This window comes from Hippopotamus amphibius, chromosome 7 (genome assembly GCF_030028045.1).
Source record: "Hippopotamus amphibius kiboko isolate mHipAmp2 chromosome 7, mHipAmp2.hap2, whole genome shotgun sequence".
Classification (NCBI taxonomy): Eukaryota; Metazoa; Chordata; class Mammalia; order Artiodactyla; family Hippopotamidae; genus Hippopotamus; species Hippopotamus amphibius.
Window position 1 is genome coordinate 31,360,041 of NC_080192.1, and position 144,179 is coordinate 31,504,219.

General features: G+C 38.4%; 1 protein-coding gene and 1 pseudogene across 2 annotated transcripts; one reads left to right on the forward strand and one right to left on the reverse strand.

The window, feature by feature from the left end:
• Nucleotides 1-4,036: 4,036 nt before the first annotated feature.
• On the reverse strand, nucleotides 4,037-4,890 carry LOC130857548 (40S ribosomal protein SA-like; annotated as a pseudogene).
• A 13,443-nt stretch (nucleotides 4,891-18,333) lies between these two features.
• Nucleotides 18,334-110,447, forward strand: KITLG (KIT ligand). Of its 2 annotated transcripts, XM_057742876.1 has the most exons (10): nucleotides 18,338-18,840; nucleotides 56,385-56,498; nucleotides 67,250-67,312; nucleotides 84,590-84,760; nucleotides 86,869-87,028; nucleotides 87,733-87,816; nucleotides 96,200-96,309; nucleotides 97,000-97,067; nucleotides 98,077-98,153; nucleotides 106,118-110,447. In XM_057742876.1, exons 1-9 carry the CDS (start codon nucleotides 18,826-18,828, stop codon nucleotides 98,114-98,116), a joined length of 825 nt encoding a protein of 274 aa, XP_057598859.1. In that variant the 5' UTR covers nucleotides 18,338-18,825; the 3' UTR covers nucleotides 98,117-98,153; nucleotides 106,118-110,447. The 2 variants fall into 2 exon arrangements, with proteins under 2 accessions (XP_057598860.1, XP_057598859.1); XM_057742877.1 differs by lacking the exon at nucleotides 67,250-67,312 and having other exon boundaries at nucleotides 18,334-18,840.
• The last annotated feature ends 33,732 nt before the right edge of the window (nucleotides 110,448-144,179 follow it).

The window sequence follows — 144,179 nt, forward strand, 5'->3', positions numbered from 1 at the left end:
TTTGAGGGGGTTAATTCTAAATAGGGAGGTCAAGAAATGGCTTAGGGAAGCATGATTCTATTTTGCACTCCAGGTATGGCTTCTTACAAAAGCCAAGAAAATAGGATACCTAACCTACTTTCCCAGTTCCTTCTCAGGAAAAAAAAAAAAGAAAGAAAAGTGGGGAGAGAGGGACAGTGAGGCCCCCAACACACAACCATGTGATGCAGATTCATAAGGAGCAAGACAGAAGTGTTGTCAGCCTAGGCCTAGAGTTATAAGTTCATACTTGGGAGAGCTTCTGGACTTTGTAAGAGAGAAAACACTTGAAGCCCTAGGGCCTTGCAGGGAGCTTTGGAGAAGAGACAGGCTTGGACCTGAACTCTCCAATCAGGTTGAGGCAGGCTTGGTAGCCTGGAAAAGCAGAAGTAGTCCAGGGTTAAGCATCATGGAAAGAGAAGTGAAATGGGCAGTAGGCGTGAGCAGGGTGCCTTTTAAATGGATGTTTATTTATCTCCTTTTCTACTTCACAGGAGACATAGAACCCAATCACAATTTCCAGTTCCATGATTTCTGATGATTTTACAGAATTAAATTTATATACCCCATATTTTCAAATGGTATCAACAATTTTTATGATGTAAGGCTGATGTGTATCTTCAGAAAACACTATTTCTGGAATTATTTTCACAATGACATTTGGTTACAGCTAACAAACACCATTTGAAAAAAAGGGGACTATTCTAATGAATAAATATTAGAGTTTCATTCTCTAAACAAATATGGACCCTTTAAATGCCATATTTAATTGTTTTATTGACATTCTGGAAGACTTCTCTGGGTTTCTATTACCTTATAACTAATTATCGATGAGAGTACTGTGAGTAAAACTGTACCCAAAAGTCAGATTCATTAAAAAAAAACTGACCTGTTAAAGACAGCTGTTTTTAAAGGATTTAGTAAGTTATGAAAACTACAGTCCTCATGTCACCTGTAATTCCTTTTACCATTATTTAGGTTGTAAATTCCTTCTGGAAATAAAATGATATAAATTCACAGATTTAAACACTGAAAACTCTCATCCTAGCATGTGAGCTAAAGAATATTCTTGTGATACCAATTTTGAGATGGCATCACTTGGAAGATAGACTGCTTCAAGCAAGGCAGGACATTTATAAAGGAAAGAGAGAAGCTGAAAGATTTTTGTACAAATTATCTCATTTATTTCATTCCTGAAGCTGATTAGAAGCAGACAACTCACTCCAGACGGGAAAATCCTTTCCTTTGGTGACTGTCTTACCTTTTCCATACCTCTCATGCTGTAGGCTTGAAAGTGAAGCATCTAATCAAAGGGAGGAGCCAAGGCCCTACTAAGGTGATAGGAAAGAATCTTTGTATTCTACTGCAAGTTAATCACTAAAGGGACATTGCCTATAACATAAATTATACCTAATGGCCTATCTCTGGGAATCCTGCCTCCCAGGTAATGAGCGTTAAGCTAAAATACTTTTGTTTAGCTCACGGGAAAAATCCTAATGCGGCCCACCTGCGAATGACTGCAGGCAGGGAGAAGTGAGCACATCCCCTCCTGAGACTGAGTGGAACCAGGAAGTGTTTGACTTTATTCCCTCTGCTTTTAGTTAAAAAGAAGCCTAAAGTCTAACTCAGGAGAGAAGTTTCTTTGGGACACTAGTCCACCATCTTCTCAGTCTGCTGGCTTTCTGAATAAAGCCACTATTCCTTGCCCCAACAACTCATCTCTCAATTTACTGGCCTGTTGTGCCGAGAATAGTACGAGCTGAGACTCTGGACTAAGTAACACAAATAATGCAGAAACCCAGCATATCTATGCGGGAGAAAGAAGGCAGAGACTGCCATATGGTGCCTCTTGGGCTTTTGCTCCATACTCTGGCAGATACTCCAACTTGCTTCCACCTGCCTCTAACCTACCCCCACAGAAAATAAAAAAATGAACAGATGGAGGCCATGGCTCTGAAGATTTTCAGTGACATAGCTAGCTTTTTCTTGCTAATGATACTGGTACATATTACCCAGATGATTTGCCTGAATTCATGCAACTTTTCACCCAATCTCTTTGCCTAAGTCACTGATCCCTGGTCCATTATCCCTGCCTGAGTTATAAACTTCTCTGGCAGTACTGGTAGTATGCTGGAGCTGGCCTATACTAGCTCATAAGAAGGAATTGTTAAAATTTCAAAAAATTTGCAAGCCCATTGATCTCACTTTGGTAGCTTGAAAGTGGCCATGGTAGGAGTATTTATACCAGGGAAATTGGCACAAACTACAGATTGTCTTCTCCTCTCCGACTCCTGCAATCCCCACTACTGCTACCAACGCACTGCCTGGTTTAACCTGGAGAACTTGCATGCAGATCCCTGCTTTATCTAATTTCCACGGATGTCTCATCGTGCCCACCTGAGCCTTTCTGTCTGTGGGTTCCTAGTCTCCCCTGCTAACTTACCCTGTCCTGCTGCTGCCCATGTCTTGGCACGGGAATATACTCTGCCCAAAGCTACCTCAGCAGGGGAGATAAATACCCCTCGCATCCAGAATACGGTCTGGCTTCAGAGCATGAGTAAATCTGAGTCTACAGGTGGATGGTACAGTCACTGGATCTTCAACCACCCATCCTATTTCTAATAACTACCTACCCTCCTGGGGCATCCCGATGTACACAGCCCAATTTTAGAGTGCTAAAATGTGGCCCCAAGAAAGTCTTAGAAGTGAAGACACATGCTAATTGAATATAAAATCTTCAAGTAGTATTTTAAAAAAAAGTATGCATATTTTGGCAACATAGGTGACCATTTCAGAAAGGAAAAACAATTTGGAACAGAAAACATGTATTTTTTCTCTTTCCTTCAATTTCTCCTAAATCCTGCTGCCGTATTATTTTCCTAAAATACAGATCTTATTGTGACGTAAAATTTTTTGATGGAACTGTATATGGTTGATAAGGCTCTTACAATTAATATTAATTTTTATATCTCCATGAGAAAGAATAATTAGGATTATATAACTATAGACAAAATAACACAAGACTCATTTGGAATTCAAAAGTACAAAATCTGGGCATTGTACACTCCTTCAAATTATTAACATCCTGCTCCCATTATTTATGATGATTACAAATTAAATGTAATTCTATTCAGTTTGATATCTTCCTATATAAAAAACTGAACAACTAGAAATTACTCCAAAACTTGCTTAACCGTAAGAGTAATATCAGGGTCTTGTTAAAAAAAAGAGTCCAGAGCAGACCTACTGAACCTCCACAAGGAGAGACCAGAAACATTATAATAAATCTTAGGTAATTTCATGGTCATACAATCTGGAAAATACTGGTTTGGTATAATCTCCTATTTTTAATAAAGGAGGAAACTGGTCTGGAGAAGTAAAATATTGATGGTTAATAACAGCCAACCTGAGACTATTAATTAATTTTTCACTATGTCATAGTTTAAGGCCATAGACAGAATAATTCACGATGTATAAGACGTTATCTCCACAATAAAAACAGACAGTTATCCTTTATGGGACGGCAAACAGATGTCTTACGTGGCAGCATAAATACTGATTATATGAATCATTTTCAAGAAATTAAGTAAAATTTTGAACCATGTGCCTCATTAAAAAAATCAAACATATATTTGAAAAACACACCTAAAAATAGTTAACTAAGCAAACTGCCATGTTACCATTTATGACCTGTTTTCAGAAGTCCCATAGTGTCTTTTCTGCGGCATTTACTGAGGCAGTCATAAAGGCCACCAATTTTAAAAGAGGAGGGTTGCAGTGGGGAGAGCCATAGGTTCCGCTTCTGGACTGGGACATTGCCAGGGTCTATGGGATTGAACATGTACTTGTAGCAGTTTTTGGAAAATACAATCCACAACAGCGAGGTTCTTATTCAACATACTTGGGATGATATTTAACTCACAGTACAACCCCACATAATTCATTTTAGTCTGTACAAATGTATCCAAAAACCAGTCATCTATTTCCATTTTCTGTTTAAGAGTCTGTGGAAGAACACCTAAGACCACTCAGTGGTCGTTCCTACCCGTTCGGTGGCCTGAGCAGTGGGAGCAGCAGTCCGGTCCCCAGTGGTGGGCTGAGCACTGCAGTCTTCAGTAGGAACTGCTGGATGGGCACAGAGGGCACCTGCAGACCCATCTGCAACCTCAGGTCGACTAGCAGTAAATTCGGGAGCTGGAGCAGTCCATGCACCCTGAACTTCCCTGCGGGTCTCAGCCTTCTCAGCAGCGCCTACTCAGCATTTCTGCAAAGTAGAGATCAGGCTGACCTCCCCCGGGTGCTCATGGGAGCTGGTGCCACACATGCGCAGAACTTCCTGTCCCACACCCACCGCAGCAGACTCCCCAGGGCGGGGGCTCTCTTGTTGTTGCTCAGGGATGGCGATGTCCACGCAGCGCAGAGGAGGGTCACTGTGACACAGTGATGGCAGGCCGGTTAGCATAAGAAGCCTCCAAGATCAGCCCTGGATCAGTAATCACCGGAAAGTTGAAAGTCACGGCTCTGGGAAGGCGGCCTGGATCTGGTTAGGGAGGTTTCCAGAAGAGAAATGTCTGGCAATAGGAGTGGCTCCAGTGGCAGCAGCAAACTTCAGCACAGCTCGCTGGCCAATATTCTTGAAGGATGTGACACTGACATCAGCCCAGTTTCCAGTGGCAACAATGGTCCAAGCTGCCGGCAGAGGCTTCTCCCAGGTTCTCTTTGTGTGTATGAGGTAACACCATCACTTTTCCTTTCGTAGATGTACTGTTCTATTTGGTGATCAAAGCTGGTGCCACCTAAGTGGGTTCCTGCTGCAAGGAATTTGAGGGCATTGCCCTCCTTCATTTGCAGGACTTCAAGGGCTCCCGACATTGTGAATGTTTCCATTTAACCATTGAGGGGAACCCAGAATAATGCCTTATGGACCCCTCTCTGGGTAAAGTAGAAAAGCAGGAATGTCATTTTTAATAAATAAATAGAAGCAGACTAAATTGTGGTCAATTTATATGCAGTGAAAATTTTGAAGAAAATGCATGACATTCGAGATCTGAAAGAACTCTCAGCTCTTTGCAGCTAAAGGTCACTGTTATGAGCTCAACTGTGTTCCCTCAAAATTGATATGTTGAAGCCCTAACCCCCTGGATACCTAGAATGTGACTGTATTTGGAAAGAGAGCTGTAAAGAGGTGATTAAATTAAAATGAGGCCAATAGGGTAGACTCTAATCTAATCTGACTGATGCCCTTATAATAAGAAGAGATTTGGACACACAAAGAGATACCCAGGGCACAGATGCACAGAGGGACAACCATGTGAGGACACAGCAAAAGGGTAACCATCTGCAAGGGAAAGAGAGAGGCTTCAGAAGAAACCAACCCCACTGATACTGTGACCTTGGACTTGACGCCTCCAAAACCGTGAGAAAATAAATTTCTGTCGTGTAAGCCACGCAGTCTGTGGTAGTTCATCATAGCAGCCTAGTAAACTAACATAGTCACTTATTCTACTATTTAAATGCATAAACAGAATTTGATCTCTCTCAATATTTTTCTAAATATTCTGTCAAGAGTTTTCTACCCAAAAACTTCTACCCAAAAGCCTCATGTTTCCCTGAATTTCCCTCCTACACTTGTGCTCTTCAGGCACTCATGTTTAAGGTCCTCTGGCCTTGTGTGTTGGAGATCCTTTAATAAAAGACAGTTCTGAGTATATTCAAAGCATGTTATTACCACAATTCCCTAGGAGAAACACAAATATCATTTAAAATGAGAAGTTTTAGTATGAAAGCAACCTATGTTTAAATAGCCTTTTGGTTTTGATTGATCTTTTTAAAAAAATGAACAAATGCAGCGTTAGCATCAGAGCATTAGAGACTTGAGGTAATAGTCACGAGAGACTAATGAACTCCTCGGTGTGATTATAAATGCTTTGCCCTTTCTACACAAGGATGATGCTTCTCCTGTACAATCATTATATATGCATAAGCTAGCAGGAGAAACAACAGCAACAAACACCTTTTGTTTCATTTAAAACAGGAAAAATGTATTCATAGATTTTTAAAAAAATAGAAGTTATATTTGTGTTTCCTTATGTAAGTTTGTTGGTTTGTGTCTGTATATTTGTGTCAGCATATTAAGTCAGTAGATTAAACCATTTATGACCTCTGTGTCCTAGGATTAATTCCTAAATCTAAAACACTGTTCCCTCATTTATAAAATGGGGCGAATAAAACTCACTCTCTAAAGGATTGAGGTAGGAGGATTAAATAAGAAAACATATGCAAAACTCTTGGCAAAGTGGCTAATACATAACAAGAGATTAAACAAAAGTTGGCATCTAAGACTTCACCTCCCAATGCAGGGGGCCTAGTTCCATCCAGGTCAGGGGATTAGATCACACATGCCACAACTAAGAATTTGCATGCCACAACTAAAAGATCCCTTGTGCCACAACTAAGACCAGGCACAGCCAAATAAATAAATAAATAAATAAATAAATATCTTAAAATAAAAAAAGTTGGCAACTATAAGCTTTTATTACCATAAAGCTCAGAAGCTGCATTCCTCAAAGACAGAGACCTGTGTTATCTTAGGGCCATCATCATGCCCTAGAAAACAGGTTCTCTATGAATATTATAGGTCAAATTAAATTATTGTCGGTTGGACTGAACCAAAATATATATTACATTTACACGTTTTATATTTCTGTTACTTTCTAAAAGTATTTTAATATTGCAAAGAAAAAATTTTTTTATCAAATATTAAAGTAGTTAACTGGGGAAAATAAACTATTTTAAAAAATCTAAGTTAGTTTGGGTTTATTCTTATAAACCCAATGCTTTTAAACAATATGTAGTCGGTAATCATGTATGATAAAAAGACTTCTGTTTCAAAGAAAATTTAATAATTTTGTTGGTATTCCAATTTATTGGTCAAAAATTTAATTTTTCCTTTGCTACTTAGAGTTGATTAATTTGATTTCTGATCTTAAAAAAAAGGCAAAACATTTTGCTAATTTTTCAACTTTCTAGGGTCTGAAATCAGTTCAAGGCTTGAAGCTGATAGTGGCACAAGTCCACTCAATTTAGCAAAAGTGTGTTCTCTGTTCTTCTCTAAATGTTACAGAGAATTCATTATCTTTTTTACATCTAAAAAACTGAAACAATAAGCCAAGGATAACAATGCATCGAGAACTCATAGAAGGAAAGCCTATCTTCATTGCTTATCTCTTGCTCTTACAATTTACCCTAACAGAGGATTTCTAGCAAGGAATACCAGAACCACAGGACAGTGAGAATGCTGGGTGATGGAAAGATCACTGGGACAGAATTCAAGAATCCAGATGCCGGCCCTGACCCTGCTAGATCACACCATTTCTGGTGAATATCACTAAATTTCTCTGGATCCCAGCCTTCTTTTCTGGAAAATGGGGAGTATGAGGTATGTGTCCTTCTCCACAAGAATATGATTATGCTTTGAAAAATGGAGAACACAATTTAAATATGGGAAATTTTTTTCTCATATGTTGTCTACTATGGCATATATTTTTCTCTATGAAAACAAAAATTGAGTAAGCCAATGCCACCAGTAGATCTTATGTGAATTTAACGATGCACTCCGAACATTTACTGGATGCCTATTGTGTACCACTTATTGCCTGGCTACTATGAACTAGGGACTTGAAATGTATTACTGTCTAATCTTTAGAAGGCAACTTTATTCTGATTTGACAGAGCAAAAACCATCAAGAGCATCAGTCCTGTATGGTTTATCTACATGTGCAGGAAAAAAGTTCTAAATTGGAGCCAGAGAGCATGACTATTCCCATTTTACAGATGGAACTTCTGAGGCTCAGAGAGGTTGAGTTGCTCTAAGTCAAAAGAAGCTTAGTGACAGATATAGGCTCCAACACTTCTGGGAGATGGGTACTAGGAGATCCATTTAACCTATGTGGAAACTGAGGCTCAGAGAGGTTTAAGAATCTGCCCTAAATTTCCCAGGCAGAAAGTGCTGAAGCCAGGGTTTAATCCCAGGTCTGTTGACTGCAAAGCCAATGTTCTTTTCACTACCACACCGTGTAAAAGGAAGCGTGTTAGATACACAAAATATACCTCCTCCTTTTATTTAATACACAGTCGTAAAATTAATCATTTTGAATTTTACAACTTCCTTGTTCACTTTTTCCTCCCTCCTTGGCTACAAAGCCTCTGTCTGCTCTTCTACCTGATTTAGCTTGTCTCCAAAAGTCAAACCTGTTCTATTTTCTTTTCAGAGAGAAAGGTTTATATAGCATCATACTTTCTATTTTTTTTTTTCTTGCCGGTTCTGCTTATATTGCTGAGAGTTCAAGGATTATCTTCCTTAACAATGCCAGATCTTTGATGCATTAGATTTAGGAGAACAGCTTCAGCATAAAGATGAATTGACAAAAACTCTTTATTGAAGTTCAAATAGGAAAACTTTGTGCCACTGCAAATAATCAAGATTTTACCCAACCCTCTTTGTTCACAGCATCCTATGGTGTCGATATTCTTTAGTGAACTCCTCCCTAGGATGCCTTCCTTCTTCAAATAGATTCTTTAGGTTCGCTGTCAGTGCTTTAATACCTTTACTACTTTATTTCTGCTCAATGCAAACTTTTTAGTTTCTCTTTTCCTACTTAGCACCATTGGAAACCAGATGAAAGGCAGCTTCTCACTTTGCACTGATAGTTGATCAAGATAAGCCGACAAACACAAAGGTTACAGAGATGATATTGTACAAGCTATACTGAGGTCGGGTAACCAGAAACCCAATAAGGTGGATTAGGGGAAAAATCAGCACAGATAATCTTAAACTTCCACTGTTTGCCCTGAAAAGACTCAGTGCTAGCCTATTTCCTTTACTTTACATAAAAGAACATTGCTTTGCTTTTGGAGCCCTTCATTGTCATGAAATCAGTCATTTGAATCGAAATCCTTAAGGACATTTTCCACCCTGAGAGTCCTGCTTTGAAAAGTGTCTAATTATCTTATAGTCCTGATAGCTACCCAGCATGCCCTAGATGTGACAAATTATTTTCTACCATTGAACCCCATGAGAAAACTCTGCAATGTAAATACTGTACTGTCAGAAATATTTAACTCGCTTCTTAGCCCATAAATTCTTCTGTTAACAAGAAAAAATCATTAAGGGGCGCAGTAAAACATCATGGTTAGAAGGATAGGCTTTCAGAGCCATTCAGGCACAGGTTAAATCCAAGATTGGCCACTTGCTGTCTGTGTGACCTTGAGGAGTCACTTAACTACCCTGTGGCTACAGTTTCTTCATCTGTAAAAGAGGTAGTTGTTCATACCTCATAGGTGGATTTGATCATCTTGCTTCTCTTTCTTTAAATAATAACAATGATTGGCATCACTCTATGCATAGATGGTTTACCAAAACCAAACCAGCAATAACAGTTACTACAGAAGTTACTATAAAGGTTAAATATTGTATACAAAGTACTTATCACTTGGTAAGTGCTCCATAAACAATTATGAACTGACCTCAAGCCAATTCAATATGCAAAACTCTTAGGTTCTTTATGGTAAATTATGTGGCCACGAGATTATTTTGAAAGCAAATCACAGACCAAATTCTGCGATACATATAGACCAATATATTGACAAATAAACATAAATCAGGTCACACAAAATATTCTTTATAGCTTGATAAAGTCCCGGCTCTTGATACAGTTAAGTGTCCCATTAACATCTTACATGAAATATTTACTCAAAACAAATACATCATTAGAAATCCTCTCACCCAATGGCTGAAACCAGTCTGATTAGGGCTCAAGTCTTAAGCATCATTTCTACTGCTAAAGGCTTCAGGCCTCCTTGAACTATTATACCCTGTTCATGACTATGCTTCCGGAACAATTTTAGCCAGTCCACATAACCTGAAGAGCTTCAATTTTACCAATGAGACGGTCTTCTTACATTAATGATGTTGGCCCATAAGCCACCATTTTTACGTCTGAAAAATTATTTGACATATAGTATGCTGTTTATGAATAATATCCAATATTCTTATTTCTAACCTATTTCTAACATCAGTGTTGAAATAAGCTAGATTTAGATAGCATAGATACGGATAACAGAAGTGCTTGTAATAGTATCCTCTAGAGCATGGAACTTCTCATTTGAAAGCTAGCTGGCCAGCCCTGGACTGAAATCTCGAATAGAATGTTTTTAGCACCTGGGATGTACCCTCAGTCAAATAACACACACACAATACCACACTGCATATTTTAAGGTAAATGAAAGATATAACAATAATCAATTCAATTTAAGTATGCATTTTTTTATAAATGAAAAAGAAAACATATTTAAAAATCAGTGATTATGCCAATGATCAGGTTACGTTATTTTTATCTACTGTCTCACCTTGGGTGTAATCTTCAGAAAAAGAAAGCTGGTAACGGGGATTTGCCATGGAGCCTCCAGAGTATGAAATGACAGATTTGAACGGAAAAAAAAATTTTTTTAAGGAGGGTGGGTGAGGGTGTCTAGTGTATGTGGCTAAGATGACAATGTCTAGGGCTTCTAGTCATGCTAAGCTTGGATCTCTCAATTCTGAAAGCCATCTCTTCCCTCTAGGCCTTTTCCGACTAGGTTGAAAACTGGTCAAGATCCCCAAAACCTCTGAAGATGGGGTCATTGCAAATAGTCATTTTCTAGCTGAGGGCAAACATAGACAATAAGGTACCTTGTTAACAAATGTCTTTTAGCCAAACTTGATAAATGGTCTGATGACTCTGGAGAAAGACATAAAAAATCTGCTACTTGTCTAAGCAAATTGCACATCCACTAAAAAAAAAGTGTCTACAAAGCTTATTTCAGATTTTGGAACCTACAATAGCAAAATTTATCTGTTCCCTAGCTGCTTTAATGTCAAATTCTTTTCACCCACCACCCCCCAGAAGAATAAAGAAAGAGGAAATTTCCAAATACATGACAGCTTCTCTGCCATTCCCTGTTTATAATTTTTAAAGGAAGAGATAACTAGGGGAGTCACATGACATCATTAGAGCTTTACTAAGTACCAGTGCATTTGTCCATGTCTCTATACTCTTTATTAACTGTGCCATTCAAGAGTTGTATAGAACAAACTTGTCAATTAGGAAATAAGCCATACTCTAGAAACTTCTCATTTAAATGATTCATTAGAGAACACATTTCAAAAGTATATAGTAGAAAAGAACACTGCCACAGTTGGAGTCACAAATCTCTTATAAAACCAAATAAGTGGAGAGGATAATATCACTGACAAAAACATCAATCTAAATTATCTAATACACATAAAAATTATGAGACATATATGAAAGTCTTAATATCCAGGAAAATTATGCAAAAACGTAGAGTTATGTAATATATTTTTAAATGTCATGTAGAAGAGAGACCTGTAGTAAAATATATAAAAGTTGTAAGAGTTCATGGTATTTGACCATCTAATATAAATATCGAATGTATATATATATTCAACAGTTCAACAGTTCTGGGAATATAGAATATAGAAAAGCATATTCCCAGAATATATATATTATTTAGAAAATCAATTCTACCTTTTTCTCTTCTCTACAAATTCCCCTCTAAATAATCTTAAAATCATTGTCTTATTAATAATCACTCTTTACTAGAAACAAGGGTAGAATACTTACTCTTGGATCTTGATTCCTTAGAAGAAGTGTTTTCGGACTAGCCAGAAAATGTTTCATAAGTCATTTCTGGAGACGAGTGTTCTACTTCTCATTCAAATCAGCCTCTCTGTAGCCTCAGTTCTTCATCTGTAGATTAACTGTGTAAACCACATTTTATCAAAGTTCTCTTTGTTTTAAAACCTATGTTTGCAAAATAACTCAGTTTCTGAAATCTGTAAGGATTCGAAAAAGATAAACAAAAACATCTATATAAGTTAAATGAAATAATTATACTTATTAGAAAATAAATTTTGAGTAAAAAAATTTTTGTTAAACTTTTAGTAGCAAAAAAAAACATGAAAATATAGTTAACTTTCATCAAGCTCCCATATGCATATTCTCTCACTAGAATTCCCATCAGATTCCCACAGCTCATTTTATTCTTTCACTCAGCACATTTTGAGAAGTATCCTTCTCTCCTTCACTGAATGAGGGCTCATGGATTACAAAATAACTTTCCCATTAATTGTAAGCCTAATGAAGGTTGTAAGGAATGAGCAACCACTCTGCTTCAAAGAGGAAGTGTTATTTGAACCAGGATTTGAATAATGAAAAGGAGATTTCAGGCAGAAAATAGAGAAAAGGCTACTCCGTGCTAAAGGAACAATGTGAACACAGGAACAAAGGTGTCAAAGAGAAGAATGTTGAGAAGTCCGGTATGGCTAGTTGGAAGGAAGTGGCTAGCACAATTGATGACTCTAGGGAGCTACAAATATGTATTGTGGCCAGATCATGGGGCGCTTTGGATTTTATTCTCTAGGTATGGAGAATCAGAATACATTTACAGACAGTGAGGTTCTGGGCCTAGATTTTTATAGATGCTACTGTAATGTTGGCAGTGATGATGGAGTGGACAGGAAGAAAAAAAGACCAGAGACAGGATGACATTTGGTGAATCTGCTGAAATAGTTTAAATGAAAATTGTGAGCTCTGAAGTGAGGCAGTGATAATAGAAATGAATAATACATTTTAGAGGAGATTATTGGAGATAATTAAAAATTATTTGTTTGGGACGTCCCTAGTTGCACAGTGGTTTAGAATCTGCTTGCCAATGCAGGGAACATGGGTTCAATCCCTGGTCCGGGAAGATCCCACATGCGGCGGAGCAACTAAGTCCATGCACTGCAACTACTGAAGCCCACGTGCCTAGAGCCCGTGCTCCAAAACAAGAAAAGCCACTGCAATGAGAAGACCGTGCGCTGCAATGAAGAGTAGTCCCTGCTCACTACAACAAGAGAAAGCCTGCGTGCAGCAACAAAGACCCAACACAGCCAAAAAATTAAAAAATTAATTTAAAAAAATATTTGTTATAATTACTGGAAATATTAAAAACATATGTCAAATGAATTAATCAATGAATAAATAATGAGTTATTTCTGCAAAGTTGAACTAATAGCTTTAAATGTACCAGGAAATTCTTTCTCTAAGATTCATTGAATTCCTTTTCACTCAAGTTCCTACTAGGATGCTTAAATAAATTTATTCCTTTAGAATTTCTTGATAATCTCACTTTTTCAGTAGGTCATGATGGCTAATAACTTCTTGATTATTTGATATCAATAGAGGATAGTGATCTATCTATATTATAATTATCTTCAGGGAACATTCCTTTCTTTTCGACAACCAGATTCCTTTTGATATGTGATCAATATTTATAACACTAAATTGAACATTTTGAGTTAGTTTTAAACATCTCTAGATTTCATAAAAGAGTTAAAAAATTTTTAAAAATCTGATTTGATATAATATAGGCTTAACTTTTTTTCAGGGAGGTAATTATCTACTGGTGTTTTTAAATTGGATCATGATTAATTCTTTTTTTATTTTTTTTTATTTTTTATTTTTTGGGGGGTACACCAGGTTCAATCATCTGTTTTTATACACATATCCCCGTATTCCCTCCCTTCCTTGACTCCCCCCCCCCTCGAGTCCCCGCCACCCTCCCTGCCCCAGTCTTCTAAGGCATCTTCCATCCTCGAGTTCATGATTAATTCTTAAGTACAGTGTAAAGGGAAAAGATGTCTGACCAAATATTCACTATCCTTGGCAATATTTTCTAATCTTTATTCTATAATCAAGAAAAAACTAATCTAAACAAATGATTTTGATGGTATTCCCTGAATATAAGAAATTTTGGGTTTTTCAAAGAGTACTCTATGAACTGATATCTTTCATCATATTTAAGGCTGGTCAAACCAGACACCAATAGGATAAAGGAAGCTTCACATTTTTGTAGCTTGTGACAACTCCATAGGAAGAAGGTAATCTTTCCAATTAGCTTTAGCAGGAAAATACCTCAGTGGCTTCTGACTGGCCTACCTCAGGTGATGTACCCATACCTCACCAACCAGGGGTACTGGCCAGACCTGAATCTTAAACCCACCCCTACAGTGAAGGGAAAAGGGGGAGGCAAAGGCTTGTGAATGACAATCCCTCCTGAAAGACATGAGATCATCTTGTGTGATTTCTACAAAAGAAAGGGGGTTGCTAGTTGCAGAGGAAGAAGAGTAGGAGAGGTGCTGAGTAGATAAAAAATCCTAACCATATAGTCCATATCCCTGGATTAGTTCATGCCTTTTACACCTACCAATTGAGGGATCTTGAATAAATTACTTAACCTCATTGGTCCTCAGTTTCCTTATTTATCAAACAGGAAAATCACTCTTTGATCTTGATTCCTTGGAAGTAGTGTTTCTGGACTAACCAGAAAGTGTTTCATAAGTGTTTCATAGATCATCTCCCTTACATAATTGTTGTGAGAAATTGGTGACATTGTATAAGCTATGGGCCTCGTCCAATTCCTGCCTCCTGTCTGGCATCAGTAAACGAATGAGAACAATATTTAAGAGATTCACTGTATTCTGCTCATTGTACTAAACATTGGAGATAAAATAATGAGTGAGGACAGTTACAATCAGTGATTTTAATCAAATAGTCACACAAACAAATGTTAAACTGCCTCTGTTTTATAAATGCTACAAAGGAGGGAATTCATATTTGAGTTTATAATAAGAGGGAATTGATCAAATCAGAGGTTAGGGAAAACTTGCCTGAGGAAGAGAACATAGGCAATGTTGAGTTAAGATCTAAAGAATAAGAAAATATTTACTAGGCAAAGAGGAGAGAGTTGAGCTAAGTGGTCTATGCAGAGGCAGAAGGAAGAGTAAAAGCAAAGGCTCTGAAATGCAAGGGAATTCTGTAGAACAGAAAATGTTTCTTGCCTCTGGAGCAGGGAGCACAGCATGAATTGACTTTGGAGAGACGGTGAGGAGCCAGACCCGGGAAGCCTTAAAGTCTTTGCTTTGCTTTTTTCCAAGAGCAATGGCAAGCCACCAGTTCTCAGCAGAGGAAGTTATGTGATGAAAGAGTGATGTGTCTAACAGAGGGCAGCCAGAATAGGTGAATGAACAAGAGATGTTTCATATGCACAAGACTTACTAGATTTACTTACTAAATTAAACCTATCTCTTAACATAAACAACAAATGTTAAAGCTCAAAAGAAAAAAAGCTTTCCAACAATTAGATTAATCAAAAACAGCATGATGGACCAACTAGCACTGAAAGTATGCAAGTAAAGACCAGATATTCATGGGCAGACTTTCTTCCCAATATATCAAATGTTGAACTCCCTGCACCCTATAATGGGAGCCTACTATTCTACAAGAAAAAATTCCTGATGCTTCCTATCCATTTGGGGCATAGCCCTACCTCTTGTTCACTTTTAAGTAGCTCCTGGTTTTCTTCTGCTAAGGGACTGGCTGCTGGCCTTTGTCTCCTCTCAAAGGCCTACCCTGAAGAAAGATCTTAGTTTTTTTGACCCACTTCTGACCTCCTGATGAGCTTGCCCACAATCTTTGATATGCATGCTAGTTCTCCTAATCTCTTTGGTATCTTTTATATTCTCTTAATTTGCTTTCAAGTATCATGATTATACAGCAGAACTGTAGTGCATCAGTTTGAAGGAAACAACAGATACAGAGTTATGGATGAGAAAGTCAGTGATGATATTAGTGTAGCTAGAAAGCCATTGAGCTGTGGAGGTGGGAGGAGGAGACAGAACTGAGAGGGAGAAGAAGGGGAGGAGGGAGGAAGGGAAGAGAAGAGAGTGAATCACTCTAGGAGATTAGTATATTGAGTACAGAGATTGATCCAGCTGATTGAAAAGAAATTGGGTTGAATTTCTGCTAGGTCTACTCCCTGGTTTCTTTAAACCTGTTCTAACCTATTAGGCCATTCCTTCTTATTGGTTTCATAAAATTAGTATGGTTAGATTGATGTTTGCCAAGCTTCAGTAATTCTACCAAGGTCATGATTTTTGTCAATATATACCTTCCTTTACTACCAGTTTTATTTATTTAATGTTATACATTAAACTGCTTTTAAATTGACTTCAAAATTTTTTTTCTAAGCAACAATCAATTTGGAATCATCTGTTTGATATGATATATATGTTATACATGTGTGTATATAGTATACATTTTAAAAATACACATTTTAATTTATACTCATTTGATAAAATAAAGACGTTCATCAGTGTTGCACCTACAGTCACCTGGGGAACCTTTACAGTTATGCATGCCACACTGCTAAACCCCTGATTGGCAGCAGGGTCATAGAGCCTACAAGAGTCTGAATAGAATCAACCTTCCTCAAACTCATTTCCCTTTCCATTAGACCATAATGATACATTTCAGGAGTGTAATTCCTTTGTGCATAATATATATGCAACTCTTTGGAAGATTCAGACAGACCAGAAGTACTCCTAAAGGCTGGTTGTGTTAAGATTGGGATTACCAGGGAGGAGTCATTGGTTAAATGATCTTTGTATACTGTCGCATTTGCTTCTGTTTTTAGACTTCTTTCCACTTCTGCTTAAAATGGTTTGTAGCACTGTTTTGATTGAAAGTAAAAGTAATTATTTAATACTCTGAACTTTGGTTGCAGTCTTTCTTCAAACATTTTTTTTTCATAGCTATGGAGGGGGAGATAGTCTCCTAGCCAGAGATCTGTAGCCACCACTTGGAATCCTTGATGAAGGGTGCATAGTGACATAACAAGTCCACATTTCCACTCCATGTTCTCCCTGAACTTGTTTGCTATTGAGTGTGGCAGATAATGCCCGCCCCTCCTCCCCGCACCCCCCCCCCCCCACCATGCCCAAAGAGGTCGCTGTCCTAATCCCTGGAACCTGTGAATATTTTATGCTAAATTGCAAAGGGGAATGAAGATTGCAGATGGAACTAATGATGCTGATCAGCTGATTTAGGGAGCATAGCTTGGATTATCCAGGTGGGCCCAGTGTAATCACAGGGCCCTTAGAAATGGAAGGGGGCAGAAGGGAAGGTCAGCGTGGGTCCCGTGGAGGACTCAACTCACCATAACTGACTTTGAAGAGGAAGGAGGCTATGATCCAGAAAATCTGGATAGCTTCTAGAAGCCTGGAAAGGCAAGAAAAGGAATTCTCCTCTAGAGCTTCTATAAGGGACACAGCCCTGCCAACATTTCACCCAGGGAGATTCACTTTGGACTCCTGACCTCCAAACTGTAAGATAATAAATTTGTGTTGTTTAAAGAGTTTAAATTTTGGTTATTTGTTACAGCAGTGATAGAAAACTAACCAAGTGAGCTTCAAATTTTACCTAGTTTCTTGTTTCTCATAGTTAAAGGTTTGGCATGTTCGTTTTTTTAAAAAAAGAACCAATTAAGGCAAATTTGGAATCCTACTCATTAAAGTACCTAATTCCTAACCATACACATTATTCTTATAGATTATTGATGTTAATGTCTAGTAAATATTTTCTTTAAAGAAAGGAATAAAATGCTTTTTAGTGGTCTCCAGTTATAAGAGCAAATATAAAAGGGTTTTGGAGAGTCAATATTTGTTTTAAGTATTTTTAAAAAGTTGTATAACCAGGGCTATCGATTCAAATTAAGTTATGCCATTTCCTAGCTGTGGTTTGGGGTAATTGACCTGAGACTGTTTCATCAACTGTGGACTGGGAATAAAAATGACAGGACCTATACAATAGATTTGTGGAAAAGATTTAATGAGATAATCTCTGCAAAGCATTTAGCAGGACGCCTAGTATATAATTAAGTGCATCACATACGGTTTTCGCTATTATTGTTGTTGCATTATCTTTCCGCCTCCAAAACCTCCAACAAAAAAAGTACAGGTTTCAAAACTGGCTGGGTCGGTGACCTGCGCGTTTAATAACCTATTGCTTCTCTTTCCATCTTAATTTCTAAAGAAGCAGCAGTAAACCATTCTGGAAGTAGCATCTCCCTTAGCAATATTCAACCCCGAGTCAACAATTATTTCAATGATTAAATATTCATTCACTAAAGTAATTGTTTAAAAAAAAAAAAAACAGAAGGGATAAGACAATGGCCTGTCTATATAGATCCTAATTAAGATTTAAAAAAATTTTCCCTAGAGCAGGACGGGGTGAATTCTTTGCTGTGCCCCCAGTGACCTCTCCCGCACTGCCTCTACATAAAAGAGGGAGCTCCGGGCCCTTCCCAGCGCGCGAGGTTTCGTCCGTCCCCGGGCGGTGCCAGGTGAGCCCCGGCGCAGCTGAGAGGCCGATCAGGGACTCTCCACGCCCCTGGCGAAGCGCGAACCGCGGCTGCAGGGTGTTCAGCTTCACCCTCGGCGGCCTCGCGCCCTGGTGGCCTCCCGGCCGTGCGCGCACCGAGCCCCCGGAAGAGGGAACGCGCTTGGCTTGATTTGTCCAACTTCTGGTGCCTTCGTGGTGCTCCGGCCGCCCTCCCGGGTCTCCCCTGCGTGCCCCAGCCGAGGCTCGCTCCCCCGGGGCTCCGGAAGGGAAGGAGGCGTGTCCGGAGTAGGCGGGCGGGAGCTGTATAAAAGTGCTGGCGGCGCGCCGGCCCGGGCTTCACTCGCCGCCTCGCGCCGGGACCGGGAGTGCCGCGCGAAGCACGGGCCTTGGAGAGGGCGCTGCGCTCGGGCTACCCAATGCGTGGACTATCTGCAGCCGCTGCTCGTGCAATATGCTGGAGCTCCAGAACAGCTAAACGGAGTTGCCACACCGCTGCCTGGGCTGGATCACAGCGCTGCCTTTCCTTATGAAGAAGACACAAGTGAGTAGGGCGCGCCCGGGAGCTCTCCGGTTCTCCAAGAAAATCGCGCCCGGAGGCCGGCGCGTCCCGGCCGGGACTGCCGGGGCGTTTGGGGCTGTGCCTGCCGGACTAAGCCTGAGAGAGCGCGGGGGAGGCGGGCGTGGCGTGCGGTGAGCCTGGGAGAGGAGGCGTGAAAGTGATGAGAGGCAGTCGGTGTCAAGTTTGAAGCCGCAGCCCCTAAGTTGGAAGCTGTCAGTCGGGAGGATCTGTTCCTTGGCCGGAGAGTTGAAGTTATTACCGAAAGGCATGTCTTGGTACCGGAGACATTTTCCTGTGGATTTCGGGGAGATTACACAACCGCTCTCCACGCGCCACGCTCCAGCGCTCGCGCAGCCAGATTTTTGTGCAGCCCCCGGGTGGCGCCGGGCTCGTGCGGACGCGGGTGCAGCCGCCGGAACGAAGCCAACCCCGAGTTCCTTAGGGGCCGCGCTCGGCTGGGCGGAGAACCTGCCCGGCCAGCCCGGGGAAACTTGGCTCTCGCGGCGTCTGCCAGGTTTGCGGCTCTAGGCAAGCTCCCCAGAGAGCTCTAGATGGGGTAATACCTCCACATTGCCCCCACTTTCTTCCATCACAGAAGAGAAAAAGTTGTGTGTGGATATGTGTTTTGATGGGCACCTCTGATGGTAGTTATTGAGGTAATTCCTAGTGCTGCAAAATTGTGCACTATACAGAAGCACGGTAGGTAGAGCCCCGAACAGGGGTCCAGTTAGGGTTGGTTTGTTTTTCCTTGCAGCAGATATCTGGCTTGTCCTTTAGAAAGGGCCGCCACGGTACTCCCATCCACGGTTCTTTTCGCCATTGCAGGTCTTACCTCTTCTTACTTCTCCCCTTAGGAATTTTTCTGTGTATCTGCCACGGGTTGGGTAAGGCTGCCCTTTCACCCCCCAGAGATTCTGTCGGAGATTGCAATTCCTGAAATGTGTCGAAGGGGTGGAAGTGGTGGGAAAGGGTTTGTACAGACCTTCAGTTTAGAATGTGCTGAAAATGCTTTATTTAATGGCACAGTGTCATATTTTAAATAGATGTCTAGACCTGGGAATGGTAAACATTCTGAAGGGAGTAGGAAGACTCGAGCCCATTGCACCCGTGTGGAAAAGGGCAGGGGAGAGTGACATGGCCTGGCAGAAAGGTTTGTGTAGTTTCTAGGGAAGCTGCCCTAGACGGAGAGGAGCCCAGCAGAGGTTCCTCTCGGCAAGTAGTTTAGTTTAGAAGCAAAGCACCTGGGGTCACCACAGTGGGCTGTTGAAATGCAAATGAGAAAGACTGGCAATAGAGAAGTTTTAATGTAATTGCTTGATTTGTACATGCTTTTTGCTTTGTGGAATAATAAGCATGGGTGGGGAACCAATTCTTTGTTATACTAGCATCTGCTCACATGAGTGGCAGTAGTGAGATCTGGGTGGAGAAACCGCTACCTTCTAGTTCAGGAAAAGAGCCTAACCCTTCCTATTTAAACAAGATCACTGGAGACAGATCAGGTTAATGACCAACAATCCAAAGGGGGGGCGATGTACTATCAAGTCACTTTGAGAGTCAGTCAGTAGGATTGGTGATCCTTGCACCCTTGCTTTGCAAAACAAACGTGAGCTTTGTAATCTCCTTTCTTACTTTGATTAAATGGCTGTGTAAATCGGATTACGTGGAATAATTCCATTGACAACTAGAAAGAGGGCACACTAGCCTGAAACTCCTTGGTGTTAGTGACTCAGTACTGTTGACCAGGGACACTGGAGACAGCTAAGTATTTTAGAAATGTGACCTGCTCAGGCCAAGTAAAAGTGCAAGCCCTTTGGGGGAACTTGCTGATGTTAAAGGGCCGGAGGCAAAGGAGGGCAGTGCCCTTGGTGAATGAAGGCATTCATTGCCTGGGATCTAATGACCTTCAAGGTTTCCTTTAAGGATACTTCTAGCAATTCCACATTCTTGCCCCTGAAAAAGGGGACCCAGGAAATAGCATGAAATCAATGAAATAATCAGTGGAAATGGGGGAGGGTGCTTAGATCCTCATTCATATTGTTAAATTTTCTAATCCAAAAGTTACAAAGAAATTTTCCTGTGCAACTCTGTATGGATGGAGAGTAGCGTAAAGAAATCTGACTTTTAGATGGTAAGATTATTCTACTGAATCTAATGTTATACTTGCCAAAGAGAAATATCTATTAATATTCAATAGCTTAAATAGTCATTTATAAAGATGGCATCAATTTCAGAGTTCTGTTATAAAACAAATGGTTGTGTACCCTTCTGTTACCCAAGATATAAACTGAGAATTTAATAATAATAATAATACACTTGAATTATGCAGCTCTCCAAGAATCACGGGGGCACCAGGCATTCTGAACTTTCAGTCAAGCTAAATAAATGTGGAAATTCTACCGACAACCACTTGAGGTTTAATAAATGATTCTTTAATTTATTTAGCACGTGTGATGGACTTCAGCATATGGGAGAAATTACACAATAGTCACGAGGAGCAATTTTAACAATAACTTTAATCACAAGTCTACAGAAATGAAAATGTTTTGCATTTTTCAGATTTCTAAATGTATTTTATCCATATTGTGTGGTTTTACGGTTTCTGAAGGGAATTGTATCTCTGGCTTAGAAAGAACATCTATTTATTGTGTAATCATTTTTTTTTCAATGTAATACTCTGATAAACTGGTATATTAAATAACAATTGGACATCTTAATTTGCAAGACCAATTAGAAAAGTGCTATCAGTTTAACAGGGCTGGCGCCATGTTTATTGATGTTGTACTTACATTTTAGCTTTGAGATGGTTTGTGAGAGTTTTCACAACTGCTGTCAGTTTTAGAAATATGGAGATAGGAAAAATTCATCTGGCAACGTTGTAGAACAGGCCATTTTAGGCACACATCAGTTCTCAGAAGAAGCAAATAGAATGTTTATTAGTTTTTGTTTTTCCAAAGAAAAGATCCCTCATTTGTCTGTATGAAGGTTGTCATCTGGGTGATGCTGCAAGTTTACAGAAAAATGTAACATTTATGAAAAGAGCACTTTTAAATTTTGTCCTTAAAATCACTCCATTTGGAATGTGTGCTTTGAACAATCCTAATTTTTGTACTTTTAATTGATACATTCTGCCAAGACTTTAAAACACAAGTGCTAAGTCGATTACATTTAACATAAAACAAGGAAAATAACCATATGGAAAATCGGAAGCCCTGAGCCAAACCAATTAAAATTGCCAAATTTTATTTATATCTGATAACTGCTGATTTGGAGATAGCAAATTATGAGTTCCATTTATTCTGTAATGATAGGTGATTGAACTCTTTCCATCACCATGCATAACATTAAAAAAAAATTCTCTCCAAATAGCTAGTCTGAAATTGGAGGTTTCTTGCATGGTCCCGCGAGCCCCACTGCATTTGCCCTTCCCCCTCTGTGTCTGGGAGCACCTGAGATACAGTGGAGAGATCTTAGGCTCTAGCCTTTCAAGACTTTGATTCTAATTCCTGATTTACCACTGGTGAGACAAATGACTTTAGGCACATAGCTTAACTTCTCGGGATTTCCGTTTTGTAATCTGTAAAATGATTATAAAATAGTTATATAAAAATCTCACTTGATCCTTACAAATCTTTGTATGTCTGCATCCCAGCACAGTGGCTCACTGTAGTTACAGTCTGAACTTGTCATCCCTGACACGAGAATTGCCTGCCGGCTAACTTAAAAGCTGGAAAAAAATTAGCTTTTGCAGGTAAATGATGCTTAACCATCAAAGCACAGACCAAATTCTCATAGATCTGGATCTCTGCATTCAGCCTTATAGGCTGTTACCTGTTTGTACTCTTCGAATCAGAAATGTGTGAAAGCAAAGGCTATCTGTGGCGTGGGAGATGATAAATTCTTTGAAGTTTTTCTTTAAAAGTGAAAATGAGAGCGTTAAAATTGAATATAGAAGATGGGAATATTATCATCATTTCTGATTCACTTTCATATTTCCATGCTCTCACTTTCTAAATTCCCCTTGTCTGACTCTGAGGGCTTATTTTATTTTATTTTAGACTAAAGAGGCTGGGTCAGCTTCCTGTCCTTGGTGTTGCTGAACTTGCCCTTCTGAGTGAGGACAAGCATTCATGTCTGCAGGGTGTCTTTATTGTCTTTACTAGGCAACATGCAGTGACATTTTTTTTTTCTTGTGCAAGTTTGGGAGATTGTTTTTTTTTCTTAATTACCTTAAGGTTAAGTTAGGTAAGGTATTTAGATATAACTCTGTCAGGAGTGATCTTTTATCTTTGTTTTCTAGTACATGAATCATGAGCAGCTGCAGGAGGCTCTCTTTTCGGTGTTAGTCACCTGTGTAGTCAGAACAATTTATAAAACAAATTGAAGGAACACCAGGATGCTTGTATAATATACGCTGTTTTCAGGGTTATTTTGTGTAGACTTTGTCTCATAGAAACCATTGACTCTAGCCTTACTGATTTATAGATGCAATGAGATGTTTTTTGCCTTTTCACTTAATTATGGGCATGCTAAAAACTGTTTACAGGGGCTGGGAGTTGGAGAGAATTGTCATTATCCCATTCCTACCTATTTCCTTCTGTCCAGAAAAATGGAGGTGATTGGGAGTGATTTTCTTATAATTAGGCCTCATGGATCTTTTTCTAAAATCACAGTGTGTCTCCTAAAGGAAGACTGTCCTTTATGTAACTCTCTTTGTCTTTTGTCTACATTTTACTGTTTTTCTAGGCTGCCACATTGACTTGGTTATTAGGGGATGGAGTTCTTTTATTAGCGCAGATACAAAGGCATTTGAATCTCTCTGGACCTCAGTTTCCTCCACTGTAAAATGAGAAAGTAGGACTAGGTGATTTCTAAGTGCCTTCCAGTTCTAAAATTCTCTTTTCTAAGGTACTAGTAAAATAGATGTTTGAACCAGATGGCATTTCAGCTTCCTTTGGTTCTGAGATTCATATAGTCATTGCTTTGGTGTGAATAGAAATTATAAGCATTGTTTTATGATAATAAAGCAGCCAATGGGGAGAAATGAAGGACATTTCAATTGAGACTGCTCTACTTTTAGTCTTTTCACCTGTGACTTGATATTTCTCTATAACAAGAATGGTATTTACACTTGCTATTTTGGCAATATCCAAAGTAAAGAGGATCTTTACTTTCTCTCTTCCAATCTTTAAATTCTCTAAGTGAAGAAGAATCATAAGGAGAAGTCAGGCAGCCAGAGGAGGTCATCTTACATAGCTAACGAATGCCTACCTCCCCATGTGTGCTTGTTGTTTCCGCCCCAGTGGTCTCCAATATCTGTGTGCCTGGAGTAGAAATGGAGAGAATTTGATCCTGTAGTGGAAAGAGGTTTCGTGGAGGGAATCAGAAGTACGGACCCTGCACTTGGCTCTGGCTCCAGGGCCAGTCACTGGGTCTTCGTCGTCTCGGGCAATTCTTAGGCAAGTCTTGGGCAACTCACTGAGGCTTAGCAGTATGGCGCCCTAGAGTTAATCCTAAGAGAGTGAAGAGGAGGGGTCTGCAGCTGGAGACACAGAGGCTGAAAAAGCAGGGAGCAGCCCTTCTGCCTCCGGGAAAGAGTTCCTGTGGATGGCACGTTGCCGAGGCTCGGCCTCTCCTTGCCCTGGCTTTTGGCGGGTCCACTGCCGGCTCTGGAACACCTCTCACCTACCACTTTTCCTTAACTTCTCTTGTGGACTGACAGAGCTGGGTCTTGGGGCTAGCCTGGTAGCCAGCAGCAGGTTGGCAACCATGGATTCTGTGGAAAATAGAGCTGTGACAATGACAATAGTGCTCTTCTGCTCTAAGCACCGGCAAAATCTAGTGAACTTCCTGCTAAAACCGTGCTCAGATTGAGGCAATGATCCAGACACTTAGAAAAGCAGCAGTAGCTGTCTTTTAGTTATCTGGATGCAGGAATTCAGTACTTGACTTCGCAGGTGTAGCTGTTGCGTTGGGGTTTGGAGTGTTGCTGATTAGAATGTAGTCTCGAAGGGGGCACTTAGGGTGCCTTTTCTGTGTTCCTGGTGCACAGACAGCAGCTCAAAAATCCGACAGTTGCCTTGCAAAGAATGCCTTTGCTCTCTAGGGTGATCGTGCAAGAGGGCGCATAAGACGAGAGCAAGAGCAAAGCCATCATCACTGCTCACTTGAAAAAGTAAGCCCCAGCTTCCTTCACCTCTGCAGAAAGGGCATCCCTACGGTATAATGTACTCCAACTGCATACTGTGCCCCCACTGGAGACCAGGGAGGAAAGAGCACAGCTGGAGGGGGCCGTTGTTTGTCTTGTATACACATATTCTGTTGCCCTTTCAGAAGCAGAAGTTCATCTTTTGTTTAAAAGCCCTGTGGGTCCTAACCACTTTTGCTTCTTTTTCACCCCGACATGAAATCTCTAAAGCCGAGTACCCTTCCATTTAAGTGCCTTTTACTAAAGTCCAGGACTGAATCACATCTTGTGATTGGCCTGTTTCTTCTAAATGCCAGTGTTTGGTAGTAAACCAGGTCGCCTTCTAAAAATTACAACTTAATAGTGGTTGTCTATTGTGAGGGATGCCGTTGTGCCGTTTTCCACTTTACTTGGGGTCCCTTTCTCAGAGCCCTCCTAGACAAACTGCTTTGTGAAAACACAGATTCCTTGATTTCCAAGAAGAGTGTTGCAGAGAAAGTAGGTTGTGTTATAAATGCCTTGCCCCTCTCCTGGGATGCGTTGACCATATGGATGGCTGTTAAAATTTACATTCACTGCAGAGCTTTAGATGGGAGGAGGGAGGAAGGGTAGAGGTGTTTCATATAAAACGGTTTCTAATGTGATCTAAAAACCCCAAGGACTGCAAAACAAACCCCAGCAGTCACACATCATTATTTATGGTTCTGTGCAAACATACAGTTTAACACCTCTGAGACAGTCAACACGTCAGGGATTTCCATTTTTGATGACCAAGTAAAACCTCTGTGATTGCTTTAGTTTGGATCTCTGGCGATTTTAGAAACCTATCTTCAGCCGCTATCTACCTAGAGATCTCTCATATGCTCTGTTAGGCAAAAAACTAACACAGGCCATTCTACTGCTTGTTAGAAAGATAAATTATCATAGTACAGGAGCTCGGCTGGTGCTTTCTGCCTCCAGGTGGTCCAAAGCGGGTGCTAAAATGCAGGGATAATAAAGGAGTTAGAAAACATTCATGAAGAATCAAAAGGAGGTTATTAGCATAATGTTTTTAGGACTGCATGAAATTAATTCTATGTAGAAAAGCATAGAACTACAAAATAGGGTTTATATAATCCTTCCATTGTTATGCAACAAATTGTAACAGTTTTGTTTTTGTTTTTTCTAGTTCTTAATTAACTTCTGTCTAGGAAAGTATTTTAAAACTTTAGGACATGTTTATTTACAATGTACTATGGCCATAGTGGTACTCTATGTCTTAACAGTACTAGAAAATAGTGGACTATAAAAATAGTCCCCCATTTGGAACTTTTTTATTCTTAAACAATTCCATGGACTTTTAAATCCAAAATCGATTTGACCATTTATTGTTTTCGTTTCTGTATGTGTCACATATAAATGATTCGGCTTGAAGGAATGAAATTTATTAGTCTGTGTCAAGTGTTTGACATTTAAATGTGTAGCCATTTTAAATAGCTTTCATGATTGTTTTGTAAAATCAAATCACCCTGATAATAAGATCCTGCCAAAATGGCACTTAGTTGAAAACAGTTTCAAGATGAATGAATTAAAGGAACTTTTCTTCTGGGAGGTAGGTACTGTTTTTTTAAACCCCATTTCACAGATGAGGAAACCAAGATAAGGTCTTGAACTTGCCAATTCTAGGTGTTTTATGGTCATGATTAACACCCAAAGAGATTTAGCTGGCACTACCACAGTGCATGAGTGCAGCTTATTCAGAACCTCAGAGATACACGTTCTGCTTATAGGAACATTGAATCAAAAACAAACGCAGTTCAGATATTAAAAACAGTTGCCCGAATTAGAATTTGGCAACAGAAATTTTGTGATTCCAGTTACCTGGCAGAGTAGCTCATACTAAAGGCTCAGTGAACACAGATAGAATGTTGTGGCATGAATAAATGCCTGACTTCAGGTTAAGTGCCAATAACCTTTTTTAGAAGCCTTTCTCTTTCTTTTTTTTAACAGAAGGCAAATTTTAACTACTGTCCAGCTCTGTTATACACAGAAATGTGTCTGGTTGATGATTAGGAAGGCTACTTTGTTCCCCGTTTCCAGTATTAATTTTCAGTGAAAATGCACTATTATTTACTAAGCAAAACTGGTGGGCATGTGAGAATACAGAAGACAGTGGACTGAATCAAATGCAGTAGTGGTTCTGCTGCTTCCTAGCAGTGTGCCCTTCAGTAAGTGTTTCTCTCTGAACTTTACCTTCCCAGTCTTTAAAATGAGTGCAAAAATAACTACTGGCAGTATTGATGTTGTGATTAAGTGAGATAGACTGTGTAAGGACACAGGGACGTGCTCTTAGTAAGTAATCCAGTTCCTTCTCTGCAAGAAGAGCAAATCTTGGAATCTTTCAGCAAATCCACATGCTGTAAGACATAAGTTCATTGTTCACAGCTCCTGGCTTTGGCTATATTTTGTGTGAATAAATGAATTAAAATAATAGAGCTTAATACCTCAACTGCCTTATTTATACACAGTCTACCTTCTTTAACAATCGTAGGCACTCTCAGCAAATTAAACAAAATTTTCCTCCAATTTTACCTCCTTTATCTGTCTCCCCTTTCTGCGAAAGGCAGCAGTTATACAAAATAGGCCAAGAGACACGGTGCTTAAGAAGAGGCAAAAATAAGGAAATAAGACTAGTTAATAAGTTAATATCCATTGATTACTCACAGTAGTTGAGACACCAGGCCACAAACTGCACAGGTATATCTCATTTGATTCTAGCAAAAAAAAAAAGTTCTGAAGCAGATATTATTGATATCATTTTTTTTAACAAATAAGGAAACTAAAGTCCAGAGAGATTAAGAACACTTGCCCAAGATTAAAAGGGGAAAAAATGCAAGTAAGTGGAAGAACTTGGATTTGGAGTCAAGCCTGTTTAATTCTAAAAACTAGATTCCATTGAACCACGTCAATGGAATGCACCCATATTTAAATATACATATACATACAATCTGTAAGACGCAAGTCTTTTAAAAAAAAAATTTGTGTGTGACGATGATGTTTTTTTAATCATATAAGGGGAAGACTGAGAGCAGGCAAAGCAGAGTTCCCAGGCTGAGTGAGGGGTTGCTTCTGATTTCAGGTCCTCAGGACCACCCAGAAGTGTAAATGGCTGTGAAGAGCAGCAACATTCCCACAAGTCAGGGAGCCCAGGCTGGGTTCCCAGCCTCTCCCACCTCAGTCTCCTTAGCCGTCCAACGCCTGCCTCGGCTAACCTGTTGTGGGGGAAGCCCATATAAGCTGGAAAAATGCCATTTTATTTTATGGAATTAAAAATTACTGCAAAAACCCTGGTGTCTTTCAAACAAAATTGTACTTTTGTGGGCAGAGAGGAGGTTTTTAAATATTTGAAAGCCATGCTGCACAATAACGTTGGGGGTGGGGGGCGGGGAATGCTTCAAGAATTACCTTGATCAATTTTGCTCTGACCCTATTTTCATGCTGTTTCCAAAGACAATTTTAAGTGGCTGTGATCATTTTTAGAAAACTACTTAATGGTGTCTTTATGCTTATGTCTGGTTGTTAAAGCTACCAGCCATTAAAGTTGTGACCTTTGCTTTTTAATTCCTTGTTGATCCAACTGCATGAATAGTAAAAATTTATTTTCTGCATTGATGTTACAGTTTTTTGAAACAAATGACTGTTGGACCACCCTTAGTGGCAGCATCACTATGTAATTTATCAGTTTAGTGGAAATGAACATGTTCGCTAAAAGGTCCTGGAATCATTGAACGTGGGTGAAGGAAACAACAGACCAGAGGTGTGGTGAACCAAGTAGACTGCAGCTGGATGACCCACTTTGGCTGGCTAATCCTCTGAGCCTCGGTTTTCCCATCTGCCAAAGAGGGAGGGCAGGAATGCATTTCTCAAAGGTGGTTGTGAAAATTAAATGAAATAATCCACAGAAAGTGCTTAGTCCAGTGCCAGGCACCTAGGAAATCCTAAATAAATATTCACTATAATCAATAGCATTAAACAAATGGGAAGCTTATCAATAGTGATATCTCCTTTCTTAAGAAAGGGACTTTAATTGCAAAGTCTCCATTGTCAGAATGAAACAAAGTAGAGGCAATTTATCCACATACCTCAGGCTTGGAATTCACTTTAGTCCTGAATAATTGTTTTCATTCCCTACTTTAACCAAAAACTGAAAAAGAACTAAATGTGTATAATTATAATCGCAAGATAGGTTACCTAGAGCAAAGTTACTTCTTTCTATCGCGTGCCCAAGGTCACAGAGCTAATGTGTGGTGGAGCTGACTTATGAACCAGTGGTCTGGAACTAGAGCCTACATTCTTAAACTCTATGCTGTACGTGGAATTGGGGGGACAGAACATGAGTTCTGCCCATGAATTGGTGAGTGATCTCCTTTTCCTTCTCTGGAAGGAGAAGTCATCTTCTGCATCAACAGAAATATAGCCACTTGTCAAGGAAGAAAGGAAAGAGCATGGCTTTTGTGTCAAAAGCACCTAGTTTTTACCCGTGGCTTTTTGACTCTAGCTTGCCAAGGGATCTTAGGCAAATTATTTAACTTTGCTTAACCTTCTCTTAAGTTGAATTTCCTTTTCTATAAAATGGAATAATACTACTTTACAGCTTTTTAACCTAGAAATAATGTTATATACATGCTTTGTGATTGTCACTCACAGAATTGTACTATTATAAAAAAAAAAAAGTACTTTTCAGACTTAAGCCATGTTTTCCTACTATACTATTAAGCACCAAGTTGTGTTTGTACAAGTGTTTGACTCATTGGACTCATGTAGACACTCAAAGGAGCATGGACTTTGGAGTTAGAATGAGGCTTAAGTCCTTAACTCTGGTACTCACCAAGACCCACGTGCATGTTATTTACTCTTTCTCCATGTCCTCTTATGTATAATGGAGTGGTAAGGTAATACCACAGAGTCGGAAGAATGCAAAGATTAAATGAGAACTGATGCTCAATAAGTGGTATCTCTAAATCTTTAGGGACTGGATTATGCCAGCAAACAGATCAGTATAGATCAGTCTACTCTTTGCTCCACTGGTGTGATGGCTATAATTATTTAAACCTGTTGTCATTGAAAAGCAGAGCGAGATTATGGGTGATTAAGGGAAATGGGATTGTGTGACGTGAACTGAGATTAGTCAGGGTCTGGACCTAGGTCACATCCCCCTTTGTAACCAAGGATGCTGACACATCTTAGCTACATCATCAGTTGCATAAGACAGATAATTAATAGAGCAGTCCACCTCAGACTGTGTTGTGCCATTCAGAGGCCCGTGGTCGTACTTATTATTCTATGCCTTGAGTAATGAAAAAGTCAAACTTTCTGAATACATGCAAGCTTTGAGTTTATTCCTGGCTTCCGAAATGAGCCTCACCCAACTTCGTGTAGTATGTGTTAACAGCTTTGGAGACACACACATCTGGAGTCCCCTCTTCAAATTGGATGACTTTGAATCATTTAACTCTTCTAACATTCTGATTTTTTCATTTGTGAAATGACATTTATAATAGTGTTTAGCTCCTCAGGTGGTTTCGAGGATTAAATGAGCCAGTATATGAGAAGGGCTCTTCCATGCCAGATACCTGGAAAACCTTCGTCGATACTAGCTGCTTTCAAGCAAAATTTATTTTTGCATTCAAAGTGGGTTGTAGTTTTTGGTTTGTTTTTGTCTTTTTGTTTGTTTGCGTGTATTGAGTTTAGTAAGGGTGTAGGAGCCACAGTTTGGGAACGTATGCATTATGGATTCAGGTTTTATTTTCTTGTGGGTGGTGGTGTTTAGGGTTTAAGGGCTTGATTGTCCAGGTTAATCTTCAAGTAAGTTTTGTATCAATCAAGACAGACACAAGTTACTTTTATCGGTCCATTATTTCAGGTAAACAAGCATTCCATTCTGGGACAGAACATTAAACTCTTACGTTCCTTTTGATGGAGTGCTGACTTGTTCAAAGCACTTGTGAAAGACAGAAAACAGCTCCTGTTTTCTGACATTGTGTAATCTGAACACTGTTTCTAGAGGTTTCTTGACTGAATCTTTGACTGTCACTACCTCAACAATTAGGTTGTCAGCCCAGACAAGTGTGAAGTAACTTTGGGTTCAGTTCAGAGTAGGATCTAACACAACAACTTGAGCCAAGTCAAGTGAAACCAGAAAGCAAAAATCTTTTAAAGATTGAAAAAGAAAAAAAAAAAGTACTTCCATTCTTTTAAGGAGAATGGGACAGAATCATTGGTATGTGTTATTTTTATAAGTTGCTCAAGAGGAGAGCTGGATTATAAAGGGCTTAGTTTTGCATCTTTCCTTGAAAAATGTGTGTCTTGGCACTTGAGAGGGAATGCAGCAAAGTCCAAACAAGCACTTGCTGACTGTGCAGGGGATCCCCATCCTAAATTCACCTACGTGGTGTTGATATGGGGTTCGTCCTTCTGAGGGTATCCGTTTCGTTGTCCAACAAAACGAAGAGTGAATTCTGTACTTTTAAAGATTCTCTCCAATGCGCACAATCCAGAGTATTAACAGAAGTCTGACCATGTGACTACCCTGGTTAAAATCCTCCACTGACTTTACATTACCTGCAGGATAAAGTCCAAACCCTCAACACACACTGTACAGGATTCTTTGTGGTTTGGCTATTGCTTATCTCTGCTGCTCCCTGAGTGGTAAATTTCATGCCGGCATCACCTCACGCTGTACAGTGAAACAGTGACATACTTCACACTGCCCTCAGTCTTGAAAGCCCTGAGAGCCACTCTTCATCCTCCAGTTGGTCTAGCTGAGATAGTTCCTCCTCTTGGAAGCCCTCCCTGAAGTCTGTTTGCCCTTCTTCCCTGCCCCCACTTTCCTTGTGTTTAGTGATCTTACCCTGTGCTTCTCTAGCATTAAAAAACCATCATATATTGAAAACAATATAATGAAATTATCTTCTTACTTACCTGTCTACCTGGCTAAATGGCCTCATGTTGGTATCCCCAGCTAGTGGTACAACACCAAAATCTTAGTAAAGTTTTTTGGAACCAAACTATGAGTTAATGAATCATGTCAGTTACATCTTTGCCTGTAACGTTCTAAGCATGGATTTGAGTATCTATCAGTTTTATGCCTGCTGACCTCAATTGACACATGGGTTGGCACCAAGGAGGGTGACTTGGAAGGTAGGAGGTACATTACTATCATGCATTGATGTCATACATAGGAAACCCATGTAACCGTGCATGCCGTACTGCCTGGCACACACATACGTTGTTCAAACCTAATTCTGTTTGGGGAGAGAAGTGGGCCACTTGGGGCTGTAGAAGAGGGTAGGGACCATTGATTAAAGAAAGAGGAGGGGGGCTTCCCAGGTGGTGCAGTGGTTGAGAATCCACCTGCCAATGCAGGGGACACGGGTTCGATCCCTGCTCCAGGAAGATCCCACATGCTGTGGAACAACTAAGCCCATGTGCCACAACTATTGAGCCTGCACTTTAGAGCCTGTGTGCCACAACTATTGAGCCTGCACTTTAGAGCCCGTGAGCCACAACTATTGAGCCCATGTGCTGCAACTGCTGAAGCCCACGCGCCTAGAGCCCATGCTCCGCAATAAGAGAAGCCACAGCAATGAGGAGCCCGCGCACCACAACGAAGAGTAGCCCCCTCACCGCAACTGAAAAGAAAGCCCGCGCACAGCAAAAAAGACCCAACACAGCCAATAAAATAAATACATTTATTTAAAAAAAAGAAAGAGGAGGGTGGGGCATGTTGGTGGCCATCTTTAAGGAAATAACACAATAGGTTGAATAGCAGGTGCCAGATGGTACTTGCTAATTCAAGAGTATAGAGGGCCTAAGAGCCAGGGAGGATTTTAGTACCTAATACTGCTGCTACCGATGGTGAAGAAAAAGCTGGTTCTGATCCTCATTCAATGTGCCAGGTCCTGAGCTCAGTGTTACATACTTTTATCTCTTCTCTCCACCTATCAGGGTGGTCATGTCATCCTTCCATTCACAGAAGAGGAATGTGGGCTTAGGAAGGGGGTGTGAAAGTTGCTCAGCATCTTACAGTTAGTCTTAAACCTAGTCTCTTTGCTTGGTATTAGTATTGCGGACATCTTCCCTTTTTGCCTAGGTAAGATGTTTTTCTTGATACATAATAATGAATAAGACTGTTATAGAGTAAATGAATTCTTCTTTCTAGCTCACTCACGTTCAAGAAACTTCCTCTCATTATTTTCTTTCCACAGTTTGTGTTGGTTAATGGTTATCCAGGGTCATAGGCAAGGAAATGATGTTGTGTCGTTTCAGATTCTGCTGTGTGTAATCTCTGTCGAGAAAGTGATGAAAGAAATATGAGACAATAGACAAATGACAATTTTAGATGGTTCAATTTAAATGATATTTATGGATTTAAGACTGATGTGGTTAAGGGATTCAGCAAAAACGATGTATCAGTACTCAAGATCAAAGACGTATTTAGGGGGTGAAGGGGAAACTGAGACGAAGCGAGAGAGTAGCACAGACATATATATACTACCAACTGTAAAATAGTGAGTGGGAAGTTGTATAACAAAGGGAGTCCAACTCGAGGATGGAAGATGCCTTAGAGGACTGGGGCGGGAGTCAAGGAAGGGAGGGAATACGGGGATATGTGTATAAAAACAGATGATTGAACCTAGTGTACCCCAAAAAATAAAAAAATTAAAAAAAAAAACGTATTTAAGTACGGAGAAGGATTTAACAAGTGTTATTTTCAAATGTCATCTGTGATTAGAAAGCACCATCTTAGTGACCCAAGGCAATGATACTACTGCATTACAATACAGTGCTCTAAAGTAACGTTTTTTAGATTTTGTGTACTTCAAAAAATTCACAGAACTATTTTGATGCCAAGTTTTCAAAAGTTCTGAAGCTGTTAGATATGCAGTCTTACAGCATGGCCTATTTTACCTTTTTTTTTTTTTTTTTTTAGATCAGGTAAGCTGCTTGGTTTTGGGTGTAGAACTGAAAGGTTAGCATTTTTGAAAAGTTCTATGGGTTTCAGGTTTTGGATAATAATTACATGACAAGCAGCAAAATCTACCTCCTGTCTCAACTTACAAACAAAATCTCCAAATAGTACCATAAATGAGAAGAGATGACACACAAAAATTAAACAATGAAGTGGGTGTGCAAAATGGCTTGTGCGGATTTGGCATTTGAATCATACAGCAGCTGAAGCATATCTTTTAAGTTTCATTTAGCTGGATGCACTGCCCTGTCTTCATTTCCTGAGAAATTAGATTCCCATGCTCTCCTATATGGTGAGAGAATCTCTTTGCTCTCCAAGCAGTCTCCTGTTTACATGTATTCCTCTACCCACTTTTGATACCGCAGCAAAGCAGCTGCTTTGCAAAAAGCCCAAAGGATAAGTTTGCAATGGATACCCCCTCATGTTCTTTCCCACCCAAGGAGAAAGTGCCTTTCTTGTTTTTTCCCCTAGCATTATTTAGTTAGGACTTGAGAGTGTTAAAGTACATCTTCCATATTCTTCTTTTGTTTTATTAAACAAGGAAGCTTAATTGATAATCTTCCCAGGTCATCTTTGAGGAAGAATTTCAGAGCACAAAATCGTGGACACTTACTTTGAAGATTGTTAACTCAGAACTTTAAAAAAAAAATGGTAATAGTAAACAGTGGGATGCCACTACTCATATCCTGATACACTGTAAAAAGTCGTCTTTATTTCTGTGCTGCATCTTCCTTTCTCTGCTGAATTTGGAGTCTCTTCCTACATAGTGATATTGTGGAGAATGTTCAGCACAACTCCGTGGACATCGTGGTGAAAATCAGAATAAAAGAGTTTGCCACTTAGTCATGCTTATTAGTATGAAAATGCAATAATAAAGCCTGTTTTGGAAGGGGTGGTGGTGAGGGGGAGTGTCATTTGAGTCTAGTCCTGAGTAGCCTGGCATGCAACTGTTTTTTGCAAACAAGTCTTTTAAGAGGGGAACAGTGATGTTTATGCCTGTGTCATTCTGAAGGGAAGGTAGTTGATTTTATTCTTTTGTCAAACTAGGAATGGGTCTGGATGATATAAAAGAAAATAATAATTCTGTGAGGTTTTTTTTTTTCTTTTTACCTTCTTTAGTAGGGATGACAGATGAGTCAACCAGCGCTTTGAGAAGAGAGATTAGCGCTTAAAAGCTTAACCTATGTCATCACTTCTGAACATGCCTGCTCCCAAGAGAAATCATGTGCCCTGCATGTCTTTTCCAGTGCAGAATCACCATGAATAATTTTTTATGAATGGCTACTTTAGGAATTTTGATGGATTGAAGCTCATTGGGGAGACGGAGAAATTTACAGATGCATTTTATACTGAATTCTAAATAAGGCACAGGATTGTAGCCCTCTCAGAACTTACTGTAGGAAAGTGTCTGCATTCCAGTTCTGTGGTTTTGTGTGTGTGTGTGTGTGTTAACATCCCTGTTGAGTCAATAAAGGAAAGTAACTGTAGATGATACTCATCTAGTTCCTTTAGAAAGGGAATCTGGGGATTTTACAGGCAGGTCAGCACTTTAGGTTATCATCACATTTTGGCCACCTCTGCCAGTAAAAGCATTTTCCACTGGTTGTTCATTAAAAACCGTTTCTTTAGTAGTTACTATAAGCAGAGCGCTGTGCTAGAGGCTAGAGCTGCAGTAGTGAGCACAGCACTTACTTCCTGCTCTTCATGGGGCTTACAGCTTGTCCCTAGTTTTAGATCCTAATTTTCCATTTTCATGGGGGTAGAGAAGTATTTAAAGGTACAGAGAAAACGGTTAAAAGTTCAAACTGAGAAGCATTTAGCTAATGTCGCATTTTGGATAATGAAGAGAATGTTGCAACATTACTCACACTTGTCATCATCAGGGTTTAGCAGTTACTGGACCCAAGAGTGGGAAGGAGGACAATGGTTTATGCCCAGTGGATGAGCCAAAGCCTTCTGTTCATCCTTCATTCATTCATTTAAAAAATATTTATGAGAGCCTGGTCTGCACTCAGCACTGCTTACCTGCTCTAGACAAAACAGTGAGGGACAGAAAGTACCTGCCTTATGGGACACAAACTCAACTGCAGGGGCATAGGTAATAGGCACAACTGGCGGGCAATGTTGCAATTCCATTGTGTGAATATGGCCACCATCTGCTAAGGATTGAACCACACACACTATCCTGACTTCATCTGAGCCCCATTTCACATACCTGAGTCGATCCTCTCAAGACAGTTTAGAGAGTGCTACCACCATGGTCCGCACGATATAAAAGAGAATTTGATGGTAGGAGTACTTGAGCAGTTCAAGGTGCTAGAGATAAGAATGATGAACAAAAATAGTATTGATATAATTCTCGTCAATATATAATCAAGCAATATATAATCAATTTATATATTGATATAAATCCCATTTATGCACTTGTCGGAAGGAACAGGTGATACGAATAAAAGAATTGGGTTATCACGAGTTTCTTATAGTTTTTGATGAAAAGTGCTTCAGTGGAAATAAAACTGATCTGAGAGTGCTGGAGCTGCTTAAGGCCAGTCACCTGGGAAGGTTTCTCCTAGAAGGCGATATCTGAACTGAATCCTGAATGATCAGAAAGATTTGTCTCTTTCAGAGCCCAAGAGGGAGAAAGCTTGTTAACAGTAAGTGCAGAGGGCTTAAGGCAGGAATACATTCCTGGTGTTTCAGGACCAGAAACGATGCCGGTGTAGCTGGAGTATGGTGGGGGGAGAGGGCATGGTGAGATGAGCATGGAGGTGGGCAAGTCTCCGTTAAATAGGGCCTTGTAGACCTTGAGCAAGGGTTTGTATTTTATTGTAAATGGAACGGAAAGGCATTCAGAGGTGGTAAGCAGGTAGTGGTGTTTTGCATTCCCCACAGACCACAGTCTTGTGAGTAGCAAGCATGACAGCAAAGGAGGCTATTTAGAGGGTCCTTGTAGTTTTCCAGGCAGGAGTGATGGAGCTCAGTGCAAGCTGTAGTGGTACAAGATGAAATGGAGGGAAATGAATGTTTCAAGATTTATTTTGCTGGTAGAACTAACAGGACTTGACAGAGTGGATATGGAACTAGGGGAATGGGAAGGATCAAGGATGGTGCTCAGAGCTGTGGCTTGAACCACCAGCCTTCAATGGAAATGACATTACCGGGGATGCTTGTTGTAGGTGTGGTTGAAAAGACAGCAGTGATAATAATACCATCGTGGACATTTATGAGGGTGAGCCAGCTGTCAGATACTACATATCAAGTGTGTATATAACTTGTGAAGTAAGTTCTACTTTTAGGCCTGTGTTACAGGTGAAGAAACTGAAGCACAGAAAAATGAAATAACTTTCCCAGGGCCACAAGGCTAGTCAGTGGCAGAGGAGAGATTAAAGCTAGGGCAGCCTGATTCTAGAATCACTGTCTCCCAGCCCCCTCCTCTATACAGTTTTCTGCGCGTGAGTAAACACACTCTGTTTTCTAAAGCTGTCTTGGATTATTACTGAAGCTAAAGTTGACTTTTGAAACTCTGCTATTCAGGTTAACATTCACCCATTGCCCAAACAATTCAGTCTCACTTTTGCTCCCGGTAGAGATGAGCCTGCCTGCTTTGGGAGAGCTGATCCCGAATCCAAGCCCAGGGGTCAGTTTCACAACCTCTTTTTTATCACCTTGCTGTGCTGATCTTTAATCTATGGGGGATGCAGAACATAAATGGGATTGTGACATCCACTGTTAGCACAGGTTTTAATTTAAAAGTCAACATTTAAAAATTAGTACTGATAAAATAATAACTACAGGTATACTTTTATTGCACTTCACTTTATTGTGCTTCCCAGATATTGTGGGATTTTTTTTTTTCTATTTTATTGCACTTCACTTTATTGCACTTTTATTGCACTTCACTTTATTGTGCTTCCCAGATATTGTGGGATTTTTTTTTTCTATTTACAAATTGAAGGTTTGTGGCAACCTTGCCTGAACCAAGTCTATCAGCCCCACTTTCCCAACAGCATTTGCTCATGTTATGTCTCTATGTCACAAATTTTCCCAATATTTCAAGCTTTTTCATTATTATAATATGGTGATCTGTGATCAGTGATGTTTGGTGTGACTGCTATGACTTGCTGAAGGCTCAGGTGATGGGCAACATTTTTTAGCAATAAAGTATTTTCTAACTAAGATATATACGCTGTTTTACATGTAATGCTATTGCACACTTAATAGATGATAGCATAGTAAATGTAACTTTTATATGCACTGGGAAACCACAAAGATTAGTGTAACTTGCTTGCTTTGTTGCAATATTCTCTTTATTGTGGTGGTCTAGAGCTGAACCCATATCATCTTCGAAGTATGCCAGTACAGCATTAACAGTCATGCCATAGTCTACTATGTGCCAGTCCTCTTGGGGGTGCTTTACATAACATTGTCTTATTTATTCATCTTTTCAAAAATCCAAAGAAATATTATCACCGTGAGAAAACTGAGGCTGAGAGAGGTTCCATAATTTGTTTAAGGTTGCAGCATATAAGTGACAGAATCAGGATTTGAATCCACATCTTTACTTTGCTGATGTTCTTTTCTAAACGTCATCTTATCCTTTCATAAGCGATGAACTTGAAGTGTACTGTTACCAGAGGAACATGTCCTGGGCATGTCAAAGGTAGATGCTTTGCTGGGCTTCAGGTGGTGGAATTACCCTAGGAACATGTTTTGGGCGTATCATAGTACATGATTGCTGGGCTTCGGGTGGTAGAACTGCATTAACATTCTCATGGATTGCCAATCAAAAACTGCCTTAAAAAATTAAATGATTCTTATTTTACAATTTGAATTTTGAAAGACTAACTGAAAATTCCTAAGGAAAGTTTAGACTGACCTTTTTGACAAATAAATGCTTAGCAACTTGGATTTTTCTCTCTTAGCATTGCTTAGGGTTTAGTTGCAGACAATATAATTACTCTAGCTAGTTTAAACAAAAAGGGATATATTGAAGTATATCTGATGGCTTATAAAACCACTGGAAGGGCTAGAAGATCAGGTTGGGATTTCAGAACACTCCCATCACCCAGAACACAGTTAAGTCCAAGGCAGTCTGTAAAGCAGCTACAGCTAGTGCTGTACAGCCAGGACTGCTCCTGCTCCCACTGCCACCCAGCAAAATGCATGGCCGGCATCCATCCAGCTTCTATTCTCCAGGATTTTTCCTTCCATGTCAAATCTTGCGGAGTTGTGCCTGACTGATGAAACCTAAGTCATATCTGTAACTCTAGCTGGCTGCAAAGGTGTCCAAGACATGGAGATTTTAATTTTGCAGCTACTACACTACAGAAGAATATGCTTGGAGAGAGTGGGAATGGGATTTAAGAGTCAATTCACAGTATCCTCCATAGTCACTACATTTAACTTTTCTTTTTTCCAAGTTCCTCTAAATCAGGAGTATTTAATTTGTAGCCTTGAACCAAATGCAACCTTGTATACCTTTTCAGATATTTTTGTTTGTTTTCTCTAATGATATAGCTAATAGCCTAAAATAGTATGTCTCACACTTCAGAGAGTACCTAAGTATCTTGTTAAAGGTACACATTCTTGAGATAAACCCTCAGATTTTTGGATTCCACATGATTTCCAGGAATCTGCATTCTACATAAATACCTGCAGATAATTACACTTTGATCTAAACATAAGAAAGAAACTCCCCTTGTTTCAGTTAGGGCACCTTCCATGAAAGGGGGAAACATTTCAACAGTTTATTCAATTCAACCAGAGGCACTTGGTATGTCCAGCACACATTGCATAATCAGGGAAGCTCATGCAGTGACCTTTGCAAATATAGCTTGTCATCTGATGTGATGGAGAAAATGATCAAGATTGTGAGTGTTCTTTGAGCTCATGCCTTTGACCCGTTGGTTCTGATGCTATTTGGAATAGCTCCAGCAGAGTATAAAGATTTAGTTTATTTGTAGTCAAAAAACCGAGGTTGGGAAAAAATTGTCTGAGATTTCCTGAGCTGCTTCCTCAGATTGAGTCTTCTTAAAAATTAAAAGGGCCTATGAGACCAAACTTGTCCGAATCCCGGTAGTTGATCTGACAAGACATCTGAGCACATTTAGTTACAGCCACAGGGGGTAAGAAATACAAGAGTTCTAGGAAGTCCAGGCATTCAGTCCAAATTCAGTGGAATCAGATAGCAACTGGAGCCCACACCCATGTTCCATCTCTCAATTGTTTAGAATTCAAAAGATTGTACAGATTTTGCAGAACTTTTGATTTACAGAGGATCACAATTTCAGAAGTGAGTCACATAGTTGGAAGAATACAAATTATGATTTAGGTTTTTTTAGCTGTTTTTGGGAAGCTACAACCCTCAGATTGCATGTTATGGTGGTTCAATGTTAAGAGCAACTAATTGACATAATAGTGAACAATGCCATCCCCAAAGAATCAGTGCCTATGAAGTGCTGAATTTGGGTATGTGGATTTCAGAACTGGCATGATTTTTTTTCTTGTATATTCCTATACTTGCCAGTGTTGAGGGTCTGTCCCTCTTATTTTTGAAAATAAGCACTTATAGCAAGAAGAATTGGCAACAGATAATGTAAATCAAGGTTCAACATTGAACTAACAGCCACCAGTTTTCTAGACCAGTTTGGTTTGTTACATGCCATCTTCCTCATAATACTGATTAGAATCAGTCAACAACTAACATCTCTGTAAAATACATCCTTTCCCTCTATGTTTACATAACTGCTGGAGACCTATATTTATGAATAACGACCTATCTATTACCATTGTTTCTAATGAGATCTATACTGCTGGCACAAATGCTTATTCTATCACGTATGTCTCTATTAAAAATAATAACAGTACAACTTGAACACCTAGACTTTAGATTCTAGCCTGAGGTAGAAGTCCTTTGTCGTTGTTTTCACACAGGGGCACAGTCTCTGAGCTAACCTGGTGTTCCTTAACCACAAGTGAGCTCCCCATGCAGAGGCTATTGAAGGAGGAAGAAGGCTTGGTTTATCACTTTAGCCCCATTCTTTCAGAGATGCTTCTTCTCACCTGCCAAGACTGAAGTTAACTTTCTAGCCCTTCCAGACATGACCCACTCTCTGTCGTAGTATGCCCTTGAAATTCCCTCACTCTCATTGACCCCTAGAGTCCGTCCTTCATGGTCTCACTCCACGGAAACGGTCCTCATCAAGGTCACCTCCATTAAGTCCTCTTCAACAGCCAGCAGGTTGACATCTTTTAGGGCTCGTTTTATTGGTTATTCTCTCCCTTTTGTACTTTTTTGATTGGCCACAGTATCCCCACAGCAACTGATTGGCCTCGCGTGTATTTGGCTGCTCATTCTCTCGTCTCCTACGCAGAGAATTCTTCCTCCTTCTTGCATGATGCTGTTCTCCAGAGGTTTGGGTGATAACTTCCAATTCCAGCTGCCACCTCGGCTACATATCCTGGCTCAGGCAGCAGCGCCACTTCTGCCTCAGTCCCCTAAACTGGAGCACGGAAGTCATTTGTGAGCCCCCCCCCCCCCCGCCCCAAAGCGAACCTGCTTTCTGTCCGTCACCCAGGTTCTTCCTTTCTACTTACTTCTACATCCTCTTGACCTTGTCTCTATCCATTCCCCCTGCCATTTGCTAGCTAAGGCCCTCCTCATGTGGCCTCTGGCTGACCTCATTGACCTCCTAACGGACCTCCTGCCCCTAGGCTTGTTGCCTGCCCCCCCTCACCCCATCTGTCCTTCATTCCAGTGACTGATAAACTTTTCAAAAATAAATCAGATCGCGATACTCCTTGCTTAAAGTCCATCAGGAGCTCCCCAGTGCCTTTAAGATAAAAATCCAAATCAGTTAGCAAAATTAGGAGGGCCTCTGCATATCCTTCTAGCCTTATCTATTGCTGCTTATTCCTTGAAACTCAGTTTTCACTTGGGTCATAAACATGAACATCTCCGAAAATGCCTCCTTCCCTCACTTCTGCGGGCACCTGCTCCTTTACTTTCTCTGTCAGGGGTCTTCGCCCCAGCTCCCTTTGACCTGGCTACCTTCCACTCACCTTTGGAAAAGAGGTCTCCTCCTCCCAGAAGCTATTTCTGAGCCCCTCCCCTACTCTCCCTCCTTGACCCCAAAGTCAGGTTTAGCTGTCCCTCTGGGCCCTTCCCCTCTTGGACAGTCGATCACCCTGCTGTGTTCCCCAAGACCTTGAGCTCCCTGAGGCCATGACCATATCTTCTGTATCTTTACCTTTTGTAATTATCAGGTACTCCATAGGCGTCTGTCGGATGAATAAGGAGCTCTTCTTAGAAGTCTGAAAGCGCTCAATTTTTTTTTATCAGAAGGAACAACTTATCACTTCATTTTCTGAGCTCTCCCCTCCCTCTAGCTATGCAGTTTTTTTTAAGCTACGGCAAGTATAACCTGATTTACCTGCACTACTTATTTACCCAGCCTAGTCACAATGTGACATTGTTGTTTCAGTTAGAAACAGATGCAGTTAAAGAGACCTGTATGCTGTCCACTGCATAGGCATTGTAAATAAAATTTAATTGTTCATTAGATATAAATGAAGTCAATTTTATTATCTGATTGGCCCAGTGGTTTTCTTTCTAGTCTTGATTTAAACTTGGTCCAGGCATACTGATGGCCAACAGGCACATGAAAAGATGCTCCACATCACTGATTATTAGGGAAATGCAAATCAGAACTACAATGAGGTATCACCTTACACCAGTCAGAATGGCCATCAGCAAAAATTCAACAAATAATAAATGCTGGAGAGGGTGTGGAGAAAAGGGGACCCTCCTACACTCTTGGTGGGAATATAAATTGGTACAGCCACTGTGGAAAACAGTATGGAGGTTCCTCAAAAAACCAAAGATAGAATTGCCATATGATCCTGCAATCCCACTTCTCGGCATATACCCTGAGAAAACTATAATTCAAAAAGATACATGCACCCCAGTGTTCATTATAGCACTATTTACAAGAGCCCAGACTTGGAAACAACCTAAATGTCCATCAACAGATGGATGGATAAAGAAGACATGAGATATACACATACACACACACACACACACACAATGGAATATTCCTCAGCCATAAAAAAGAATGAAATAATGCCATTTGCAACAACATGGATGGACCTAAAGATTATCATACTAAGTGAAGTAAGTCAGACAAAGACAAATATCATGAGATCACTGATATGTGGAATCTAAAAAAAAAAAATTACAAGGAAACTTATTAACAAAACAGAAATAGACTCACAGACAGAAAACAAACATGATTACAAAAGGGGAAAGGAGGGGAGGGATAAATTAGGAATTTGGGATTAACAGATGTACATTACTATGTATAAAATAGATAAACTACAAGGACCTACTGTATAGCACAGGGAACTGTATTCAGTATCTTGTAATAACCTAAGAATGGAAAAGAATATATATATTCAACTGAATTACTTTGCTGTATACCTAAAACATTGTAAATCAACTATACTTCAATAAAATTAAATTAAAAGAATAAACTCAGTCTGGGGATTTACTAGCAGAGTGGCCATAAACAAGTTACTTAATCTCATTGAATCGTGTTTTACTCACCTACAAAGTGGGGTGATAATAATCTACCTGGTTGATGGGAAGGTCATATGAAATAAGGTCTGCAGACTGCTATGTGTGGTCCTTAGTAGGAGTCAATATATGAATCATTTCCCCCATTGGACAGCATTTACACTTGGAGTAAGGATGAACTGTCACAGGGTGATTCCATGCCCTCCCCCCCCTTTTTTCCTTATAGATTGAATACCTTGAAATCCTTGAATTCTCCTTTTACTTTAAAGCCATTGTCTGCCTTTTTCTATTAAGCAATTCATTTCTAGGATGTCCAGATTTTGTTATAAGAGCATACTTAACCCATATTTCCAACTGTTCTACTGCACAAAAAGATTTGCATCGAGAGAGGCAGAAGAGTGAGTATCTTTACAGGATTTTAGTGGACCAACTTGGACTTCAAGCTGGTTTGTTTCTCTTAATTGGCCTGTTAACATTTCCTTTCCTGATAGCAGTTAAAACAACCAATCTGTGGTTTCCTTTTCCCCTTCAAGATTACTAAACAATCAGTAGAGAAGAATTTGAGTCAGTGTAGGATGCTTAGGTATTTCCTTTATAATGTTGAATGGTAAAATCTTGTTGAGCAATAAAAAATCTGAAGGAAGAAGTCATAGAATTAAATGATGATCTGTTGCTTTAGGTTAAAATTATTTTTACAGGGTGTGGTTCATTTGACCTCAGAAAATCTGAACTCAGGACTAATTTCTATACCTGTATCTTGGTAACTTGCTTTCCTGGTTCTGGGTAGCTGAGCCAGTTGGCTCTCTTCCAAAGCACATGTGGGCTACAAGGGAACTGCCTACGTGGCTAGCTGGCAGGCGAGATTGAAGAGGAGATGAATGTTGTTTCTGGCAGCAGCTGCTGTTTTGTTCGGGGCAGTCCTTATACCATTTTGTAGCTCTCTGCATGACGACAGTGATCTACCCAGATGCCCCGCTTACCTTTGCGACTTTGAGAAGTCTGTAAGGTGGACCCTGGCAGTGCATATGTTAAAACCACTTCTCATGTTCATAGAAAAGTTGGGTTTTTTTCCAAGTTCAGAAGATTGAAATCCAATCTTACAGTTTCCCGGACAGCATATGTTGCCCTGATGTTCTCGGGCTGCCTGCATGTTAGTCTCTGCTAAAGAAAAGGAGTCTGCAACCTGACTTCTGTGTAATAACACATGTTCAGATCAAGTAAATAGTTTGCTCTCGGGGGGCTTTGCAGCCCCTTTCTCTGGCATGTGGCTTTCGGTTGTAAGGAAGGCTGTTATGCTCAGGAAGAATTGATGAATGGCTGAATATTCCACGGGGGTCAGTGGAGACTGGGTCTCAACAAAAATGAAGTGTAGGTAAGACCTTTGCCTTCATGGTCTCCAGCTTCATCTTCCTGTAAAGTTTCCCTTTTAAAGTCCCTTTTCAGTACTATTGGCCACTGTTAAAACCTGCTCCCAGAAAGAGACCTGCTATATGTCATTCACAATTGAGTCACTATTACTTCCCTCCACTGAGACTGTTTCTACTGCATATTTTAGTTCCAACAGTGCATACAGATTTCTCATTAGTTTTTTCATCATGTAAATAAGTTGAAGGCAATAGCAATGAAAGGGTTATTGGAATTTTGTGTTGTGGGGAGTACGTGGGGGACACTTTTGACGCATGCCTCTAAATGAAAAAAATCTAGACCTGCCGACAATAAGATTCGTTTAATGTCTGTACAGTGAAAGGTTATCGTGAAATGAGAGGTTATCACACAACAAGCGTGACCTAGAGAGAAAAGTTGTACGATGCTAAAACAAAGTAGCCAAAGAAAAATGTCATAGGCAGAAGCAGAGAGTGTTACAGAAAAAACAGAGATGATTACCCAAACTGAAAAGATACATTTTTAGAGCAGAAGTCACAAAGGCAGGGACATTTTGCTTCAGCTTTCTATCTCTAGTAGGGTGTGTGTGTGCACACCCGCCCACACGTTCAGGCACCCACACACCCTTGTTGGAGTTTCCAGAAGTTAGAGAAAGAGGAAGAGAGAGAAAACAAAGATAAATATTTTGTCGATATATTAGAACACCTCACTTCATTGGAAGTCAATAGTCTATTAACTGAAGCTATTCTCAACACAGTTGAGAACTAAGAAATAAATTGGAAAAGGCATCTGACCCCAAAATCAGCATCAAAATACCCACGTACTAAAGGTCAGACTCTGTGCATGCAAGATTGAGTCTATAAAGTCCTTTCCCGGACTCTCTTATTTGTATGATTTTGAAGCACTTTCCCTGATTTCCTAGACAATCCCAAAACCTATAATCCACACAACAAATCATTGCACAGCCCCCATGGTTTGAAAAGTTTTCATTTGCTTCTCACCACCACTCCGTGAATGGGTAAGGCCAAAATGATTCTCGTTTTAGAGACTGATAAACAGATACTCAGAAGGATTCACTGGCTTGTTTGAGGTCACACGGTGAGGGGCTCAGAGGTTTTAAGGATCTGTCTTCTGTATCCTGCCATCACACTACCGGTTTTCAGAAGCGTGAGCTTTTTTTCTTTCTTGCCCTTGGAAACCTTTGTTCGAAGAAAATCGTACTCAGAAGCATGAACAAATAGAACAGGGGAAAAAAAAAAAAACTGAGCTGCTTTGCTTAAAGCAGGCGTTGGGGGCCCAGGATGCCGACAGGGCAGTATATTTTCCTTACTAGGAACAGCTTGTGCATCACACACTGCTCCATTCATTCATTAATTCACCCAGAAAGTTTATTGAGCTCCGATGTATTTTTCTATTGCTGTTGGAACACACTACCACCAATTTAGTGACCTAAAACAATACAGACTTATGATATTATGGTTTTGGAGATACAGAAGTCCAAAATGGGGCTTACTGGGCTAAAAGCAAGGTGTCGATGAGACTGTGTGCCTTCCTGAAGGCTCTAAGGGAGATTGTTCCCTTGCCTTATTTCAGCTTCTAGAAGCCACTTGCATTTCTTGACTTCTGGCCCCTTTCCTCCATCTTCAGTGCCAGCAGTGGCAAATCAAGTCCTTATCATGTCACATCTTTCTGACCCTTCTTCCATCATTGCATCTCTCTGACCAGAGCTAGAAATGTTCTCAGTTTGTAAGGACCCACGTGATTAGATGGGACTCAGAGAATCCAGGATAATCTCTCCATGTCAAGGTCCTGCGCTTAATCACATCTGCAAAGTCCATTTTGCCATATAAGGCAATATATTCATAAATCCCGAGAACTAAGGCGTGGCTGTTTTTGTCATTACTCTGCCTGCTGTAAGCACCTGCCATGGGCCATGTGTTGTGTTTGCCTTGGGGACTACAGAAGGATAGAGATTGGCATGTTAACAGTAAAAATATGTTACAAATAATGACCAGACAGTATGGGAGAAATAGGTAAACTAGAAACGAACCAGCAAAAATAATAACTGCAAAAACAGTCATTCAAACAAGTACAGTAATTTGGAGCTCCTTGGAGGAGGACAGATACAGCTATGTAACCAAAATACTTCCCTGCTCCCGCCCCCCCAGCTTTATTGAGGTATGACTGACAAATAAAATTGTATGTATTTAAGGTGTACAATGGGATGTTTTGATGTATGGATACATTGTGAAATGACCACAATCAAACTCTCCACTGTTACTCTTTTGTGTGTGTGAGATGAGAACACTTGAAATTTCCTGAGAGTAGATCTCAAGGAAACAATGTAGTATTATCAGCTGTAGTCAAAATGCTGTACATTAGGGCTTAAGAACACTCATCGCCTAACTGAAAGGTTGTACCCTTTAATCAATATCTCCCTATTTTCCTCTACCCCCAGCCACCTTTCTGTTTTACTGTTACTGTGAGTTTGACTTTTCTTTTTTTTTGGATTCCGCATATAAGTGAGATCTTATGATATTTGTCTTTCTGTGTCTGGCTTATTTCATTTAGTCTTCCCTTCATTTGATGAAAATGAATCATCCAAGAGAAGCAAAGTTTAATATTTCCAGCCACTGTTTAGGAAATCAGGGAAGTGTGTGTACTATATATTAGAAAGATTTCTCCATAGAATAATATGGAAAAAATACTTTTCCATTTAAAGAAGTAAGCTCTTCATTTTGGCCCTCTTCCGAGAATGCTGATAGGGAGGTATTACTACTGCTGTGTAGAATTCTCAGTACATTGCTACCTTGACTGCTTCTCCATTCTAATATTTAGTTATGCCTGAGTGAATGATTGAATTTTATAAAAGGTGGATACTCATCAGTAGCAAAGTACTTGACCCTTGAACAGCATGAGTTTGAAATGCATGGGTCCACTTATATGTGGATATTTTTCAATAGTAAATACAGTACTACATGGTCCCAGGTTGGTTGAATCCCCGGATGATGAGGAACCAGGGATAGGGAGGGCTGACTGTGAATTACACGTGGATGAATCCTGCATTGCTCCAGGGTCAACTGTATGTACAGAATGAAATTATCAATTTACTTAATAGCTTTAAAATAAAGAGCTTCATGAAATATAAGTTTCTCAGGGATATTTGTTTTTATTTTCAATTTTAAAAAATTTATTTTATTGAAGTATAGTTGATTTATAATATGTTAATTTCAGGTGTACAGCAAAGTGATTCATTTATACGTGCGCGCGCGCATACACACACACGTTCTTTTTCATATTCCTTTCCATTATGGTCTATCACAGGATATTGAGTGTAGTTCTCTGTGCTATACAGTAGGACCTTGTTTTTTATCCACGCTATATATAATAGTTTGCATCTGCTAATCCCAAACTCCCACTCCACCCATCCCCACCTACCCCCACCTTTGGCAACCACAAGTCTGTTCTCTGTATCTGTGAGTCTGTTTTTGTTTCATAGATAAATTCATTTCTGTCATATTTTAGATTCCAGATATAGGTGATATCTGGTGTTTGTCTTTCTGTCTGACTTACTCCACTCAGTATGACAACCTCTAGGTCCATCCATGTTGCTGCAAATGGCATCATTTCGTTCTATTTTATGGCTGAGTAATATTCCATTGTGTATATGTATCACATCTTCTTTATCCATCATCTGTTGATGGACATTTAGGTTGTTTTCATGTCTTGGCTATTGTAAATAGTGCTGCAACGAACATTGGGGTGCATGTATCTTTTCAAATTATAGTTTTCTCCTGATATATGCCCAGGAGTGGGATTGAAGGATCCTATGACAACTCTATCTTTAGTTTTCCAAGGAACCTCCATACTATTTTCTATAGCGGCTGCACCAATTTACGTACTCTCAGGGATATTTGAATGTATTAACAGATTTAAGTTTAGTTCTGACCAAAAAGACTCTAATAAATTGAGCTAAATCATCTTTACAGATGTTTGTATATAACTGACCCCCCCCCCAAAAAAAAATGCTGCCCTGGTGAAATTATTTTGCAATTATTATAGAAGTCTGTATTAATATATATTTTAAACTATCAAAGAACATATAAAAATTAAAAAATTAAACATTCTGAAAAATGTACAATATTCAGGTTTGGTTTGGAATTAAGGAACAAACTTGTCTCCATATGCAGGATATTTGAAAATTATTTAAGTCTTAGAGAGATGGTGTCAGAGTCCTCACCAATGATGTAACAGCTTTCTTGGAGTGCTGTGAAGGTACGAGGTGATGAAGAGGACAGGATTTTGAATTGGACAGACCTGAGTTTTCATCCTGATCTTACCACTTAGAAGTCACCGAATCTCTCTCTACCTCAGTTTCTTCATCTTCAAAATTAGGATAGATGAAACTTAAATTTTGTTTGTAATAAGCCAGACAAAATGTTTGGTACATAGTAAATATTCAATAAGTGGAAGCTATTATTCACCATATTGTTCAGAAAGCACAAACATCTGCACACACATTCAGACAATCTGCCTGATGGTACTGTTGAACTACAGTATGTACTCTACTTAAGACCAGGCCCAGGGCTTCCCTAGTGGCAGAGTGGTTAAGAATCCACCTGCCAATGCAGGGGACACAGTTTGATCCCTGCTCCAGGAAGATCCCACATACCGTGGAGCAACTAAGCCCGTGAGCCACAACTATTGAGCCCATGTGCTGCAACTACTGAAGCCCACGCGCCTAGAGCCCATGCTCCGCAACAAGAGAAGCTATGGCAATGAGGAGCCCGTGCACCACAAAGAAGAGTAGCCCCCACTCACCGCAACTAAAAGAAAGCCCGCGCACAGCAAAAAAGACCCAACACAGCCAATAAAATTAATTAATTAATTTAAAAAAAAGACCAAGCCCTATGCTTGAGAGCAGGATGGTACTGATGAACTACAGTATGTACTCTACTTAGGACTAGGCCCTGTGCTTGAGAGCAGGATGGTACTGATGAATTACACTATGTACTCTACTCAAGACCAGGCCCTATGCTTGAGAGCAGGAGCTCACCCCTTCCTGTCTTCTCAAGGACATTGCTCTGATGCTCCTCTGTTCTGACCCACAGTGCCACGTGCACCTCCTACTGGGTCAGCCCCATAGGCATATGGACATCCTGGTATGTCTACCATCTTATAAATAAGACTCTCCCTTCACTCCAACCTCATTCCTCACCAGCTGCTGTCTCACTTTGTTTTTATTTCTTTGTTCATTTATTTATTTGCTCTCATTTGAAGGACACCTCTTTAAGAGAGCTGTCTATATGCACTGTTTTTAATCACTCACCTCTCATGCTCTCTCAAATCCACTCCTGCCTGGCCTTTCCCAAACTGCTTCAGTAAAAATGCTCTTGTTCTGTCATACAGAGTGAAATCAGAAAGAGAAAAACAAATACCTTATGCTAACACATATATATGGAATCTAGAAAAATGGTACTGATGAACCAAGTGGCAGAGCAGGAATAAAGATACAGATGTAGAAAACAGACTAGAGGACACAGGGGTGGGGCGGGGACCTGCGACGTAGTGAGAGGGTAGCATTGACATATATACACTACCAAAGGCAAAACAGCTAGCTAGTGGGAAGCTGCTGCATACACAGGGAGATAAGCTCGGTCCTTTGTGACAACCTAGAGGAATGGCATAGGGAAGAGGGTGGGAGGACCAAGAGGGAGGAGGTATGGGGATATATGTATACATATAGCTGAGTCACTTTGTTGTACAGCAGAAACTAGCACAACATTGTAAAGCAATTATAGTCCAATAAAGATGTATTAAAATTTTTTTTAATTCATTAAAAAAAAAAAACCCGCTCTTGTTAATGTCACCAGTGACCTCTACGCTGCTAAATCCAATTTGATCAGTTCTCAGTCCTCATCTCACTTGACCTATTACGAGTATTTGACGTAGTTCATAGTTTAACCTTCTCCATAAGGTACTTTTACTTTTTCCTTTTTTCTAACTTGGGTTCCTGCTCCTCCTCAGGCTCCTTTGTGTGTTCTAAATCTTTTGCCAGACTTCTTAAGGTCAGAGCGCTGTAGGACCCAGTTCTTTGTTCTTTTTTCTATTTGTACTCACTGCCTTGATGGTCGCATCCACTCTTTTGCTTAAAATTCCATTTATATATCAAAAGCTGTCATATCTGTATATCCAGCCCAAACTTCCCTCCTCAACCAGATTCAAATATCCTGACCTAGTTTCATATCTAGGATATCTCAAACACATCTCAGACTGAGCACACCCAACACTTAACTCCAGATCTGGCCCCCAAACCTTCTCTACCCCTCAGCCTTCCCCATATCAGTTGATGGCAACACCATCCTTCCAGTTGCTCAGACCAGAATCCTTGGAGTCATCTTTGACTCTCTCTCAAAGCACTGTCAACTGTCAGGAAGTCCTCTTGGCTCAATCTCCAGGAGCATTCAGAATCTAACCACCTCTGGGCAATGCACTGCTACAACACTTTCTTACTCGGATTACATAGCCCCAAATTGATACTCTGTTCCTACCTATTGTTAGCCTAATGTCACAGCAATCAAAGTGATCTTTTTTTTTTGGGGGGGGGGAGGGATGGTGATAATTTATATTTTTAGAGCAGTTCATAGCAAAACTGAGAGGAAACTACAGAGATTTCCCCAATGTCCCTTGCCCCCACATGCATGGCCTCCTCCATTATCAACAATCCCCCACCAGCCTGGTGCATTTGTTACAGTTGATGAACCTACGTTGACACATCTTCATCACCCAACGCTGGTAGTCTACACTAGGGTTTATGCTTGGTGCTGTACATTCTATGAGTTTAGACAAATGTAAGATTACATGTATTCACAATTATAGAATCACAGAGTACTTTCACTGCCCTAAAAATCCTCTGTACTCTCCAAGCAGAGGCAGCCCCTAGCCACCACCGATCTTTTTACTGTTTCCATAGTTTTGCCTTTTCTAGAATGTCATGGTAGTTGGAATCAAAACAGCGTGTGGCCTTTTCCGATTGGCTTCTTCACTTAGTAATATGCATTTGTTCTCTCTGTGTCTTTTTATGGATTCATAGCTCATTTATTTTTAGTGCTGAGTAAAAGTCCATTCACCAGATATACCACAGTTTATTTATCTGTTCACCTGCTGAAGGACATCCTGGTTGCTTCTAAGTTTTGGCAATTTTGAATAAGCTGCTATAAAACTCAGTGGGCAGGTTTTTGTGTGGACACATATTTTCAGCTCCTTGGGGTAGAACCAAGGAGCATGATTGCTGGATCATATGGTAATACGATGTTCTGTTTTGTAAGAAACTACCAAAGTCTTTAAAAAAAAATTTTTTTAAATATGTCTTCTCTCTCCTATGCTCAAAATCCTGCAATGAATCCCTTTTCATTCACAGTAAAAGTCAAAAGTCCAGATTGGGTATACAAGACCCTGCATGATCTGGCCTCTCTGTTCTCTCTGACATTATCATCTTCACTGCCCCCTGGTTTATTCTGGCTGTTCCTTAAATAAAGCAGATTCCTTGAATCAATGAGTATACATTTCTTTTATAATGAGGAGGGAAAAAAAGATATACTTTCTAAAAGTTTTCAGGGTAGTGACATTCCAAGTAGGTTTCTTTTTTATTCTCCAAATGTTTGGTAATGATAATATATTACTTTTATAATAAAATATCTTGAAAGATTCAATTGAAAACAACAACAACAACAAAATAGACTTTAGGGCCTTTGCACTAGCTTCTCTCTCTGTCTGTAATACTCTCCCACATACATCTGCCTGGATAACTCCCTTAGCTCCATCTAATCTTTGGTAAAACATTACCTTCCCAGTGAGGCCCCACCAAATATCATTCTATTTAATATTTCAAGCTGTTTCCCCACATATTGCAGTCTCTGGGGAAAGAGAGGCGGGGTTAACAGCTGGTATTGTGACTTTTTTTCTAGACTCAGGGATGCCTGGGGATTTGACCCTCTCTGTCATCCTCTTTGTATCAAGAACTCAAGCAATTGACAGGAGTATACCTATACTTCACCCAAGAGAATCCTGCTGAAGTTACTAGGTAGCAGAACGATCACCAGTATGCATTTTATTGTTGAGACTGGTACTGGTGAGAGGTACCTGTGATGGAGAATGAATGGCAGCTCATGGCATGTCCCTGAAGGGGCTACTCAACTAGCAAGATATAAGCCTAAGAAGTGGTCCTGCCCACCCAACATCGTGAGTCATTGCCACACACCCCAAGGGTGTAGTGATACATGGACATTAGAGACCGCCCGGGAGTCAGTTGTGAGCTCTGCTATGCCTGCCCTTTTGTTACCTCTCCCGTATCCTTTCTTGAAGCTCAGTAGTACACTTGGTGCTGGGTGAAGCCTCATGACTGTGATTGTCACTTTAAACCTAAGATCATGCTGCTAGTAGAGCAGAGTAGGCATTATAATCCCAATCCTCTTTAGCGTGACCTAATTTTTCTTTTTTCATAGCACACCTTCAACATACTATGTAGTCTGTTATTTATTATGTTTATTGGTTATGGTTTGCCTTCCCTCACTAGAAGCTAAGCTTCATGAGGGCTGGGATTTTTTTTTTTTTTTTTTTTTTTACTATATCCCCAGCATCTAGAAAGTGCCTGGCACACAGTAGCATTAGGTGGTTAATAAATATTCGCTGAATGAATGAGTGAACAAATGTTTGTGTGGTTTCTTCAGTGTCAGGCATAAGACATGGCGAAGAAAAGTCAACAGAATTTCTGCCCTGATGTTTCTTTTTTTTTGTCTAGACTTATTGAGATGTAAGTGACACATGCACTGTGTAAGTTTAAGGCGTGCGGCATAATGATTTGACTTACACACATCGTGTAGTGATTACCATGTTAAGATCAGTGAACATCTGCCATCTCATAAAGATACAGAATTAAAGAAATGGGCAGGATGCAGGTGCAGAGAATGGACTGGAGAACGCAAGGTTTGGGAGGGGGCGGGGGGTGAAGGGGAAGCTGAGACGAAGCGAGAGAGTAGCACAGAAATATATATACTACCAACTGTAAAATAGATAGCCAGTGGGAAGTTGTTGTATAACAAAGGGAGTCCAACTCGAGGATGGGAGATGCCTTAGAGGACTGGGGCGGGGAGGGTGGGGGGGACTTGAGGGAGGGTGGGGGGGGGAGTCAAGGGAGGGAGGGAATACGGGGATATGTGTATAAAAACAGATGATTGAACTTGGTGTACCCCCAAAAAATAATAAATAAATAATAAATAAAAAAAGAAAGTGAAAGAAATGAGCATTTTTTTCCCTTGTGTTGGGAACTCTTGGGATTTACTCTCTTACTAACTTTCACATAGAACATACAGCAGTGTTAATTATATGTATCATGTTGTACACTATATCCCTAGTACTTATTTATCTTATGACTGGAAGTTTGTATCTTTTGACCACCTTCATCCAGTTCCCTCTCCTCCACATGTGCCTTTATATTTCTTAGAGCTATATGAATATGGTTATTAATGACATGGGCCATTGACAGAGATCTTTAGGGAGGATTCCAAAATCATGTCATGAAAGAGGATCTTGGAGAAGTATATTCCAAGGGAGGGTTAGGTCTTAGCAATGACAATATAAAAGAAAGCTTGAGTTTAAGCAATTATATTTACATACTTGAAGGGAGACTAAGTTATTGTATGTGTTGGGATTGTCCAAAAAGAAGAATCTTCCAAACAAGTCATTTACACAACTTAGTCTTCATTTTGATCCAAGGGAGATGATGCTATGACGAGTGGGACCCCACCATGCTCAAAGTAGCCTTACACAAAATTAAGCAGGATTACTGCTAAAATACATAGATTACAATGGTAAAACAATAAAAGGGTTTTAGTTTTGTTTACAAGCCACTATTATCTATGCAGGTAGCATGGTAGTCTTGTAAATTTTAGTAAATGATAATCGTAACTTGGTCCAGGGTAATATCTATTTAGCTTGCAGATATTAATTGAAAATAATAACCCAGTTCCACTTAACGCATGGCTGGTTACATAACACATAGGAAAGATTTCTAGCCATGCACAGATGGGCCTTTGTGTAATTTTAAGATGCCATAGATGAATGTTAACTCTTAAAAGAACTCTCACATTTTAAAATATCTTCACATCTTCATGTCTTTGCTCATGCTGTTTATTTTCCTGGAAGACTCTTCCTTGTCAATTCTTGCAAATTCCTCTTTTGTCCTCAAAAATCCAGGCAGAGTCACATTTTCTCTCTGGCTTTTCTTGGCACTGTCTTTCTGCCCTGAGTTCTCTCCCTTAACATTCATTGATTAGTTGTTTCTTCCTCTGAGTTCCCAAAGCATTTATCACGGGGTGTGGGTGTTACTGTTTACCTGCATCTGCATTTCAAGGGTGTCTTACCACCTTTGTTTCTCTAGTGACTGGCTCAGTCCCTGTCTCATAATACATGCTCAATAAATAGGTATCAAATTTGAAGCATTTTTTTTTTACCTTGGTCACTGATTCATCCAGCAAATATTTATTAAGAGCTTTTTAAATTCAAGGTGCTGTTATGCGTTGTAAGGATACTGAAGAAAAAAAAAAATAGATGCCCAGATGTTTTAAAAACATAAAATATAGTGTAATAAGAAAAAAAAAAAAAGCAATGCACAAAGGTAACTATTTTACATGGTTGAAAGAATTATTTTGCAAGAGAGGTAGGGGTGGGTGTGTGTGTGTGTTCACGCTAGCATTCAAGAATGTCTTCCCATTGACTAAGAAAATATTTTTCTTTATTAAGTGGATGAAAAGCTGTGATTCAAAACAATGATTCTTTTGATGTCTCACAAATTAGGTTAAATTCTGTCCTAGATCTAAATATCTCTCTCTCTCCCTCACTTTAACTGGGTGTACTATTAGACTATTGGATTAAAGCACTGCTCAGGGTTTTGCTGCTACTTGCCAAACAGTCTACATTTAAAGCAGAGAAACTTTCTTTTAGTGCCTTCAGGTATGAACTGTATGCATTCCCTAGTTTTTAGAAAACACCTTAAGTGATAAATCCTTTACATGTTGCTACGAGTTAATTCCTAATTGCCATTGGAGAATTGCCCATAGAAAACTTTTGACAAAAGTTAACAATACTGTCATTGAAATGAAAAATCTAAACCATATTTTAACTGAGAATTTTTTAAAAATTTGGTCAGCATCGTTTGAATGCTCAGCATCTAATTACATCTAATTGTATTTAATCCATTAGCATTAAAAAAAAAGTAGATTCTTTTTTCCATATTAAGGCAGAAGATGTTAATTGTTAATAGTTTGAGTGACTACAGATTTTCACTGATCACTGGCATTTTTTCTGTCTTGATTTAGACTTGGATTATCACTTGCATTTATCTTCAACTGCTCCTATTTAATCCTCTCGTCAAAACTCAAGGGATCTGCAGGAACCGTGTGACTGATGATGTGAAAGACGTTACAAAGTTGGTAAGTAAGGAACGCTTTCAAATGCTGTGACTCTTTTTGTTGTACTTTTTGAAAAAGGTTTTTTTTCTTGCCCCAAATTAGTATCTTTTGAAGACCAGGAGAGAACTCACCGAGTTATTCTAAAGAGTTTATAGAGAGCAGGTGGGGAGATACTTAAGGTCATGGAGCATCTCGTTGGTAAAGTTGGCCCGTTGCACCCCACTGAAGTGACTTTGTTTCTTTGCTGGTCTTTTCATCTCCTTCACAGGCAGTGAAGGACACTGTGAGTTCTCTGTGTGCTGATGCGCCAGCACTAGCTTGTTCCCCATTATCTCTTAAGCGTGTTTTATTTCCCCTCTACATGCCTTCCTACTCTTCCCTAACGAGCCTAACAAAAGGGGATCTGAGATGGTCCTCCTCCCCTTTCCAACAGCTCGAAGACCCTGTCACATGCAGGTGGGTGTTTGCTCCCCCAATGAACACAGTTGCTGTCATTTGTTGCCCAAATGTTAACCAGACTCATCTCCCGTATCCGCCACATTGGAACTCTTCCCTTAGCAAAAGCTGTTTTACATTGGTGCCCCTTGGTCACTGCCAGCTTTGTGCCATGCTTCTCTTGAGATGCAGACCACAGAGAGGGAGAGCATAACACGGCATCTGAAATGCATTCCTCCCAGCTCTCACCATCTAGCGGTGATGGTACATGCTCATTTGAGCTACAGTGTGTGCTTTCAGGATGAACAAAGTTTGAGAAGCAGTTTTGTAAGTTCCTGGTTCAAAAGAGCCAAGTGGCACTCAGTTATTTGAATATTGTCTAGAGAACAGAGGTGATGTGAGAATAGAAAAGAAATGAGGATTGTGGTATGTAGAAAAGAAAGAAAAGTATATTTGTTGAGATACATATCTTCCCTATGTTGATAGACACTTCCTGGTTTATATGTTTTGGGTTCATAGACAGACTTCAAAACAGAAGTTTAATGCTACAATCTGAGTCTTGCTAGCTTAGTCTCAATGCAGAATTAAGAATACACATACACACACACACCCCCATGCAGATTTCTTTGGTTTAAAAAGTCCAGGTTTAAAAAAATCCTCTGGTGCAGTACCTGAAGATGTATCAACATGTGCTATTTGAGGGGCTGGTGACCGAAGCAAGGCAACATTTGCCTCCTGTATGGCCAGCTAGGTGTGAGGATGGGGTGAGGGGGCGAAGGACTTCTTTCAAAACATCGTGATCTTTTTCCTCAAGTTGCTTGTTAGTTTGTGACCCAAGAAACTATATTGAAAAGAAAATGTTTATATTTGAAATTTAGTATCAATAAAAGGCACCCATGAAATGTGTGTTCGATGAACGAAGTGAGGATGTGCACCCCTGTGCAGCATCGTAATCACCTGGCGCGCTTACGAAATTCACAGGTGTCTAGGTCCCGCGGATTCCGTAGGTCTGAGCAAGGGCTCCAGGCATCTACATTTTAAAGACATTCCTTAAAGGAGGTTTAAGAACCATTGCTGTAGATGGTCTGTTCTGTCAAAGTTTAGAGACCATTTCTTATTACGATGAGTGTTATCTATGTTGTATGGATTTATATAAATGTTAGATTCATACGCGTCTCCAAAGTATGCTTAAAGTAGGCCACGACTGGGAAATTACAGCTCTCATAGGGCTGCTGGTGGAACCATGGAGCTAAAATGAGCAGGGGAGGTCTGAAGTGATCCTAGGTGTCCAATTTCAAATATGTGGGGAAGGAATCATAGGTGGAAGGTGATGGTGTACCTGACCACAAGCTGAGCATGTCCAAAATTAAAATGGTATTTAACAAAAATTATTTGTCGTCATTATTTTTTGCTAAGTGTTTGAGGAATACTACTTAATGAGCACCACTTCCTGTGAAATGTCGAACCGATATTTTCAAGTGGCGTAAGTAGGTATCATCAGCACCTTGCAGGATTTTCCGTTCTTGTCTTTAAGCATCTGCTTACTTTCAGTCTGTAACCTATCATTTGATACAATGAAAAATGGCAAGAAGCGTTGAGAAAGAAGTGCCTGGAAAGAGATACTTATTAATACCAAAATAGAATTCCTTTCCCCAAGGGCAAATGTAAAATCATTAAACTGAAAAAAGTCTTTTTTTCTCCCTTCTAGCAACTGACTCAGAGGGGAACTTTTTAACTTCAAGAGTTGATCTAAGTGAAATCAGTATGTTTACTTTGGATTATTGGGGAAAAAATCAAGTTAATAACAAAAAGGATTTAGAAGATCACTTCTAAGTGAATAAAGACCTACTTAATGCATAGCCAGTATTTCATAGAGTAGGACATTGAAAGCTATAAAATAATCCCTGGTCTCAGAGTGTTTACAATCCAGTTTGGGAGCTAAGCCATCTCTATGAATATATAAATGCATATCACTAACTCCACATTAACCACACAGAAATGGGTACCATTTAAAAGATTTTTTGGTATAGCATAGGACCCAACCTACGCTAATTTATTGGTTAAGAGAATGGAGCTTAGAATCCGGCACACCTGCTCTTTGATCTTAGATAAGTAATGACCTTTCTAAAGCTCAGTTCTTACTTCCCAAGTTCGTGCTGTAGATTAAATTAGAGAATGTATATATAAATTTTTTACCACAGTTTTTATCACATAACCTCTCTGTGCCTCAGTTTCCTCATCAGTATAATAGATTAATAGTACAGTCGACCTTTGCCCAACACGGGGGTTAGCAGGGCCAACCTTCTGGCCGGGGAAAACCCGTGTCACAGCTCACAGTTGGCCCTCTGTATACAAGGTTCCTCCCTAGCTGTGGTTCTGCACCCGCGGATTCAACCAACCATGGATCGTGTTGTACTGCAGGACTTACTGTTAAAAAAAAAAAATACGAGTATAAGTAGACCCGTGCAGTTCAAACCCATGTTGTTCAAGGGTCAACTGTACTTAACCTCATAGAGTGACTGTAAAGATTGTATAAGTATAGAACAGTGCTAGGAATATAGCAAGTGCCTGCTAAATGTTGTCTGTTAGTAACGGTAGTAACGACATTTGTGGGGTCATCGGATACTGGGATCGGAAGGGAATTTAGAAACAATCTAGACAGACTGTTTCATAAATAGGAAAACTGAGACCCCAGAGTGGTGAAGCCCAGCTCCTGGTCCCATGACCTGTGCTATAGCCTCTAGGACCGTGGTTTTCAAACTGGCTTCCAGAGCCCACCTAGCCGCTCTGCTTTTATTTATGGATCCAGGTTTCTAAATAAGACTTGGCTTGAAGAAACGATTGAGTTTATGAAAAATGTTTGCGAGCCACTGCTTTAAACCAGCGTTTGTGGGATATCATTTGAGAACCATCCAGCCACAATCTTTCAGGGTACTTATTAAAAGAATAGCTATCAGGGCCCTGCCTCAGAAATACTGAGTCACAGCTTGTGAAGATGAGATTTAAGAACCTTAATGTTTCTGCCTAGCATCCCAGGGGATGGTTATTTGCATAGAAGTACTAGGACTGCTTAGGCCGTAATACTTACAATGTTGGGTTGTTTCCATGTCTGAAAAGAAGCTGTGTTCCCATCCTTAGCCTAAAACTCATTAAGTTTACTAATTCAGGCAACGACATGAGTGACTTTTGAGTTTTATGGATATAGATAACCACAGCCTCTCTCTAGAGAACAGTGGGGCAAAAAAGCATCTTCAGGTAGGTCAGGCTTACTGGGGTGTTTGAATACCAGCTCTGCGACCTTGGACAAATAAATCCCTGAACCTTTCTGGGGTTCAACTTCTGGTTTTGAAAATGAGGGACTAGGACATGATGAGTACGTAGTTCTTCATCTAGGATTCGTCAACTTTCAAATTCTTGCAAATGGAATTCTATGCCTATGTGTGTCTTAGAGCATGCATAACTTTCATCTGCTTCCCAGAGAAGTCTGTGACACCCAAAAAGATAAGAACTACTAAATCTGATAACTTGGGAGACCTATTTTAGCTCTGAGATCCTTTTATTCCATAGTGATACTTTTTTAGGCTGTACCTTTTGGAATGATTCCGTTGTGCCTTGACTAAAGGAGGTTATATAGAACAAGAGGATTTGGTTGCTTTGCAGACATAACCTTGGTACATTTTTTTTGAGGAAACGAAATTGGGTTGAGAGTACCTTTTTGCTTTGTTTTCATAGTAATTTCTTCAGCTGAAATCATTCCTTTGCGAATTCTGCCAGTTCCGCCTTTGCTTTAGGTGGCAGCTTGCACTGTGCCCACAAACGTTAAGTTTGTTTGCTTGGGGTGATTCTCATGTCACAGAAGCATGTGATTTATGACTTTACTGTCATTTTCTCTTTAATTTCTTCTTGGACACTTTGTACTGCCCCTACAGTCCCCATGGTTTTCATTTGAAATCCTTCTGGTATGTTTACTCAGCATAACAATTCATCTATTTACAGAACATTTTGCTTTGTTTCCAAAAAATGTTGCAGGACTTGTTTTAAATGGCAGACTCAGACCTACCTAAAGAAAGGGTCAAGTATCTGGGAAGGGGATGAATCAAACTGTAAAAACTTGTGTCTATGGGATGGTTTAGCTGTAGCTTTTAATGACTGTGTTAATATAAGGAGGAATCCAAATATTGAAATAGTTCAAATTAATTTTTCCTTTTGTTCTTCCTGCTGTTCCTTTCATTTGTGATATTTTTTTCCCCTTCATTTGGGGGAATTTAATTGAATATGACTTTGTTGCTTTTTAAAAACCTTTTTATCTTTAATCTATTGAGTAATTGTTTGTCTTCCTGAAAATGTTTAAGGCAGGTTGCTGTCCTAGCCCCATCCTGTAAAGGTGAAGTTTTTCTGTCTTTTCAAGGTCAGCCTACAAATCAGTAAGTAGAACTAAGTCAGGAATTCATGGTTTTCCCAGGCTTGTGGTAGGCACTTATTTTAAGTAGATAATATTAATACATGACTCTTAGGGTTTAAAATAATGGGATATTATAAAAGTATACTTAGATAACAGACTTCACAATTTGAACGGACAGTTTTGAATGATGCTGGATTTTTATTCTTCAAATATGATGCTCTTTGGAGAGAATCACCACTGCGTTAAAACAGAGGACTGGAGTCTCTGAGTCTTCCCATTTCCAGATAAATTCTGAGCTTTATTATTAAGCATATCTTCTCTTTAAAAGCAGAGGTCTCACATAGTTTTGTTTGACCCTTGAAGAACAGTGGGTTGATAGCTGGATAGTTTTTAAAGTTTATTTTTATTAGTTTGCAATATTTAGCATTTAAATTTCTGCTCCTGCGGTCAGTAGAATTTTTTTTCTCTATTTAAAGCTAAATTTAGGACTTATAATACACAAAGAAAGGACAGAATTGTATTAGAAATAATATTTGTAAAAACTGACAAGTAGAGGGCTGTTAATCTTATCATAAAGAAAAAATTGTTCTTCCTTTATAAGATAAACCACTTAGGTACAAAATCTCCTGCTCCTTGACTTTTGAAAGTATTCATTTTTGTGTAAGTATCTAGGCACCATGCAAAGCACTTTGTATGGATTCTCTCCTTTAGTCATCACAGCCCTAGAAGGTAATTATTTTTACGAACACTATTGATTACGAAGTTGAGGCCTAGTGATGTTTAGTAACCTGACAATCCTTACCTGGAAACAGGGAGCTGAATAGAAGTTTGGACCCAGGGCTTCCCTGGTGGCGCAGTGGTTAAGAATCTGCCTGCCAATGCAGGGGACTTGGGTTCGGTCCCTGGTCCGGGAAGATCCCACATGCCACAGAGCAACTGAGCCCATATGCCACAACTACTGAGCCTGTGCTCTAGAGCCTGCGAGCCACAACTGTTGAGCCCACGTGCCACAAATACTAAAGTCCGCACACCTGGAGCCCGTGCTCTGCAACAAGAGAGGCCACCACAATGAGAAGCCTGCACACAACAGTGAAGCGTTGCCCCTGCTCACTGCAGCTAGAGAAAGCCTGTGAACAGCAATGAACACCCATTGCAGCCAATTAATTAATTAAAAAAAAAGTTTGGACTGCCCATCTCTGGAGCATGAGAACCCAGTTTATAATTTATGATGTTTCAACTTAAGATGTCAACTGCAATTTAAGAATTACCATTCTATCCTCTTGAATTTTTTTTCCTAGGTAGTAGTCACCTTATGATTAGGAAGCAGTCATATTATAGACGTTCAATTAGTACTACTTAATTGGAATCATCATTATAAAGTGTGTCTTAAACATCTTTGGGATCGAATGACATTCTGAAAACTGAACTCTTTCCTCAGAAAGGTTCACATGTGTGCAACATTTTGTGTAGTGTCTAGGGAATCATGTGTTACCACTACTGCGTTTTGATTCTTATTTAGAACTTGGGAGAAACAGCTGAGACAAGCGTGTCTCACCAAGGATGTCCAAGAAGCCACTGATATCACGAGGCTTAGAGACCTTAATGACTTTTGACTTATGAGATCCAAAGATTTTAGATCCGTGATCAGTAGAGGGAGTTAAATATTCTGACTGAATTCTTTTCCTCCCGAGTCTAAATACCTTCAGGGTATGGTAAGCAGCCAGTGTTAGGCTCGCAAAGACTTTTTCTTGGCTGAGTTTCCAGCATTTCTACATGCCATTCTCTTCTGCATTTCCCCTCCTCATGTCACTGAGTATGCTCAATCCTTAAGACATCCAAAAAAAGATAGCAAATGGGCCCATCTAGTAGCAGAGTGAGCCTATCACAAAGTGACTTGCTTTTACAGTCTTACGCATTCAATAATCTGGCACAGTGTTTACATCCTCGTACTCCAAACCACAAAGTTCATTGGAATAATTTGACCTTTGGTAAATTTTCCATCAATTAGATTCTATTTTATTTTATATTTTGCCCTGAACTTATTTTACTAGAATAGATTTGTTTGCAACATCTGTAACCTTGGTTACATTTCCATTTAACCCTACCAACAGGATGCTTCCCTGGAATCTAAACTACGTCTCTGCTTTTTCAGTTTCCGGTCTCTGTATAAATATTTAACGTATGCTCAGTACTTTCCTAGTGGTCTTCTAAATTGCACACAGTCTCTATTCTCTCCTTGCTCCAATCCATCCTTCCAGACTAACCTTCCTAAATTGACTGTCACGTTCCCTTCCTGCTTAAACACCTGCAGTGTAGTACCACTGCTTAATTACATAAGGAAGTTAAATCAGACTGAATTTTTAATAATTATCTACATCACCCTCTTCATCTTACAGATGAGGAGTAGAGGTTCCACAGGGAGGAAGCAATGTGCCTAAGGCAGGGGTGACTTGCTGTAGGGTTCTGGTGGTGGGGTCCCACTGAACCTCACTGCCTTCCTCTTGGCCTCCTTGGCCCAACATTCAGGTCCCTCACTAATATGGCTTTCTCAGTGTATTTCTTACCTCCTACCTGCTAGAGCCTGAGTGATCTGTCCCTGGTCTCCCATGTCTTTGTCTTTGCATATAACCCTATATCTAGAATGTCCCACTCACTTGCAATTAATAATAAACACTTGCACTCGTTCACATACTACGCTTAAGCACTAAGTATTTTAAAGAAGTTATTTAATATTTGTTTAGTCTTAATAAATCCACTAACTGAATTCTATGATTCCCATTTTACACATGTGGAAATTGAGGCTAAAGAAGATTAAGTAACTTGCCCAAGATCTCTGAGTTAGCACGTGGCCTGGATCCAACCTGAGCAGTGTGTCCCCGAGACCAGTGCTGTGAGTCCTACATCAAACTAACTGCCTCGAAGGAACAGCTTATCTTCCTAGTTCCAGGCCAAAGGCTTCCCTCTTCTCTATCAAATTTCCGCAATGCTCAATATACATGAGAGAAACCGAATTTATGATAAGGTTATCTGTGCTTTCTGAATGCTATTCAACATACTATATATAAATGCTTAGAAAGTGATATAGTAATTCATGAAGGGGTCATAAAAATATACGACCTGACTTCCTAATTTCTCTTCCAAATGTAATTGGAAATGCGTGAACGCAAGCCAAGAAAGTAGTAACGTGGAGACTGATCTGTAGACAACTGTGCTGAGACCAGCACGCAGAGCCAGGATTTGTATCCTTACCTTCAGCAGGTACTACTGATCACTGTGACCTTGGGATGCCAGTTAATATCTCTCTGAGCCTCCATTTTTTCTTCTGTGAAATCGACTTTATAACACATATCTCTGGGGTCGTGGCAGAAACTGTCTATGAAAACTTGTTAAAATTGTAAAGCATTTTCAAAGCTAGTGTTACTTTTCAGTTCCATCAAAATTAAATATCAATAAATCAGTTTCATGCAGAAATTATAATTATATACCCCTCAAGTGGTAAGGTGTGGAGATTTCAGTGTGTTGATCAGAGGACTTCTTGTAAGGTTTCTTTGACTTCTTTGCACCAATTTTTATGTATAAATTACTAATGAAACAGGATTGGCTGGCATATCTCTTACATTTTCTCTGCTCTTTTGGTACATACTCAGATGCTAAGTTATCTGAATACAAATTTGGTCAATTCTAAATTTATTTCCTGATAATGTTCATTGTGCTTAAGCAGGGGCTAGATTGTCAAGCAGCTTGTGTTCAGAACACCTGCCACTTCTTGCCATGTTTCTCCATCTGGAATGGCTTTCATGTACATGGTTGGTTCATAACAAAGAATATTGCTGCTCATTCTGATTCCAGCTTTTACACCTGCAAAGGTCAGCTTTGTCTTCCACTGGGGCTTACATAAAATGACCAGGTCCTTTTTCTTTTCAAAAACGGGGAAGAAGATCCACAAGACAAAAGAAATTAAGGAAGCATGGTGGGGAGTTTGACCAAGAGGAAGAAAGTTAAGTGTAAAGAGTAAGAGAGTCACCCCAAAACTGAAAATAAAAAATGCCACCTTCTGTGGCAGCCCAGATGTGTTTTCAGTAAGCAGTGAGGACTTTACTGGTTTATTGGTGGGGGCACGAGGAGGGACAATGGTGAGCCTCACAAGTGGAAAATATATAGGACAAGTGTGCAGAGTGTAGATAGATCAACATGTGTAGTCGAGCTAAGGAGCAAGGGAGGCTCTGCTGTCAGAAAACTGAGTTCTAGTCCAGACTTAACACGTAGTAGTCGTGTGACCTTAGTCAAGTTACTTGACCTCTTTGAGCCTTAATTTCTTCATTCACTAAATAGAGATACTGTGTGAAAGGGATTCTGAGGGTTGGATGTGATCATGCAACATAAGCCCTTAATGAGCACAGTGCTGGCACATCATAAATATTTGGTAAGTGTTAGGCTGCAGGCTGAGATGAACATGAGATGGTACCATTGGAGGTAGAATGGTAGCGTGCCCAATGGATCAGCTACTTCCTTGGCTCCCCTCTGACTGCTTATGCCTTTACCTAGATTCTTTTCTCACCAAGTTGTTCTCAGATCCTAGAAGCTATTGGCAAAATTGATAAGAAACATATGGGTTCTGTTCTGCGAGACTTGTCAGAAATGACCTAGTCTGGCACATGTGCACGAGATCCCAGTTTACTATGGGGAATGGTAATGACCTTAGAGACAGGGTGAAGGGGAAAATGAGTCTGCCAAGGCAAGGTAGACCCGTTGAGGATATAGAGCAAAACCACTTTTTTACATTGTGTATTGTTTTGAGACTGAATGGGCTAAGTCAGTTTATACGTATGATAAACATGTTATAAATGGGCCATATTAGACAGATGGAAATTTTAACCGTGCTAGAAGGGTGAGATGTCAGAGCCGGTACTATATGTAAAAAAGGAGACAGGTAAACCTAGAACTCTGTAACTTACCAGGATGTGTGCCTTGGAAGTCAGTTGTCAATATAGTTCTCAGTGAAGAATATGGATTGATTATGCTGTTCGGCACGTTCACTCATCTCAATTCATAAATTGACTCTCAGACGTTGAGTACTTTTATCTCCACTGTACAGATGAGAGAAACCAAAATATAGTTTAGATTTGTTCCAAATTCCCTGGTTCTAAATCAAGTGTTTGCTCAACTGACGCCACAGTGACTATTGGAAATGGGTTATATATTTTTTGAAAGCCTTTAAAAGAAGTTAGGTAAACATTTGGGCATCTCAAACGTTCAGCCCCAGGTAAGTGGATTAAGTTCTATCACAGAACTGAATCTGATAAAGCATTTGCTGCTCATAAGTATCACTGATCTTCTGAAATTTCACAGACTTGTTTTTCTAGGATCAACATAGAACAGTAGTTCTCAAACTTGAGCATGCATCAGAGTCACCTGGAGGGCTTGTTACGTAAGATTCAGCAGGTCTGGTGTGGCCCAAGATTCTGCATTTCTAATAGGTCCCCTGGTGATGCTGACACATCACTTGGTAAACCACCTACAAGAAAAATACATTGTGTTACTGATCTTTGGAGGAACAAATAGGAAAATACTCCTGGGAAATTCCAAGACGACAGATGGAAATTGAAATTCAAATCATGTTTCCAAAACTCAGTAGACTATACTTAGCCACCCATAACTGAATTTGAAGTAAAAAAGATTTGTATTATCACTTTACTTCTGGAGAGTGCCTTTGATTGCAAAGGGAAATCAGGAATGAAAAATCACTATATATGTAAATATTGAAATTCAGTGGTAACTTAAAAGCATAATAGGTTTGTAGGTGTTTTTATCCAAACCACTAAAAACAATATGATTGACTGATATGTATGGATTTTCTTACAGACTTTTTTTTTCCTTTTTCTTTTTTTTTTCTTTTCTTTATTTTTCTTTTTTTTTTTTTTCCTGGTCTCTCTAGGTGGCAAATCTTCCAAAAGACTATAAGATAACCCTCAAATATGTCCCCGGGATGGACGTTTTGGTATGTAAACTGTACATTTCTGGGTTTCATTTTGGTAGCTGACAAAAGAGGTGGGATCATTCATTATCTGCCATTTAGGAGTTTGCTAATTGTCAGAATTTGAAGAGGTATCTTTGGAATTGACTTACATATTTTTTTTTCCTCAGGCAACTGCTAAACTTTAGTTTTGGATGAGCATTTCAGCACATGTGTCTTACACTTGTCCTCCCAAAGTAAATAAGATCACCTTCCTTAGAGCTAGACACTGACTGCTCTTTTTCCTTCAGTCTTCCTCCAAAAAGCCCTTGAGTGTAAAATCATGTAAATTCTTTTCATATCTGAAAGGGTCCTATGTAAGTCTCCAGTTTAATTTGAGAACACAAAATGTTTTATCTCTGAATTTACTTGCAGTGCGATTGATTCTTAAATCCTTACAATAAAAATATATGGCTGTGATTATAGGTACTCCTTTGTTACTGTAACCAAGAAATTTTAATCGTTTTTCTCATTACATAGTGTCCATATTCATACATGAAGAAATATTTCAAGCATAGGGAATAATGTAATACCTGTGTACCTATCACATAGCTTGTCAGATGGTACCGTTGTGCAATATTTGCTTCAGATGTATTTTTTTTTTATAGTGAATCATGATAACTATAACTGAAGCCCCCTATATGCCCCTTTCCTATATCCATTAGTGCCCACTTTGTCTCTTAGGGAGAACTTGTCTCTTAGGAATAAGTATCCTGAGCTGGAATTTTTCATTGTAATGCGTGTTTTCAAGGCTCGACCTGAGGATAGCATCCCCTCGGAGTTGTGTTGCGTGCAACAGCCCACAGTAGCCCTCGCTTATACTTCGATTGCAAACTATATAACCATACATAAGATACCATATTTTTTGTGTATTTTCATATTTTATGTTAATGTTATTACACTGCATATATCACTTTGCAACTTGCTTATATTTTGCAGCATGCCTTTGACATATATGTTCCATGTTGATTCATTTCAACCACTGTATTATTCCTTTGTGTTAATTTAAAATCGTTTGGGCTACTCTCTGCAAGTTGACATCTTTCCATAAGTTACCAAAAATACTTATTACACATTGTGCAAGTTGTCTTAGACTTTGAGTCCTTTCTGTGGATGAGTCCATCAAAATTATTACCAGTTCAAGTATGCTAAGCACGTCACGCAGTGCTGTGCTTAAAAAGTCTTTCAAAGACTATAAGGTTGTCATTTCAAGAGCATTCTCTTGAAAGGCATATTTCTTTTCATTAGTTTATGCTAAAATATTTACTATCTACTAAGGTCCTTAGAATTCCTCAGAACATGTACCTTCTTGTTGAACCTGTTATCCTCTTTGTTGACCTAGCAAGTCTAGGTCAATGTCTGTCCTATTGAATTAGAGTTCTCTGGAAATAGTAATGTAACATTATAGCAGCCTGAAGCTTAATCATTTGCTCACTCACTCAGCAAGTACCTGTTTAGGAAAACTATGGAGCCAGCACTTTGAGACACTTTAATAAACAAGTATACATCAATTAGCCTTATGTTCAAAAACTTTAATAATAATGGGGGGAGGGAAGTAGCTGGCCTTTTCATAATGCTTTTTTATTCTCAAAATGCTATCACGTTTTTATCTCCTTGGATGATTAGGAAAACCCCATGGGAAAAAAAAAAGAAAAGAAAAGAAAAACCCATGAGGAAAGCAGGATAGCTACTGTGATTCCTATTTTACCAGTGACATCCTGAGCTTTACAATGCAGAAGCGTTTTGCCCAAGGTTAAACAACGAGAAATTGATAGACTCTTAAAAAGAAACCCTAGGCCATCTGACTCTTAACCCTGAATGTGGGTATCTAAATAACATAATAGCAAGGGAAAGTGTTCTAAGTGACGCATCTCAGTGATAAAGCTGCACCCCGCTCCTGACTATAGAAGCACTTAGGGATTGCCCAACTCACTCAAAGAAATCATGCAATTCTTTGAAAAACAACATGTTAAAGTGAAATAGATTATTTTGTGCTGGTATAATCATAGATGGTGCTAAATCATAGATTTCAGCATTGGCTGGGGATAGCAAGAGCTAGACTTGTAAAAATAAAGCTGATTCATTGCCACCTTTTTTTTTTTTTCTTGTTTCTGTAATTGAGAAAAGTCTACTATTATTTGGTCTTGGCACACCATCCTGGCACAACTGGAGGAACTCTGTTCTTGGCTACCACAGTTGGCAAGAAAAACAAGCCTGTGCACAGGCCTTTGGGTAGAAACAAGGGGGTCTTAATGCTTTGTTTTACCTTCACTTTAAAATGTTAGTTTCTGCCAAGACCAGAGGAGTTTCCCAGTGGAGAGGCCGCTGATTATTTGTCAGTGGTCAGAGTCCCCGCTGCTTTATCTTTTGTCTTTAAACAACAGAGGGTGGAGTGGGAGCCAGGATGGGTACCAGAAAGATTCTTTGGGACCAAAGCAATAAAATTTTGCTGGAGGCACTGGGCAGAAAAAAGCTCTAGAATAGAATACACTTTATTTTTTGCTTTGTTTTAAAAATCAGCTAAGTACTCCTGAAAAGGGGAAGTTACTTTTCTAAGGGCCTTTTTAGAAAATTACCCACCAGATTGTCTTTCACAAATAGCAGGGTGTGATCCACTGGTTGGTATTTAAATCTGACGATAATTACCAATTTTATTTTAAACTCTTTTAAACTATAATATTGTCGGACTGTTAGGATTTCCTTTAAGTTCCTAACCTGAAAATCCTAAATATTTTTGATCCTTTCCACTTACTAGTAATGTTACTGTAGAAAGAACAAAAATCGAGTTGCTGAATTTGGGCCACACATCTGCAGTCATTCTGACCTCTCTAAAATGATATAAAATGATATAACCTACAAGTTGCCTGCGGTATTTGAGTAATAAATTCATCCATATTTTGTTAAATTACATATTTATCAGTTTCCTTCTTTTTATTTGAAAATACTTTTAAATTTACAGAAAAGTTGTAAGAATATTCAAAGAACACCTTTTAATACAGATTCATCTTTTTTTTTTTCTTTAACACTTTGCCTTGTTTGCTTTACTAAATGCTTGCTTTCTCTGTGCACGTGTTATTTTTCTAAACCTGTTGAGTAAGTTGTATACAAAATAGCTGTTTACCCCAAAATACTTCAGTGTGCATTTCCTAAGTAAAGGATTTTCTCTCATATAACCACAGTATGGTTGTCCACTTCAATAAATTTAGCAGTAACTAAAATACTTCAGTCTATTGGCTGTATTTCAATTTTCTTTTCTTTTTCTTTTTTCTTTTGTTTTTTTTTTTGCATTTTCTCCCCTCTAGTAGAAGATCTAATCTAGGATCATGATTTGCATTTTGTTCTCATATATGATTGGCAGGATGATGGTCCCACAAAGATGTCTCTTGCTGTGACTATATTACCTTTCATGGCAAAAGAGACTTTGCAGATGTAATTAAATTAAGGATTTTGAGATGGGGAGAGTATCCTGGAGTATCCAGCTGGGCCCAGTCTAATCACATGAATCCTTAGGAGAGGGACGCAGGAGTTTAGGGACTAGAGAGAAGATGTTACACTGCTGGCTCTGAAGATGAAGGGGCCACAGCCAAGGAATGCAGGAGATCTCTAAAAGCTAGAAGAGGCAAGGAAAGGGATTCTTCTGTAAAGCCACTAGAATAAACACAACCCCTATGGTCACCTTGATTTGAGCCTAGGAAGACCTGTTTTGGACTTCTGACCTCAAGAACTATAAAATAATAAATCTGTGCTTTTTTTTTTTTAAACTCTTTATTGGAATATATTTGCTTTACACTCTTGTACCAGTCTTTGAGGTACACCAAAGTGAATCAGCTGCATCTACACATATATCCCCATATCCCCTCCCTCCCATGACTTCCCCCCACCCTCCCGGTCCTGGCCTTCCAAGGCATCGCCCATCATCAAGTTGATCTCCTTTTGTTATACAGCAACTTCCCACTAGCTATCTATTTTACAGCTGGTAGTGTAAATATGTCTCTGCTACTCTCTCACCTCGTCCCAGCTTCCTCTTCGCCCCTCACCCCAGCCCCGTGTCCTCAAGTCCATTCTCTACTTCTGTATCTCCACTCTTGCCTGTCACTGGGTTCATCAGTAGCATTTCTTCAGATTCCATATATATGTGTTAGCATACAGTATTTGTTTTTCTCTTTGTGGCTTACTTCACTCTGTATGACAGACTCTAGGTCTATCTACCTCATGGCATATAGTTCAATTTCATTCCTTTTTATGGCTGAGTAATAGTCCATTGTATATATGTGCCACATCTTCTTTATCCATTCATCTGTTGATGGGCATTTACGTTGTTTCCATGTTCTGGCTATTGTAAATAGTGCTGCAGTGAACATTATTCTACATGTTTCTTTTTGGATCCTGGTGTTCTCTAGGTATATGCCCAGTAGTGGGATTACTGGGTCATGTGGTAGTTCTATTTTTAGTTTTTTAAGGAACCTCCAAACTGTTTTCCATAGTGGCTGTACCAGCTTACATTCCCACCAACAGTGCAGGAGAGTTCCCTTTTCTCCACACCCTCTCCAACATTTATTGTTTCTAGATTTTTTGATGATGGCCATTCTGACCAGTGTGAGGTGATACCCCATTGTGGCTTTGACTTGCATTTCTCTAATGATTAGTGATGTTGAGCATCTTTTCATGTGTTTGTTGGCCATCTGTATGTCTTCTTTGGAGAAATGTCTATTTAGGTTTTCCGCCCATTTGTGGGTTGGTTTATTTGTTTTTTTGGTATTAAGCTGCATGAGCTGCTTGTATATTTTGAAGATTAAGCCTTTGTCCGTTGTTTCATTTGCAAGTATTTTCTCCCATTCTGAGGGTTGTCTTCTTGTCTTGTTTATGGTTTCTTTCACTGTGCAAAAGCTTTTAAGTTTCATGAGGTCCCATTTGTTTATTCTTGATTTTATTTCCATGATTCTAGGAGGTGGGTCAAGAAGGATCTTGCTTTGATGGATGTCATAGAGTGTTCTGCCTATGTTTTCCTCTAGGAGTTTTATAGTGTCTAGCCTTACATTTAGGTCTTTAATCCATTTGGAGTTTATTTTTGTGTATGGTGTTAGCAAGTGTTCTAATTTCATTGCTTCACATGTAGCTGTCCAATTTTCCCAGCACCACTTATTGAAGAGGCTGTCTTTTTTCCATTGTATTTTCTTACCTCCTTTGTCAAAGTTAAGCTGCCCATATGTGCTTGGGTTTATCTCTGAGTTCTCTATTCTGTTCCATTGATCTTCCTTTCTATTTTTGTGCCAGTACCATACTGTCTTGATCACTGTGGCCTTGTAGTATAGTTTGAAGTCAGGAAGCCTAATTCCACCAACTCCATCTTTCCTTCTCAAGATTGCTTTGGCTATTCGGGGTCTTTTGCGTTTCCATACAAATCATAAGATTTCTTGTTCTAGTTCTGTGAAAAATGCCATTGGTAATTTGATCGGGATTGCGTTGAATCTGTAAATTGCTTTGGGTAAGATAGTCATTTTCACAATATTGATTCTTCCAATCCAAGAACATGGTATGTCCCTCCATCTGTTTGTATCATCTTTGATTTCTTTCATCAGTGTCTTATAGTTTTCTGCATACGGGTCTTTTGCCTCCTTAGGCAGGTTTATTCCTAGGTATTTTATTCTTTTTGTTGCAGTGGTAAATGGAAGAGTGTCCTTAATTTCTCTTTCTGCTCTTTCATTGTTAGTGTATAGGAATGCAAGAGATTTCTGCGCATTAATTTTGTATCCTGCTAATTTGCTAAATTCATCAATTAGTGCTAGCAGTTTTCTGGTAGAGTCTTTAGGGTTTTCTATGTATAATATCATGTCATCTGAGAAGAGTGACAGTTTTACTTCTTCTTTTCCAATTCAGATTCCTTTTATTCCATTTTCTTCCCTGATTGCTGTGGCTAACACTTCTGACCTCAAGAACTATAAAATAATAAATCTGTGCTGTTTTAAGCCCACTAAGTTCATGGAAACTAATACATCATGTCTCTTTGGTCTTACTTCAAGACTTCCTCAGTCTTTCTTTGTCTTTATGACAGTGAAATTTTTGAGTTATACAGCCCTCCCCTTTAAATAAAGTATTTCTCTTTGAAACAATTGATGTTTTTAAATGATTATATTCAGAATAAGCATTCCAAGCTGTGATGCTACATTAAGTGATGTTGTGTCCTCAGGTTATCACATCCAGAAGCACACAATGTCGATCTTCTCTCCATAGTGCTGCTTGTTTTGTTCTCCTGGTTCAGGTGTTCCATTATTTCTATATATTTACTCATTAACAACTATGAAGCAATCTTTGGGGAGATACTTGAAGACCATGTACAGTTCTTCATCAAATTCTCTCTCATAGATTTAGCATCTATTGATGATTCTTACCTGAACGAGTCTTTACTGTCATGTCAGCTTTTAATTAAGTTATTTTTTTAAAGACAAGGTTAAACAAATAAGCCATTGGCAATATGTAATGTTATTCTAACAATATGCCTCCCAGCCATCTTCCCTCTGTAGCACCCTTTCTCCTGTCTGCACAATTTTACTTTCTGAACTATTCTCACCTTCTTCTTCCTGGTCTGCTTCCTCTGGACAGCTCTCATCTGCCTCTGCATTCCAGGATTTATTATTTGAGGTTTCAGCTCTTCTTTAGAAGACAGAGTAGTTCTTCTTTTAAAAAATACAAAACAAAACAAAGACAACTGATCATTTTACCCCTCCTCTTCATATACTTTGAATGGTTGCTCTTAGGAAAAGGAGCTCCTTAAACAAGGCCTCCAAGACTCTCATGATCTGGCACCTTTCCAAATTCTTTTTTTTTTTTTTAAGAACTTTTATTGAGATACAGTTAACAGACAATAAACTGCATATATTTAGAGTGTACAATTTGGTATCCCAATCTCCCAATTCATTCCCCCCCAACCCTCCTGGCTTTCCCCACTTGGTGTCCATATGTTTGTTCTCTACCTCTGTGTCTCTATTTTTGCCTTGCAAACCGGTTGATCGCTACCATTTTTCTATAGTCCACATATATGTGTTAATATATGATATTTGTTTTTCTCTTTCTGACTCACTTCACTCTGTATGACAGTCTCTAGGTCCATCCATGTCTCTACAAATGTCCCAGTTTCATTCCTTTTTACAGCTGAGTAATATTCCATTGTATATATGAACCACATCTTTTTTATCCATTCATCTGTTGATGGACATTTAGGTTGCTTCCATGTCCTGGCTATTGTAAATAGTGCTGCAGTGAACAAAGGAGTGCATGTGTCTTTTTGAATTATGGTGTTCTCTGGGTATATGCCCAGCAGTGGGATTGCTGGGTCATATGGTAACTCTGTTTTTAGTTTTTCAAGGAACCTCCATACTGTTCTCCATATCGGCTATACCAATTTACATTCCCACCAACAGTGCAAGAGCGTTGCCTTTTCTCCACACCCTCTCCAGCATTTACTGTTTGTAGATTTTCTGATGATGCCCATTCTAACTGGTGTGAGGTGATACATCATTGTAGTTTTGATTTGCATTTCTCTAATAATTAGTGATGTTGAGCAGCTTTTCATGTGCCTCTTGGCCATCCATATGTCTTCTTTGGAGAAATGCCTATTTAGGTCTTCTGCCCATTTTTTGATTGGGTTGTTTGTTTTTTTGATATTGAGCTGGATGAACTGTTTATATATTTCAGAGATTAATCCTTTGTCTGTTGATTCGTTTGCAAATATTTTCTCCCATTCTGAGGGTTGTCTTTTCATCTTGCTTATAGTTTCCTTTGCTGTGGCACCTTTCCTAATTCTTGTTCAGTCCCTCAGCCTCACGTGTTCTTGCTGCCACTGTTCCTTTCCTGTATGTCTTTCTCTGTACCTAGAGTGCTGGTCGCTCCTTTTGTTCAGGTAACTCCTGACTCATTTAATTTTTTTTCCCTTCTATGGTTTTCTTTTCTTTTTTTTTTTTAATTGAAGTATAGTTGATTTACAATGTTGTGCCACTCTCTGCTATATAGCAAAGTGACTCAGTTTTACACATATATACATTCTTCTTTTAAATATTCTTTTCCATTATGGTTTATCCCAGGAGATTGGATATAATTCCCTGTTCTGTACAGTAGGACCTTATTGTTTATCCATTCTAAATGTAATAGCTTGCATCTACCAACTCCAGATTCCCTCCCTCCCCCTCCTCCCCAATGGCAACCACAAGTCCGATCTCTGTGAGTCTGTTTCTGTTTTGTGGGTAGAGTCATTTATGCCATATTTTAGATTCCACATATAAGTGATATCATATGATGTTTGTCTTTCTCTTTCTGACTTACATCACTTAGTTTGATAACCTCTAGTTGCATCCATATTGCTGAAAATGGCATTATTTCATTCTATTTTATAGCTGAATAGTATTCCATTGTATGTATGTACGACATCTTCTTTATTTATTCATCTGTCAATGGACATTTAGGTTGTTTCCATGTTTTAGCTATTGTGAATAGTTCTGTTATGAACATAGGGATGCATGTATCTTTTTTGAATTGCAGTTTTGTCCAGGAGTGGGATTGCTGGATCATATAGTAGCTCTATTTTTAGTTTTCTGAGGTACCTCCATACTGTTCTCCATAGCGGCTGCATCAACGTACATTCCCACCAACAGTGTAGGAGGGTTCCCTTTTCTCCAGACCCTCTCCAGCATTTGGTTTTTGTCTGACTCTCTCATTTTCAATTTCACTTCCTTAAGGAAGCCTTCCCTCTCCTTGAGGAAGCCTCATCCTCCTATCAGAAACTCTTTTCATAGCAGTCCTCCGAGTAGTATTGCTTTCGTTTATTTGTGGAATTATTTAGTCCATAATCTTCTGTTTACCTGTAAACTTCCTGAGGGCAGGACTTGTATAATTTTGCTCTTCTATCCTCAGTGTCCAATGTATGATAGGCACTTAATAAATTATCTACTGAGAGAAAGTGAGGAAGGAAGGAAGGAGGAAAGTTCCCTAACATGTAATCACTTGTAATTTCCCTGAGGCACCAATTGAGTAGAATCTACAAGATTAGGATGATGAGGCAGATGACTGTAACTCATCACACAATATCTGCACCTCAGAGTTATACCTTTATCTTCTTTTAGATACGTGTGCATTTTGTAAAAACTCTTAGGTCTAAGCATTATATCATGCAATTTTGAGAAATCATGGTTTCCGTGAGCTTTCTGTCATGCTACTTTTATTGAGTCATTTCCTTAATCAAAAACTTTCTCATTGTTCTCAGTGATTGAAGGCTGAAAGCCAAATTCCTGAATCTGATGTTCATGACCTTCCATAATCTTGCCCCGCCCCAACCACCTCATCTTCATACCCGTTATTCCCCATCATAAACTCGCCACCCCAGCCAGGTGCATCCCTGCCTCCTAGAATCACCTTGCTTATTCTCAATTCCAAGACTGCTTAGTACTACTCCCTTTGCTAGGAATGCTCTTTCCTTTCCCATCCACACATCCAAATTCTACCCACAAGATTATGCAATATCCTGGGGCTGAAAGCATCTTAGTGGTCATCTCTGACAAGTCAACTTAAGATCCCTCTTTCTCATAAGACCATTTCCTACTGTTCCAGACCATGCTTTATTCCCTGTATCATTTGGCCAGTAAAAATTGACATCACTCCTATTCTGTGCTTCTGCTTGGTACTTGTGGGGTACAGAGTGGTCAGCAACACTGATGTGGTATCTGCTCTGTGGACCTTACCTTTTAGTTTATTATCTTTGAATTTCTATAGAATTTGTCCAGAAACTAATCATTTGGAATACTTGATCATATACTGTTTACATAGCTGTTTAAAATTGTATGTGTTATAGATTTGTCTCAAAGTATGATTGTGAGAAATAATTAAGATATGAAAAACCCAAGATATAGTATACATACAATGATTGTCCTATGTCATCACAATAATTTTGTTATATTTTCTCTTTTTACTGTATTTATCTAAAGATTAAGGATCAAATCTTTTATTCCTTTGTATTTCCTTACCATTTAAGCAGGTAGTACCTACTCAAAAACTACTTACCAGTAAACACTGAACTGTTGGCAAAAAAAAATCTGATTTCCAAATCTTGAGGGAGCCCATCTTATTTAGATTCCTTTGGTTCACATTAACAATAGTGAACTCAAGCTTTACCAAAAAGCAAAACAAAACAACAAGTCCCATTTTTTATAAGGATACAGAAGAATAGCATTCCAGTCAAGGATAGGGATGTAGCCAGGCTCATGAAAGGACTCGAGCCAGGATTGGAAAGCTACCAAGTTTTCCCTTCACCTTCTCTGCATCTCTGCCTTGTTCTGTTTCACCTGTGCAGAATTTTTCTCTGTACCAGTCACTTGGTGGCATAGAGCTGTCCCAGAGCTCCCACATTTACATATTAGTTTTGACCCTGCTCAGAGACTGGTTGTCAGTTCCTATCATCACTGCCAGTTTTGGGGAGGGGCTTTCTGATTGACCCATCTGTCTCAGGAGTCCACTATTGTCCAGTCAGCCGTGGCCACAGGGTAAGTTCGCTCTTTGTAAGTGTGGATCCTCAGGATTCACCCCTATGATCTGAAGTGCTCCCTACAGAAATAGAAGTCAGTCAAGTAGATGCTATACTCATCTACTTCTCTCTCTCATGTAATAGAGTATTTATTTCAAAGGGATAAGTGTAAAATGTTAGGTAAATGAATAAAATATAACATTAAATACTCTTTTGTATTTTCAAACCACAGGGCCCAGCTTAATAAATGATTATATTAAGATACGTTCAGAACATCTAGACCATTACTGTCTGATAGAAGCCGCATATGTAATGTTAAATTGTCTAGTAGCTATATTTTTAAAAAATTAAAAGAGACAGGAAAAATTAAGTATAATAAATTTTATTTAGTCCAATATATTCAAAATGTTATCATTGTACCTTACAAAGGAATATTTTAAAATTTTTTATATTTTTTCAGAATCCACTGTGTATTTTATACCTACAGTACACTCTAGTTCCGACATTAAATTTTCATCAGAAGTATTTACTCATGTAGATTTTTATAAAATTTACAATTGAAAATGCAGATTCACGGACCTAAGCTTTTCCAAACATACTTAAGTTTTCCAGTCACCAAATCAAGTAGTGATTTTTTTTTTTTAGCTTTCAACAGATTGAATTAATTAAGGAAAATTAATATTTAATTCCTCAGTCACACTGGCCACATTTTCATTGGTAAGCAGCTGAAGGGGGCTAATGGCCTTCCTATCAGCTAGCACAGATTAGACAGACCCCTGTATTTTATAGAGAAACTGATAGATTAAGTGACTTGCCTAAAGTCACAAAGTACGTTAATAGAGTTAGAACTAGACACAGTCTCTAGTTCATCATTGCTGCCCTCGCCTCCCCATACTGATCCTTCCTCATGGTGCTATTTTGTGTCTGGTTTAGAGGCCATTTATAGGCCTGCCCTGGGAAACAACACATATTTATAGTGTTTGGACTGATTACCATCTTAATCAGATTGAGGTTTCTACATTGCTTTAATTCAAACAATAAAATGCAAAGTTACATGTCTACAGTGAACACTGAAGACCACATTCACTGTTTAGAGAGAGGACTAAAATAAATCATGACAAAACCCAGCTCATCTGAAAGGGAGTTAAGATTTTGGAGCCTCTACAGTAGTAATGTGAGCACACAATATTTTACAAAGTGTTTTTGTAGGAATGTTTTAAATCTGCCTGCCCATGGAATGTTTGAGAGTGGCAGGGAGTGTCAGCTTTCTAGCCCTAAGAGCGGAAACCAGAAGGAGAGTAAAGAGAGTCCGCTAAAGGCGATTAGCATCTGCTATTTGGTTGCAGCAATTGCTGGGAGAAATTTGCTTTCTGTAGTCTAGCTCTGGGTTTATTGAAATCAGACAGACAGAACCATTTCCAATTCCTAAGAAATCTCTTAATTGAGTTTAAGGACCAGTGTTCCTCATCCAGATGTGAGACCACATGAGTCATGGAGAACCCAGCAGAAGAAAATTCTGCAGCTGTATGTGCTTTGACTGTATTCACTGATACAGGAACTAGGCAAGTGCTTGGGAATCTTGGTTTCTAATATTTAAGTTTGTTGTGTAACCTTGGCAAACCACTTCATTGCTTCAGGCCTTGGTTTTCTCATTTATGAAATTGGTGGGACTACACCAGATGGTCTTCGGCATTTCTTCCAGATCTGAACCACTGTGATTCCAGTGGCATGGCTCTAGATTCTTTTGACTGCCCAGCCAGGAGGTAAATGCTAGTAGCACAAGAGGAAAGAAAGGAATGCTCTGTGCCCTGGGTATTCATGCTTCTAACTCTGGCAAGACGGAGGGTTGACACACATGAAAGACAGCAAAACAAAAACAATCAAACTGGGCAGTAGTGCTGGTAATTAGATTAGTTGGATTAGAAGACGGGGTGAAGACTCATGGTGAATAATCCACAGAAGCCTCATGGTTTATAAGCCAGGCCTTTCGTCCATCAGAATCTCTAATGGATATTTTACCCCAGCTCTTTTGTGGAGAAATCCCTCACAGTGCAGACAACTACATGAGGCACCCTAAGGAAGCAGACACAGATCTCTAAGAACAACTACCAAATGGAATTGTAGTGCCAAGGGCATCCATGAAGAAATGGTAGAGTTTGTTTTGTCCACTTTCAGATTCTAATTCCATAAGGCTTATGGTGGCTCCTCTTAGAGACTCTCTCGTCGTTAAGGCTGACGCCAAATGTTTTCAACTAATAAACCAGAACAGTTTCTTAAATGAAGCAGGGGATGGAGGGGAGAAAGCAGGCCAGACTTAGCAAGCCCTCAGGGTGTTTTTATTTCAGCCAGGGTCGCAAATTTACCAGTTCCGGGTCTGCAGAGGTATTGTATCATATATCTTATGAAATTTATAAAACATCTATTTTAAGTTTGTGTGAATGTGTGAATTTTCATTGTTGGTTTTTGGAAGCAGTCATAGTCCTAGTTATGTTTAGAATGCTTTCAGTTATAGTAGTTTTTATATCTTTAATTGTTTAGTTAAATCATTAATTTGATGCTTATGGTACTTTAAAATCCCTTAGGAAGTTCACAGTTTTTACCCAAATCTTGTGTGGTGGTGGCATCCTAGCAGGTCAAGGACATTGACTAAATATCATTGATTCACTTAGCATTCTAGGATGATATATGTATCTCATTTGTGTACACACACACACACACACACACACACAAAGATGAATGCATAGCATATGTTGCTCCAGTAGTCCTATATAGAGTCGCTATAATTGACCCAGAAAATGTAAGACAGAGGCTACCAAGAAAGAAGGAGAGAAATTAAGAGTATGGAGTTAAGGAAAATCCAGACAAGTTTTCCCTTTCAAAGCAAAAACTGTATTTCTTTTTGTATGTGAATTAAACATTAAATTATATGTACTTCAGAAATTCGAAGGTACTCTTTACATCACCTCTTTGACATCCTATGTGGCTTTATCAACTTTACTAATCCTTCACATTCTTCTAGTGAAATAGAGAACGTTATATCTTACATTCTTCTAATATAGGTTGTGAGTTAATACTTATATAAAATTATTTGTTTAAAATGGTCTTTGAAAGATAAAGTGGCAATAATGCCTGTTATTAAAGGAAAAAATTAAATTTGTGACCTTCACACTTTTAATTATCTGTTTCCTAATCATAATCTTGGAAGAGTTGAAAAACAGAGAGACTTCCTGTCATCTCACAAATGAAATATTTAGTTCACTCTGTTTTGTTCTCTCTGCAAATCATTGACTATATTTAATTAAAAAGAAAATGCGAAACTGCTTGATATTCTAGTGAAAACTGGTTTTCTTTCTTGCAGGCGGACAAGTTAAAACTGGCTGATATTTAATATGGTTTACCTCAGTTTTATCTTTAATAAATCCAGTAATCTTTACGAGCTAAAATATAACTGTTTAAACAAAGTAGTGAAAACACTTTGAATTGATTATATAGTCTTTTCCAAGAACATTATGGCAAGAATGAATAATGAATGAAATACAGGTAAAGTCGTTTAGAAATGTGGTTTTCAGCAGTGTCATCCAGAAGTTTATATCAAATGTCAACAAATTTTTCATAACTTTAAAAGAGCAGATATTGGGCTAGGATTAGATTGTGGGACTTCTGTGATTTAACTGTAAGAAATTATAGGTTTAGGATTGACAGTGTTCCTGGGAAAAGTTGATTGCTTGGGCTGTTGATTAGGTATGTGAAAACAAGGGTAGATGGCCATGGGGCAAGTAGTCATAGCTAAATCAGAACTTGAATACGGAATGTAAACATAGTGTTCAGCTGAAAATAGAGAGAAACAGAAGTGGCAGTAAGTACCCCAGAGTTCCCAGTTAAAAATAAGAAACATATAAACAAACTCTCTTCTGCTTTAACCACAAAAAAGTGACAAAACCCAAAAAACAAACAAGCAAACAAAACCAACAAGAAACAACGAACAAAACAGCTTGTTCATTTAAAGCAAAGACCACAGAAACGAAAGGAGTACCTTAGTTCAGAACAAGGGAATAGGATTTTGGTTCCTACATCTCAGAGGATCTGAGAGGACAGGCAAGCTTATGCACAGACTGGAGCAAGGACAGAGTTTGAAAAGATGAATAGATGAGATCTGCTTGTCATGGAAAAATTTGTACAATTTCAAGGGAATGAACTAACTGGGGAAGGCTGTTCTACCCTATAAATACTGTTAAGGCAGTTATTTACAGAGTGTGCTGTTTCTCATATCCTAGGAAATCTGCCCCTTGCTGATAGGGCTGACTATCTAAACGGAATCAGTCTAAACAGAGGGAAACTTGGAGAGCAATCAGCCCCAAAAGAAAGACTGACAGCTTGTAAAGAGACTTGTTAATGATGCAGATATGAACTTGCTTGTGCTTGAGATAAGCGTTGATTTTACAAAACAAAGAGTTCATTCTCAATATATTTTGGAAACACACAGTCTTTGAGAACTTGGTTGAATGAAATGGCCTAATTGAACTAATTCCCATTTGGGGATTTGTTTATTCTACTTATCTGAAGCCAGAGCCAATACTCCCTAAAAGTTTTGAATGGCATGTAATGCTTCCAGAAATCGCGACTGTAGATAAACCAGTTTCCCTTTTGTCTGAATCGTATTAATTAAAACTGTTCTGTTAAATAAATATAAAATGACCCCTTTGTATAATTTAGAATACATAAATTACTTCACCTTCCCCCACAGATATTCTGCTGGTAAATAGAGAAATAATGTTTAGTGGTTTTGTTTTACATGTCATCAATTACTCTCTGATTGCCATATTTTTATTACAATAGGAGTCATTTTAAATTATTTAGGATTTTAATAAGCCAAGACCATTTAATCTTTGCCAGTGATTATCTTATTTTTCTCACTATAACATTTTAACAGCTAAAAAAAATAAAGGAGTCGTGGGAGGGAGGGGATATGGGGATTTATGTATAAATACAGCTGATTCACTTTGTTGTACAGTAGAAACTGGCACACAGTGTAAAGCTATTATACTCCAATAAAGAGCTTAAAGAAAAAAAAAACTTTTCCATGTACAAAAAAATAAATAAATCAGAACCTTTACTTAAAAGATCTTTATAAGAGTAAAGATAATGTTACAATATACCAAGTATGTGAATTTATGACCAATTATTATATTTTAAGTGGTCACATTAATGTGAAAAATTATAATCCATTCTAATATACTAAGAAGTTTTTCCTAATAATCTAAACCTTTATTGATCCACAGCTATTTATAGCAGGGGTTGGCAATCTATATACCCTGTAGGCCAGATCCAGTCTGCCGCCTGCTTTTATATGGACAGGCAGGCAGCTGAGTTTGTTTTTTACAGATAAACATTTATAATCTATTTGATGATAGATAATGCTTTTAACCCCAGCTAAGCAAAATGTTGACCCAAAATAAACCATTCCATTCTTTTACTGGTCGACCTGTATTACAAAAGAAATTAAATGATTATGCAAAAGAAATTATATTCAAGTATAATCATTACATTTTAAGCTTGGTAATTAAAAAAAATTTGTGGAAACTCACTTTCTCTTGTATAAGTGGACCTACACGATATCCTTGATTTTTGCCTTTTGGCATAGAAAGCCTAAAATATTTACCATCTAGCCCTTTCCAGGAAATGTGGATCCCTGTTATAGAGTATTTTTTCTCATTCATTTTTTATTTACTCCTACATCCGTTCAGCAATTAGTTTCTGAGCAACTCCCATATGCCAGACACTGTTCTAGGCCCTAGGGACACTGTAGGCAACAAGATTGTATGAAAATACTGCCCTCGTGAAACTTACATTCAAATTATGTACCTCATCTCCTCAAAACTACCTTGTTTCCATTATTCCCATTCTATAGAGAGGCAAAGTGAGGTTCAGAGAATTTATGTAGCTTGTCTGGAGTCTCTCGGCTGGAACTGAACCCAGTTATGCTGCCTGACTCCAAGGCTTGAGCTTCCAACCAATGGGCAGGGCTGGCTTCATGGACGGGGGCTCCCTGCTTGGTTTCATGCTCTGCTGTCAACATCTTGAAACTCATCATCAGTTCTTTGAACATGTTTTTGAACAATAAATACATTTCCATTTTGCCACTGGCCCCACAAATTATGTAGCTGGCCCTGCCACTAAGATAAATGTGCTTGTCTCTCAGAACACATTCTGCCAGGACTACTTTTTTTTTTTTTTTTTTTTAAAACACCCACAGGAATTCATCTATGAAGAAGCCTTGAAATCTATCAAAGTCTTTAGAAAAATAATCTATTATTAATCCACTGATTCATATTCCAGTTCCCCAAAAGACTGGAAGTTCCTTGAAGACTAGGACTCTCTCCCACAATAATTTTCTTGTAATTTCCTCTGGGCCTGAAGTTCTTTTTAGAATAAGTAAGTAAGCAATACACATTCTTCAATAGAATTAAATTCCATTTGTATCCAAACTTAGTCAAGGTCTCTGTCTTGTCTTAATTTTACTTCCACGAAAGAGCAAAATCTTTACCATCAACACTTTCCTGCGATCGTCATGCATTTGTAAATTTTGAAAGAGATGTTAGATATGAGTTAAACAAAACGTAAGAACTGACCTATTCTGATATAAGCAAGTCCTTTGTCCAGGAGTCCATCACTGAAACACTGATGGCTTGAGGGTACTCCAAGTTTACCATACATAAAATAGGTGCTTTATCTTCTTTTCTTCCAATTTCTTGCAGCCTAGTCATTGTTGGATAAGCGAGATGGTGGAACAGTTGTCAGTCAGCTTGACTGATCTTCTGGATAAGTTTTCAAATATTTCTGAAGGCTTGAGTAATTATTCAATCATAGACAAACTTGTGAAAATCGTCGATGACCTTGTGGAGTGCATGGAAGAACACTCATTCGAGGTAACTTTGTATTCACTGGGATTGTTTTTTATTACTCTTCTCTAAAACCTATGCCGATTGGTTGTGGCAGGGATGGGGGCATATTTGTGAGATTTTTAATTTATAAATTGTTAATTAAAAAAATGTTTAAGATGAGCACAGAAAATGTGTTTGTAGTTATACCGCAACTGAAATGTATATTAAGACAAATGTTATCATTTAATATAAAAATAAAATTTATTCACAATACAGTGTAAAATCAACTCTGACTTTATCTCATAAGGTTCTCATAACCTTCCTATTAGGTTACCAATGTTTATTTACCTTTAAATGGAAAATTATCTATAATGAACACTTACACTTGACCTCTTATTCATAGTAATCATACCACAACAAAGTGCATTTTAACATCTTCAGGTCATTTGATGAGTAGTTGTCACCAACTTCAGAATATGGGCACAGCAGTGCTTTGGGTTCTCAGCATATTGAAGAAGCAGTGTATCCCAAGAGATTAAGGATGATGTGTTGGAGTTCAAATTCTAGCTCTGTCACTAATAGATTTGTGAACTTAACCCCTCTGTGCTCACTTTCTTTACGTGTAAAATGGGGACAGTGAGAGGATCTGTCTCACAGAGCTGACATTAGATGATTCATGATGACTGCTTTAGCCCCAAATCTGGCAAAATAAATGTTAATAGATTTTTTTATTATTATTTTCTAATACTGTGTCTATAATAAAAGAGGTCTTAGGACACCTGCTTTGGCATAGAGTTCACAAGCCAAGGTTTAGCCTACAGGCCTTCTTGAAGTTCAAACCCAAAGCCTTAAACATGATGCTATAGACTAATACTCAAACACTCTGTCCCCATTCAAATTCCAAGTACTCTTTAAGACTCAACATCCGTCCCATTTGTGCTCTTCAATCTCAGAATTCTCATCATTCCAATGACCTAATCAGTATATTTCATCATTTCTATCGTTCTACTTTCTGATTTCTGAATTAGAATGTATCTTACAATCAATGACATCTTAGAGTCAACATCTCTTTTTATATCAATCATATCAATACAAATAGTCTGCTAATGGCATTGATAAGAAGTTGAGGTCCCAAAAAGGGTCTATCAGACAAGGTGTCATGAAGGAAATAATACATGCATCGAGGCCTGAAAGATGAGCTAGGTAGTCAGCAAATGGCAATGTCTGGGAGAGCATTCCAAACACCAAAGAATGTGCATTTACTAATCATAGAGTAGTGAATAGTAAGTGCTACATAGGTGTTAACTCGTATTATTACTTGCTTTTATTTATAGATAATCATGTATTTGTGAATTCCTAAAACAGCTTTGGCTTGTTTGGGGGATTTTATAGAAAATCATACTCTTTTTATTCTTTTAAGACTTGCTTTTTTCACTCTGCATTGTTTATAAGATACATCCACATTGACGCATAAAGGTGTAGTTAACTTTTTCTTTACTGTTTATAGAGTGATTCAATATACCACTATTTGTTAAGCCGCTCTCCTGTTGATTGATGTAAGGGTTTATAAACACTGCTAGCACTCACTTTCCTGTATGCCTCCTCGTGCATTTGTGCAAGAGCTTCCTTAGAGCATTTATCTAGGAGTGGAATTTCTGGGTCACAGGATGGGCACATGTCCAACTTTACTAGATAATATCAAATGTGCCAATGTATGTCATTCCACATACATAAGAGACCCCTCTGCTCCATGTCCTTGCCAGTATTTGTTATCATCAGACTTTTAAATTATTGGCTATTTAGAGCATGTATTATAAGAGAAGTATGTTTTTTTAATGAGGAACAATAACTTTAATGAACATCTCTAAAGAAGTGTCTGTAGTTTGTTGTTCGGGTTATTTCATTGTTATGACGTTGTATTCATCTTACCCTCACCACCACCCTCTTCCTTTTATCCAGAGTTGAGCCCCAGACTGAACTGTATGGGAGCATTTACCCTGCAGTACCAACTTGAATTGTGTGTGTTAAAACAGTTGTCTAAAAGTGTCCGTTTCACTTGAATCTTTCAAGGACATATTTAGTCTGTTACCCTGACATCTGTTAAATCTGTAGACTATTTGAAAAATATAATCCTGGTTTTTATCTTCTTCTAGAATGTAAAAAAATCATCTAAGAGCCCAGAACCCAGGCTGTTTACTCCTGAAAAATTCTTTGGAATTTTTAGTAAATCCATCGATGCCTTCAAAGACTTGGAGATGGTGGCTTCTAAAACTAGTGAATGTGTGATTTCTTCAACATCAAGTCCTGAAAAAGGTAAGACATATAAGCATTTCTAATATAAATGTAAAAGGCAAGCTTGAATCTTATGTGTGTAGGTAAGAATCTACCTCTGCCTCAAATATATGTGCAACTAGAGAAGGATGTATGTGTGTATGTCTAATACAAAAGCAAATATCAGTGGGATGAAAAGAAACAAACAGTTGTAGATTTGTTGGTGTTCAAGCCAAAACATCATTTTCAAATTAAAGGACTGTGCGTGAGTAAACAATATACGAGAGTCACTCATATTTTTATCTGATATTTGCTAGTAATGTACAATTATTTTTCACCTCCAGTCTTCTTAATGTCCCCTTCTCAAATCTTTTCTTTAGGGGTCTAACTCTGAGTCATGAATTCTGATCTTCACCAGTTACCCTGTATTGAGACTTTTTCCCCCATTGTCTGTATAAGGCAAAATTTTATTTTTGTTGCTTATTTTGAAAAAATGACCATATGCCAACAATTTGCATTATTTTCATTTATTATCATGTGTAGACACTGAATCTTTGTACTCACTGTGGTGAATGTCTTAATAAAAATAGAATAGCAGGACCCACTATGAAATAAATAGGATCTGAATAATCTAGGTTTGGGAAGCAGACCTGGAAAGTACTCTGATATTGCACTTCACCTTTTGAGGACTCTGTAATTTATGTAAATCGCCATGCAACACTCACACATTATTGCTTTCTATTTAGATTCCAGAGTCAGTGTCACAAAACCATTTATGTTACCCCCTGTTGCAGCCAGCTCCCTTAGGAATGACAGCAGTAGCAGTAATAGTAAGTACATGTATCTGATTTAATGCATGCATGGCTCCAATTAGCATCTGTAGGAGTATTGCATGGGCTTTAAAGGAAATTTCTACAATCATTACTATTAATACAGTTCTGTTACTATTCTTCCTGTTATGATCTTCCTGAGAATTAAATACTAGGTTTATACAGTTGGATTTCCCTATAGCTAGAGATAATATTTAATTGGGGCAATAAATTTTCTGCTAAGATTATGTGAAATAAGGCATGAAATTACTTTTAGGTATATGATTTAAGCTTTTTTCATTGTCGAATTAAAATATATTTAGTGTGGAATTTGCCTGACAAAAATGGAATTTTAAAATGGAAAATACAAATGCTGGGTGTATAAAATTCCAAGGATATTTTCTGTTTTGTTGTATATATCACTATTTATGATTGTGTGTTTGGAAATTTGATGATTTTGTTATTTTACTAGGAAATTATATGTTGGGGGAGAATATGCTTTTCTCTGAAATTTCTGTCCTCGCTAGTGAAAAAGAATTTATGACCCAATTTCCTGGAAATCTGCCCTTTTTTTTCCAAATGTAGGCAAAAGTCACTATAAAGGTCATTGGATTTACTAAATATTCTGACCCTCTAGTCTTATGGAAGCTCTAGAAGGAAAAAATTTATCCTGTGATCTTAGCTAAGAAAGTCATCCCTTAAGACTTAGTAATGGGGCACTCTTATATGTTCAAGAATATCAAAGACCTGTCTGTCAAAAGGAGTAATCAATTTAATACAAATCCACAATAGCAGTGCTGCAATTCAGAAATTAAAAGAAGAAGCTCTAAAATCCAATTTGTTTTGGAATTTTTGCCAACAAAACCTGACCTGAATTGTGATGAGGCTGTTTATAATCCTTATCCTTCTAAAAGTGAATATTTATGTATTTCACTAGGAAATATTACTGTGTCTGATTATAGGGTGCTACCCAGACCTCACTGAGGATATTATATTGTATACAATATTTATAGGACAGAACCTTCTAAAATCTAAAATTCTGAATCACGTAACACATTGGATCTGATAAGTTTTGAGGAGACTCTATGTACGTTAGTTAAGGCCTTTCCTACTAACTACAGATTTTATTAATCTTTCCAAAGAAGCAATTTTGGCTTCTTAAATTGTATATCATTGATTTCTAACCTTATCTTTGTTATTTCCCTATTTCTACTTTGGGTTTAATTTGCTCAGCTTGTTCTAACTTCTTAAGTTCTTAAGATAGAAAAATTAGATCATTGACTCTAAACCATTCTTCTTTTCTAATAAAAGCACTTAAAGATATAAATTTCCTTAAAAGCAGCTTCAGTTGTATTTTACACATTTTGATATGTTGTGTTTCCAGTATCATTTCTTTAAAATATTTAATTCTCCTCGTGATTTCTTCTATGATTCATGGGTAATATAAAAGTGTGTTGTTGTCTAAAAATATGTAGTTTTTCTAGATATCTTATTGGTTTCTAAATTAACTCCATTATTGTCAGAGAACATACACTGTATTCTTTTGAAATGTATTGAGACTTATTTTATGAGTATTATTCACGTTTCGGGTGTAGCATTCTCAAATTTAATCCAAGTGGTTGATAGTGTTGTTTAGATCTTCTATATCCTTATTAAGATTTTTGTCTAATTCTTTTATTACCTACTGAGAAGGGGACATTAAAAATCTTTCCTTTTGATTGTGCATTTGGTTATTTCTCCTTTTGGTTGTGAGTTTTTTGCTTCATCTGTTTTGCAGCTCTACTATTAGGTGCTTATACATTTATTATTGTTATATCTTCCCTGATTAATTGACCTTAATATCTTACTGAAATATCCCATATTAATTCTGGTAGAGCTCTTGTCTGGAAGTCTGTTTGGTCTTACGTTAGTAGAGCCAGTCTTTCTTAAGCTTACTGTTTTCATGTATATCGTTTTTCTTGCTTTTATTTTCAACATATCGTCTTTATTTTAAAAGTACATCTCTTGTGAACAGGATATAGTTGGGCCTTGCTATTTTATCTAGTCCTTTACTTTTAATTAGAGTGTTTCATCTGTTTGTATTTAATATAGTTATTGGTATGGTTGGATGGGGGTCTACCATCTTGTTATTGGCCCCATTCGTTGATTAACCCTCTGTTCCTCTTTTATGGACCTCTTCTCTGTTGATTTTTTTTTTTTTTTTTTTAGTGTTCTATTTTAATTACTCTGTTGGCTTTTCAATAACACCTCTTGATATTTTGTGGTTACTTTAGGAATTACCGTATACATCTTCACTTGTAAAATTCTACTTAGAGTTAATGTTGTAGTACTTCAGAAACAATATAAGAACCTTGAAGCAGGATAATTCCACTTGCCCACAACCATCTTTTGTGCTGTGATGACATATATATCTACATAGGTTATAAACGCCATAATGCAGTCTTAAAAGTATTGCTTTAAACCATTATATTTCTTTTAAAGAAAGTAAGAGAAAGGAAAAGAATCCTTTATGTTTACCCACGTATTTATTATTTCTTGTTACTCCTCATTCCTTCTTATAAATCCAAGTTTCTGTCTAGTGTTAATGCCTTTCTGGCTGAAGAGTTCCTTTAGCATTTCTTGTAGTGCAGATCTGTTGCCAACAAAATTTTTTTCTCTTTTAATTGAAAAAAAGTCTTTGTCTTCAATATTGCAGGTATTTTTTACTAGATGTGGAATTCTGGGTTAACAGAATTTTTTTTTTTTCTGAGTCCTTTAAAGATGTCACTTTATTGTGTTCCTGCTTCTATTATTTCTGACAAAAAGGCAGCCAGCATTTGTATGATGTTTTTCCTTGTATGTACTGGATCATTTTTCCCCTCTACCTTTCAAAAATTTCTTCTGTTTAGGAGTTTAAATAAGATGCACCTAAGAGTGGTTTTCTTGTTGTTTGTCAAGCTTCTTCAATATGTAAGCTTATTTTCATCAAATTTGAGGGACATCTGGTCATAATTTTTTCAACTATTTTTTTCTTCATTCTCAGCTCCTTCTGAGAGGAATCCCACATATGTATAATCACATGTATTCCAATCCCATATATGTTAGGCAATTTGATAATATCAGTCTCACAGATCATGGAGGTTATGTTCATTTCTTTTTTTTAACCTGTCTTCTCTCTAGTCTTCAAAATGAATAATTTCAATCTATCTGTTTTCGAGTTCCCCGGCTTTTCTGCTATCTCTAATCTGCAAAATTTTTCTCCCAATAAATTTTTTTTTGCCATTAAATTTTTTTTATTAAGACTTTTTTTTAGAGCAATTTAAGGTTCACAGCAAAATTGAGGGGAAGATGCAGAGATTTTCTTACCTACCCCCTACCACCACACACCCATAGCCTCTCCCATTATCAACATTCCCTAGAGTGGTGCCGTTGTTACAATTGATGAATCTACATGGACACGTCATAATCACCCAAAGTCCATAGTTTACATGGGGTTCACTCCTGGTGGTATAGAGTCTATGGGTTTGAATCCAGTGCATTTTTTCATTTCTAAGTTTGTACTTTGTGTTCTAGGATTTCTGTTTGATTCTTTTTGTATTTTATATTTTTCTGCTGAGATTTTCCATCTGCATATTCATTATAAAATATTCAAGAAAAAATATTTTCTCTTTTGGCTCTTGGATACAGTTATAATAGCTGCTCTAAAGTTCTTGCCTCCTAATTTCAACACGTAGGTCATTCCAGCTTGGTTTCTATTAACTGATTTTTTTTTTCTCCCTGATTATGGGTCACGTTTCCCTTTAGATGGCTAATAATTTTTGAACATATGCTGGATATTTTAGATATCATGTTGTTGAATATCTGGATTTTGTAGCATTCCTTTAGAGACTGTTGAGTGTTGTTCTGATAGGCAGTTCATTTCCTAGCAGATCAGCTTTCTCTTCCTTCCCAAGCTTTCTTGGAGGGAGGAGGAAGAGTAACCTTATTTCTAAGGCATGGAATTTCTGAGAAATTTCTTGAGTGCCTAGAAAATCTTTCCATTCTTGATCATCAGAATTCCTTTGTTTCTGAATAGATTGCTAGGGTGTCTGTTAAAATCATAGCTTCCTAGTCATTGTTTAGTGCCAGGTTTTGTGACGTGTCTCCCTGTGCTTGTACAGCTTACTATTCAACCAGTGACTTGAGACTCCTCCAGAGACGTCTAGTGCTCCTGTTCTGCACAGCTCCTTTCCCACAAGTAACCCTGCCTCACAAACTCCAGCTAGAGCAGTGACCCCGAATTGCATTCTCTGATTCCCTATCTCAGTGAGACTACTAAGTCTGAAGGTGCCTCCCAGCCAGAAAATCAGGACAATTATGGGCCTTACTATGTGTGTTTTTTCTCTCTCGGGGATTACACTCTTGCACTGCCTTTTGGCTGATGTCTGAAAATAATTGCCTCGTATAATTTGTTTAGTCTTCCCAACTTAAATAATTATTATACCAATCTGCTATCATCATGGCTGGAAGCAAAAGTCTTTTCTACTTACTTTAAAAGACAAACTGAATATAAAACACCTATTCGGTCCTGTGCTTCTGAGTTTATAGGTTTTTTTTTAAATTGCAATATGAATGACCAGTCTTCTTTTTTGTTTTCCTTTCTTTTTTCTTTCTTTTTGTAAAAAATATGGGTCTTGCATGATCAGCTTTTGGCCAGGTCTTGTCACTCGTGAATATGTCAGATACCCATGCACAAGACTAGCTCTTATGGAGTTGTACATTCTCATAGGAGAAACAGACACAAATAAAAACACTCATAGTATTTTATAATGTATATTAGTTATATTACAATATAATATGTATAATAGAAGTATGTAAATGCTTTTAGTTGTAACATAAAGAAGGTAAGATTTTTTCAGGAGTAGGGTCAGGGACATTTGAAGAAAACATGCTAGTTTTCAGGGAAAAGGCCCCAAAAGTGGCCATGCTTGCCAGAGGACCAGTGCATAAAAGGGAAATCCAGAGGTGTAAGTGCCCTCTCTGTAGCTTATAAGGGAGAATCATGGGATAATGTAAAAGTGTGTAAGTTATCCAAAGGGAGTTGTGTTTTCAAAGTTATAGTAATAGCCTTTGTACCAAGCTAAAAGGATGTTTTAAAAATGTTTAAGTTTGAGATCCTTACAGACAGTATATTTAAATGATAGGGAAGAAAATCCTTCCTTTGACATTACCTTGCACATCTTCTAGACAGTCTTGAGTCAGACTGCCTGGGTTTATTTCTCAGCTCTAGCCCTTGGCCAGCTATGTGACCTTAGCCAAGTGTCTGGACTCCTCAATCAAATGGAGGTTGATAATCTCTCCTTCATAGGTTTTCTGTGAGTTTTAAAAGTGTTAGCACGTGTACTTGGAGCCGTGCCTGAGGTACAGTACATGTTCATCATTAATTAGAACAATTAGATCTAGCACCAAGGCTGAGTCAGTGATTGTGGCATGCCTGTGGTGAGCTTTGAATCTGAATCAAGGGAGAATACCGAGTTGCTTATCTTTTAAGGACCAAGAAGAGAGACACATTCATAGGCATGGTGCCCATAAGCAGACTCACTCTACAGAGGAGTTCAGCAAAATTGTAGCACAATTTTTTGTGTTCTATGTTTATACGGATGCCCGATATTATTCATCAAACCACACAAATCAGTTCTCACAAAATTTGAATTGTGGACAGTTTTCATAATGATGAGATACAATTAATATGACAACCACCCAGGAATTTGGGATTACTCAAATCCTGTCCAGACGAGCTTCCCCACCCCATACACTTTCTGGGGCAGTCTTTTCCTAAAAGCAAAGCTTTGGCCCTAATACCCTTCAAATGGGCCTTGAGGCACATAGTTAGTTCATTGATTCTCATCAGTTCTCATTGATCCCTGTTGGATAGCAGCAGTGGCAAGTATTGGGACTCACGCCCTGGAGGTGTAAGCAAGGCCTTGGAGGCAGGATCACTGAAGAGAATCCAAGGCCTGACTGTGAAGCCATTTGCATTAACAAGAGAGGGAAGGAAGGAGCCATGTCTGTAGGAGGTGAAGCTCAGTTCCTGTGGGTCTGACCCCCTGCCCTCTCCCTCCCTCTCTCCTGTGGGAGGACTGCTGCTGGGTGTTAGATTCTAGAACTTTGTTCAGGGCCCTGGTCCTCAGGGTGGATCTTTAAAATGGTTAAAAAGTCACAGTGCTCTGGTAGAACAAGGTGAGTTTTCTTTAGTCTTTCCTCCAGCTTGGCTTTATTTGAAACACCTCCCTCAGGGACTGCCCTCCTAGCTGAGAAAGGTTTTGAGTAGGGAATCCCAGGACACCTCACTCTGTAGTAAGCTCCTTCTGCTTATTGCTGGTGGATGTGGTCTTTCCTCTGGTCTGATTGATGCAATTCAAGATTGGGCTTTTGGATGGAACAGGAAGAACAGGGTGTTTAGCTGCCTTGATTCCAGGGCATCTGGCTGTCCAAACATAGGTAATGGAGTTTTCCATAGCACCATCCCAGCTCATTAGTTTTCCATTGGAGTCTAGGGACAAAATATTAATAGCTTCCTTTGTTCTCTCTGTATATGTCTGTATATGTCACCTGGCCAAATCATAATCGCATGCCAGCAATCCCAATAGACAGTGTGGGTCATATTGGGTTGGCCATTGAAGAGAATTCAAGCATGTCACTGGAATACAAACACAAATAGCCAAATTATTTACAGATAGTGATATAAACATTTCTAAAATGGTCAGAATTGCGTGTAACTCCAAAGCCATTTCCTCATAGAAAACACTTTTATAAATGGTAGTAAAATCTCAGACAAGCACACATAATCTTATATAACCCTTAAAATAGCTATATTATTGTAATAATAGTATTACTTCAATTATACCAAATCCCATAACTCAGGCTTAATTTGGTGACAGAATTTATGTTGAGCTTTAATTTAAGATGCCTAAAACATATTTCCCATGGGGCTGTAGGATGTGGGGTGGGCCAAAAGATCTGTCAGTCTGGTCTTAAGGAAGTGATTCATGGTTGTGTGAATGGAAGATCGCATTTTACCCAATCCCCCTTAAGTAAAAGGGGCACCCATGACTCACTGCTTTCCCTCCGCACCCCTGCCCCAGCACACACACAAACTTACTATTATGAGAGCCTCCTTGGAAACATAAGAATCATAGAATTAGTGAATTTCCTGTTCCAAGGAGACAAATGGTAGGGAAATGGGCAATTCCTGTTACAATAGATAAGGTTTGTTTCTTGCCTCTCTGGTTAAATCTATGAGTTTATTTTTCCCTCTTAAATGCTGATACACATCCAGTGGTTTGGTTCTTTTATATTACGTACTTTAGGTTCTTTATATATTAAATAGGTGACTATAGGCTGACACAGGAACCCAAGTATCATTGCAAAATGTCATAGCCCAAAACAGTCACTTTCCCTTGGATTGGTTGACATTTTAATCATATGATTGTTGAAAGTGTATAATTTCTAAGTGTATTACATCTTCAAAAGAAAACTGAAAGTTTAACTCTTACAAGTTGACACGTGTGTCAGTGTCCTCAAACAACTAAGTTGTTCCTTGTAAGGAGACAGAAAAGAAAAATCTGTCAAAATGTTAAGCTTTGTGTTGGGAGCCAGAGACCCTTGGAGGGAGATAGATTGTTTAATTCCTGAATCATTCTACTTCTCATGGAAGAGCAGGGCAGGATGAAGGGAGGTGTCCCAAGTTAATCTCATGTATGTGTCTTCTCTCTCACTAAGTTACATATTTAAAGTCAATAGGAGGACACACTGGTGCTTCCCGCCATTCTTCTGTGTTCGGTAGTCTCAGGCTTTCCAGCATAGAAAGTCTGAAAATTTAAACCTTTAGTCCATAGCACAGTCCTGGGTAGTACCTGGCATCCAATAAATGTCAATTTAAGATGTGATGAGGAGACACCGTAATTCTAAGCTTGAGGTTCCTAAAAATACTCTAACCACAATGTACAGGTATTAACTTAATATTTGAGGCAGCCAGACATAGCTTGATGCATCCAGACCTTGATCCGGGTTGCAAAATGTCATTTTAAAAATTTCTTGGCACGATGTGAAGCATGAGAAAGTGAAAAGATATTAGAAGATAAAGGCATAGAAGATGGATTTGATGATATAAATTATTTTCAGGTATATGTCGTCTGTGTTCCGTATGGGTCTACATTAACCAAGTCAAATAGCCTTCTGTCTGTGGGGTTTCTTTCTTTTTTTCACCTTATATCTTTTGGAGACTACATGGACTTGTATTGCAAGCAGAAAAATCAGTGTTTTAAATATTTTAAACAGATAGGTCCAGAGTACATTTTGGAAACAGTTGGGAACAACCACAGCATAAGAGCAGAACCTCTGGCATGAATATATTGTGTTCACCACTGTACTGTTTCAATTACAGGGAGGGCCTCAAATCCCGTTGAAGACTCCAGCCTACAATGGGCAGCTGTAGCACTGCCAGCATTCTTTTCTCTTGTAATTGGGTTCGCTTTTGGAGCCTTATACTGGAAGGTAAGTGTGGTATTCTTCCCACCCCCACCCCGCCCCCCCGCCAGATCACAAACTTTCTGAAATTTATATATTTATTTGTTCATACTATATTACGTCAGTGATTAACTAACAAATTGCCCTTTTCTAAGAAAGGATCCTACCAAGAAAACAGTAAGATGGATATGTTTTAACTTATAGCCTCCACAGAATGTACATCTTAGAAAAGTTCCCCCATTCCTCATTATGCTTTGAAGACCACTCTTCTAGCTGAGAATGCATGCATAAGAAAATGCAACCTGGTTTTATTAGCCTGAACTAAATATAAAAAGGAAAAAATATGCTGAAGATAATATGTGCTTAAAACCAGCTGGAAATGCAATTTGTATGATCTGCTATTTTGGATTTCTACTCTTTTGTTCTCTTCTTATTGAAACCTGTCTAAAATTTTTAAATCTGCTAAATAATTGCAACTCAGCTTTTTTAAATGCCTTTTTAATTTGGTTACTGTTTAAATCTTTCGGTTTATTACTATATCATCTCTAACATCCTAAAATTGCTGAGTTGATGAAACCATGCGTTTTTCATAATTTCTTATTGCAAAAGTATTTTTATATGCTGCATGCTGATGAAAACATTGAAGTGGAGACTACCTCTTAAATACTACATGATATATTGATATTTTTACAATATATATCATTGTTCTTTTCCCAGAAGAAACAACCAAATCTTACAAGGGCAGTTGAAAATATACAGATTAATGAAGAGGATAATGAGATAAGGTATTTGCTTTACTAAATGTGGGCATAACTAAGCTTGACCTTGCCACTTCACATACCGTGCATGTGCTCGTAACATCTTTAAGTGTTTCACTTCCACAATGGCAGCTCCTAACTGATGTCTTCCAAGTTTTATCCACATTTCTGATCTCTCATTGTCTCTTCCATCCTACATCTCCATTTACTTGGGAAATACCTTCATATAATTGTCTTCATGACCCTTCTTAGGGTATCATCACTGCTCTCTTTATTTCCATAAGCAGCAGGATCTTTCTCACGTTGCTGGTTATGGAGCTCAGGAAGCTTATTCTTCTCTTTTCCACACTGTAACCAAGACATGCTTAGCTCTTTCTTTGGCAGTAGCCGTTCTCTTCATCCATATCTTTATTATGTCTTCACTGAGTTGCTGCCACAGAATCTTTCCTTTCTTCAGCCTTTCTGAACTCCACCTTTGTCTCATTCTTCCATAAACCCCATTCTTAATATCACTTCCATTTTCTCTTGAATACTTCATATATTTGACCTCACTCTGGCTTTCAGAGCCCTTAACTTTTCTCAACCTATTCAGTATGTTTTCAAAGCCAAATACAAAACTTGTTTTGAGATACCTTTCCACTTGTGGTAGCTGACCCTGATCACTTTTATACCCTACCCCGTATTGCCCCAGGACCAAAATGTTGATTTTACAGTCAGCTATGTTGGCATGTTACTTTTTCTTATATCATGCTGCATGTGTACATATTCATATATTAAGTGCATATAAGCATTTTTGTATGTGTATCTGTATAAGCGTAGAGAATTTTTTAACTACTTGGGGAAACTATGTTGAAGCAGATGAAGTCTTCCTCCTTCTCTATAGTAATATTATGAAGGTAAGCTTGCCACTCAATTTTGCCATCTTTTGCTGCTGCATTTACAGAAAAATAAAAACTGCCTTTTACAATGCCCAGATCATGGTTACTTCAGAATCTCTGTCTAAAAGCAAATAAGCATGTTTCTTACTGTTTTTCAGTATGTTGCAAGAAAAAGAGAGAGAGTTTCAAGAAGTGTAATTGTGGCTTGTATCAACACTGTTACTTTCGTACATTGGTAAGTTTTAAGAATTCAAGCTCAAAGATATAACAAAACTATACAGCATTCTAGACACCAATATTTATTAAGTCTTCTATCAAGCTGATGTCGGTCTGTTAGTTGAAGCTGTTACATAATTGAATTGTGCATTCTCAAGTTTTGAAAGGCAAGCAGTGTTGTTCCAGTTTAATGGATTCATCTCGTATGGGAGATAGACAAAGCATTAACAGTTGAGTGTTTCCTATTTTTTTTCTTTTTTGGCCACGCCACCAGGGCTTGGGGAATCTTAGTTTCCCGACCAACAGTTGAACCCACACCCTCCGCAGTGAAAGCGCGGAGTCCTAAGCACTGGACCACCAGGGAATTTGAGTGTTTCCTATTTTTGAGGCCAGAAAATAAATTAGACAAGGGGCAAAGTAGGACTAAAATAAAATATTACTAATAGGGGAAGAATAAATAAAATCAATTTCAATTACATGTGATTACTATAACATGGTAGGAGAAGTTAAATGCTGAAACAAGTGAAAACCAAGAACATTTCCCGGCTATTTTAAGGAAATGGCGAAAAGGTCAAAATCCCTTACAGTCAGGAGAGGGAAATTGTCAAGGTAAAGTGCCACCTGCCACATGACTGGTAATAATTGTGCCTCATCACAGTCCAGAGCCCAGGACACTCTGATATAAACCGGGGACCAATACCTGCTGTGGTCATGTGGGTCTGTGGAGGGCTTGGGGATAAGGGAGTCGAGGAACACGTGACCAGAGGGCGCTGATGTTTATACCTCCTCCCCCTTCTCCTGTCTACTTTCTCCTCTCCCAATGTGCAGACACGGTGCAGGGAGCACCCTGCCTGGCACTAACCTGGTCCAAGACCATGCATGCTCTTCCCATTTGTGCTTCTACCAACTGGCTATTCATTCCGTTCTGCTCATGAACTCCCATTTATTACAGTGGTGTGTGTTCTTACATCTTTCTAAATCTTCAGTTTTTCCCCTGCACTCTCTTGTGGTTAGAGGATCGTTTACTCACCCCGATTATGACAGACATGATCTCTGGTGAGCTTTGCCTTTTCCTTACAGTTCACTGTCCTTCCAGCTTTCCCTTCTGTCCCAGATTCAGAGATTTCTCTCTAGATGGAACCTTCCCCAGAGAAACTGGGTCACAGAGTCTCTTGTCTCCTCCAGGAACTCACTTTTATCAAATGCCATTTTTCAACAACCCAAAATAACATCATATAATAATAGTAATTATGTCGCATATGCCCCTAACACTTTAACCCTGCTATTACACAGACTTCAGTTTTGCCTTGAATCATGTCCTTGATCACCACGTTTGGAGCACGAATAGCACCCTCTCTTTCTTCTCCCATCCTAGCTCTCTGTAGGCTCATGTTTCTTGTCAAATACTGTAAAGGAATAAACCCTTCACTTGAATTTTTTTAATTTTCAGGCACAGTATTCCCCAAGCTGAAATCACTGTATTCCTAGAAATGTATTTCTCTCACCTTCAATCCCAGTACAAACCTACTGTTTTCTCTCTGTCTGCCGCTGTAGTTCCCTTAAGCCAGGCATCCACCAACCACACATTAAATGGTTAATTGAACCTTAAAGGCTGAAGTAATGTTCTCTGCGGTTTGCTTTTGGATGGCATCGCTGGGATCCTGTTTTGGCACACAGGTCATGTGGTGTTTAATTGTGGCATTTGTCCTGTGACATTTGGAGAACAGATTATGATGGAAAAGCCCAGGGCACTTGTCTAGGAGGAAGAAAGGTGGCATTTTAAAGCAGCTGTAGTCAAGCAACTTACACGTATGTCCACTAGTCTGGGAACATTCAAGGACAGGAACTCGGTCTGTCTGGTTCTTGCTGTGTCTCCTCACAAGCACCTCACTTGTTGCCTAAGCATTGTAGGCACTCAGTAAATGTCTGTTGAATAAGTGACTGAGTGAACAAATAAACCCTAAGTGAAACTCTTAACCTAGTGCTAAGGAAGATAGGTCTTCTGAAGCGGCCTTTTTTTAAGGTTCTTTTTGTTTCACAAGACAAATGTGTTCTAGAGACCTGCTATACAACATAATGCTGAGAGTTTAAAAAAGCTGTATTGTGTACTTAAAACTGTGTTCAGAGGGTAGATATTTTGTTAAGTGTTCTTAATGGCAATAAAATAAGATGTTTTAAAACAATCTTTTAAAAAAATAGTAAAATTTATTTTTTTTTTTATAAATTTATTTATTCATTTATTTTATTGGCTGTGTTGGGTCTTTTTTGCTGTGCGTGGGCTTTCTTTTTAGTTGCGGTGGGTCGGGGCTACTCTTCATTGTGGTGCACGGGCTCCTCATTGCCGTGGCTTCTCTCTCTCGTTGTGGAGCACAGGCTCTAGGCACGTGGGCTTCAGTAGTTGCAGCACATGGGCTCAATAGTTGTGGCTCACAGGCTCTAAAGCACAGGCTCAGTAGTTGTGGTGCATGGGCTTAGTTGCTCCGCGGCATGTGGGATCTTCCTGGAGCAGGGATCAAACCCGTGTCCCCTGCATTGGCAGGCGGATTCTCAACCAATGCACCACCTAGGAAGCCCAATTTATTCTTATATGTGTATGTGTGTGTTCAATTTGCTAATTTTGGTCACTAGGACAGTAAAGTACGTACAGCAAGGGGGAATACAGTCATATGGGAAATGACTAAATTATTTTTCTTAAAACCTGAAATATATAATTAAACAAATGAAATTAGGTTAAAGAAGCCCCAGATTGTTTAGAGATAAACTCATCACATACCATTGAGGCGTTGGTGTGAAATAGATGGCCTTACTCATCACCATCCCTGCAAAGCTCTCTCAAGGCTCAGGTCAGAGACCACCCCCTCCAAAAAGTTGATTTCCCAAATGAAAGTAATCTCTCTTTTATGGCCCTTTAATTATATTAGGAGGTCATCACAGTTACTTACATAGATGTTTTGTGTCCTCTTCTAAACCATACGCTCTTAGAGGACAGGACTGGTTTCTGAATTTCATTTTGGAATCCCACTAAACTATATAGTTTACACTTTGCACATGCAAGCGATGAATGTATGGGTTGAGTAAGTGAACAGAGAGATGAATGAATACCTCAATTGCAAAAAAGTGAGAATAAAATTTATGGAGTAAAAACAAAAATAGATGTGTGTAGGTAGAAGTAAGTAAAAATTCAAATACTGAGGGAAAGATAAAAGAAAAAAGAAGCAGCTCATTATCATGAATCTGCAAACCCCAAAGTCAAAATATATATGTATCATTTGTAACCATTTATTGAGTACCCATTATACAGAGAAAGCCTTGTTCCCTGTACCAACACAGGTTTAAAATCTGCCAAAGAAATGTGAATATAATTTGGGGAAAGGGATATGGTGGAGGGAAAGGCTTGGGAGAATAGACTAGGACATGGTAGGAGAGGAAACCTAGCAAGAAATAAGAAGAACAGTAGCAAAAAGTACCAAGAGAGAAATGAAATGTGGAGTTGTAATTACATATTTTTAAAATTAGATATAATTTGGATTATAGTCATTTTCTTGGCTAACAAAAAAGGGGAAAATATAAGGAATGACTCAGCTTTGTGGCAAGGATTTCTCCCTGAAATGGAAGTTTCATGAACTAAAACGATTTAAACCAGGACAAATATTGGAACACTAGAATAGAAGACATATGGAATAGTTCGTTTTCCAACCTATAATTGGAAAATGAAGAGGAGGGTTTGATATCTTAAATACAAGGAAGGAATGTAGATAATGAACCAGACACGAAAGAAGTTGCCGCTAAGAGAAAATATAGCAAATCTGTGTTTCTTTGACATCAAACGTGAAATTATCTCTGTGAAAAGTTAAAAATGTCCTTAGTCAACTAGCTGATGACAAGTGTTCATATGTGGCATCCCAGAAGAATTTTTCATTTATTGGGTTGCATGTGGCACAGTTTAAGAAAAAGAAGTAGAGTAGATCATAGCACAGTTTTATTCTTCATTCTAACCATAAATGTGACACCAACAAGCACTAGTAGGTACACTGTTGGATGCAAAGCTTAATATAACCTAGTTCTGTCCTCAGATTGCTGATGGCCTACAAAAGGAGATAAGACATATGCATAATAACCTATTTTAAAAAGGACAAACGGGGATTTTGGTTATAAAACAATAAAAGCAGCTGACAAAGAAATGTAATAAGGAATCAAAGGCAAAGCCACTGTGTGTGGTTGTACAGGAAGTGCCCTCAACATAGCTCTAGATAATGACTGGTATGGGTGACATCCTTTAGAATTGTACCACCCACATACAGTTGTCTTACTTAACAGGGGAGAGATCACTAGGAGAAAGGCTTCGTTGTGTAGGTGATGGAGGTGGCATTTATATTGAGCTGGATCTTGGCTGATTGGTAAAATTGTACTGGCAATAGGCAAGGGGTAAATCCAGATGCTGCAAATGGCATAAGTTAAATCAGGGAGTCAAAAGTACAGACTGTGTTCAAGAGTTTGTACAGCTGGACTCCAGTGGAGGTACACATAAAGGGTTGAAATGCTGAGAAAGGATGGGCATCAGTTGGAAACAGGGCCTGAATTCCAAGTACAGGGCTTATACTCTATTGAGTAATATAAGAAGTTGGAGGGTTTAGAAAAAGACATGAGTAACATAATCAAAGCGGAGGTTTAGGAAAGTAATCAGACGTTGGTGTGGCCAGATGGATGGAAGTGGTGAACTGGAGTCAGGGAATCTGTTTAGGAGGCTTGTCTTCGAAACAGATGTGAGAGAATGATGACCTGAACTAGGGTCACAGCCATGGAAATAGGAAAGCATAGACCCTTTTGGAGACACTGCAGTAAAAGAACCAATAAGTCCTAGTTCCTGATGGGATGTGAGGCTTGATATCACAGGCAGTACTCAGGGATGATTTGGCCTATAGAACTAACCAGATGACAGTCCCATTGGAAAAAAATGAGAGAAGGGGCTGTTAGTAATTACTAGCCAGTGGCCAGATGTGTTTCACTGGAACTTCAGAGTACAGTCAGGGCTAGAGATAATAGATCTGGGATTGGGAAGTCATCTACAAAGAATTTTAATTGAAACCTTGGGAGAGGGACTGTGTAATCATGGAGAAGGCCCAGTTTGGTTGATGGTAGACAGCATGAGTTTGTAGACACTCAGATAGCAGTGTTTATGGACTTGTCCCAGCATGGTAAATGTAGAAAGTAATTCTTAGTATAGTTAGGCTGGTGGAGAGATTCATAAAAGAAACACAACCTGGAAGTTTCCATATACCTGAGCTAAGATGGAAGAAAGCAAATCCTAGAATTGAAATAGGGATGAGGGCAAGTTATGCTGAGACGTTTGTTGCACAGGACTCAAGAATGGTTGGTGATCAATGGCCACACCTGTGACTCTTTACCACGAATTTCCTGAGAATTTCTAGAGCGTTGAAGGTTTTGTTTTGGAGCTCGTTCTCTGTAGATACATTGTGATGCAGAGAATTAGAAGGGATTAGACTTGGGTTCAAGCCTTGCCTCTGCACCTTAACTAGCTGTAGGTCCCTGGATGAGTCAGTTGTCTTTTAACCCCTGGTTTTTCAAGTGTAATGAGGGGATCATAATACCCTGTTTATTTCATGAGGTTGTTGCAAGAATTCAGGGTATTATTATAAAAATGGAAGTTTCATTCTATGGAAAACCAGTTGTTGGCTTTTAAGTTTGTTTTCTTTGCTAAATGACCCAAAGATAAAATCAGTTTCCAATCTTGCTTCTTTATGCTTAAGTTTAGAGTTCCAAGTTATTTGTGGCTTTTTCATATAGATAGATGGATAATTTGCTCTTTTGTGATTCCCTTCTGCTTTTCTAACCAAGTTTTATTTTTAAAATATTTGCTAGGTGATTTGCATTTTTGAAATTTGTTCTTAATGTCTGTTAATTTTTCCTTCAGTATTTAATTCTGCTTTCCTAAATACAAGTTTTCTATATTTTAGAGTTCTCTGGTAAATTGTCATGTAATATGGTTTTTATATGGTTACATTTTATATATTTACATTTTTAGTATATTACATTTAGATAGTATACACACTATATTACATTTAGAAATTACGTACATTTAGTATGTTACATTAGAGTAATATACATTTAGTATATTACTGGCAAAAACCCTGTAGTTGTTACCACTTATACTATAAACTTTCATATAAAGCCTATGTAATGATCTCAAACATTTTAAAACCAGTGATCTCTGATTCTGGGATTGATAAATAAGGACAAAATAGGGAAAGAGTAGAGAAGAAACTAAATGCAAAATAGACATTTATTTAGGGGTTGTGATTGAAGATAACTAGCAAATGCTGCCTATAAATTAAAAAAATAATAATAAAAAGATAAGGAAGTACAAATACTTCACTTGAAAGTTGAAAAATCCAAAAGCTGAGTCCAAAGCTCAGTGGTTTAACACCAGCACTGAAAAACTAAGTCTGGCTTTCGTGCTTCAGCAAGTACAATAAGCTGTGCTGAAGCCAAATGAACTTCCCCAGAGGCTTTGTCAGGATGTGGTGCCAGGATTTCTGTCTTTTTCTGGCTGACAGTACTGAAGATCTTGCTGCTGCTGTTTTCTCAGTTGGGAGAAGTGATTGCTAGAACCTGGCTAGGCAGTCAAGATACTGGCACTGCTCAGTGGCTAGGAGGCTTTCATTTGTGCCTCTGATCAGCCTCTCCACTTGTCCCAGATATCTCTTTCATGCCACTCCATCAGTCTCCACTTCTCCACTCCGAACACCACCATTCTTCTTCATACCCTCTCCTCTCACCAGCTGTTTACAATCTTTTCATAGCCTTGTTAGAGAAATTCAAGGCTACATAGATTGATAACCCTCTGATCACAAATAGAGATAATCTGTGGTGTGCCTGGGGGTATGAAAGCCACAGGGTATTCATTCATCCACTCTACGTTCAAGAAATATTTATTGAGTAAAAGTGGCCCCCTCTAGCACTATACAAAAGTAGAGCACTCCTAGGGACTTCCCTGGTGGCAGAGTGGTTAAGAATCCGCCTGCCAATGCAGGGGACGTGGGTTCGAGCCCTGGTCTGGGAAGATCCCACATGCCACGGAGCAACTAGCCCATGAGCCACAACTACTGAGCCCGTGCTTAGAACCCGTGAACCACAACTACTGAGCCCACGCACCACAACTACTGAAGACTGCGCATCTAGAAGCATAGCCCCACTTGCCACCACTAGAGTAAAGCCCGCTCACAGCAACAGAGACCCAACGCAGCCAAAAAAATTAAAAGAGCTTCCTAGGAAACCATTCTTAAACCAAAATGGCTTAAAACAAAGAAGCAATCTCCTCAGGACACACCTTGCTAACAGGATGCACAAACTAAATTGATGTAAAGCACAGATACTCCTAGACACAATTCAAAGGTATGGTGGCTTTATGCTGAGATGCTAAGTGTAGTTCCAGGGAACAAACTTGGCAGTGCCGCTCCCCCTGCTGGGGGGGGGCTCACTGCAGAGCAAACCCTAAATGCAATGGTCACTTTTCACCTTTTCCTCGTAAAAGCAAAAAGCCTCTTTGCATTCTTTCGTTTGTTGAAAACAGGTACTAATGTAGGTCTTTCGTAAAAGCAAAGTGGTGAAAAGGGAACTTTGAAAAAGCAGGGGATACCTGTTTTGTACCAGGCACTGTTCTAGGTGTTGGAGTACAGCAGTGAAACGATAAACAAAGCTCCATTTCTCTCATGGGGCCTATATTCTAATGGGAAGAGACACTCAGTAAACAGCAAGATCATCTCAGATTATGTAAAACATTTCTAGGGAGATCAGAGTGACCGATCACTGCATCTAGGAAAACACTTGTCAAGTTATTTTAGGCGGTGTAAGTGAAACATACATTGTAAATCTGTTACTCATTCTGTAGTCATGAATTCAGCTACTGAGAATGAAAAGGCAGAAAGTAGATATGCTATAATCTCTCTTTTTTTCCTTCCCTAGGCGGGTAACAGTTCATGTTTGCTTCATAAATGAAGCAGCTTTAAACAAATTCCTATTCTGTCTGGAGTGACAGACCGCATCTTTATGTGTTCTTGCTACCCATGACTCTATATGGATGATTCAGAAATTGGAACAAAGTGTTTTACTGTGAAACTGGCACTGAATTAATCGTCTATAAAGAAGAACTTGCATGGAGCAGGACTCTATTTTAAGGACCTGGGGGACTTGTGGTCTCAGTTAGAACCTGCAGCTGATCTTGGGAGAGACAGCACATGTCCAAGACTGCTCGTACCATTTTGCATGCCTCCAGAACTGTCTAATTGCTGAAAAACCACATAGCTTTATTTTATAGTTACAACCTGCAGGTCATAGTTATCTTGGTCTCTGCAAGTAGATTTCAGCCTGGATGGGGGGGGGTGTCATCATTTTTATCAAAGGGATCTAGAAAAAATTCAAAAAACAAAAACTCAATAGCATCAGCCACTGTTCACTGAGAAAGCAGTGGGGACAGAATGTGGGAGTAGGCTCAGGTCAGCCTTGTAGCTGCCGATCAATGAATGATATGGGCCTGAGCTTGGTCTCTTCCTGACACAGAGCGTACTCACCCATATCCCACTAGACAAACGGACATGGTTGGCTGACTATCCCTGCAGGAGAGCCAGTACTGAATTAAAACAGTGATGCCTTTGCAGAGGAGAGACTCCAAAAGAGCCATCGCATGAAGCTGTGGACACTGACCAGCAGAACAGTCTGACAAGAAGAACATGTGACACCCCTGGTGAAGGCAGCCTTTGCCCTTGACCACTATAGAGTGTATAAATTGTGCTTGCGAGATATTATGAAATGTTTATATTCTGAAACTATTACAGAGTTATGTAAAGGGACTTAGGAGAAATCACTGAATGTACGGAGGCCCCATTTTCAATTTCTGCTGTGGGAGAGAGTAAAAATAAATTATGATATTTAGTATCTGTGGTTAGAAAACCACACTTCCATGCTTATATGGGTGTTGAAAACTAGGTGACGGCTTTTGCAAGAATGCAGGGAATCAGGAGACTTTAGTTATTTATAGTATAATCACCATTATCTGTTTAAAGGATCCATTTATTTAAAATCAGGCACTCTATTCATTAAGGTTTATGAATTAAAAATAAAAAGAGAGCTTTATGTACTTATGCATGTCAGTTTGCTATTAAAATATGCGACAGCGTTTTTGTCATATTGAGTGAATTTGGCAGGAATTCCCAAGATGGACATTGCGCTTTTAAACCAGAACTTGTAAGACATTAAGTGAATTTCCCTTGCAATTTTTTTTTTTTTTTCTATCAAAGGAACATCTGACTAAGGTCAAAGAATGATTTCTTATGGTTCATTTTGATGAAGATTCTTTTAATATATCAGGAACATACACATAAAGGAATCCAAAGCTTTCCATTCCAACTTAATCCTTGTGATAATATTATTGCCATATCCTATCACCATCGCATGACTGTTTTCGATGCAGTGATACAGAAAGGCATGAAAAACTGCTACCTTTCCTTTGATTTCAAAAGTCCAAGAATTTCTAGTAGAGTTAGATTTTAGCTTATATTCAAAGCTAATTCAAACACAACTCCAGTAAGTGGCCTTTGCTCTTTTTTATACCAAAGAGCTCAGATGATTTCTATAATCCCTTTCTTCTCTAAAGTGCTGTGGTTCCTCAAACACTAGTCGTATCTCTAAGATACAACCCAGGTGCTTTGGGAAGCTGAGTTGATTTATTCAGGCCCTCAAATATCACATGGTACAACCAATTATATACAATAAAACCAGAGATCAATTTAATGGCTGAAAGGATCTGTCTCAGTGTGTAATGTTGATTGTTTTGAAGAAAACAGACATAGATTAACATGTATATGTATGGAGGTCATGTGTAGATTGAGAAGATTGATACTTCTCAATCTAATAGTTTATTTCAGCGGTGGTTTCAGTTTTTATAGGTATGTGAAAATGCTGCTTAATGAGCTTTAGAGTACAATAAATGTACTTTTGTTCTCAAAGCTGGTAGTTGGGTTTTAACGCTCAAGGACATGGTCCTAATCAATAGAGTTAAACAAATTCAGCAAGTTATGAAGTCTGGCATGATAGGCAAGGAGAGATGTATTCTAATTAAATGTATTGGTTCATTGAGAGTTGTGTGAGTTACCAACTTTTAAAACACTAAAATTCGGTAAAATACACGAACAATAGAAAAATGCTGAACATTTGGATGCTAGTTGCTTGGGAATGAACTGTCATATCTGCTTAGAGATTAAAAAATATGTATATATATCTATTTTATCCAATATGTGTTCTGAATATCCTTCATAAATCATGGAAAACTCACAACTGACATCTTAAACCATGATATCACCTCTTAAATTGGTGCCATGTTATCTGATAGTTTTCTTTTGTAATGTTTCAAAATTGTCTTTTAAAATGGTTTCAGAAGTCTGCAGATTCTAAATCATGCTAAAAGCTTTGCACCTCTTTGGTAGAACCCAAATCTATAGAGAAACTGGCACTGTGATAAACGGTGCCTGCCCAGTGATATCAAAGTGTTACTGCATTTTGTATTATACTCTGATGAGCTTACCACACAGCCACTTTCTAATGAGTCAGAGACGAGTTCAATGCTTTGCTAGAACAAGTACTCTATTCTCTTTGAAAAGTATTAAGTATGTGAAAAATGATAACTTCTGGTCGCAATGAAATGTCTGCTTTTAGTAAGAAAGTACTTTGGAGAAGCTTTGTGGCATATTTTGGTATTCTAATTCAAATGCAGTTTTAAATTAATAGAAAAATCCATTCAGAATTCATGGATATTTCTTAATGTTTTTCTGCAGCGAGGTTCTGGTTTCACAAATGTAATTCCAGTATGGGGCTTTTAGCCATTCCCTACCGATTCTAATTTAACTAAGAAATATGTTTCAAGAAGGCCATTTGATATAGTGGGATGGATGGTAGAAACAATTGCCAGGAGCTTCCACTCTGCTGTTGACTGATGTTGGTAAATCCCTGCCCTTATCTGGATCTCAATTTTTCATTTATGTATATGGTGACGTCAGGCCATACCATAGGTATGAGGGAAATGTATTGATATGTGACTGACAAAGGTGATAAAATAGAGCTGAAAGTATCGCATATAAAATATCCAACTCTGAGCTCTGTGAATAAGCAATCTGAACATAAAAAACTATGGCTGTTCTTGTTTGTAATGTAAATAGGGTCCATTCGTAAAAGTGAAATTCAGTCTCCTGTGGGGTGAATTGGATAGCCACTTACACAGGAGGTGGCTTTTTCCTTTGCTTAAATAAACATTTTTGGATCACCTCTGAAGAATGAAAACCAAGAGTACATTTTACCCAGGAAAAGGTCCTATAAGATGTGTGTAACATTTGGAAGTGCACCAAATGAAGCATTTAAATGCTCTCATTTTCTTAAAAGCTAAAAGCAGAAAATGTAAGATGCTCATGCAGTTTTTAAGTGCCAAAAGATACTTTAGAATCCATTTGGAGGTGGGTAAACCATAAATTATATTTTAAAATTGGAAAGTGGGATAAGAATTTTAAAGAAAGCCAGCTTGTTTTGAAACAGCATTATTTTGAAATTTGCATTAAAATATAAACATTCAGATTGAAATTCCAGCCAGTTCATTTGTGGTGTTTGATCACACAGTTTATGGTGTTGCTGGAAATGCCTTTTGTTTGTAAAGATAAAATAATGGTACTTTCCTTTCCTAACAAGATACTGTCTTAGAAATAATCCATATTAAAATGGATATTCATGATCCTAAAATGTTTCCTAGGCATCGTAAATGTATTTATAACCGCCATCTCTAATTACATCTTAATTATGTTGTTTTTTAAAATGAAATTGTTTAAACTAAAAACCATAGTATTTCCAGTTACTTGATTTCTGAGCTATGAACTCAAAGTTTCCAATCAAAATATCCTATTTGCCTGTATTCTAAGGATTGATGTGTGATTATAGTGTCCACTTGCCACTATTTTTTAAATCGATGGACTTATTCAGACATTTAGATAGGTGTGCAGATATATTGCTAGTTCAGTCATGGATTGGAGTTTGCATATTGTAATGTAAATGTATGTCAACATTATTCTATAGTTTTATTATGACTGAAGTTTAAACAAAAAAGTTTGTAAAATGTGATGTGTATGTGTATGTACTGTATGTGTACTTTTTAAAATAGGTATATGTCCTGACCCTTTTTTATACAGGTTTGAATTTGAAATTACATTATATATACATATACTTTATTGTTCTAAATAAAGAATTTTATGCACTCAAATTTGCCCTGTCATTTGATATCTTAAGGTTATCACACATGTTCATAACATGGTTGAGCATTGAAGCTAAACTCAGATTTTTCTATGGAAACATTATCATTAATCTATGTATTGTTATAATATGCACATAAGGAAATAAATCATCTTATTCCAATAAGTATGTATTGATTAAGTAATCAAGGAAGATAGGTAAGGTAATCAAAGAAGGTAAAGGTGAATTAACACATTGATCTCAAGAGGTTTCTAACTTAGCTGGGGAGAAGACAGGAAAACCACTGTCAACCGCAGAAAGCACAGTGAAATAACTACCTAAGTGCAAAACTGCGGTCCAGTTAATGTGCTTAGGGCACGCAGGCAGGAGAAATGCATAGACGAGGGACGATCATGGGGGAGTTGGTGTTTGGTCTAAGACTTACAAGGATGAGAAATTTTGATACAAAAGAATTATGCCCAGCCTGAGCAGTGTTTACCAAAGCAAGAAGTTGTAAAATTTCTCAGCTTATCCCATCAAATAAAACCAGTGTGTCCTGAGCACATAATATATAAAGAGACATACAGTGAGATGAGACCAGAGCCTTGAATGCCACAAGGAGGGCAGATTCTTCGTAGGGGAGATGGGAAGCCATTGTGTGTTTCTGAGAAGAGGGATGGAATGGCAAGATCACACACTATTATGGCTTATGTGGTTTAGGCAATAGATAATCATCCTGCTTAACCCCTGATTGGTATTAAACTCTTGAGACCACATCCTCTAGCTTTATGACACCACACTTATTCACCCACCTTTCCTTTTCAATTTCTTTGCTGATTTTTCCTCCTCTGCTCACACTTTGTAAGCGTCCATCAGTATAAGCCTAGATGGTAACAGCCTTGTAACTGATCATGTTCCTCAACTCTAACGCTTTTTCAATCCGTTCCTCATGTTAGAGTGAATAATAAGGAGACAACTGATAATATTTTTCTCTGGTTAAAAACACTGAAATGGCTTCTCATTATTTTCAGGACAAAACCCAAACTCAACATGGTTTACAAGGCCCTCGACCCATCTCAGAAATTTTTTTTTTTTTTTTGGCAGCGGGGGGTGGGGGAAACATTGCTAATTGTTTGCTTTCCCCTTTAAGTTATAAATAACATGAGGACTAGGACCATGAATACTTATATATCATTGCATTTCCCCAAATTTAATGCAATAATAAAGCATGGAATTGAAACAAATTTTGATCTGAACAGATATTACCTATTGCAATGTTCAATAAGTTATTTTCTAGACCTTTTTATTATGGACAGTTTGAAATATATGCAAAAGTAGACAGAGCAGTGTAATGAACTTCCATGTACCCATAACCTAGCTTCAAACTTACACAAGTGCTGAATGATCCTATTTTATCTAAGCCTCCTATTATACCCCTTACCCACTCCCCCTTTCATTATTATTTCTAGATTAATACTTACAAATATTTGATCTGTAATTATTTATATGTGTACCTCTAAACTATAACTTTTAAAACATAATCACAATACCCTTGCCACACTTAAGAAAAATTAAAAATTCCTCAATATCAAAAACTCAGTAAATATTCATAGTTTGATTATCTCACATCATCATGCATTGCAATATTGTACTACAGCAAAGTATAAAATAAAGGTAAAATTCTCCCTCCAACGTAATAGTTTCTCCAGAGGAAAACACTTATTTCTTGTTAACCCTCAGAAAAATTATGTATATGCACATATACATGCAAAACCATTCTCTAACCTTGCTTTTTCCATTGATTAGAAGAATGTGTAACGCTCTGCATCAGCCCAGATAAAACTTCATCCACTACCATAGCCAGGAAATTATAGATGGACATTGAAATTGTACTATAATGTGTCCCCTTTGGAATTCCAGTCCATATTTAGCAAAATCCAATGTACTTTTAGAGGTTTTTCTTCAAAATGAAAATGAGGCTCTCTTTTGAGGACACATCTGCCTCTTCAGCCCTCTCAGTTGGTGGCTGTGTTTCCTCCATAACTGTCACGGGGTCTTGAAGTGGGTTCTCTGTTCCTCATCGCTGCTTCTGTGTCATTACTCCCTAATCCCTCCCAGATTTGAATTTCATGTTATCAGATTATATACCCACTGCTATTCACTGTTGCTTTCATGTACTAACTCTCAGGTTCTTCGTCTTCATTTCTTGATGATATGAGCATCTAAGTCACTGTCATTCAACTCATTTGTACTCCTGTCTTATTTCTTGGGGTTTTGATACACATATAAATGATCCTTTCAACACCCTGTCCTTTCAGGTGTTTGAAATGTCTCTCTAAGTGAGCCAGTCCTCAACATCCCCCTAGCCACTTAGTCTGATGGTCACCCTGTAGGCTTTGTCATTGCCACTAACTGCAACTCATCTATATCTCAATTCCATGCATCCCATTTCTTGCCACCACTTTGTACCTTTCCAGTTTACTCCCTCATGGGTTCAATTCCAACACTCCTTTGATCCATAAGGCCTGTCCATCTATTGATTCCACCATTTTCCACTAACTGTCAACCTTTGATATCTCCTCTCCTCTCCTTACACAGGTTAAAATTCATAATCCAGCATTAGAATCATTCTCTTGCATACACCTTCTTCTCCCTTGATCCCTCTCACTTTCTACTATTTGCTTGGTAAATGATGCTGCTGCTCAAATCCAGTTCTCCACCCACTCTTTGTCTATACTTGTGTGGCTAAACATGGCTGGCGTACAATATACCATCAGGCCCACTGGCTTCTCTGTAAATCCCTTGTCACGAACTGCAAGTGGGTCCCGATGCTGCTCAGCAATCATGTTTCCCTAGTCTATTTCCACTTTCATAGCTATTTCATACAGTATTTTCTCTCCCAAACCACCCACCTCATTCCACATACTCACTATTAGGAATCCTGATTGCTATTTCACCTTGAAAACTGAGAAAATTAAATAGAACTTCCAAAGACTCCTAGCACCTGGAGGCTGATGTTCTATGAAGCTGAAAAAGCTTAATTGTTTGGTCCTCACTTATATAGGTCTTTTACAAGTCGTAGAAGGGAGCCTAGCAATGTATTCACATAGAAATATATTTTTTGTAAAATTTACAGTCATTTCCATTTTTTCTTTAAGGTATTAGTAGATGTTCTGTGTGGCAATGGCTTCTAGCAACTCTCCCACTGACTACTGTGCCAATTCACTAGGGCATCTTGACCCAGTCAGAGGATATATCATGATGCCCTGGTGAATGTGTCCTATGAACCTGGTCCCAGGAGTAAGTGGGTGATAGCGGAGAAACAAGGTTTAGAATGAATGAAACCAGGGACTTCCCTGGTGGTCCAGTGGTAAAGAATCCATCCTGCAATGCAGGGGACGCGGGTTTGATCCCTGGTCGGGGAACTAAGCTCCCACATGCTGTGGGGCAACTAAGCCTGCAAGCCACAATTATTGAGCCCTCACACCTCAACTAGAGAGCCTGTGTGCTGCAAACTACAGATCCCACACACTCTGGAGCCTGCACGCCACAACTAGAGAGGAGCCTGCGCACAGCAACGAAAGATCCTGCATGCTGCAACAAAGATCCTGTGTGCCGCAACTAAGACCCAATGCAGCCAATAAATAAACAAACAAATAAATAACTGAAAACAATATTAAAGATAAAAAAATAAAATGAATGGAACTAGAAGCCAGTTTTTGGAGAATTCTCACAATCATCACAGTCACCCATAAATTGTAAATGGAAGACAGGATTTATTAATGCCTCATCAAAGTAGTAGCTTTCCTCAACCAGAAAATACCTAGTAATGCAGAGTGTACATTTATAAACAAACCATACTTTCTTTTTCTGTTAATGGTGAGGAAACAATAGAATTTAACAAAATTGCCATGGTTATAGAACCAGAAAATCTGTATGTGAGGACACTCACAAAGCATAGCATTGTATATGCACCATTATAGTATCACACAAAATTGTTTCATTGCCCTAAAAACTCCCTTGTGGTTTACATATTCAGTTTTCCCTCTCTCCCTCTGTACCACTGGAAACCACTGATTTTTAATTGTCTTTATAGTTTTTACTTTTTCCAGAATGCCATATAATTGAAATCCTACAATAAGTAGCCTTTTCAGACTGGCTTCTTTCAGTTAGCAATATGCATTGAAGATTCATCTATGTCTTTAGTGGCTTGATAGTACACTTCTTTTTGTCACTGAATAACATTCCATTGCATGTATGTATTACAGTTTGTTTATCCATTCACCTATTACCGGCATTTTGTTTCCAGTTTTTGGTGATTATGCATAAAGCAGCTAGAAACATTCAATTTTTTGTGGACATAACTTTTCAGACCAGTTGGGTAAATATCAAGAAGTACCATTGCTAGACTGCATGGTAAGTTGTTTAGGTTTGTAAGAAAATGCAAACTGTCTTCTAAAGTGGCTGTACCATTTAGCATTCCCAGCAGCTATGAGGGAGAGGTCCTGCGGTTCCACATCCTTGCCAGCAATTGTTATTGTCAGGTTTTTTTTTTTGTGTGTGGGTTTTTTTTTTAAATCTATTCTAATAGGTAGGTAATAGTATATTATTATTGTTTTAATTTACAGTTCCCTAATGACGAATGAGCATCTTTTCATATGCTTATTTGCCATCTGTATATCTTCTTTGGTGAGATGTCTGCTCAAATCTTTTGTCCATTTTAAAATTGGGTTATTTTCTTGTTGAATTTTAAGAGTTCTTTGCATATTTTAGGTGCAAGACCTCTGTCAAATATGTGTTTTGCACATATTTTCTACCATTCTGTAGCTTGTCTTATCATTCTCTTGACAGTGTCTTTTACAGAGCAGCTGCAGGGATTTTCAAAAAAAAAAAAAAACACATGTAAGAACACAGAGTACATATCTTGTTCAATTCATTCCCTTAATCTCAACAGAGGAAAAGTAGTTTACACAGTACCTAAAATTGCTGATTACTTTGGTATTTTGCAACTGTTATATTTTTTTCTTTTCAGGGTCCTCATGTTGATAGAGTATTTTAAACACATGCAGACTTGGACTTTCTAATGTGCTTTTGTGTAGCAAGATGGTTTCCCCAGTGTAAAGCTGTTGGACATAATATCTTCCTGTCCTATCAATGTTGAACGCTCTATGCCTCAGTGCTTGGCCCTCTTCTGTCAGAATACACTCATTTCTTGGTGAACTCATTCAATCTACTTTCTTTAAGCAACACAGATATAGCAAATACACCCAATTAATGTATCCAGCCCAGCTCCATCTCTTGGATATCTGAGTGTAATCAGAAAGTCCAAAATTGAACTTCTGATCTTATCGCAAAAACAAAAACAAAAGAAAAATCACAAAAACCCCTGCTTAACTTAGCATTTTTAAAAGTTCTTTGTTTCTATTATCCAAATAAAGTCTTTGAAATATTAAAATTATACTCTAGGTTTATACTTCTATTAATTGAAAATTATTCTATGACTAGTGTTGTTTGCTACAGTTAAAAACTGTTTACCCAACAGGATAAACACTAATAACAATTTTACACTAACAATAATTTGGCTGTGATTTAAATGCATCTAAAGGTACATTGCTCTTTTTTGAACAGTGATTTTAGTGCCTATTTGTCTGTAAGTAACCCTAATAATTCTCACTCTGAGATGAACTCACTCAAGTATGGTATTTATATTGGGTCATAAAGACTCTCTAGGATTTTAATCTAGGGCAAAAGGAAATCATGTGCATAATTAAACATAATCATGTAATATTCATATAATGTAAAATATTTGTCATTTAAAATATTTTAAAATGCATCAGCATAACACTCCCTCTCAAAGCTTTCAGAACATAATGTAACCTTAAGGACTGCTTTTAAACATAACTCACTCAGGACTTCCTAGCTGGCACAGCGGTTAAGAATCTGCCTGCCAGTACAGGGGATGTGGGTTCGATCCCTGCTCCAGGAAGATCCCATATGCTGTGGAGCAACTAAGCTGGGCGCAGCAACTATTGAGCCTGCACTCTAGAGCCCACGAGCTACAACTATTGAGTCTGTGTGCTGAAACTACTGAAGCCCACACGCCTAGAACCTGTGGTCTGCAACAAGAGAAGCCACCACGAGCTCGTGGACCACAGTAAAGAGTAGCCCCCACCCCACTCTCTGCAACTAGAGAAAGCCCGTGTGCAGCAACGAAGACCCAATGCAGACAAAAAATAAATTTATAAAATATATATATATAAAAAAACACTATAACTCTTTAGATGTTTGATGGTAAAAGCTACTGTAAAATAAATTGTCTTTATGCACAATTGTTTTTAAATAGAAAATTGGGCACTGCTGTGCTTAACTACTTCCTGGAAGGATTTCTTTTGTGGGAGAAAATGGGGTGGGTAAAGAAGAATTTGTGGCCTGTAATACTCTCAAGGACAGCTTTAAATTTTAAACAATGATGTCATTAAATGATTCACTTCAAAGGTAGAAAGCTAAGTTTCCTAAGACAAGTAGATACATTTATTAATTTTTTAAAAATGAATATTGAAATATATATAATAGTAGTTCAAACTTTATCTCAACTCAACAGCTGTAGAGCTCATTGCGATATCAAAAGAGTCTGTTTTTTCACTAAACTATTCATTCTTTGGAATATAAGTACATTTAAAAGCTTATTTTAAAATGCAGTGATTCTGTATGTCTCTCAGAGCAAAAGCCAAAGTTCTTTCATGGCCTCTGTAACTCTCCCTCTTGACCCTTACTTGACCTCACTTCCTACCGCTTTGCTTTTGGTCTACTCTGCTCCAGCTATATTGAACTCCTTGCATGTTCCAAGCACACTGTCATCTTGAGGCTTTTGCACTGGTTGTGCCCTTGGCTTGAAACAGTCTCCCTTCAGGTATGCATCTCGGTGGCTCACTCCTTCACCCCTTCTAGGCTTTGCTCAAATATCTCAGAAAAGCCCAAACTATCTGCCCTATTTCAAATAGTAACATGCGCCCTTTCTACCCCCAGCACTCAGACCAATTATTGTGTTCTGCATTTTTTTTTCACAGCACTTACCAGCCTCCAACATAGAGCCCAAACTTTACCAGTTCATGGTGCTCTTAGTCTCTCAATAATTTTTTTCACAGTCCTTCTGGCCAAAAGAAGTATCTAACAATTCCATTTATTAAACAACTTCACAGCCATTTGAAAAAGTATTAGACATAAGATAAAATAATATTTATGTTTTATTCTTAATTATTCCTACTAATGGGATGCGTGTGACTGTTGGGCCTTGAATGTCTTGTCAACACTTGGAATCGTAATGAACGACACCACCCTCATTTCCTGCTGCACCTTGATTTTCGTTGTGTTTGCCTGTTATTGCAGCAACCACTGAAAAGCTGGCTCTGAAAAGATGTGATGCCACTAAAAGAAATTTGGCATGATCTCATGAAATTTTGAGCTGTAGTAGTGTGTACCTTGCCTGATAGATGTTGCTGTGTTCCCCTTGAAAATTTAGATAACCTGCACTGTCCCTGTCATTTTTCTGGGTTACAGAGATGCCTTGGCAAACAGTTTGGGAAACTTCATGCTCACATATTATATAATTCTTTATTAGGTGTATTATTTAGAGTCTTTTCCACTACCATGTCTCATGACAGAATGTACTCAAGAACTAGAATTTGTGTCTATTTTGTTCTTTGATATATTTCAAGCACCATAAATAGTCCTGGCATATGTAGGTTTTCAGCGCACATGTGTGGCACAGATAATTATTGGTCATTTAGGTTTCTTTGTCTATGAACTCTCTGTTTATATTTCTGCCAAATTTTCTTTCAGGTGTTATTGTTTTATTGGTTTCTGAATATTTTTTGTATATCTAGGAAATTAGCCTTCTGATTATATGTTCAGCAAATATTTTTCCCAGTTTGTCTTTTTGCTTTTGACATTTTTATGATACTTTTTGCTGCATAGATACTTTAAATTCTTATGTAGTCAATTCTGCTGTTTCCTTTTCTGTATAGCCTATAGGTGATATTTTATGTTTAAACAGATTTTGCCCATTACATGATCCAAAATAAAGAAAAAAAACCTGTGTCCAATTTTTTTTCTAATTTATTAGGGTTTTTTTTTTTAACTATTATTATTATTTTCAATCATTATTTTACCAAGAATTTATTAGACTCTAAGATAGAGAGCCAGCTTGATCTTCATCCAAATGGTTACCCAGCTGTCTCAACACTGCCTATTCAATAATTGATCTTTCCCCACTGCTTTGAAATAACAGCTTTGCCACACACTAAATCCCCATGTGTATTTTGGCTCTATTTCTAAAACTGTCAATTCTATTTTAGCTCTCATTTTGTTCCTTCTCAAGCACTAACCTCTTTGACTTACTATGATCTTGAAAATTGTTTTTAGTTTTGTTTCACAAACTAATGGATTTTTAATTTGGGAGGCATAGAATATTACCCGTTGAAACTATCCTTTAAAAGTTAATTCCAACAAAATGACTTGGCAAGTATTAGAAATCACAATTCAAAGAGGAACTAAACAAAAGTTCTCTAGAAGACTTCTTTTTTATCCATTCAACTGTTTATCACAGTTCCGGATATATTGTGGGCACATAGAATTTTAATGAATCAAATACCTTCTAACCCTGGAAACAGGGCAGCATGAATAAACTTCTTATACATGAGGTACAGTAAAGACAAGTAATGACTGGATTTTCTGTGCACAATCAGCAACCTAGTTATCCTGTTATGAAATTTTTAACACAAGGGCAGTGATGTCATGAATTCTACCTTGCTCTCAGTGAATACTTCAAAACCTCACAATATGCAATTAGAAACACAAAGCAAAATATTAATAATCTCTTATTTTTAATGATATTTTTGAATGGGCTTTGCTCATATCAATATACTTGATTAAAAAAACATTACTGCTAAAGCATGAGACTTAGCAGCTAAAGAGCATAATTATCCTCTAAAGACTCAACAAAACCTTTACACATTTACTAGATTTCAAAAGAGATACACATATAGGTATGTAGAAAAGTAAGGTAGTTTTTGGCAATTTGACATAAACAAACATTCAAAATGTTAAGACTGGCTACAAATGATTTCAACAATTTCAAAACCCAGCCGAGGTGCTCTCACAAGTAATTCTATTTCATTTTTGCCTGTCACTCTACACAAGTCCATTAGAAGCAGACAAAACCTAGGAATACAGATTAGAGAGGTTTTTTTCCCCTCTGTACATATGGGGGACATGACCTCTTGGTCAATGACAAATACAGAGACAATATTCTTCACTCTTGGCAATGTAGCATGCTTTTTTGAGCTGTTGGAAAAATTTTCCTTGGAAACCAACCACAACAGACCCTCTTACTTATAACTAGCAACAAACAGATTCAATGTATAATAGTACAAATGGACCAGTTAGGGTAAAGAACACAAGAACAGAAAGGCACTATGTACCTTTTTTTAAATCAAATTTAAATAACTATATCCCAAGCACCCATTTTTTTAGCCCCCAATTTCAGAAGATTCTTGTTTGTAACCACTTCTTCTTCCGTGGCATGAGACTTCAACACTAACCAACTGCATTATGTGTGTTATTTTATCCCCAAAGTTATCATTGAAATGTCTGGGGCATTCATACCATTGAAAACATAATTCTGTCAGTACAGTCAGGTAGAAGCATTTCCAGCTTCTATAGAAAATGGACAAAGCTGGGATGTTTCCTGTGCCAATTAGCAGTTTCGCCGAGCAAGAAGGAAGTGTGTCTAAAGATTCCTGAATGAGAACCCAGCAAGCTCAGTATTTGAATGAGAACAACCCAGCAAGCTTTCTTGGGCTTTTGGCACCCACAGAGGCCACAGTAAAGAGTTCCCAGGAAGGTCATCCAATTTCAATGAGCCAGAGGGATTATGTGGGAGGGAAGCAGTTGTGGGGCTTGTTCCCTTCAGCACATGTCCAGGGAGGACTTTTGCCAATGCCTGGCACCATAGGGCTTATAAATATTTTCTAGCTGAACTTGTGAATACAGCTTTTCAAACACCAGACAAATGATGGTGCAAAGGAGAAAGTTCGGCGAAACCTATGAATTGTCTGAAAATTCAGTGAGGCTGCTAATTTGTATTTGGAAGTCACACACATGTCTCAAACATATAATTTGATTTAGATTCAGGAAACAAGTTTATTTAACCATGGGATACTTATCTGAGGATTTATCTGTCCAAGCTGCTGTTACTCAGCCATTTGGGAAATGACTAACTTTCCAACGTTTCATTTTAGTGAAGGCATACAGCATTATAGAATAGTTGGTGTCATTTTAGATGTGTAATTGACACACTTCATTAAGCTAGAATTCTGTCCTCCCTTAGATCTTAATTAATTAAAAATCCAGGGGTAACCTATTCTTTATTTTAAAACTGTACCCTATATTTATTTACCTATGTGCAAGTTTAACTTTCTTTTTTCCCACTATACTCTATCGCTTTTCATCAATTTAGCATTATTCTTCTGTGAAATTAAGCTTAATGTAATCTTTCAGATTGCACTTGGTAATACATTTTTCTTATGCCTGATGAAGAGAATAAAACTAAATATGACTTCCCATTAAGTCTCTCAAACACTTGAAGTCACAAGGATACTAAGATAAATAAGTTGCAGCTTTTTCAATCAAAGGGGGGAGAAATGCCAGAGATTAATAAACAGCTAATAATCATATAGTGTGATAAATGTTTCCCAGAGTCTATTCTCAATCCAGCAACTAGAATGACCCCTTAAAAAGAGAAGTCAGATCCTGTTTGTTCTCTGCCCAGGCTCTCTACTTAGAGCCAATGGTTTACAGATCCTGTATGATCTGGCCCCCATTTTCAATTTGGCCCCCTCCTCGACCTCTCTCCCTCCTGTTCTACTACACTGGTGCACTTGCTTTTCAAAGGCACTCTGACATTGAACATGATACTACACTCCTGCCTTACTTTTCCCACAGACATCCACCTACTTTCTTACCTCTTGTAAGTCTTTGTTCACATTCCACCTTTTTAGTGAGATCTTCCCTGACCGCCCTATTGCAGCCTCTCCCCAGCACCCTCTACCTCCTTTTCCAAGATTTATTTATCCATAATTTGTCTCTGAAATACTTTTATCTTCACAATACTTTATATCCCTTCACATCTTACCATTTTGTTGGTGATTAGTTTCTGCCTTGCCCTCTAGAATACAGGCTCTTTGAGCGCTGAGATCTCTGTCAGCTTGCTAATTTCTATGTTTCCAGTGCTATGAAAGAACCTGGTACATACAAAATGCTCAATAAATACATACATTGAATAAATGAATGTCTACTTGAAGTAAGAACAAGGTACAATGGGACAGAGAATAAAAACCTAAATGATTGTTGCTCATGGGATAAAGAAAGCTTCATACAGGTCGTAACAATGTAGCTTGGCTTTAAAAGAAGAGTAGGTATTAATATTTTCCAATTATGGAAATGGGAGGGGGAGGACATCCTAATCATGGAGAACAGTGTATCAGGATGCTTTGAACAGCTAGTAATAGAAAACCTGACTCCCAATAGTCTATGCAATAATAAAATGCTTTGACTCATATAACTGGAAGTCCTGAAGTCAGGTAGGCATCATGATTTGTTTTATACAGGGACTCTGGCTCTCTTTCTCTACAATACCTCATCTCAGGATGAGGCTTTGTCTTAAGCTGGCTTCCCTCATCAGAGCAGAGCACTTATAATGGTTCCAGATTCAAACCCTCACATTACAAGGCCCAAAGGAAAGGAGAAATCTCTCAGAAGAGTGGATACCCTTCTTTCTCAGATCTCAAGCCTATGCTTAAATCAGTCACTTTGGCTATGGATGTGCCATAGACCAAGTGATTTACACCTGATTTATAGGAATCAATCACAACGACAAGTGGAAATGGATTACCATGTTTGGATTACATTAATCAGAGTCACCCTTGAATCTGGAGATAGACCCAGTTCCCCTCCAAGTCCATGATTACTATCCAGTGGGTGAGAGGGTTGTTGGGAAAACCATCATCACATCCACAATAAATAGTAGGTGAAAACATAAAATATTGGGATGACACTGTGAGTACTTAGAAGAATGCTTAAAGAAGAATGGAGAGAGTCAATTCCAGAAAGGGTATGTGGAGGTGAGATGAGTCAGTGTTCTGCAGAACTGGATAAAAAGATTTCATTTTATCATGGAGCTGCTAAAAAGTCACTGAAGATTTTTAAAGCAAAACAGTGTCATGATAGGATTACTGTTCATTTCTTTGGTATTTTAACTACTTTAGAAAAATAATTCTGCAAGCAACATTAAAAACTAGATTGGAAAACTTTATAGCAAGAAAAGTCATCTAAGATGCTATTACAATAGTCCACCGCAGGTTAAAGTGAGACCAAGGGAAAGAAACTTAATTGGAGAGATATTTTTCACAAAATAGCAATACAGCAATAGATGATAAATAAGAGGAAAGAGACCTGACTCTGAGGTCTATAATTTGGAGGACTGGTATGTATAATGGCCCTCAAAAGAAAAAAAAAAAAGAAAGAAAGAAAGAAAAAGAGGACCCAGGATTAGCAGGAGTATATTGGAGAGGAAAGTTATAAAGAAATTCTATACAAGATTGAGTCAAGAGCCCTGTGGGGGAACTGGGAAACAGTTGAATCAATTATTTCTGCGCAACAGAAAGTATAGTGGATTTTTGTCACGTTTCGACTGCTTTACAAGCATTCATTTTCCCCTGTTCATAGCGCCCTAATTCCCTTTTGGAGAAGTATTGCTTTTCTGTTGATTGCAGTCTGATGAGGTGTAAGTGGAAGCTTCCACTTAGCCAAAAAGTAACGTCTGTAATCCAAGCCCAAGTCACTTGGATGCTCTCTTCCTGAAGGCATAGTAGTGCGTAGAGTGACAAGAGACTAGAAACAGCTGGATTCACCCCATAGGTCAGGCTGGAGCACCAAGGTTTTTTTTTTTGCCATCAGAGACACTGTTTTATAATTCCCTCTGTGGCTTCCTTGGTTCTCATAAATTTCCAAGTCCATATCTTCAGGCTTTTTCTTAATACTATGATGTCACAATATATTCCTGATAAATTCAGTTTTTCCTCAGAAGAGTCCATTTGTGTCATCCTAGTCAAAGAATGTTAGCTGACACAGAAGGGAGAAAGATGTCGAAAGAATAGTGTTAGAATAAATAGCAAAACTTAGGATGTTCTTGTAAGATATGCAAATTCTAGGTCACGAAAAACTAGACTATCATTTTTGTGAATTAAGGGCTTGAGAAGAACCATAAAGATATTTTTCTTTTTTTCCCCTTTTTTTAACTGTTACTGAAAGGAATGTGTAAAGGGAGTAAGACTGATTAAAAAGATTGCTTACCTTATTGAGGCTGAAAAACATAAAATTTTAATGGAGCCAAACCAACATAATTATGCAATTTTACTTAATAGTATTTAGAAATCCTGGAATGGAATTAAAGAATGCAGATCAGTAGAGTGATTCAGATTTACAGATTAATGGAGTATGTGCTCCACTTAACAGTCAAGGGAGTAAAAGAATGAGCGATTGATATCACGCTGCATAACGAACCCTGGGATTCTGCCTGGGTAGGACACTATCTAGATCACGTATATGGGAGTGGGTGACATCAGTAACAGTTTCACTTATAAGGCTGTGGCAAGGACAGAATTCAGGATTGAACAATTTCAGGAAGGATATTTATCTAGATGCCTGTTGGCAGCACAGACCAAGAGAAAACCCAGTCTATGATCCAAGAGGGAAAATAAGGTTATAATCCTAAATGCTGCAAGCCCAGAGAGAAATCAAACGCCATAAATGTGAAAATTAGTGATACATTTGGAAATCTATGGGAGTATAGTATGATCAAATAAACTTGGAGAATGTTAGCAAGGTACTAGCAGCAAGGCACAGAGATATACCTGCTGGTTGAAAGTGCTTCTGGTAAGCAGAAAATGAAGCTTAGACCCTAATAAACTGAAAGATAGTAATAAATAAATTGGGAAAAGGGGAGCTAATGATGAAAGCAAAAAACAAACTTACTAAAATTGAGGTGGAGGGTTCATTTGGAGAGAGAAATCTCAGGGTTCAAGATATTAGAGGTATAGACAGCCATGTGAGTGCTTAGAGGTGAAGTTGTTAAGGTAAAATAGATTAAGGCAATGGACCTACAGTATTAATAAGTCATAAATACAGAAATTATTTATGGTTGTTGGAAAGTTATTAGAAGAAAGTATGGGAAAAAGTGTTAACATCCTTGGTGAAAATGGTTTCTGACAGGCTAGTCAATGATAAAGGGACAGATTGAGAGATGACAGCCAAGGGGGAAATGATTGAAACTGGAGAGAGTATAGGCTACTACAAAAGTATTATACTAGGAAGACTCCTGGTTTTGTAGTAACTGTGTCTGTTCTCACTCTGTCTTTCTTTTCCTTTCCTTGATCTTTGTGTCAACCCTCTTAAAATGAAATGATGCCTCTGCTCATATGAGACCAGTATCATTATTATGAGAATCAGGCCTCCCTTATACAGACATCTTCCTTCTACAGGTTTAGTTTCATCACCAAAAGTATACCCACAGGCTTAGGAGACAGTGGGGAGAATATTGAGTTCCCTGGCCTGTGAGATGGCCATCAAGGAGGTGGGAAAGCCTCTATAATGGGTGCAGCAAAGGTGCTGGACAGAGCAGCTGCATGAGGGACGCAAGAGCCTTGGGTGTGATGCCTGGGACAAGGATAAATAGCATCTTAAGAACAAAATTCAGATTCTTCATAGGGGAGGAGTCTTTGTAAAAATTAATTTTAAGATGATCCATAGTAATAAATACCATGGACTTTGGAAGCAGACAAATCTTGATTAAAATGTTAGCTCTCGCTAGCACTAATTGATGAGTTTAGTAAAGTAGCAGGATACAAAATTAATGCACAGAAATCTCTTGCATTCCTATACACTAACAATGGAAGAGCAGAAAGAGAAATTAAGGAAACTCTCCCATTCACCATTGCAACCAAAAGAATAAAATACCTAGGAATAAACCTGCCTAAGGAGGCAAAAGATCTGTATGCAGAAAACTTTAAGACACTGATGAAAGAAATCAAAGACGACACAAACAGATGGAGGGACATACCATGTTCCTGGATTAGAAGAATCAACATCGTGAAAGTGACTGTACTACCCAAAGCAATTTACAGATTCAATGCAATCCCCATCAAATTACCAATGGCATTTTTCACAGAACTAGAGCAAGAAATCTTACGATTTGTATGGAAACGCAAAAGACCCCGAATAGCCAAAGCAATCTTGAGAAGGAAAAATGGAGTTGGTGGAATCAGGCTTCCTGACTTCAAAGTATACTACAAGGCCACAGTGATCAAGACAGTATGGTACTGGCACAAAAATAGAAAGGAAGATCAACGGAATAGAAGAGAGAACTCAGAAGTAAGCCCAAACACATATGGGCACCTTATCTTTGACAAAGGAGGCACGAACATACAATGGAAAAAAGACAGCCTCTTCAATAAGTGGTGCTGGGAAAATTGGACAGCTGCATGTAAAAGAATGAAATTAGAACACTTCCTAACCCCATACACAAAAATAAACTCCAAATGGATTAAAGACCTAAATGGAAGGCCAGACACTATAAAACTCCTAGAGGAAAACATAGGCAGAACACTCTATGACATCCATCAAAGCAAGATCCTTTTTGACCCACCTCCTAGAATCATGGAAATAAAATCAAGAATAAACAAATGGGACCTCATGAAACTTAAAAGCTTTTGCACAGCGACAGAAACCATAAACAAGACTAAAAGGCAGCCCTCAGAATGGGAAAAAGTAATTGCCTATGAAACAACGGACAAAGGATTAATCTCCAAAATATACAAGCAGCTCATGCAGCTTAATACCAAAAAAGCAAATAACACAATCCACAAATGGGTGGAAGACCTAAATAGACATTTCTCCAAAGAAGACATACAGATGGCCAACAAACACATGAAAAGATGCTCAACATCCCTAATCATCAGAGAAATGCAAGTCAAAGCCACAATGAGGTATCACCTCACACCGATCAGAACGGCCATCATCACAAAATCTGGAAACAACAAATGTTGGAGAGGGTGTGGAGAAAAGGGAACTCTCCTGCACTGTTGGTGGGAATGTAAGTTGGTATAGCCACCATGGAAAACAGTTTGGAGGTTCCTTCAAAAACTACAAATAGAACTACCATATGATCCAGTCATCCCACTCCTGGGCATATACCCAAAGAAAACCATAATCCCAAAAGAAACATGTACCATAATGTTTATTGCAGCACTATTTACAATAGCCAGGACATAGAAGCAACCTAAATGCCCATCAACAAATGAATGGATAAAGAAGATGTGGCATATATATACAATGGAATATTACTCAGCTATAAGAAGGAATGAGATGGAGCTATATGTAATGAGGTGGATAGGCCTAGAGTCTGTCATACAGAGTGAAGTAAGTCAGAAAGAGAAAGACAAATATTGTATGCTAACACATATATACGGAATCTAAAAATGGTACTGATGAACTCAGTGACAAGACAAGAACAAGGATGCAGATGCAGAGAATAGACTGGAGAACTCGAGGTTTGGGGGGCAGGGGATGGAGGGGAAGCTGAGACGAAGTGAGAGAGTAGCATAGACATATATATACTACCAACTGTAAAATAGATAGCCAGTGGGAAGTTGTTGTATAACAAAGGGAGTTCAACTCGTGAATGGATGATGCCTTAGAGGACTGGGACGGGGAGGGTGGTGGGGGAGTCAAGGGAGGGAGGGAATACGGGGATATGTGTATAAAAACAGATGATTGAATTTGGTGTACCTCAAAAAAAATAATAACTAAATAAAATGAAAAAAAATGTTAGCTCTGCCACTTAATTGTGCAAACTTGATCAAGTTCCTTACCTCTCTGAGCCTGTTTCATCATTTTTAAAACAGCTAATAATACTTTTTCATTACAGAAATTAACCTATGTAATATAAAATAAGACCAATAATTTTTCCCTCACTATGTGTGTCCAGGATGTGAGTGGGCCGTTAAGCACACACTGAGTGCTCATAAAATGGTGGCTTAAAACAGAATCTAACCAAGCGGATCTAAATATCTTTGAGTTTCCAGTTTCTATTTCTTTTCTGTCTTAACCTCCTATTTCTCAAAATGTCTTCTAGTTTACTTTGCTCTCATTTTCTTTCTTTCTTTTTTTTTAAACCTGACCCATTCAACCTATGGCCATATTTTCAGTCATTTTGTTTCTTATTGTAGTATCTGTATCATAGTATAAATAGCATACTATAGTCATAGTTCTTTCCTCAACAATGTAAATTCAATGGTTATTATGAATTGAATAGAAATTTAAAAAGGAAACATAAAATCACTCTCAATCGTCCAATGACTTCCCATCATACTAAGCATGACAGTGGAAGTATCTACCGTGTCCTACATACCATGTACTACAAGGTTCTCTTCATCTGACCCTGACTATCACTAATGTAATTTCCTCTAGTCCACTCCATCCCACCCCACCCCATTTCTGCCCTAGCTCACTCTGTTCCAGTCCCTTGATGTCTCTAGAACATCCCAAAAACATTCTCCTCTCCTGTTATTTGATCCTGCTCTTTGCTTTTTCTGGAATGTTCTTTCCCAGATATTTGGATGGCCAGCTCCCTCGCTTCATTTGTAGCTCTCTTGAAATGTCATAGTCTCACATAAAGCCTTCTATGATCAACCTATCTAAAGAAGCATACCTGCTTCCTCATTCAATCCCTTTCATGCTTTTTCCTGCTAATGACACTTATCGCTACTGGATACTACAGTTTATTCATACATTATCTATCTTCTCCACTAGAAGGTAAACACGATGAGAGTAGAGAATTTGTCTAGTGTTGTTAATCCATTCCCTAGTGCCTAGATTACACCATGCGCATAGTGGACACTCAGTAAATATTAGTTCTAATTTATTATTTTTTTCTTACTTGGCTTAAGTAGATCAGATCAATATCCAAAAGTAAACTAACCTACTGGAACTAATAAGTGATCACTAATAACTAAATTACAGGATATAAAGTGTCTTAGTCCATTAAGGCTACTGTAACAAAATGCCATAAACTGGGTGGTTCATATGCAACAGAAATTTATATCTCACAGTTCTGGAGGCTGGTAAGTCCAAGATCAAAGCACCAGCAGATTTGATGTCTGGTGAGGACCATTTCCTGGTTTGTGCATGGCCATCTTCTTGCATTTTAAAAAGGGGCATAAGAGCTCTCTGCAGTTTCTTTTCTTAAGGGCACTAATCCCATTCATGAGGGCTCTACCCTCATGACATAATTACCTCCCCACAACCCCACCTCCATATCCTCACATTGGGAGTTAGATTTCAACATATGAATTTTGAGGGGACTCAAACATTCAGTGTATTGCACAAGATTAATACAAGAAAGTCAATCACTTTTCTATGTACCAACAATGACTAAGTAGAATTTGACAATAAAAAACACAGTAACATTTACATTAGCACCCCCAAAATGAAATACTTTGGTATACACCTAACAAAATATGTATAAGATCCACATAAGAAAAACTACAAAACTCTAATGAAAGAAATAAAAGAACTAAATAAATGGAGAGACAGTCCATGTTCATAGATAGGAAGATGCAATACTGTCAAGATGTCAGTCTCTGCCAACTTTGTATATAAATTCAATATAATCCCAATCAAAATCTCAGTAAATAATCTTGTGGATATCAACAAATTGATTCTAAAATTTATAGAGAGAGACAAAAGACCCACTATAGCCGACTTGATACTAAAGGTGAAGAACAAAGTTGGAAGATAATAATAGCCAGCTTCAAGACTTGCTATTAAGCTACAGTGATAAAAGCAATGTGATATTGGTGAAAGAACAGGCAAATAGATCAGTGGAATAGAATAAGTAGCTCAGAAATAGATCCACATACATACAGTCAAGTGATTTTTGACAAAGGGGCAAAGTCAATTCAAAGGATCAAAAGCAGTTTTTATAGCAAATGCTGCTGGAACAACTGGACATCCACATGCAAAAACAACAAATCTAGACACAGATCTTATACTCTTCACAACAATTAACTCAAAATGGATCACAGAGCCAAATTAAAATGCAAAACTATAAAACTCCTAGAAGATAACATAGAAGGCAACCTAGATGATCTTGGGTATGGCAATTATTTTTTAAATACAATACCAAAGGCAGAATCCATGAAAGAAATCATTGATAAGCTAGGCTTCAATAAAATTAAAAAGACATCAAAAGAATGAGAAGACAAGCCATACACTGGGAGAAAATATTTGCAAAAGACTCATCCAATAAAGAACTGTTACCCAAGATAGACAAAGGACTCTCGAAACTCAACAATAAGAAAACAAACAACTTGATTTAAAAATGGACATCTCACTTAAGAAGATATATCGATTGCTAATAGGCAAATGAAAATATGCTCCAATCATACGTCATCAGGGAAATGCAAATTAAAACAACAATGATATATCACTACACACTATTAGAAAGGCCAAAATCCAGAACACTGACAGCACCAAATGCTGGAGCAACGGGATTGGTGGAGCAACAGGAACTCTCATTCATTGCTGAAGGGAATGTGAAATAATACAGCCAGTTTGGAAGACAGTTTGGCAATTTCTTACAAAACTTAACATATCTTTACTGTACAATCAAGAAATTGTTCCCTTGGTATCTGCCTAAAGAAGTTGAAAACTTGTGTCCACACAAAAACCTTCATACTGATTTTTTTAAGCTCTTTATTGTAATATAATTGCTTTGCACTGTTGTGACAGTTTCTGAGGTATACCAAAGTGAATCGGCTGTATTTATATATATATCCCCATATCCCCTCCCTCCCGCGACTCCCCCCCACCTTCCCTATCCTAGCCCTCTAAGTCATCACCCATCATCGAGTTGATCTCCCTGTTACGCAGCAACTTCCCACTAGCTATCTATTTTACATTTGGCAGTGTATATATGTCAATGCTACTCTCTCACTTCATCCCAGCTTCCCCTTCACCCCACCCCCCAACCTTGTGTCCTCAAGTCCGTTCTCTAGCAGCTTATTCATAATCACTAAAAGATGTTCTTCAGTAGGTGAATGGGTAAATCAACTGCAGTACATCCAGACAACGGATTATTATTCAGCACTAAAAAGAAATGAGCTATGAAGCCGTGAAAAGATATGGAGGAAAGTTAAATGTATATTACTAAGTGAAAGAAGCCAATCTGAAAAGGCTACATACTATTATGATTCCAATTATATGACATTCTGGAAAAGGCAAAACTATGGAAACAGTAAAAAGATCAGTGGTTGCCAGAGTTTGGAGGAGGGATAAATAGGTAGAGTGCAGAGGATTTTTATGACAGTGAAAATACTTCATATGATCCTATAATAGCAGGTACATGTGATTATTAATTTGTCTAAACCCATAGAATGTAAAACATTCTGGTGGGGGATGTTGATAATGAGGAATAATGCATGTGTTGGGGCAGGAGGTATGTGGGAAATCTCTGTACCTTCTGCTTACTACTTCTGTGAACCTAAAACTGCTCTAAAAAAAATAAGGCCTATTAAAAACAAATAAACCAAAAAAAGCAAACTAAGATATTCAGGAAATAATTTTCTTGATTTAATAAGAAATTGTATCTTAGAGATCAGAATGATTCTCTTAGTTATAACCTTATCACACTGACTAAAAGAGTCACTGCTTAAGTAAAGTTCCCTGGAGAAGTTGAAAATAGTTGCACACTTTCTAATGATCAATGTAAGTGACCTATTTCCAAAGGCACATGTTTTTGATACATGACGTTCCTGTTTCCGATCCTTATGATTGTAAAATCCTTGGCACACCAAGGATTTACAACTCCTCAGGGAGTTCTTGCTAACATACAACACTACAAAGTTTTCACAAGAATCTATTTGGCTGGATGACTATCACAAACTTTGGAAAATAAATTGGTCCACTATCTGAATGCTAAGAATTAACAAAGAATTATCATTACAAGAAAGAACTGGACTCAATAGTTCTTAAAAACTACTACTAGCCAGCAGTTATTTAGCAGTTATCTTGTGCCAAGCCACGTACTAAGTATTTTATATACGTTTTACTTAAATATCCTAACAATTTAGGAGATAGCTACTATCATCATTACATTTTACAGATGGGAAATAGAGAAGTTAAGTTCTTGTTTAAACTCATATAACTAGTAAGTGAATGTACTGGGTAGAAATAATGTCCTGTCATAATTCATGTCCGCTCAGAATCTCAGAATGTGACCTAATTTAAAAGTAGGATCTTTGCAGGTATAATTTGAAGGTGGGCTCTAAATGCAATGACAGGTATCCTTATAACAAGGCCATGTGAAGACACAGAGGCACACAGGGAAGAAAGCCTTGTGATGACACAGGCAGGGACTGGAGTGATGCATCTCCAAGTCATGGAACATCAAGGATTGCAGGGAACACAAAGTCCCTCAGAACATCCAAAAGGAACCAACTCAGCTAACACTTTGATTTCTGATTTCTGGCCTCCAGAATTGTGAGAGAATAAATTTCTGGGTCTTAAGTCACATAGTTTGTGGTTATTTGTTGTAGCAACCCTAGGAAAATAGTTCAGTTAAGAGCTATCCTAAATCCAGGCCTGATTTAAAGGCTAAGCTTTCAATCATTTTACTGTGTTAATCTCAGAAGGTCTCATGCAAGTGACTATCATATCACTAATCACTCTTTATAGCAATTAACTGTGACTAAGCATAGAGAATATTCATTTTTTACCTCTAGGCTTAGCATAATGCCTGATATACAGCACATTTGACCCCAGTCATGAAAAAAAATAAATATCCATCGCTTTAAACAGACAAATCCTTCCTTTCTAGTTCTCCCATTCCTTACACATAGCAGGTAAATGCTTTGGTTAATATCAACAACAACAACGGTAGGTGTAATTATGTTGTTACACATATTTCTATAGTTTATGAGTTTATTACTTTAAAGTTAATCCCTCATTCTTTTTATTTTTTAAAATTTTTATCAGTGTATAGTTGATTTAAAATATTGTAATCCCTGATTATTGTTTTTTAAATCATTTAGGATACCTGTAATTTTTATCTTTAAATTTTTAAAATTCTCCACTTGGAACTGATTTTTTAAAAATTTTTATTGGAGTATAATTGATTTATAATGTTGTGTTAGTTCCAGGCGTACAGCAAAGTGAATCAGTTATATATGTTTACATATATCCACTCTTTTTTAGATTCTTCTCCCATATAGATCATTACAGAGTATTGAGTAGAGTTCCCTGTGCTATATAGCAGGTCCTTAGTAGTTATCTATTTTATATATAGTAGTATGTATGTCTCATTCCCAATCTCCCAACTTATCCCTCTCCCCTCTTTCCACACGGTAAATGTAATATCTCATTCTTAAAGTCATGTTCTAAATGTGCATGATCTTATATTTGGATTTTCATTTTGTTCTTTATATCATGCATTGTTATGGGTCAGGACTTAAAGCAATTACTTCATAACAATGCAACAAAATAAACTAAAAAAAAAAATTGCATGTGAAAATGGGACAAAGCACAGAATGAAAGAAACGTTAATACAAAGGTAAGAGTGATGTTTGAACAAAAAACACATAGAATAGATTCTTGACCTGTTAGAGATGGGCCACAAATTGGTCGCTAAACATTGGAACAGAAATGCTAGAATAAGAAGTTGTACTCAGGGTGTCCTCAAGTCAAAACCAATCAATTGCTCAGGAGACCCTCAATAAGTTATCCCTGGCTGAAGACGAAGAAGATTCCTCTCAGGCCTGCACATAAAGAAGGCAATTCTGTGTATTGGATCTTAAGCTATGCTGTCTTTTGCAGGAATAGGATTCCATCATCTCAAGAACACACATTTCAGACTCATACAAAACTGGGTTCAAACCTTGGCTCTACCACTTGCCAAATGTATAATCTCGGAGAAGTTCTTGAATTTGTTTCACTTTTGTTAACAGATTATGAAAATTACCTCATGGGATTATGAGGTTTAGAGGAAGATATAAACAGTTGTCAGAGAGAAGATGTTCATTGTTAGCTCTCTCTTAATAATGATTATCTTTCACCATAGACCTCCAAGCAACCCTTTATTTGCAAATTTCTTATTGCCCCTGTCTGCTCTCTGATCTAAACTAATGTTCATTTTTAGCAATTCACAAGCTATTGAGTTGTAATTCTATATTTACATAGTCATGTACACACTATATTTAGCAGTGCAGCATGTATACACATTTAATTTATGTATATTTTACTTACAATTTTTTAAATTAAAAAAAGACGAAAATAGCGATTTTCAAAAGTGTGAGCAATTCTGCTCACCATCCTACTTAATAAACACAGGCCTCAGATTGAATTTTAGACGAGAGATTGAGCGCTGCTGTTTAAGTCTCTGAGTCTGCCTTGATTTCTATCTGTCCACTGTGTATCTCACAACGAGTGTGATTCGAATATGCAAAGATAGACACTTGTCAAAAATCATGGCCCCCAAACCAGAGCCAACTTTTCACTTAGTGTTAATCTGAGAGATCATTCAAACTTTGGAGGAAGAATTGGACTTACGGTGAGACAGTTGATTCCTAGCAGACTGTGAACTGAAATTTTGATTCTTTGTGGTCATATGTACAATCTAGAAGCAGATTTTAAAACCTAAGTTGTACAGAAGGTGGTACTTCACTTTATATCATATTGTAACAGACAGAAAATAGATGCTCAATAAATATATGTTGAGAGAGAGAAGAGAAGAGAGAGAGAGGGAAGGAAGGAGGGGAGATAAGTTTAGAGTTTTAATAGGCTTTATGGTTACGTAAAACCAAACATTCACATCTGTATTATTTCTCTGTCTGCTTACGACATCAAAAACCCTTCAGCTCTGGTTCCCTCTTCATAGCTGGAAAGTTAGACATTCCAGGGAATTTCTCTAGCTTCCTGTCTCTTCTCTTCTCAACAGGAATCAAGACAGCTCACTACATATCACTTTTTGCAGATGGTTGGACTACCTCAGCCTCAGAGGGAAACAGATGAGAGAACATTAGATTGGAGTCAGGAAGTCTGAGATCTAATTCCACCTCGCCAAACAATTGTGCTCTGTCTCTCCCTGGGCCTGAAAAGAGGGAGCATGACTAGACTATCTGTATAAGGTCATGTTGATATACAGTTTTTGGATTCGTATTCTAGGTCTTGCTGAGATTATGAAGACAGAAATACCATCGCCTTCACTCCTTAAGGACTTTAGATGGGATTTCATCTCTCTCACACAATTGAAAACTTTTACTTCTTTCCAACATTGACAGTTTTTTTTTTAAGCTCTTTATTGGAATATAATTGCTTTACACGGTTGTGCAGTTTTTGCTGTACAACAAAGTGAATCAACTGTACTTAATCTCAAGATGAGATTAACTTAATAGTTTTTAGGACATCAATAAAAAAGGAGTCTATATGTTCCTATTTTATATTCATATCTGAAAAATATGCTAATGATATGTCAAAAAACCTCTGTATATCTCATAATTTCTTATGAGATTAGAAACAAATTAGAACCATATTTTACTAGTGTATCTTAGGTTGGTTTTTTCAGAAGGATCTTGTGATATATTGACACAGGTATACCTCAGAGATACTGTGGATTCAGTTCCATACCATTGCAATAAAGCAAATATCACCATAAAGCAAATCACATAAAATTTTTAGGTTTCCCAGTGCATATAAAAGTTATGTTTACACTGTACTGTAGTATATTGAGTGTGTAATAGCAATATGTTTAAAGAAACAATGTACATACATAAATTTAAAAATACTTGATTGCTATAAAATGCTAACCATCATCTGAGCCTTCAGCTAGCTGTTGATACTGATGGCTGCTGACTAATCAGGGTGATGGTTGCTGAAGGCTGGGATGATTGTGAGAATTTCTTAAAATAAGACAACAATGAAGTTTGTGCATTGACTGACTCTTCCTTTCATTGAACGATTTCTCTGTAGTGTGCAGTACTGTTTGACAGCATTTTACCCATGGTAGAACTTTCAAAATTGAAGTCAATTATCTTAAACCCTGCTGCTGCTTTATCAATAAAGTTTGTGTCATATTCTAAATCCTTTGTCATCATTTCAACAAACATCACAGCATCTTTTGTTTTTGTTTTTTATAAATTTATTTATTTATTTATTTTACTGGCTGTGTTGGGTCTTTTTTGCTGTGCACGGGCTTTCTTTTAGTTGCGGTGAGTGGGGGCTACTCTTCATTGTGGTGCACGGGCTCCTCATTGCCGTGGCTTCTCTTGTTGTGGAGCACGGGCTCTAGGCACGTGGGCTTCCGGAGTTGCAGCACATGGGCTCAACAGTTGTGGCTCACAGGCTCTACAGCACAAGCTCAATAGTTGTAGCACGGGCTTAGTTGCTCCGTGGCATGTGGGATCTTCCTGGAGCAGGGATCGAACCCGTGTCCCCTGCATTGGCAGGCAGATTCTCAACCACTGTGCCACCTAGGAAGCCCCATCACAGAATCTTTACCAGGAGTAGATTCTATCTCAAGAAACCACTTTCTTTGTTCATCCATAAGAAGCAACTTCTCATCTGTTAAAATTTTACATGAGATTGCAACAATTTAATCACATCTTCAGGCTTCATTTCTAATTTTAGTTCTCTTGCTATTTCCATCACACCTGTAGTTACTTCCTCCACTGAAGTCTTGAACTCCTCAAAGTTATTTATGAGAGTTGAAATCAACATCTTCTAAACTCCTGTTAATGTTGATATTTTGAGCTCTTCCCATGAATCACAAATGTCCTTTTTTAAAAAATAAATTTATTTATTTATTTATTTATTTATTTATTTATTTATTTATTTATTGGCTGTGTTGGGTCTTCATTGCTGCACACGGGATTTCTCTAGTTGCGGCAAGCAGGGGCTACTCTTCATTGTGGTGCGTGGGCTTCTCATTTTGGTGGCTTCTCTTGTTGCAGAGCACGGGCTCTAGGCATGCGGGCTTCAGTAGTTGCACCACACAGGCTCAATAGTTGTGGCTCATGGGCTCTAGAGCGCAGGCTCAATTGTTGTGGCACATGGGCTTAGTTGCTCCACGGCACGTGTGATCCTCCTGGAGCAGGGATTGAACCCATGTCCCCTGCATTGGCAGGCGGATTTTTAACCACTGTGCAACCTAGGAAGTCCCCACAAATGTTCTTAATGACATCCAGGATGGTGAATCCTTTCCAAAAGGTTTCCAATTTGCTTTGTTCAGATCTATCAGAGGAATCACTATCTATAGCAGCTATAATCTTATGAAATATATGTCTTAAATAATAAGACTTGAAAGTCAGAATTATTCCTTGATTGATGGGCTGCAGAATGGATGTTGCACTAGCAGCCACGAAAACAACATAAATCTTGTACATCTCCATCAGAGCTCTTGGGTGACTCGGTGCATTGTCAATGAGCAGTAATGTTTTGAAAAGAAGCTTTTTATCTGAGGAGTAGATCTGAACAACAACCATGTTGCAAATAGATATGCTGTCCTGAGACTTTGTTGTTCCACTTGCAAAACACAAGCATATTAGATTTAGCATACTTCTCGAGGGCTCTTGTAATTTTTTGAACGATACATAAGCATTGGCTTCAACTTAAAGTACCAGCTGCATTCACCCCTAACAAGAGGGTCAGCCTGTCCTTTGAAGCCAGGCATTTACTTCTCCTTTCTAGCTATGAAAGTCCTAGATGGCATCTTCTTCCAATAGAAGGCTATTTGGTCTACATTGAAAATCAGTTGTTTAGTGTAGCCACCATCATTAATGATCTTAGCTAGATCTTCTGGCTAACTTGCTGCAGCTTCTACATCAACATTGCTGCTTCACCTTGCAGTTTGATGTTATGGAGAGGCCTCTCTCCTTAAATCTCATGAGCCAAACTTTTGCTAGTTCCAAACTTTTCCTCTGCAGCTTCCTTACCTCTCACAGCCGTCATAGAATTGAAGAGATTTAGGGCCTTGTTCTGGATTAGACTTTGGCTTAAGGGAATGCTATGGCTAGTTGGATCTTCTACCCAAACCACTACATTTCTCTCCATATCAGTAGAAGGTTTGTTTCACTTTCTTATCACTTGTGCATTCACTGAAATAGCACTTTGAATTTTCTTCCAAAAACTTTTCCTTTGCATTCTTGACTAACTGTTTGGCACAAGAGGCCTAGCTTTTGGCCTATCTTGGTTTTCAACACGCCTTCCTCACTAAGCTTAACCATTTCTAGCTTTTCATTTAAAGTGAGAGACGTGCAACTTTTTATCACTTTGGAATACTTAGAAGCCATTGGAGGGTTATTAATCGGCCTAAGTTCAACATTTTTTTTGTCTTAGGGAACTGGGAGGTCCAAGAAGGGGGAGAGATTTGGGGGAATGACTGGTCAGTGGAGCAGTCAGAACACACACAATGTCCATTGATTAAGTTTTCAGTCTCATAATGGATACGGCTCGGGGTGCCACACGACAATTACAATAGTAACATCAGAGGTCACTGATCACAGATCACCATGTGGTGATGCAGGGATACCATAAACTTTCAATTTGTAATAAACACAATGTCTGTGACGTGTACTTACAAGAAATAAAGTGAACCACAATAAAATGAGGTATGCCTGTATATTACATTGTTTAAGGTTGGGATTTCATCTCCAAAGACTGGCAAAGAGTCATGGCTAATTATGACAGAAACCAACCATTACCTACACACTCACTTTCCCCCTTCTCTTCTTTCCTGCTTGTGGAACCTTGGTATGTGCAGCTACCATGCCAAGGATGGCCCTACTGGGAAATTTGATCCCTGTTCCAGTTCTGGAAAATGAATCATAAATGATCTGAATTAATTATAGTAATGCAATCCTTTTTCCTTCCTCCCTTGACCTGTAGCAATTTCTCTCTGGGCATTATGTGAGCCAGTTCTGACCAAGGTGATATAAGGAAGATATGATGGATAGAAGCTTCTGGGAAGTTTTTCTCTATTAAAAAATTAAAGGACAGACTTAGTTGGTAGACTCTTTAATCTGTTTGTGCTCCGCCCTTCTTGCCTGTAGAGTAGACATCAAACTTCAACATACTGTGACCATCTTGTGACTAAGAGGCAATAAAGAGTAGAAGCTAACCGGTCCAAGATGGTCCTTTCTGACACCAGTCAACTGTCTCACCAGCCTTGGGCTGCCTACTTCTTGACTTCTTGTTATGTGAGCCAAATGAATCTCTCTGTTTTACCCACTCTAGTTCTGCTTTATATTACTTGTAGCTGAATGCACTCCTATATGATACAACTACCGACATGGACAGAAATATTTACCTAATCATAACAAGGCTGGACTTTTGAGAATCTCCATATTTTTGAATGGCTAGATTAAGACATTTAAATGTCAAACCCCCACAAATTCAGCGCTTAAAAACGTGACACAGTTAATTGCAACTATAAGAAGAAAGCAAGAATGTATGGTTTCGGTAAACTTCTGTAGGAAGGACAAGTTTTTATTGGCTTATTAAATTCAGGAATTTTTAATCAGGCTGAGAGCACATCTCTTTAATGATGTTGATGATGTTAAAAGGATAATGATATTAACTTTTAGTAACTGTTTACTAAATGCTACATATTTTGCTAAGCTCTTTACAACCACTGTCTCAATCCTCATAAATCTATAAAGTACCACTATCCCCATTTTGCAGACAAAGGAACTGAGGTTGAAATGGTTTAAAGTGACCTACCCAAATTCACACAGTGAGTTAAGTGGCAGAGATCAATCCCAGATGATCTCACTCTAGCCTGTCCTATTTACCACTAAACGAATTCAACAGAGCTTATTCCTCTATTTCTAATTTTGCTAGTTGTGACAGCCTCAACTTATTTTAAAAAATGCAAATACAGTACAAAGAACTTTTTTCCCTAAACATTTGAGAATAAGTTGCCAACATGATGCCCTGATGCTCAGCCCCCAAATACTTTAATGTGTGTAGAGGTTTGAACATTGGGCACCCTCCACACCAAATACACACACCAAAAGATTTGTCCAGGTCCTAATAGCTGGTACCTGTGAACATGGTCCTATTTAGAAATAGGGTCTTTGCATATGTAATTAAATAAAAGATCTTGAGATACGATAATTCTGGATTTAGGGTGAGACCTGAATCCAATGACTAGTATCATTATAAAAGAGAGGGAGATTTGAGCTACTCAGATACAAAGGAGAGACACAAGGGAAATCCTAGTGAAGATGGAGGTAGAGATTGGAGTGATGTATCTCTGGATTAAGAAACGCCAAGGATTGCTGAAGCCACCAGAATCTAAGAAAGAGGCATAGAATGGATTCTCCCTCAGAACCTCCAGAAGGAACCAACTCTACTGATATCTTGATTTTGGAATTGTGGCCCCCCCAAACTGTGAAAGAATAAATTTATGTAGTTTTAAGCTACCCAATTTGTTGTAACTTAATTCAGCAGCTGTAGGAATCTACAAACAAAGGCACAATATAACCATTAAAATCAGGGAGTTAATTTTGATCCACCACTACTGTCTAATCTATTTAGTTTCACCAATTGTCCTAACACCATCCTTAAGAGCAGAGGATCCAATTCAGAATCACACTTTCCATTTGTGTCATGTCTCCTTTAAACTCCTGAATCTGGAACATTTCCTCAGTCTTTCCTTGACTTTCATGACCTTAACAATTTTAAAGAGTATAGATTACAGGTATTTTGTAGAATGACTCTCGGAATCTGGGTTTTTGTTTGTTTGTTTGTTTGCCACACTGCACAACATGCAGAACTTCCCCAACCAGGGATTGAACCTGGTGCCCCTGCGTTGGAAGCATGGAGTCTTAACAACTGAACTGCCAGGGAAGTCCTTAGAATGACTCTCAATTTGAGTTTTTCCAATGTTTTCTTATGATTAGATTCAGGTACCGTGTCTTTAGCAGGAATACTGGAGAGGAGATGTTGTGCTTTTCTCACCGCATCCTATCAGGGGATACACAGTTCAGTTTGTCCCATTACCAATCATGTTCTCTGATCATTTCATTAGGGCAGTGGCTGCCAGAATTCTCCACTGTAGAATTACTCATTTTTTTCTTTGTCATTAATAAGCATTCTGTAGAGAGTTACTTTAAAACTGTTCTCCTGGGCTTCCTAGGTGGCTCAGTGGTTAAGAATCCGCCTGCCAATGCAGAGGTCACGGGCTCGATCCCAGCTCCAGGAAGATCCCACATGCCACGGAGCAACTAAGCCCGTGTGCCAAAAAAAAAAAAAAAAAAACTGTTCTCCCTCATCACAAAATATGGACTCATGGTTTGCTATTTTATTCAGGATTCAAAATGTTACTATTATTTTATATTCAAATTGTCCCCTATTTGGCCAGTGTGAGACTCTTCAAATTGGCTTTCTTTCTTTTTAACATGTTCATGTCATTCCGTAGGCACTTTCTTTCTGGCACAAAAAGATGTCCTAGAACCATTTTGCTCTTTTCCCTGTCCCAGCCTTGAAATCGGTCATATACTGGAGGATGGTATTTAAAAATCAAGATCTGGCTGCTAGGTGTCCTTGAGAATATGCAAGTATAGCTGTTACGCCACCTTCCCAACACTCACACATTCACATTAATATCTATATATTTCTTTATCTATATAGATTGAAAACTGTGGGTTCACAATTTCAGTCAAACAAGATAGAGCTCCTTCTAGTTTATTTCCTTTTCAGTACTTAGAATTCCCTTATCCAAAGGTGAGAAACGGGGCTTTCATTATCTTCATACTTTTCCTGATTTACTCAATCCATGGGTAAGCAACTAATGTCTCATTTCTTCTTCCACCTTCTTCCTCACATGGATAATCTCTTTATATCCTTTTCGGGCTTGATCCACTCACTGTACCAGATTCCCTCCCTGTACGGACACCCTACTCACCTGCCTAGTTCTGATACCCCTCATCAGGGAAGCTTCCTCACCCTTCCCTCCTCACCTTGTTGGGCTGGGATGCTGCCCTAAAAAGACATGCCCTCACTCTGCTCGGGTCCTGACAACCCAGGTCTGCTGTCCAGGCTCAACACAGAGGCCTTTATATTCCCAACCAGAGAAACACAACAAAGAAAGCTACAGGGTTTTCTCTAAATGCGTGTTTTTCCAATCCTTTTTAAAAAAACAAAACAAAACAAAACATTTTTTAGGATAAATTTAAGGATCTCAATTGCTCTCCAGCCTAGATTTCCTAACTTAAAATTTATAATCATTTTTTCTTTTCCAAAATATAAAATTAAACTATATACCAAACATAATTTTTTCTAATCTTTTAAGCCTTTTGGAGAGTTAGACTTCTACTCCAACTGACAATCTCCTCAATCCCTAGTGCTATGGCTTCATCTGCTGAAAATCAGTGTTCTAATTACCAAACGGCAAATAGAATTACTTCCATTTTTCAGCAGCCATAGCTATGTATTAATTGAAAGTTGATCAGTATGATTATTTAAGAATGAAAGTTAGGAATTCATGATGGAAGTTGTTCAAACACAAGTGAATTCCCAAAGAAGAGCAAATACATATAAGTTAAATTAATGATGATTTTTCAGATCAACAAGTGTGATAATTACATGACCCCTAGTTATACATGGCTTACTGCCAAAAGATGCCGAGCCCTCACTTAATCCCTTATCGTTATTACCTAATTTACTCCTATTTCACTCCTCACTGTAGCTATTCTGAATCTTATTGCTTCAATTACACCATTGCCTACTTTGCTTGCACCTAATGAACTGATCTCCTACTTCATCATGAAAATAGAGACTGTCAGGCATTAACACTGTGGTAGGCAGAACAATGGCTCTCCAATAATGTCCATACTCTTACCTCTGCAACTTGTGAGCACGTTACCTTGCACAGCAAAAGGGACTTTGCAGATGCAATCCAGGGTATGGACCTTGAGATGGAGAGATTATCCTGGATTCTCTGGATGGGCCCAATCAAATCACTTGAGTTCTTAAAAGCAGAGAACCTTTCCTGGCTGCAGTCAGAGAGGTGTGACAATAGAAGATATTGGAGAGGTTTGAAGCATGAGAAGAGCTTGCCCTGCCATTTCGGACTTTGAAGATGGAGGAAGAGGGCCACCAGCCAAGAAAAGAAGCATCCTCTAGAAGCTCGTAATGGCTCTAAGCTAAGAGCCAATAAGAAAGCAAGTATTTCAGTCTTATAACCACAGGAGACTTACTTCACTCCTAAAGCCTCCATAGGGCAGCACAGCTCTGCTGACACCTTGATTTCCGATCTTTGAAACCGGAGCAGAGGAATCATATAAGCCCATCAGACTTCTAACCTACTGTGAGATAATAAATGTGTATTCCTTAAACCATTACATTTGTCATGGCAGGGACTTCCCTGGTGGCACAGTGGTTAAGAATCCGCCTGCCAATGCAGGGGACACAGGTTCGATCCTGATCTGGGAAGATTCCATATGCTATGAAGCAACTAAGCCCATGTGCCACAACTACTGAGCCCACACACCTAGAGCCCATGCTCTGCAATAAAGAGAAGCCCTCGCTTTCTGCAACTAAAGAAACCCCATGGCAGCAACTGAGACCCAATGCAGTGAAAAAAATAAAAATAAAATAAACCATTAAAAAATTTATTTTTAAAAATTTGTTATGGCAGCATTAGGACACAAATATGAACACTTAACACACTCTATTGCCTGTGCTTTTGGTTTCATGCTTGACTGTCTCCAGGCAATATCAAAAGTGAGAAATATTATATTATTTCATATGATTTGGTATCTACTATTTTTGTAGTTAATACTCATTACAAAATTATTTCTCTAATCTCTAATGACTCTTTTCAGCTCATGTTCTGGTTGAATAGTTTATTTGAGTTAAAACTCAAAAGTTTAAAGCTCAGAGTCTCCTCCTTTCCTTCCTTCCTTTCTCCCTCCCTCCATTCCCTTCTTTCTTCCTTTCCAGAAGGAAAGAAGGAGAAGGAATTACATGGAGTTTTATTAGAATAAAGGGTTTGTGAGTTTCACAGTTTAAAATGGAAAAAAAAAAAAAAAAGGAATCATTGATGCTCCCACTTCTGGAAATATTCAAAGAGGCTTTCTTAAAGTTAATTTTCTTCATCTCATCTTGAGGACCTTTGCAATAAGGAATATTGCAATGTTCTGGAGACTGACTTTTTGATAACCACAGGGTTTCCAGCCCTCTTCCCTCTAAATCTGTGTGCTTTTGTCTCTGTATTGAGTTGTACTCAGCAGGGTTCAAGTGGAAGGCAACTTTACTGTTTCTCAATATCCCCCATGAAACTTACTCTCTTGGATCATTCTTCCTCCTTCTTGGATAAAACCTCCAGAAGATCCTATAGTTTTTAAGACACTACCAGGTGTGAAAACGTATCTTATTGTTTCTGTAATAACAAATCCAGTTCAACCCGCAATCAAAACTTAACTTTCTCATTCTTATCTGTTTTAAGTCTTTTTCCTTCCCCAGCACAGGCTTACCCCAGGCTGTGGAGAAGGGAGGGGGCATTACATTACAGTCTTCTTCGTTATTTCCCCCTTTGCTCTTCTACTCCTTTTGCTAATGCTGGATCCTAGACTTTTCTAGGGGAAACTGGTCT

What these genes read in the sequence shown, in the direction of transcription:
- KITLG (XM_057742876.1), top strand. An exon ending in TGAAAGACGTTACAAAGTTG is followed by an intron (nt 56,499 to 67,249) that starts GTAAGTAAGGAA and finishes TGGTCTCTCTAG; the next exon opens with GTGGCAAATCTTCCAAAAGA. An exon ending in TTGGAGCCTTATACTGGAAG is followed by an intron (nt 96,310 to 96,999) that starts GTAAGTGTGGTA and finishes TTCTTTTCCCAG; the next exon opens with AAGAAACAACCAAATCTTAC.